The sequence below is a fragment of the Dermacentor silvarum genome, chromosome 11, assembly GCF_013339745.2.
Source record: "Dermacentor silvarum isolate Dsil-2018 chromosome 11, BIME_Dsil_1.4, whole genome shotgun sequence".
Lineage (NCBI taxonomy): Eukaryota > Metazoa > Arthropoda > Arachnida > Ixodida > Ixodidae > Dermacentor > Dermacentor silvarum.
In genome coordinates this window covers 28945898-29090076 of record NC_051164.1, presented here as the reverse complement: position 1 = coordinate 29090076, position 144179 = coordinate 28945898, and the positions used below count along the sequence as shown (strand labels likewise).

The window sequence follows — 144179 nt, the reverse complement described above, 5'->3', positions numbered from 1 at the left end:
GAACACCGTGTGTTTACGACATATTGCACCAGCGCGCCTTGCTGCTATCTCAGAGCGAACAAAGTTTCTAGCTGCCTACAATGAGTGGTGTGTTGGGCGGGTCAGCCTGCAGAGCACAAGGCATGGCTTATTTGCAAAAGCACAATGTGGCTACAAAAGGGAAGAGGTTGTCCCCCTTAAAAAGAAATTGTTCTCCTTAGCCCAGCTGCATCTGGTGCTTATATTTATTAATATTTTTTTTTACTTTTTCAGTTTTCACAGCCTGTGAGGTGGAGCTCCATATTATGTTAGGGGTTTAGAAAATGTTAAGCATAATGAAAAGGAGCCGAAGTAGCTCGTTACATAAGATTCAGCAGTATGAAAAAATCTAATGTTATAAAATAGTTAGCAGTAGAAGTCACAGTTTGCTTACACATTGTTATGCTGGCGTAAATCAACTGTGTAAATGCACATGCAATCCTTGCAGGAGAGTATTACGTGTCATATATGAACAAATGTATCAAGGAAATTACGGACCATGGCCTTCTCATTCGCATGCAGATACCACGACAAGTACAATGCATTGAACATTAGGTTAAATGAACTGCTTAGTTCATACGTAAAAGTCGCAGGATTAAGTCACGATTCAAAATTTACTATTCAGTATTCGCGCACTCCTACACTAAACTGAGTTTCATCTCTCTGTGTGTGCCTTCATTAAAACTTTACGCTTGCTCCAAACACAGGGGTAAGTGCTCCAAAAGCAGATTTTACTTGCTCCAGTGGTTGCTCCAAAATGCTGGAGGGCATTCCCACCACCAGACCTGCAACCAGGGCGAGAGATAGGGGGTCCTGAAGCTCCCTGAAATTATTGCTGCGGCGATATACTTCTCAGCACAACTTACATATGCTATGTCATTATATATGTACATGTAAATATATGCCACTATATGTATTAAATGTCTATGCTGTCGTATGTCAGCAATGTGCTTGATTCACACGCAAGTTAATAGTGAATAAGTGAATGGAAATTTCTCAAAATGGTCCCTATTTCCTCCGCAAAACCCATCCCAAAAATAATTCCCGGGTACAGCCCTGCCCACCACTGATAATGTTTGCAATTCTGTTGGAAAGATCATTCCAATATGCGATAACTTGTAGCAGGGTGGATGAGTTAAATGCGTTTATTTTACACGTTTGACTTTGGTTAAGTGAAACCAAGCAGAAAAACTTACGTTGCAGACGAACTGCTTGATGGACACGGCTGAGCCGGACGTTGCAATGCCAGACAAGAAGGCACCCACAGCGGCACTACGACGCGTGGACTGGCTGCACTTTGTGCGCACGCTGCATCTGGAGCTGTTCTTGTTTGTGTACGCCGTGTCGTACTCCATGCGGCTCGTCATGACCCAGGACCTGCTGCTGACCAAAGCCTGTCTGCAGCGGTACAGCATCAATGCCACAGCGTGCCGCAACCTCTCCTGGAATGTGACCATCAAGGACGATGTCACCCGGTGCGTGTGGCTTCCATCTGGAGCATGAAATGAGGCTCATAGCTACACCCAGTTTTGCACGTTGCAGGCTACGCTGCAAAGGCTTCTTTGACTGCTCAAATGTTTGACTAAAATAGGGTGTGTTACATATAAAAAAATGATATAAATATCTATACATATGTCATTTAATAGTCACAACCATATTAACCCAACAGGTAATGAATGAAAGCATAGCAGAAGTTATGTGTACTTTTAATTGAAGTGTAGAAACGATAAGTTAAAAGGGAACCTGAACCACCTCTCGGGCTTCGTGAAAAAATGTCTTCCGTGGATAGCATATGCTGCTGTGACCATCTCAGCAAAATTTTGCAGTCGTTTGCGGCACGTGGACCTCACGAGCAAAGCATGAAGTCACATTTCTCTCAAAAACCCTTGTTTCAAACGATGCCTTCTCCTCACCCACCTCGAAGCTGCCAGTGGCTTGCATGTGTCTCCATGTGCAAGATTCCCATAGACGGCTGCTATTGGCTGATTGCTGACATCAATCAAGACGGGTGTTTGGATCAGTCCGCTTCTTCCTACTGTTACTGTGTATATTTATTGATGCAGTTTAATAAGCAGGCTGAAGTAAGTGAAAATCTGCTTTCGAATTTCTATAATAATTACGTACTTCTGGGAGAAGCCGACTGCTCATGCTTGGTCGCAGCTGCCAGCATAGAAACTTTTGCCGTCCTGCTTATTGGTGTCGTAGCCATTGGGTTTCGCCTGTTTTGATGAGTTTTGAACACTTAACTAGCCTAGAACCACACGAAACTTGAGGTCAGACCACACGTACGCTTGGCAGCGCGCGCTCTCGCCTGGCTGCTCCTGGCTGCTCCTGGCTAGACGCCGTGGCAGACACCGCTTTGTCAGCTATTGACAGCGCTTCAATATGCACAAGTCGGATGTATCCATGTATCACCACTGGTAGCGCTGTGTTGCAGGACGGCAGAAAACTAGGTGGGCTGATGAAGTTAGGAAATTTGCAGGCGCAAGTTGGAATCAGCTAGCGCAAGACAGGGGTAATTGGAGATCACAGGGAGAGGCCTTCCTCCTGCAGTGGGCATAAATATAAGCTGATGATAATGATGATTATGTGAGTAAATTTGGTAGTATGTCGCATACTGGCAGCGCAAATGCGGCTAAATAATGTGTGACTTGACGTAACCTTACGCAACCTTACGCCTACAAGTTCTTAAAAAATTTAAATTATGGGGTTTAACATGCCAGAATCACCATCTGATTTTGAGGCACGCCGTAGTGAGGGACTCTAGAATAGTTTGGACCACCTGGCATTCCTTAACGTGACCTAAATTTAAGTACACGAGTGTTTTCGCATTGCGCCTCCATTGAAATGCAGCTTCCGTGGCCGGGATTTGATCCCATGACCTCGTGCTTAGCAACCCAACACCATAGCTACTAAGAAACCACTGCGGGTGCCCACAAGTTCTACTGGTAATATATGAAGTCGTTATTCTCTAGGAAAAGCGTCTTAGATCAAAAACAACAGTACTGTGAAATGCGTGGAGTAAGACGTTTACGACCGCGGCACTTAGCGTAGCGTCTCCAGTACTGCCTGTTAAGTATGAAACGAAGTACAGTAGACTTTCGTGAGTTCAACTCTGGCTCATTTGATTTTTTTTTTTTTTTTTGTGGCGGGCTAGTGTTCCCGTTACACAAAAGTTGTCACCCTCTGTTCCGTGTCTGCCGAGGGTATAATAGCTGCACTCGAGGATATCTTTGCCAGGCATAGCATTCCAGTCTTAGTGCTTAGTGACAATGGCACTCACTTGGCCTGCAGAGCCTTGCAGAACTTCACAAAAAGCTATGGTTTCAAGCATACTACCAGCAGTCCCTGCTTTCCCCAGTATAATGGCGAACAAGAATGCATGGTCTGCACAATCAGTGACTTGCCGCGGAAAGCCCAAGACCAGTTCTTGGCACTGCTGGCATAATGAAGCACCCCTGCAAGGTCTGGTTACAGTCCCGCACAACTTCTCGGGGGTTGCTCTTTTACGATGGAGAATCAGAAAGTCTTTGCCCCTATTTTTTATTAGCCAAAATAAAATACATACAGGTAATTACAAATATACGTACTATTCTACGTACCTTACGCTATTTTTCCACATAGTCCCCACACCGATTCAGACATTTGTCCCATTGGAGCACTAAACTTGAAATGCCCCTATGGTAGAATTTATCTGGCTGACTGTGGAACCACCGCTCATTGTCATGCAAGTCTTCACGGCCTTTTGCGAACTCACAACACCACCACCTCACACTTGTGAAAGCGAGACACCTTTCACCATACGTGGGCTGCATTTCCCTGTGGATTTCAATGGGCGTTCATCCCTTGCTCCATAGAAAACGAATCACACTTCGTTACTTGTACACCGTAGACGTGTGAAGCACAACCGCCATCTTCAACAACTGACAGCCGTGCCGTATCGCGGAGCTACTGGCAGATAAGGTCGCGCCAGTCCAAGAAAGGTCCACCGCTGGGAATGGATATGTTAGCTTCACAATTACAGACGCAAGCTTACAGAAGCTTTTCCATGATGTATACTTATCTCGAACTTGTATTCCTCGTGACAGTTACATTTTTCCACCTCATTACGTGTCTGGACGAGTCGATCACATGTACAAAGTGCGGGAGTACCGATGTAAGACAGCAGCATTCAGTAATTCTTTTTTCCCTAAAACGGTTTCCCAGTGGAATCGATTGCCTTCAGCGATCGTTGTCGCTGTTGGTAGTGATTCATTTTTTCCTTTGTTAGAGTCAAGTGAGTTGTTCAGTTGATGACGGGTGTTTTTTGTGCGGTATACATATTGTATTTGTTTTCGTCTTACTGTATGTTACCCGCTGGAATTTTTCGTACATTTTTGTCAATCTTCGTTACGTTGTGTATTAAGTGTACTTCCTACTAGCTGGTTAGGCTGTACTGTACTTACTGCAAATTGAGCTTGTGTTCTGTCTTGTAATCATGTAGTATTCCCCCCACTGTAATGCCTTATGGCGCTGTGGGTATCAAATAAACAAAAAAAATAATAATAATAAACAAAATTTGGCAAAAAAAAAAAATAGGGGCAAAGACTTTCTGATTTGCCCTTGTAGAAGCTGCGTTGCTTTTCCCAAGGCAAGATTATATCCAGATTGTCCGCAAGTTGCAAACTTCAAGGACTGTGACACAACCAAAAGGCATTCATAGGTGCAGGATTTTAACAGATGCCATTGCTACGGGGAAAGGGACTTTTCACTATAACGGCAACAGATGGCTCGCCCATTCCGTTGCAGAAAATTTTTTTTTAATTGGCTTTATTGTGAACAAAAGAGGCAATCACGCAGGGCAATAAACTGAAATCAAGAGTGGGACAGAATTCCATTTAGTAAAGTTAATGTTTCGCCTCACACATGGGGGCCTTGTTCACAAAGTCTTGTTTTGTTCCATCAGGATATTAAACTGAGCCCACAGCCAAATGCTATCTCTGTGCAAAATTTAGCAGAGAACAGCCAGAGGTTTAGCTGTATGAGCTGGGTACATCTGGCGCTCTTATTTATGCAATGCTCCTGCTGCATTTTTATGTGCATTGTCATAGTGTACTTGCCGAAGTGTGGGCAGAAAATGCAGTGCCATGCAAGTGACAGTGAAGCGAAGGTAGAGCGCAGGACAGTGTACAAGATGAGCCTGATGGAGAACTGTCACTGTTTGTCAGTCCCAAAGCAAGTATTATCAGCTTGGCTGTGCACAGTGGCCATCGCATAGTGTTGGAATGCTGGGCTTGAAATGCTTGGTTGTTGGTTCGATACTGAGTGCTCCGGTGCCGACATTCTTTTCTTTGTCACATTGCATCACGACTGAAACACAGTGGGACAAATGAATTAGAATGTTTGGTGCTTGTGTGGGCTCTGTTCTCAGTGTGCTGTCTGTTTTTGACGCCATTAAAGGTAATGTACAAGGTCCCTTTAATTTGCCTGCACCACTGAACCATTTCATGGCAGGACACAAGAAGGTAAGAAATTGTGCAGCTCGATCTCAGCGGTGCAGGCACAACCTGAGATTCAAAACGAATGCTGAAGTGCATATGTGGTGCAGGCGTTCACCTAATATAAGTCATCTGTGTCAGTTTCAGAGGTCCCAAACCGGTATAGTCGGCTTCCGAGCCATAAAACACACCCTGCGTTGCGTAGACACAGCAGACACATGTAAGCAACGTTTCAACAGCGCTTATGCCAGTGTGCTGCGTCATCTGCTTCTCTGCTGCTTCACACCTGCATGTCTGCACCAAGTCGGCAGACTTGGTGCAGTAGGGAGGGCGCAAGAAAATTGTGAACCAGCCCTGCACATCTCCTGCACCTCTTGAAATGAATAGCATGGTTCAGAGGGCGCCATTGTTGTACCTGTGAAACGAATGGCAGGATCAGGTTTGGTTCAGGTGGTGCAGGCGAATCAAACAGACCTATAGTTTGGCCCATAACTGCAGTGAAGGTTGTGCCGGCAAAGTGTTACTTTAGGTCATCCGAGCAGACGTCGTCTGAAGCTCTTGAACTCTTTCTGGCCTTTCTTGCAGGTATGCCAACGTCCACAATTTGGCCCTGTTCCTTATTCAATTCGTGCCAGCCGGCCTTCTCTCCATCTTCGTCAGCCCCTGGAGTGACCGGTACGGCCACAAGATACCGCTGCTCATTGCCACGGCCGGTGGCATCCTGCAGGACCTAACCACACTGTTCACCGTGATGTCCATCAGCGCGCCGCTGTACGCCACTGTGCTCTGTGCCATTCCAAATGGTTTTAGTGGCGGCCTTGTGTCAGTGTGTGCTTCTGTCTACAGCAATGGCACGCGGACAGCCTCAGCTGAACTAAAGACAGTGCGTTTCGCTTGCATCATGACAGCACTGACGTTGGGCTTTCAGCTGGGACTGTTTGTCGGCGGCCAGGTTTTCCGCGCGGCGGGAGGCAACTACACAGCGATCTACGTGACGTCTGCCGTCCTGCTGGCGGTCATGTTTGTGTGGATTGGGTGGACAGTGCCGTTCAGTAGCCAGCTTCACCGGACAAGCAGACGGGAGCTTCTGCGGGACCTGATGCGACTAGACAACTTGCGCGAGGGCAGCCGGGCGGTGTTTCGGCCACGACCGGGCTTCAACCGGGCCAAGCTGCTCCTGCTCATGATCTCCATCTGGTTCATTCTCTTCAACAGTGAGAGTGAGTGCCTTCAAAGCCTTCTTTTGGGCAATCGATTTCATTAGACCCACCACACATCATTTAATCTAATGTGCCAATGATAAAAATTACTTCGGTAGACTTCCATTTATTCAATTCCAGTTAACTCGAACCTCGTTATAACGAATTTGAAAGGGGAGCCGAAATTACTCCGTTATATCCGTTATTGCCATTTACTACAATATATGCCCAATAGGGTGCCGAATTATAATCATGGAAATAAGAAAACGGCGTTGCAGCACGCAGAACCACTACACGGTCACGCATGCGATAAAATTTGAATAAAAGAACAGAATAATCTTCAGCGTGTGTAACACGTACGCGACCTCTTAGCACCTGACGCGACAGCCTTTAGATAGCTGCCTTCAGTCCCATTGTGACGGTCTTTTGCGCTCGCTTTCCACATGGCTCGTCGCGGTCGAGCAGCATGTATGTGGCACACAACACAGCGCTCGGCTGTGTGATCGAGGAGGCAAGCGAACTTTGTCGTGCTGGCGTGGCTCGGCCGGTTCGTGGCCTCCGAGATCGCACCGGTGCCAATGCGATCTTGGATACCACGCCCAGCTGCCAGGATGTGCGGCATGCCGTAGGCAGAGGGAGAAGGGAATGCACGTCCTAGACGTGACCACCGAAATTGCGCCGAGGAAATCTTGAGGGCCAGGCCCAGCTGCGGCTGCCTGCGCGGCCTACTGTAGAGAGAGAGAGAAGTGATCGCGCTGCTAATTTTTTGCACTGCCGCGACTCGTGCAGGCTTGTGCATGACCCACGAGATTGTGCCGAGGAGATCTTGGAGGCCATGCCCAGCTGTGCCTGCCTGCGTGGTGCGCTACGTAGTAGAACTGAATGCACTAATCTTAATCGTTTGCACAATCGCATGTAGACGTCCAGCGTGGCGGTGGTGCGGCTCACGCAGCCAGGAACGCACAAGGGGGAGAGGAGAGGTCAGTGGAGAAGCGCGATAGTGAGCTGCTGCTTGTGCGCAGGTGCGCAGCTACGCTCGGCTACAGTAACGCGGCATTGAGAAAGACCAGTGGTGCTCGATGGCGTAGTCAACACGGGGACGTGGGAATTTTCAAATGTTGCGTCAAATGAATGCCGAACCCCGCGAAAAGCGATGTACTCGGCGCGCAACAGTCAAGTATTTTTGGTTTCAGGGATGAATCTAGTTTGTTAAATCTATTGGCAGGACAATTTCACTTCGTTAAAATGAGGTTTAAATACATGGATCTCTATGGATTTCAAGGGGAATTTCATTTACTTCATTATATCCATTATTTCGTTATATCCTGTTTCGCTATAACGAGGTTCAAGTGTAATTCAACTTTTCGGTCAATTCAGTCCTGACAAAATGTCCTAGCCACCACTTATACATTTCATAGGCGAAAACTTATTTCGATCCTGGAATTGGCTCTTGCCACATAATTTTAAATTGACTGATCAGCACCATGTACCAGATCATTATTGTGATTCCATTCGTGACCCGAATAGTGGTAGCGTTTGCCTTGTTGATGTTGGGAGAGAGTGAATGCATCTGCCACCGAAAATCCTGATTTTCGACCTGCCTTTGGCACGTCTTCATGGGAAAACACCTCACAGTGAATGATAACTTATTTACCCGATTCTGATGCACACCTTTTTTCTTTTTTCTTTTTTGCAAGAAGGTGGGTCTAAAATGGCCACAGGTTGTAAAGTTGTATATGAAATAAAAAAACACATTTACGGCACTGGCAATCACCTATTGTCAGAGCCAATGTCATCGCCACTGTCTTCACAAAATGGAGACGGAACAATTTTTTGTTAGGTTTGGTGACGAGGGTGTGCCACTTTCATAACGAAAGCTCATTCAGAAGATAAATTATTTTGCATGCAAAGCTAAAGCAACTGAGCCTTTTCACATGTTTTTGGAAGGTCGAAGTGTTGTGTACGTTGGAGGGCAGATTGGCAAAGTGTTTTGTCTAGTCGGTGGCCACCATCCTGTTTGGGATGGTTGCAAAATCGTTAAAGAAATGTCAAATACCAAATGTTGTGGACTGGACGGAACATGACATGCAGCCCACAGCGGTAAAGGGCTGAGAGAGACTCCATAGACCAACTTAAATTTCCATCCAGTGAAGGCAAACTTTGCAGGCTTCATCTTTTCCTGATTGCCAGAAATAGAGGCATGGTATACTTCTGTTATAAGATATACAGGCAAACCTCTATATAATAAAGTTGAACTTGCAGCGGAAAACTTAGTTAAATTGCAAATTTTGTTAATTTGAGGTTTTAAAGTTTCATCAGTAAAAACAACTGCATAAATTCCCACAGCATTCCTGGTGGATAGTATCTTGTCAATAAGCAGTTACAGTTAAACCTGCTTATAACGAACCTCCATATAACGAATTCCTGGATATAACAAAGTTTTTCGATTCCCCGCCGTTACTCCATAGAAGCACATGTATTTGAGACCTCTACGTAACGAAGTGGCAGCGGGAGACCCCCCCCCCCCCGATTTTTCGAATAACGAATTTTCCCCTCCGACCACCTAGAGATTTCGCCCCAAATTTTGTCATTTTTGGGCGAGCAGCAACCGGAAGCACCTTCTCCGCCGCGATGGAATGCGAAGCGAGTGCACGTGTGCGTGCGTGCGTGTGCGAGGCGGCCCTGCATCCTTCGACCCGGCGATCTTGCCGCCGCGGGCGTCACCTTTCCCCCTCCCTTCATTCAAATCTGATCCTGCCGCTTGCTGCAGCTGGCCTAGCCCGCCAAGCTGGCACTCTCTCCTGTTCCAGCTGATCTTGCCGACGCGCTGGTACACGCTGTGGCACATCAGACTCGATGAGCGCGCCCCGCAGGGGCGTCTGCGTCAGCAGGCGTTTGGTGTGTTGCGACACCACGGACCCGAGCACATGAGGGTCGGACCCTCCCGCGTTTAACCGTGCGTGGCTTAGCCGTGTCCGGGGAAAAGGGGATCCTGGGGGTTGAGCCGAAGCCGGGTGTTTGGACCTTTAAGGCCCCTCGGCAGAGGCAACACACCCCTTTGGCCTCGGCTTCACGTAGACGGCACCCCCGGACTGACCCACCCGGGGGAAATCGGTAGTTGCCTTTTCCTGTCCTCCTCTTCAATCCTTCGTCTTTTTCTCTCACTTTGAATCTTTCCTGTCTCCTTCTCACTTCTGAACTTCTGATTTTCCAGGCAGCTAGGGTTAACCTTGTGTGAGATAGCCAACCTTGGTTATATCATATTTGGTTATAGTGGTTGTGTACAGCTGGCGTTGGCAGGTCTTGTTCATAACAACCCTGTCGCGTCCCCTTGTTGGGCTCCACGGTGGGCGGCTGGCACCGCTGCCGAAATCATTTTAATCTGTATGGCATCCTCATACCCCAAACTCCCTGATCGCCCTCTTTTTAAAAGAGGGCGCACCGATGAATCCCTGAACTTCTTCGCAAAGACCACTGAAACTTTCCCACGTTTCCACGTGATTCATTGTGAAAACACTGACAAAAAAGCGATAAACATCTCACCCTTCTTAGTGTCAAAATGTCTCACTGAGGTCATTGGAAGTGGCTACAAAGCCACCAAGATGGCTAGTGGTGACCTTCTGATTGAAGTAAAAAGCAAAATGCAGTACGAGAAACTCACAAACCTGGTGGCATTTGGTGATAAAACCATATCTGTCAGCGCACACCGAACAATGAACACCGTCAAGGGTGTGGTTTCAGACAACGACCTCATGGATTTGACTGACGAAGAACTCCTGAATGGATGGAAAGAAGAAAACGTTATAAATGTACAACGCATAAAAATCAGGCGCGACAACAAAGAATTACCAACCAAACACATAGTACTTACATTTGGCTCTAGCACACTCCCGGATGCAATAGAAACAGGCTACCTCAAACTGCGTGTAAGACCTTACATTCCAAATCCACGACGCTGCTACAAATGTCAGAGGTTTGGCCATGCCTCTCAAAGCTGCCGAGGACAACTAACTTGTGCGAAATGCGCTACAAAAGATCACTCTGCTGATGAATGTACTGCTGAGGCCCATTGCGCGAACTGCGATGGCAACCACCCCGCATATTCCAGATCTTGCGCAGCCTGGAAGAAAGAAAAAGAGATAATCACTATCAAAGTCAAAGAGAACATCAGTTTCAGGGAAGCACGACAGCGTCTTTCACCTTCATTCTCAATGAAAACTTCTTTTGCCGAAGTGGTGCAACAGGGGGCAGCATCACGACGGACCCCGGCGGTCGCCCAAGGCACGCGCAGCGTACTGAGGGGACTGCCACCCGCCCCCATGGTGGGAGCAGCTAAGGCTGCCCTGCCCCTCTCGAAATCGGTCACACCCGAGGCCTCCACTAGCACTGGCAGCAGCCATCGCAGCTCAGAGGCTAAGGAGGACCCATCGGCCTCCGGGCTGGTGAGGCCACAGCCTTCGTCCCTCGAGGCGAAGGCTACACGACGTACACATCGCTCGTTAGAGCGAGTGTCCAGCGCTTCGCAAGAGGCTATGGACACTACTCCAAGCAAAGTGGTGCAGCCAGCACCTAAAGAGCGGCCAAATTCTTTGGACCGCTCTAGAAAAGACAAAACCAAAATTACAGGGCCGCAAACGGCTCTGTAGGCTAAAACACGTTTCATTTCGTACACACAGCACCAATTTAATTAACTTCATTATGGACACGAAAATTATGCAGTGGAACGTAAGAGGCCTTCTTAGGAACCTGGACGATATCCAAGAACTTCTTTACCAACACAATCCGAAAGTGCTGTGTGTACAGGAAACGCACTTAAAATCAAAACATACGAACTTTCTCCGACAGTATGTTACGTTTCGTAAAGATCGCGATGATGCTCTCGCATCATCAGGAGGCGTTGCCATTGTGATTCACAAAAACATAGCATGTCAACGTTTGCAGCTACAAACGCCCCTTGAAGCAGTGGCAGTTCGACTTGTTCTTCTAAACAAACTCATAACCATTTGCTCGCTTTACATACCCCCACATTACCACTTACACAAACATGAATTTCAGTCCTTTATAGACGAATTGCCAGAACCTTATCTTGTTCTTGGCGATCTCAATGCGCACAGTAGTCTGTGGGGCGACTCTCGTATCGATGCGCGAGGTCGTCTTGTTGAACAATTTCTTTTCTCCTCTGGCGCGTGTCTCCTGAATAAGAAGGAACCTACGTTTTACTGTATCGCAAACAGAACCTTTTCTTCTATTGACCTTAGCATAGCTTCCCCGTCTCTATTTTCTGAACTTAAATGGGAAGTTATCAAAAATCCTTACGGGAGCGATCATTTCCCAATACTACTTACAACAACCAAAGTAAATGAGTCTTCACCACAAGCCCCTCGATGGAAAGTTGGTACAGCCGATTGGGAGAAATTTCGCACTCTTACTAGTAGCATCTCCTGGGCTGACATCTCTTCGTTAGGAATTGATGCTGCTGTTGAGTATTTCACTACCTTCATAATTGATGCCGCCTCTAAATCCATATCCGAAATAAGTGGTGTGGCATGCAAACGCCGTGTCCCATGGTGGAACGACGAATGTAGGAACGCTCGTAAGAAACAGAACAAAGCGTGGGGGTTGTTACGTGATTCTCCTACTGCGGAGAATCTTATGAATTTTAAGAAGGTAAAGTCCGAAGGCAGGAGAACGCGCCGACAGGCCAGAAGAGAGAGCTGGCAGAAGTTTTTATCAGGTATCAACTCGTATACAGATGAATCCAAAGTCTGGAACGGGGTAATAAGGTAAGAGGACGACAAACATATTCACTCCCTTTGGTAAGCACACAGGGCGACAGCTTGGAAGACCAAGCGAACCTCCTGGGCGCACATTTTCAACTAGTGTCCAGCTCATCGCACTATTCCGAAACGTTTAAACGGTACAAAGCCAGAATAGAAGGACAGAAGCTGGAACGAAAATGCAAAAAACATGAGCCATATAACGAGCCATTAAGATTAGCTGAGCTACAGGCATCACTAAACTGCTGCAATAATTCTGCTCCAGGAGCTGACCGTGTAATATATGAAATGCTGAAGCACCTTCCCCATGAAACACAGAAAACCCTCCTTTCCCTCTACAACACTGTATGGTCTTCCGGTGAGATCCCGTCTGCCTGGAAAGAGGCCATAGTGATCCCTATCCTGAAACAGGGCAAGGATCCATCGTCTGTTTCGAGTTACCGGCCTATAGCACTAACTAGCTGTCTCTGCAAAGTCTTCGAAAAAATGATAAACCGTCGCCTACTACATTTCCTAGAATCAAACAAACTACTTGACCCATACCAGTGCGGTTTTCGCGAGGGTCGATCCACCACTGACCATTTGATACGTATTGAGGCGCAGATATGCGAAGCTTTGTTCACAAACAGTTCTTTCTGTCTGTATTCCTAGACATGGAAAAGGCCTACGACACCACATGGCGGTTTGGGATACTGAGAGACCTCTCCCACTTTGGTATACGTGGTAATATGCTAAATGTGATTGAAAGTTATCTGCTGAATCGCACATTCCGTGTTCGAGTTGGCAATGCTTTATCACGACCTTTTGTGCAGGAAACCGGAGTGCCGCAGGGTGGGGTGCTCAGTTGCACTCTCTTTATTATAAAAATGAATTCCTTGCGTCTATGCATCCCACTAACATGTTCTATTCAACGTACGTCGATGATGTACAGATTGGATTTAAATCGTGCAACCTTGCCATCTGTGAGCGGCAGGTTCAGCTTGGTCTGAACAAGGTGGCTAAATGGGCAGACGAGAATGGGTTCTGCCTAAATCCACAAAAGAGCACCTGCGTCCTTTTTTCTCGAAAGAGAGGACTGTACCCCGACCCCGACATTCACCTGCAAGGACAGAGTCTACCTGTAAAAACGGAACATAAATTCTTAGGCATAATTCTTGACACAAAGCTGACATTCATACCACACCTAAAATATCTAAAAAACAAGTGCATGAAAACAATGAATATTTTAAAAGTGTTGTCACACACTACATGGGGTAGCGATAAAAAATGTCTCTTAACGTGTATAAAAGCCTCATACGAACACGCCTAGACTACGGGGCCATAATTTATCAGTCAGCCACCCCAACCGCGTTGAAGATGCTGGACCCCATCCACCATCTAGGTATTCGCTTGTCTACAGGTGCCTTTAGGACAAGCCCTGTAGAAAGCCTTTACGTGGAATCCAATGAGTGGTCACTCCACTTGCAGAGGACCTACACAGCTTTCATATATTTCCTTAGAGTGAACGCAAACAGTGAACATCCTTCATATTCCACCGTAAATGATTTGTCCAGCTCCCACCTCTTTCATAACCGCCCTGCAGTAAGAGAGCCCTTCTCGTTGCGTGTGAGAAGTCTGGCTGAGGAAATGGATGTCCCACCTTTTGAACATCGTCTAATGACACCCACTATACAGGTCGCACCGTGGCAGTGGCAGATTGTAGAGTGTGATTTGTCCTTTTTACATGTTACGAAGCACGCCCCCGTTGCACACATTCGAATGCACTTCCTTGAACTGCAGCATAAATACTCCTGTCCGGAATTTTACACCGATGCATCAAAGTCTCATGCTGGCGTCTCTTATGCAGCGGTTGGCCCATCATTTTCAGATGCCGACGCCCTGCACCCACAAACGAGCATTTTTACAGCAGAGGCTTATGCAATACTGTCGGCTCTTAAACATATCAAGGACTCGAAAATACCCAAAGCAATCATCTACACAGACTCGCTGAGCGTAGTAAAAGCTTTAAAATCTCTTAAAAGGCACAAAAATCCCATAATAGTATCGCTTTATTCATTCATATGTAGTATTTATGCATCTGGGCAGCATGTTGTGGTGTGCTGGGTGCCAGGACACCGAGACATCGAGGGAAATGTACTGGCAGACCAGCTTGCCACATCCGTCGAGGCAAAAGCTGGCAACACATCTATGCCCGTCCCTGTTCATGATATGAAGCCATATCTACGCAAGAGACTTCGAGTCCATTGGCAGCGTTTGTGGGACGGCCAGACTCATAACAAGCTCCATTTAATTAAGCCCCATTTAGGAAACTGGCCATCGACCACGAAATCTAGAAGAAATGATGTCCTATTCTGTAGGCTCAGAATAGGACACACTTACAGCACGCATAATTACCTGCTGTCTGGAGGCGAACCCCCAACCTGTACTAGATGCGGGGAAGCACTTACTGTACTTCACATCCTAGTACAGTGTCCATTAATAGAACCTGAAAGAAAGAAACACTTTGTTCAAGCCTATAGAGAGAACATACCCCTTCACCCAGCGATGTTTTTAGCTAATGACCCGGTATTTCAGCACGACTCAGTTTTAGCCTTTTTAAACGACATCGACATTTTGCAAGTTCTTCGCCCGAGAGATTCGTAGCAGGGTCCTCTTTCAGAGGACGCTGCTGCGACAGCATTTTGAAATGCACTCTCCTCCAGGCTCTTGCTTCTAAGGGTCTCTGTGAGGCAGTAGTGCCTTGTATCGCTCACAGATTTTTTTATACCATATTCATTGCGCCCTATCACATCATTGTCATGATCTTATTAATTTTGTATTTTACGCACCTTTAGTGCGCAGGATTTTAGGCCCCTTTACAGCCACCCTACACCTACCCACTGTCATTGATCATACCATTGCTCACTCAGTACACCACGTCTTGGCGCTCTTTGGCCATAGCTGGCCCTTGCGCCAGAAAACAACATATATCATCATCATCGATGAGCGCGGACACGCGCTGTCAAACGCTGGCGGCGTGTGGAAGCGTCGCAGGAGAAGCGAGCAAAGTGGCCTTCGTGCTGTTGTCTATCGCTTCAACGTAAACTGAGCGCCGAGAACACACAGCACGCAGAAAGCTACGAGCCGCCGACGCACCTACACTGCTAGACTCTGCTCCAATGCAGATCGCTTTCAAGATACGGCCTGCGCGACCGCGCGCCGCTCCGCTATCCCTCCCCACTCGCTCCCTCGCCAGTGCCTCGAGCGCAACGGAAGAAGGCGCGCTTCCTCCCTGCTTTTCTTGCGCGCGCGAGATTTAGACGCGGTCGTCGGCTCCCCTCGCACGTTTTCACTCGCACATACAGCATACGGCGCGCGGCGACTACGTTATCGCCCTTGGACTTTAGGGTACGGCCACGCTAGCGGCAAAAACACGCAGCAAAAACACGCAGCAAAAACGCGCGTCAGAAACGCGCGCCGAAAGCGGCAGGAATCGGGGGTCTTGCGGCATGCCGCGCGAAATGGGTTCTGCGGCAAATGCCGCGTGCCGCGAGATGAAGAACCAATCAAGGAGCGACGAGGGTGACGTCACGGAGCCATCACAACCAGAACGCCGCCGGTTCGCACCGGGTTTTCAATCGACGATCGTCGTCTCTCGCACGAAACAACGAGCGCTCGCGTTGTTGCTCGCCCGTTCGTAGAGCGCGGGAGATCTTATCGCGCTGCCGCGCGGCGAGACGCGTGTGCCACGGTGACCTCGCGGCAACTTGCCGCTCGCTACATGATGCACGCGTTTTTTGCCGCTAGCGTGGCCGTACCCTTATATACGGAATATCTATGAGCCAAAACCAATTTTAGGGCCACAACGCGTCATGGACACCGTCTTTATATAGCAAATACGGATCTCAAGGGCAATACTTTTGCTGGCGGAAACCGAAAATACGTCATAGGTTGTCGCCCCCGGCACTTTGGGCGGCCAATGCCATCGTCAAGCCACCAAGCCAAGCGACATGAAAAGTCAAAATGGCCCACTCGGGCGGGCGCGGGGTGGCAGTTCGCAACGTATGATGCGGGACCGGTCCCACAGTTGCGATACAACAGCGGGGTTACCAATGCATTGAGTTCAAAGGGAGCTGTGCCGGGACCGGTCGAAATCGACGCAACAGCCGGGAAAACGCAGCCCCCGGGAACGTAACAGCGAGGTTCTACTGCAACACTATACGACGCTACGACGCCATCGTGATGCTCGCTCTTCGTTTCCGATGCCTCGCGCTTGTACGAAACGACACGCGTCCACGCATCCGGTACCTGGTGCGACATTCCGATGAGTGCTTCGACGAAAACGGAAAACGGGTGCGCGTTACAATTGAGGGCGCGTTAGAATCGAGTAAATACGGTAAACGTTTATTTTTCGAATTTTCGTGCCGAACCTGCATATAACGAAATCCTCTTTATAACGAAGTTTTTCGCAAATTTGTCAATTTCGTTATAGCCAGGTTGAACTGTATAACCAAATCTGAAGAAGGTCAGGCCATAGTAGTGTGGTTATAAGCGCCAGTGTGTGCAAAGCAGATCGCGCCGAGACCAATGCATCGACGATGGCTCAACGCCGTACGAGATTTGCATGTGTTGCGCCACGCAGCGCAACACATGCAAATCTTTTTTTTTTTTTTTTTTTGCTCGGATGCCACGGCTGACCACACTTAGTTCCCGCAGCCGGCGCCTACAAATCTAAAACAAGAGTGTAAAAAGATACGGATGAATACGGATATTCATCCTGAGCAAAAATAAAAAGTCAGTTTCGCCAGAAAGGTGGAGCATTGATGGCGATAGCAAAAAGACAACTACACAAAGTAAGGTTTGTAGTTTTATCATTGTCACCTGTGCTCAGGCAAACACCAACAGATCTTGCTCAATGACCCTGAACTCGCTGACACAGTGTGAGCAAACACCTGGCACCGTGTCTCCTCGCGCGTGGGAACCCAATGCGCACCAAGGCAGCAAACGTCTTTGCTTTGCTTTAGCACTTGCCACGGAGAGATTACCTCCAAGATACTGTTTGTAGCCAGCGTATGGATGTGTGCGAGGAGGAGACGGCAAATAGGCGTGCATTCCTAGCGCATGCCTGATCACATTATCGCGCGTTCACTCCTTCTCCATCCTCTTTGCGCAGAAAGAATTGTCGGCTCTCGTGTGTCTCCGAGCGCCGCGCGCCACCTGGTTCCATGACAAAAAATGGTGCAGCGATATTTCCTGCCTACCGCATCCCAGCGCGCGCGCTTTGACGGTGTTTTTACTGTTTAATCTTTTCATGTGGAAGGACGCCTGAAATAACTTTCTGCCTCGGCCTATGTTTTTATACAAGTTTTTGCTAGGTTTACTAGCCATACAGGTTCCAGGCTCATCTTCTGGTCCCTGCAGATGTATGCATTATTTGATGGCATCAAACTCAATTTGGACCTATTTGACCACACACCGGTTAATTCAGACAACCCTCAGAACGCAGCCAACGCTGCAAATTCGCGACACCAAATAGCAAAAGCAGCGCTAGCAAACAACCAAAATGAAGCAGTGGAGTCTGCATCACTATAAGTCATCAGCGGAAATTGTACGGGAATGACAGGAACGACTGCTTAGTGCCTATTCATGCCTTTACAGTCTTTATCCTTTACAGAGTTTTCCTGTAGTGTCCCTTTAAGAATCTTGCATATACAGTGGCGCCACCTTTCCCCCTACGTGATATTGTAGGAAACTGTACAATCTGCGTAAACTGCGCGAACTGAAGGATTCGTAGCCTTGAGTGCGTGCCATGGTGCAGAGCACGCTTTCCCCTCCCTCATTTGCCACCTTCTTGCCACGTGTGCAGCGGCGCGCAACATCAATTACTTCTACACGGAGACCCGCTTCGACTGGAGCCCCGTCAAGTTCTCCAACGTGACTGCCTTCTTCGGCCTGGTGCAACTGCTGGCCACGGCCGTGTGTGTGGTCGTGCTCAGCCGGTTGCTACAGGTCCGGGACCTGGTGCTTGCTTGCCTGGGAGTGGTGGCCTTCGCTCTGCAGAATGCCGTCAAGGGCGTCTCCACGCATGAGTGGATGTACTATCTCAGTGAGTGGCGTTTGTTTGTTTTGAGGTGTACGAAATAACTTGTTCTTGGGGGCTAGTTAGGTGATATTTGGTGAAACCAGTGTGGTGTAAAAGAAAAAAGCAGGCACATAGAACACAAGCATGGACACCATGGGTGCTGCGCTTTGTGGAGTCTCACACGTGCTCTTGCGGCAAAGGAGCGACGACATAGTAGTGCAAATAATCAAATGGACATTTATTGCACCTTTCATACACTAATGCCTGCTAGCCGAATTACTACCCATAGAACATTTCGATGGGTGCGCGATAAATTGAGGAAGTACAACTCACCACGACTGGATATCGAGAAAATATGTTCGCCCCATGCTGCACACCAACGCCTAATTGTTCACGTGTACGGTCATGCAAACGGTGGTGCGTTACAATTGTTCTTATATTTTGGGGCAGTTGTTCCTATGGTGTGTATTTCATCACTCACACCAAATGGTTGGCCCATCCGTGGCATGTTTGGCACTCCTTTTGTGCCGAAAACGAAGCGAAGTGTTCGCTTGGGCGGCGCCGAGTCCAGGGGGCTCCACGGCACACGGAACATGTGGCACTGCAGGGGTCTCTATACTGACAATATTGAATATTCAAAAAAACAAATTGTAGATATTCGATTCACAAATTAGGATTTCAAAGTTCATTGTTTGATTCAATTCGGGGATATTCTATATTCGCGCACCCCTACTTAAAATTATTAGTTTGCTTTCAGCGTAGGGTAAATATAATTTCAAATAGGGCATAAGTTGTTTCCAAAAAAATACAAAAACAGTCGCCAACATATATTCAGAGCCAAATTCTTTTTGGCTCTGAAACAGATTATTTGGACGTGCCCACACCAGTATCATCCACTCATACAGCGAATGTATAATAGCAATTGAAATTTTGGTCAAGATTACTTGAATGTTTCATAAATAAACTTCATGAATCTTTTGATTTGTCTGTGGTGGAGAGAGTGCTTGCTGCAACTGTGGAGCATAGTGCCTGTCTGCAGTGTCCGTGCAGAACCAAGTTTAGGAATCTTTTAATAAACAGTCAACATTTTAGTAACAAAGCAATTCTTGATATTTTTAATTGAATTTTCATAGTGTCTGGTCTGTCTGTAGTATTTTTAAACATTTAAGGTTGCCAGGTCTCGAAACACCTCTGATAGGGCCTATGCTCCAAGTTTGATTAATTATGGTTTAATGTTTTGGTAAAACAAGCTGGAGGGCAGATAGTTCGGTGTTTGCCCTTGTGAGCAGTTCGTCATGTAGTGGGTTCACTTCTTTTATTTTACTTTTTTTTTTCGCTATGTTTTGCACAAGGAATAGCTGCGTTCCAAGTGTGCTAGACATAAAACAGTAGATGCTGTAGTGTCTGATGTCCATGCAGAGATTTCTAGCATGGAGTCCACATTCTGCAAACTTTGACAAAACTCACTGACCAACATTCTCGGTCTGTTTTCAAGCTGTACTTGTTTCACGATTCCGAAGATGCATGAAATGCTGTGAAACTGTATTTTCAACAGGTAGAATTAATTGGCACCTGAAGGGGTTAAGATGATCTCTCACAGAATGCATTCTCACAATAATTTTATCCGAACAGTGGGCGGGAATTGAGCTTACGACCTCATTCTTCGTCAGCTGAATGCCACTTTGCCCATCACCATTCTTTGTCTGGGAGGAGGGAACTGCATGTGCAGCACACTTGCATGCTTCATGTGCTGCACATTGTACTTGGCTCAGGTGTTTGTGGCTCTGTGCTGACATTACAACTGTCGACTGCAAAACAAGCACTTCATCTGTGTTGTTTAATATGCTTTTTTGATCATCTTGGGGGCCATAGTTTGGGACAGTTGCTCCTATTTTGTGTATTTCGTCGCTCACACCAAATTGTTGACCCATTAACCCTTTAGTGTCACTGACCTACCAGTAGGTTTCCACGTTTCTCATACATTCTCCACTCTCTAGTAAGAACTCTTACTGAGAGTGCGTTTCAGATTTTCCATGTCATTTTTTCACTTCTGAATAACTGAAAATAAGCGGTTGTGTTTGTTCTATAATATCTGAGAAGAAAGCCCAACATCGAGGTTGTGTCCCCTTCAGAAAAAAAAAAACGACACTGAAAGGGTTAAGATGTCGCGTGATGATGTGTGTGCGTGTATGTCAGTGATGAAATATCACCTTGCCATCGGTCTCATAGATAAGGAGGCAGGAAATGGTGTGAGGTGTGAGCAATGGGTTCTCTGTTTATGCCTGCAGGTTACGTCCTCGGTGCCCCTGGTGGAGCGGCAGGCATCGGGATTTCATCCTATGCCTCCAAGCTGATTAGCCCCCACGAAGCCAGTGAGTGATGAAATACTGGAAGTGTTCTCTTATAACTGTCCTAAGCCAGTCTCATATGACAACTATTTGTGCCCAAAAGTGGTGCAGCAACCGTTACGGGAGTTCCAAAACCTGTTTTTTAGTAGTATTGCAATCAGGACACCTGAAACTAATAAAATCTTTGCAGAAGTCATCGATGATTGTCAACATAAGCGAATAGCCAATCGCTTGAAGCGAGCTATTAAAGGAATTTTGATTACCTGTATTTGTTGTAATGAAGGTACCTTAGGAGCATTCTTTTGTTTCTTTGTGTATTACCATAAGGAACAGAGCCATTAACGAGCACAGCTCTAGTGGTAGTATTGGCAGACATCACGTGCATCTCATCAAGCCCTTTGCATTGGTGCTTTTGCTCCAACCTCCGACCACCAACCGCCAACCTCCGACTGCCTACCACCGACCATGAAAACGGGTGAAAGAGCCAAAGAGGTGGCCGTTGCTAGCGGCAACAGCATCTAACCAATGATAGTGCGTCAGCGAGCTGTGACACACAGAGCATGTGGCAGGAACGATACCAAACAGCTTTCACACTCAAGCAGAAATTTCTAGCAGACAACACTGCTATCCACTGCCAGTTTGCACTGACATGTCTTGTGCAGTCTTTATCGAGTTGCTTATTGCTGAAGGTGTGCAGCGTGCACATCTTTGGGACTCCTAGATAAAAATAAAAGCCTTGGCAAGAAATTACAGACACCCTGAAAAGAGTCAATGAATCTACAGGTTTTTCTACTCAAATTAATCCAAGCGTCACGATGCGCTCGGCATGTGGTGAAAACGAAGTGAAATGCTCGTTTGGGCAGCATTAAGCACGAGGAGTTCCGCGACGCATGCGACATGTGGAACCGTGCGGCTCTCCACCGAATATCTTGAATATTCGAAAAATCAAATGGTCGATATTCGATTTGGTGATATTTCATATTCGCACGCCCCTAACTATGGAAGTATGTCGTCCCACAGATAACATGCCGCAAAACGTTTTAGAATCCTTGAACTATAAGTGGAGTTATCCCACCGATACCCTGCTTCCTCTCTCATTTCGTCTCCACTAGCACGCTGGAAGCTACACAGCTAAGAAGCCAAAAAGGGCAAAGGCCCGGCCAAAAGCTGAGTGTCGCGGAGGCAGAAGGGCCATTGTGGCAGCCGCGGTAGACCACGCTACGCAGCATGCCGCTACCGTCTTGGAGGCCGCGTGCAGCAGACGCAGCTACGCGCAGTGCAAAGATGAAATTATTTTTCTGTCTTTTTGAGAATGCGGACATATATATTTTTCACTTATTGAACTCAAAATTCACAATAATGTATTACTGAAAATGTTCTCGTGATCACAAAATCAACCGATAGTGTTGGTCGGGTCTACTGCTTGTGATGACGACATTGCAGATGCGAGAGCAAGTGACTGCTCACAGCATTTGACACAAGATGGTGAATTCCCTGCTGCATGCAATGCAATAACATTTGGCTCACATGCTCATAGGAGCATCGTTAACAGATCGGCAACATTTGTTTACTTTGTTCGAAAAGTTTTTCAAGGTCCCTTTAAGGTCAGAAATAGTTAGTTGTTTACATTGACTAAAACATGCTACTAGAATGACAAGAAAGATGCGGAAAAAAGAAAACATGGACATTTTTTTCGGTCCCGTGAAATCCGAATTAACAAGGTTTTACTGTATTACTGAGAATGTTCTCCCGATCACAAAATCAGCCGATAGTGTTGGTCAGCCTACTGCTTATGATGACGACATTGCAGATGCGAGAGCAAGTGACTGCTCACAGCTTTTGACACAAGATGGTAAATTCCCTGCTGCATGCAGTACAATAACATTTGGCTCACATGCTCATAGGAGCCTAGTTAACAGATTGGCAACATTTTTTTTACTATGTTCGAAAAGTTTTTCAAGGTCCCTTTAAGGTCAGAAATAGTTAGTTGTTCACATTGACTAAAACATGCAGAAAAAATAAAACGTACGTAAATGGAGAGAAGGTGTGCCTTGTCACTATTTCATTTACGTATGCCCTTCCCCGCTTGTTTCTCGTTAGACGTGGCTCGCCTCATGTTCTGTGTGTTTCCTTCTTTCCCTTGCAGCCAAGGTGTTCTCATTCTGGACGACATGCGAATCGCTGGTGCCTGCATTTGGAGACATCTTCTCTTCGCTGGTGTTCAATGCTGCTCTGAGCTACCAGCCTGGACTGCCGTTTCTGATTGGTGCCGTCCTGCAGCTCTTCCCTTTAGCTGCACTAATGTGAGTGTGGCTGCTTGCCCTTGGAGACGTCCAGCTGCTAGAAGGTCGAATGTTAATTCAAAAGTTACATTGGCCATATAAGGCTTTCTGAAGGCTGAGAAGAAACAAGATCTGACACTGGTAACTTATGTTGGTGGTACTTTAAAAAAGTCATAAAAGAAAAGAAATGGCAACATACAGCAGAGAAGTACAGGCATCATCTCACTGCAATGAAACTTCTCTTTGGCTAAATTGGTTACAAATTAGTTATACTACAGTGCAATCTCAATATAGCAAACTTCAGGTGGTGGCGGTACATTGTTTGTTATTCTTAAAGGTCGTTGTAGTGAAAGCCCCAAAATTAACCATACTGCCTATCAACCCGTCAGTTGCCACCATTGCATTCTACCAGTGCTATATATGGGGCAGAAACTTGGAGGTTAACAAAGAAGCTCGAGAACAAGTTAAGGACTGCAAAAAGAGCGATGGAACGAAAAATGTTAGGCCTAACGTTAAGAGACAGGAAGAGAGCAGCGTGGATCTGAGAACAAATGGGGATAGCCGATATTCTAGTTGACATTACGCGGAAAAAATGTAGCTGGGCAGGCCATGTAATGCGTAGGATGGATAACCGATGGACCATTGGAGTTACAGAATGGATACCAAGAGAAGGGAAGCGCAGTCGAGGTCGGCAGAAAACTAGGTCGCGTGATGAAGTTAGAAAATTTGCAGGCGCAAGTTGGAATACGCTAGCCCAAGACAGGGGTAATTGTAGATTGCAGGGAGAGGCCTTTGTCTTGCAGTGGACATAAATATATAGGCTGGTGATGATGACCAAACAACACCAACGGTCGAATGTTGTGTCTAAATAATATTTTATTGGGAGCGATCGTGTTTACCTGGAAAAGTCTGCCTGTCTGAGCGACGCGGCGTGCTCTAGTACGTTATGTCTACTGTGAATGCAATGAAAGTTATTGCATTTTTGCTTCACTTCCATGCTTGATCGTGACAGTTGACGACATGAAGTAGTAAAAAATATCCTAAAAATGTTTCTATTTTCGAATTGAGACTACAGTTAAACCTGCTTATAACGAACCTCCATATAACGAATTCCTGGATATAACAAAGTTTTTCTATTCCCCGCCATTACTCCGTAGAAGCACATGTATTTGAGACCTCTACGTAACGAAGTGGCAGCGGGAGACCCCCTCGATATAACGAATTTTCCCCTCCGACAACCTAGAGATTTCGCCCCAAATTTGGTCATTTTTGCGCGAGCAGCAACGGGAAGCACCTTCTCCGCCGCGACGAAATGCGAAGCGATCGCACGTGTGCGTGCGCGTGTGCGAGGCGGGCCTGCATCCCTCGACCCGGCGATCTTGCCGCCGCGGGCGTGACCTTTCCCCCTCCCTTCATTCAAACCTGATCCTGCCGCTTGCTGCAGCTGGCCTAGCCCGCCAAGCCGGCACTCTCTGCTTTTCCAGTTGATGTTGCCAAAGCGCTAGCTGGTACATGCTGTGACACGTCACACTCGATGAGCGCGGACACGCGTTGTCAAACGCTGGCGGCGTGTGGAAGCGCCGCTGGAGAAGCGAGCGAAGTGACCTTCGCGCTGTTGTCTATCGCTTCAACGCAAACTGAGCGCCGAAAACACACAGCACGCACAAAGCTACGAGCCGCCGACGCACCTACACTGCTAGCTCTGCCCCAACGCAGATCACTTTCAAGATACGGCCTGCGCGACCGCGCGCCGCCGCGCAGTACGCAGTTGATGCCAGAGTACAGTACAACGCCGCCCCGCTATCCCTCCCCTCTCGCTCCTCGCCGGTGCCTCGAGCGCAACAGAAGAAGGCGCGCTTCCTCCCTTGCTTTTCTTGCGCGCGCGAGATTTAGACACGGTCTCGGCTCCCCTCGGCACGTTTTCACTCGCACATACAATACGGCGCGAGGCGACTGCATTATCGTCATTGGGCTTTATACGGAATATCTATGAGCCAAAACCAAGTTTAGGGCCACAATGCGTCATAGACACCATCTTTACATAGCAATTACGGATCTCAAGGGCCATACTTTTGCTGGCGGAAAGCCGAAAATACGTCATAGTTGTCGCCCCCGGCACTTTCGGCGGCCAATGCCATCGTCAAGCCACCAAGCCAAGTGACATGAAAAGTCAAAATGGCCGCTCGGGCCGGCGGGGGTGGCAGTTCGCAACGTACGATGCGGGAACGGTCCCGCAGTTGCGACGCAACAGCGGGGTTACCAATGCATTGGGTTCTATGGGAGCTGTGCTGGGACCGGCCGAAAATGACGTAACAGCCGGGAAAACGCAGCCCCCCGGAACATAACAGCGGGGTTCTACTGTAACACTATACGACGCTACGACGCCATCGTGACGCTCGCTCTTCGTTTACGATGCCTCGCGCTTGTGCGAAACGACACGTGTCCACGCATCCGGTACCTGGTGACATTCCAAGGATGAGTGCTTCGACGAAAACGGAAAACGGGTGCGCATTGCAATTGAGGGCGCGTTAGAACTGAGTAAATACAGTAAGAGTTTCTTTTTCGAATTTTCGTGCCGAACCTGCATATACCGAAATCCTCTTTATAACGAATTTTTTCGGGAATTTGTCAATTTCGTTATATCCAGGTTTAACTGTATTCAGTTCGGTCCTCGAATTTGATGTGTTATTCTTTAGTTTAGCATATTCACAAAATCCCTAGTTGCAAACGTGCTTTCAGTTGAAGTTCGCCCAGTAACATTTCAGAGCTACTAAGCAATCATCAGTAATTCTGACTGTTTCAATTACACTCTAATTATTCACTTTGCAAGCCAGCTTTCTACCACAATGTGCAAGGACCAGCTCACTGATTTCAGCTCACTGAAAACAAATGATGTTAGTTTGGATGTTACTCCAGATGTGTTATTTGTCAAAAGGAAAAGGACATCAATCAAAAACGGGGGTTATTAAGTACTGGACGTTTTGGCTTCCATGTTCACAAAACATAAACTGCTCAAAGTGGTGAGCTTAAATATGTTTTTGTACTCTATAGACATCTTGTGTGTTCAGGCGGAAGATTGTCATTACTGCGATTCAGCATTTTCTTGTAGCCTGGATAGCCAGGGACTCGAGATACTGCCGTGAAATCTAGGTTCCATGAAGCTATGACCCCATTTTCACTGGATGGTATTTAGCACCACAGCCAAAACAATGCAAACAATGCATAACATTTTTGTCTGCAGCATAATATTGCCATGTGTGCATTGTTTTATTTTTTTGCAATCGATTGCTCCGACACACTAGCTGTATTGGTAACTCCATGAAAGTTGTTGCTAAGTTTATAGTGACACAGGCATGTCTGATCAGATAACAGCAGAATCATGGGAGCAGTAGGATTAGTTTTAAACTACAGCCAACCATGCTGGCCGCTTTCATTATCCTGTTTAAGTGTTACTCGACTTTCTGGCTCTTGAAAGTGCTTTGTCGGGGTCTGAAGTTTCTGGGAAGCCTTGAATTTTGTTTCCGCAAGAACAGCTATAAACACTGCAATGTTTGCGCACTCTTGACAGTCGTCAAGTAACAGTTTTACTTCCACGTGTTTTCAGACTCTGCTTGCGAATGCCTCATGCCGACCCCGAAGACGAGGACGAGACCATGCTTGAGCCCGACCGGGACGGTTCCATAAACCAGCTGCCACACTCACTTTGAAGGATGTGACCAGGAATGCCTCTTCACCACTCTCTGCATCAGGGATGAGCTACCCTGCCTAGCTACCCTGCCTAGGGCATGCCTCCTGAATGCTGAGTGCCAAAAATGCAGCCTGGGATTCCAGAATCACAGAGCATCGGTACCAAGCAGCAGACAGAGGTCACCTACTCATTTCTCGGTGGATGAAGTCTTGTTGGCAGGCTCTAAACGTGCAACCCAGTGAGCTCGCTCCAGAGCAGGGCATCATGTTTTGCACTATACTCTAAGAAAAGTTTGCACCCTTGGTGGCCTTTCTGGTCCCCAAACTATAATTGTCCCCCATCTTGTGTGCCTTTCTTTAACGCTGCGTGCCTGGTAGATTATCCTGGTTCCGAATAGCACATGTGTTATTGGCGTGATGTAGCATTTTTGACAGGAGAGTAGCAAGTGCAGAGTTTTCAAGAAGGAAACACAAGCGAGACAGATGATGATTAATGTTTCGGAACAAGTATGCCCCAGAGGGTCTAAACTTTTTTGGAGTGTATCATCCAGGGCTCAACTGTTGCACATTTTACACCGTGTGTGAAAACCCCATGCAGTATCCATCCGCAGTAGCAGCTCGGGTGTTCTGCTGCTCAAGCACAAGGTCGCGGGTTCGATTCCGGCTCTGGCAGTCACATTTTAAAGGGTGTGGAATGCAAGAACACTCTAGCACTTTGGCTTTGCACACACGTTAAACAAACCAGGCAGTCTAAATTATTTTGGAGCTTTTTTGTCAAATTAATCCGGAGCTTATTGCAGCCCATCTGGTTCCTTTGGGACGAACCCTGTAATTAAATTTTTTTATTGTCGAATCTGACAATACTGTAAGAGTGATTGAGAAATACTATTAACCAGCCAGCACGCTGCTCAGCTACAATATGAAACACCTGTGCTATATGTCGCTTCCTCAAAAGGGCATGAAATGGCAAAATACCCCAGCGATTCGAACAAGACTGGCGAAAAGGGAGACTTGAAGTGATAAATTCTGGCCAGAAATGTTGTTTTCGAAGCCATTACTGTACCAGTTTTAGCACTCCTTTTGGTCTTAAGCACATGGTATTCTTATTCTTTGTATTTCCTTGGTACTCCCGTTCTTTTAACCACTGGTGACATTTAAAGCTTCGAAGATACTGCACATGGCCAGGTCTGTTGATGAGCCATAAGAAGGTCTCTCTGTAGAACTTTTATCATGCCAAAGGCACTGAAAGAGAATCCACAATAAGGTGTGCCACAGGCTTCTCGCAAATAAGGCCCAACGAGGGCACATTTAACTTGAGCAGTTCGAAATTTCGTCATGAAGACCGTGTGTGTGCAGCTAGTTTTGTCTGCCATCTGGAAAGCATTGATGAAAAGGCCCTGTCAATTTGCATTCATTTCGGCAGATCAAAATTGAAGAAAAGATGCATGCAAAGAAAGAACTGAAATAGACAAGACGAGCGCTAGGCCAATGCTCGTCCCATCGGTTTTGTTCTTTGCTTTATCTACATGTTGCCTTCAGCTTTGCATTCTAGTAAGCGGTAGCAACGAACTAGCCTGCGGTGAAAATTGTTTTTACAAGTGGCATCACCAGAGGCTGCAAAAATTCAGCTTTTGCAATGATAATTCATTACGATATTCAATATGATGATGATGACATAGTTGGTGTGTGACTATGTTGGTATATGTTCCGCACTAGGCACCCCTAGTGTGCCTAGTGCATAACATATAAACCAAGAAAAAGGTAGCATTGCTGGCATTGTGCACGCCCTCTTGGGTGCCAAATGCAAAGCATGTAGATTCACAAAAAAGCACTGTAGGCATGCTTTCCTTGCTTCTTGTATGAAACACTGCTTGCCAAGGTTCCCCAATTTTGTCCTCAACCAGTTCTATACTGTATTTATTCGATTATAAGGCAGTCATGATTAAAAGGCGAGGGTGCAATTGGGGGACCCAAGAAAAAACCTTCAGCAAGCACACCAACATAAGGTGATACAGAGTAGCCAACGGATTATCGAGATTCGGCGGGGATCGCCTGTAATACTGAATTACTAACACAGCCAAAATGCAAAATGGCGACCATGAAATAAGGGGGGAGGGGGAAGTTTCAACACGCTAAGTGCGGGTTATATGCGAATTTTGCCTGTAGGTGTGGCTTCACAGCAGTGCGAATTTATCCTAGAGTGTGGCTGCCGTATATAGAACTAATGACGTAGCAGGATATTATTTCCCGTGATCTCGCCAACAAATACCAGATTGTTTCTTGATGTTTCTTTTGAGATTGCTTCTTGATGTTCAGGTGCTCCTAAAGCTAACAAGAAAGCAAAGACTGCCACCTTTCGATTCGCCTATGTGTGTCGTGGACAGCTGTCAGCATGAAGTGCAAGCCAGCTGACCCCGATGGCTTTGTGAATGTGTGTGCTTAGTCCGACAGTGCCTGTTGCGGCATAGTGGCCAGAATAAGTTCCAGACAAAGTTCCACACGGGGAGTCCTTGTTGAGACACCAGCCTGATTGTGTTGCCTTTTGCGCGCAGCCGTCACGAGTTTTGATGTTCTCACTTGGTCAAAGGAGCACCACGAATGCGTTTAGGTGTTGTCAGCAAGCTGCCAAGGGTATTTCTGTTGGGTATGTCTTGTGAGTGAACTCGTAGTAACTCTGATAATGGGCTTAGGCTGTAAGAAGTCTCTCCGCAAGAGCGGTCGTGTAGCAGAATCAAAAGCTGGTCGAGTTGATGTTGCATGACGCCGCTTGGCCCAGGGAACAGTGGACATAAAATTACATGATGTGTTATGCGGACAGGGCACGGCAGAAGACAGAAGACGTGGCATCTTCTTTGCCACATTGTGTGCCCCGTTTGCATTCCACATCATATAATGCAATACCAATAATGCCCATTGGTCTGTTCTTTTGGACAGAATAGCAAATGGGACCAATAGATGTGCACTTCCAGCTAAACTTTATTGAACGCAGGATGCAGAGGAAAACAACAGCCAAAGTGCACATGTGGAATTAGTCAAAATATAAGGGCACTTTGGTGGGGGGGTTAAGAGTGGTGTGACGCATGACATCATGCGGCTATATTAAACACAGCACGCACTAGCCAGGACCTCTCTTAAACTTCATGTACCAAGGAGCAGCTGACACTACTCCTTGGTACAGTCAAACCTCAATATAATGAAGTCGCATCTGGTGCAAAAGTTATTGTTCTGATATTTTTTATAAGCATATACTGCTTACATTCTGATAACGGTGAGAAACATTTTAAATTTACTTTGTTATAAATTATAATTCATTAGTATATCTGTGTTTGTTGTATTGAGACCTGACTGTGCGTGCTTAATAAAGCTTGCCAAGACCAGTGAGGGGTTCTTTTCCATAACTTTTGAGCTTTGAGCTCGTACACAGACAATCAAATGTTCTGCATGCTTGCGTGTTCCCAGGGCTCAGCTTCAGAAAGCTTGCATTACTTGGCAAACTGTGTTTGTGTTGTGACAACGTTTTGTTGGCATTCTGTTTGTCTGTTTGTGAGTGAGCTTCTGCATGCTGTGATTTGACGCGCATTCACTCGTTTTTTGTTTCTTAGTTTGTGTGTTTTAATCCAGACACTTTAGGTTTGCACTTCTGTTCCTGGTTATTAGAGAGCTTTAGCTTGTCCACAAGCTTTTTGCCATTTGCAGATTACCTGGTTACTAAAGATGCAAATGCGAGAAGCCGGGTTGGTGGCACCACCTGGTGGCAACGATGTCAGCCAGCCGAACACGGAGCTATTTTTGCAGTAACGAAGTGTGCTCTACTTCGGCACTGGTGTACATTTACAGCAGCTGCATTAACTATGGAATTTTTTTCAACGACAACACTCATGAAACACAAGAATGTGAAAATGGCTTTGTGGTTAGATGAAGCATCACAAGATGTCGCTACCAGTGTTGTTGCTGCCGTATACCTCTCCAGTAACCTGGTAAATCGCAAATGGTAAGACGTTCTCGGACAAGCTAAAACACTATTGCTAACGAGAAGTTTTGATGTGATTTGGTTACTGACTCGGCATTGGTGCGGGCGCCATGCAGGAGCAATTGCAGTATTACTGAAGGTTTAGGTCGTCTTATTTATGGCCAGCAATTCAACTGTCCGCGCTGGTTGTGCGTTGTTACTAGTTCTTTGTTAGTCCTTTCTTTTAAGTTTTTCGACATCAATTTTTTAAAAATTTTAGATATCTGTATTCCTTTTTCTATAAAAAGATTTTGCTTCTTTTTTTTATAATTTCGTCAAGTACCACAGGCGCATTTTTAATTCTGGAAGTGAACTCTTCTGCTGCACCCCTAAATAAGCCTCTCATGCTTGTCCTTCAAATGGCTACGGCTTGGTCACTGTCTTGCATTCAGCCTTTACATAGTGGCACTGCTGTTCAGGCACTCCTCAAGAAGCATGACGAGAAATAATATGAATGCTCATAGCCAAACAACATAAGGCCACATACAAAACCATTTAACAGCACCTACATCGCACATTTGCAGGCCTTTTACATTGCTAGTTTTTCTTGCATAAATGCCGATCCCAAATTGTTGTCTCAGCAGAGTATGAAGACAAGCACTGACTACAAATGATTTAGTAATGTTACTGTTTCAGCTCCCACATGGGAACCTTGTCTCAACGAGATCATTGTGCATGCTTGCTGACGCATTGTGTTTCGTCAGGTCATGATATCAGCAGGTAACAGACATGTGTGATTGTAAAAGAAGAGAATACAGTTGACATCCGTTAATTCAAATCCTGTTCATTTGATCCCGAACGAAGGTCCTGGCCGGCACCCATACATTTTAATGGCCCCAAACTTTTGTTATTTCAATCCTAAAATTAGCCTTCGCCAGATGGTTCGAACTTGACCACTCAGCACGCACACACTTGACCTCAATAGTGACCCCAATAGCGACCCCTTTAGTGGCACTGTTTGACCCGGCGGAGCTTAGACAGTGAACGCTTTAAACACGTCATCTGTTTCTCAAAAACGGCCATTTTCGGCCCGCCTTAGGATGATTTTTAAGTAATAACTGTAGCTCACAATGTCTGGTTACGGTATTTATCTGATTCTAATGCGCACCTTTCTTTTCTTAAAGAAAACTGGGTGGGCCACAAATTTCCTGCACGGTGAAATCTGACATGGAACCAAAACAGCCTTTGCAATGGTCGTATGCTTTACTGCATAACATGGGTGTATTGCGGCGGAGCAGACTTTTAAAAAGATTGTGTGTCGAAGGTGACGTTAGGAAACTGGCTGCCTTTGTGCAACAATTTTTCTTGCTAGAAAATCGGGTGCGTGTTATATTTCTACTTTGTTTAGGAGCTTTAATGTTATTCATACGTTAGTTTACTACTTTGTATTCATAGAAAGTGTGCACGCGTTTGATTCGGAGGTGTAGTAGGATAGGGCAAATATTGCCACATGAATGTGCAGTGTGTTTCGGAGTTTTTTTTCCTGCAATTAGTTGAATTTGACCCACCGGATAATTCAATCAGTTTCGTCGGTCACGTCAGGGTCGAGCTAATGGAAGACGACTGTGTAATCATGCGTTTTTATGTAAAGCCTGCTACACATTCAAACTATGATGGGCATTCTCAACCAAACGATGATAATTTACCACCAGTATACGCTAGGCGTCTTGGTCACATTATGTGACATACTTACGCTACTTTTTCATTGCTTTCTAATTGTATTGTGAACAATGCTCCCGTGTGGAAGCCGTAGCATTAAGATCACTACATCTTTTGTTGTCGGTGTCTATATTTATCTTTCATCATGTTCTGTCGCGACCTGATGGGATTCCATCATACGATTGATTTCAAAATGTTGTCTCTAGTAGGCACCTACTCAGCAGATTTATTAATGAGCTGGCTTGTTGTCATTTGCTACAGAGCGCTTCCAATCGCTGTCATCACAGGCCTAATGAAACCTTCTGTGGAATGAAGTCCTTTTCCAAGGCAATCTCTGTACCTGTTGCCTTCTCTATCTACATCTGTGAACTCTTAGTAAACCCATCAGTCCATCTGATCTGAGAGAAAACACAGGAGGGATGACAGGCACTGGTAAGCTATTGTTCTCGATCATCAAGTTGGTTGTGCCCACTGATAAAATTTCTGACTCAGTAGATACCTCCCGTACTGCTGCACTTGAGAACACTGAATATTCATCAAAGAAAGCATTCTTCTAATGTTTTGGGACACCACACGATGAGTTATTACTGAGCTGACTACATAAGGGAACTGGAGGACATCTGAACAATGTTATCCATTGTGATGGGTGTGGCACCAAAAAAATTTGTGTGTTTCCTATTGCAACAAATGCCTTTGACGAAAGACTGGTTGGAAGAAAAGACAAAGCTTCGTTTATTTGTCATTCTGCACTGCAGTCGACTTGCAAGAATTTGGACTGTGGTGATTACAAACGTCACAATTTTGGTAGGGGTTTCATGTTCTTAATGCATTTTAAGGTCACTTTGTCCTGACATTTAAGGCATTCAGTTCAAGCGTCTAGGGCCAGAGTGACACAATTAAATGTAATTGATGAGATAACATTTATGAGGAATGTAGTAAACTCCAAATGGCACGGCTTTACAGCAATGCATTTTGAGAGAGATGGCTTCATGTGTCTGGGAAAATATGGTTGCTTGGTAATTTGGAAAGACATGGTGGAATAAATATTGCCACGAGAACGTCTGCAGCCATAAGCACGAAGATTAGACAAATCTATGTACTGTCATGACAGCTGGACGATTGCTAGGCCAGATTGCACCCTGGTGATTTTTGTTGAAAGCTCGATGATGAGGTTAGAAAATGTGCAGTCACACGACTCACTTGGCTGATGAAACGTGAGGAGTTCAAGGTGGCTATCACTTCGCAGTGAACATGAATTAGGCCAGGGATGATGAATTGCGAAGCATCATTCTGGAAGAGCATGAACAACAGATGCTGTGCCTTTGCTGCTCCGACTGCAGTATTCATTTTAAGGATCGCGTTGAGCTCTCACTGTTTGTTGTGCTGTGTTCGTTTGTTGTTTTACTTGGTCTTTCATTATCTGTATGTTTGTGCTGCATGAAACAACTGTAATGACCAACTCATGAAGCGCCGGATGTGTTGAGGAGCCAAACAATGCAAGAGCTGATTGCAAAGGCAGGTGTGGTGGAAAGGGAAACTAGTTTTTCTTCAAGTTTTCCCTGTGAGAGAAATATTGATGCCAGAGTGGCGAATAGTCTTTCCTTAAACTACTTTTTGCCTTTTTTTTTTTTTTTTTAAGCCAGGCTTGCCAAATCAGTCTTGCTTTCATTTGAAATAATTGTGTGATGCTGTTTTGTTTTGTGTTATTTTATAAAATGGGTGACTCATGCAGCCCATCTAGAAACGCCTGTTGTGGTAGTTTTGATCTAGTCCTTTCCTTTTCTTGCATATACACACACATTTTTTTTTTTTTTTTTTTAATTCCTTTGTTATCCTTTGGGCTAATGCACTGCGGCATGTTTTTTATAGTTTTTACCTGCTTCTGCCTTCAATTGAGAAGGTGAATTGTTGATTGAGTAGCTAGCGATTTGGTGCTGGCTTAAATGAAGCCTTAATTGTAATCATTGTTGCAGAATGTAGCTGTGAATACATGTACACGGAGAAGTGTTTTTTAACAGAGTGCCGCTTGTTAGCCACAACTGTTGACTGTGAGTTTGCCTTTTCGCCTGTACTCAAGTAACAGCCTGTATTATTGGTTGTTGAAGAAGCTTTTATTTCTGGTTCTGTAATAAAGGGTAATCTCTGCAACAGAGCTCCCTTCTGTCCTTTGTGTGTCAATTTAACTAAAGGTGTCCTCTACCTTAATTCAAGTTGCCTTAGGCAAAACAATATTGGGCCATCTTTGTTTACAATTGCTAAGACATTTTCTAGGCTTTAAAGGACGGGTTCAAGTACACAATGTACAGTCAACCGCAAAAGCTTGTGACCCACAGAATCAGAGAAAATGTTAAGTTTCTATGCAGTTTGTGAGCGAAGCCATAAAAACAAAGCACTATGCTGTTCATTTATAGTTACTACTAGTACGAATTGGAAATTCTAATGCCAGGTTACATTCAGAGGCCTCGAAGATATTCAGATCTCGTGGTCTGTAAAATTTTGCGTTTGACACATTGTTGTACACAAAGTTACACAACATACCTTTTCTTTTCTAACTTGTCTTTTACAACAAATAAATGCATACAGTACATAATTGCGTGCAGCAAAAACATGATAGACTCGCACAAAAAGCAGTGTTATTGCAGCTTCTCCGTCCTTGAAAGTACAGTCAGCGTCCAATTTTTCGGACTCCCTAGGGGCCGCGTAAACATCCGAAAAATCGGGCAGTCCGAAAAAATGAATGTCTGCCTTTTACTGCTCCTCAAGGCCTCAAATCGCCACAGGCATGTTTGAAATAGCGCTAAACTCTAGCCAGTGCATTGATTAGGCATATCGGTGCTCGTACTGGGATAGCAGACGGCGGGCGTACACATGTATAATTTAGGAATACGTACCGTGTCCCATGACAATTGCCCCTTCCCACTCACTATATGCTTCACCGTAAAACTTCATGTATGCTTCACCACATAACACTGCGGTGTTGAGGCGAAGCTGACTTTTGGGAACCGGCATTATACAACGTGCTGTGCTTTCCGAGCTTCGAAGCCATTGGCGAGGTTTACAACGGCGGAGTAAGCGCCATTGCTAACAGCGGCGAATTGCTTCAATGAAAAACACGGCACCGAACAGTAAGAAGCTTGGTAGAGAACGTCGAAGTAGCTAGGCCTAGCGTTGCCGCGGTGGTGGCTACGGCTGCCAGCAGACTTGTGTACGAGAGCGCCCAGGCGCGGATCCAGGGGTGATGTCCGGATGTCCTGACCCTCCCCCTCAGATTTCTGCATCGCCCCCTCGCTGACAGAGGGATGCCCTGTCGCAAAAAAGAAAATATGGCCACCAGCATTCTTCAAAAGTATTTTTCACGAGTACCAGTGGTATCAGTCATGTAGAAGTAAAGCTAGCGAGTGTGGTGTCGCGAAGTTGCCGTAGTTATTTTTTCTCATGAACACCTTGGACCTTCTGGCGCCTGCCATGCCTTACTCGTCCCGTCGGTGGTGTCGAATGAACGAGGGGACGTCCCTTTTGCCAAACACTCCGAGGTCCGCTCGAGCGCCTTCGCGCCTGATTAACTTAGTTTCCCCTTGAGGTGTCAACGGATGCTTCATTGGCTGTCATCGGTTCCGCGACCAACCTGCTTAACCCTTTCAGCCCTGGCATCGTCAAATGACGACATGACTTAGAATCGGAATTTTCAGCATGAAAGAAGAACCGAAACTGCTTGTATTTTTCCCGCATCGTACTATTGAAAGTGCTAGTGCCATCTCCATGGTTAGTCACGTGACTCTACGCAGCCGTGTCGAACGAGGAAGAAGAAGTGTTCATATATAAATAATAACAACTAACAGCTAAACTAAGAACTATGCATAGGCAACTTTTTTTAACTGTAGCACTCATTGTGATCACAGTTACACGTTGACAATATCTAGTACGAGCACAGTACTGTTCGTACGCTACAAGTTTTTCATTGTAACTTCGCAGTTTTATTGTCGTACATTAAGCATAGGAGGCTCAAGCCCGCCGGATCCGTTTATCTGAGTGGGCGTTCTCGCAGAGCGGGGCGAAGCCTCGAGCCGCGGCTGCGAAGTGGGGGAGCGTGACGTCAGCGGCCAACGCCAGCGCGCGGGCATAGGATGGCGTCGCGTGGTTAGGTAAATGGGAGCAGATGCGCGCCTTTTTAAAAGGATGACGTCGCGTGGGAAACAAAACATGAAGACGCTGGCTCGCGCTCTCGCCTACTAGGCCACATCGTTATTCTTGTAGGTGGCGTCGTGAGTCTTCATACGCGGTTATTCGCATATCGTAAACAACGAGCGTAGTGGTTGCTGCGTTGGAGCGGAGCGTTACGCCCGTATTCAAGAACGTTCCTCTAGTCAACACACTACCACTACTCAAGAGAGAAGATGGCACCGCCATCCCTCCACAGAAGTGGTCACTGAGCTTCATGATCATTCACGGGAATTCATGAGAATTGTCGCGTCCTTATTCTCGATTATTCTGCGCAGTACGGCAATTGAAATTTGGAGTCTGATATCTCGGAGCACGGACATGCTAGAATAATTCTTCCGACTGATACTGTGTAGAAACTCGACTGTCTCTAAGTTTTCAATACAAACATACCCACTTACTGCAGTCAACAAAAAATAATTGTTCAATTTTAGTTAATTCGGCTGCTCACAGCGATAATTATAATCTCACTTTGTGCCCCCCTAGCCACATAACTTTTTGCACAGGTGGTCTTCGCGTGCCTCCCAGTGCCTAACTTTAAGAAAACCATAAAGCTTAGTTTTGAACACCCTGTATTATCAGGCGCAGCCGCCAAGCACATGGCTGTATTGGGTAACGTCCTTTTCCTATAAGCTCGGAGAAACCGATACCTGACTTCGCTACAGGTCTTCTTCCTCTTTCTGGAGTTTTACGTGCCAAAACTAGTTCTGATTATGAGGCACGCCGTAGTGGAAGGCTCCGGATTAATTTTGACCACCTGGGGTTCTTTAACCTGCACCACAACGCAAGAACACGGGCGTTTTTGCATTTCGCGTCCATCGAAATGTGGCCGCGGCTGCGATTTGATCCCGCGATCTCGTGCTCAACGCCTGAGCTGACTGAGCCACCACGGAGGGCTACAGGTGTTGCTTTAGCCGTATAAAACGCTGGTTTATCGTGAGGAAAAACGGTAAATTTCGGTAAATAAGAAAGGCTACTATCATCATCATTATCATTGACAGAAGCTGACCCCCCCCCCCCCCCTCAGAAAAAACCTGGATCCGCCCCTGAGAGCGCCGGTTCGAGGCGGTGAGATAATCGAAATGCCGGCGGTCATAGCTTTGATTAATGTTGTTTCGGGCCTTTGGTCATGGCAAAAAGTCCGGAAGATTGGACGGCTGAAATTTCTCGCGTCCGAGATTTCAAACGTTCTTATACATTCCCTATGGGGTACGTGGGGGTGCTGCGAAGGCGTCCGAATTATCAGGCATGTCCAAAAAATCAGGCGTCCGGAAAATCGGTCATTGACTGTATTTGTTTCTGCAGGTTGCAAGGAAATGCAGTGTCGTACACAAGGCTAAGCTGTAGTCGGGGCACCGTTTTAATGTGGAGGGATCTGGAGGCGTGTGCAACAACAGAAAAGAATAGTCGAAGCTCCTAGTGGGCCACTTCAGCTCGTCTTGTGTACAAGAAAAGTCATCAAATGGCTCATGGTCTCAACCCTTGCGAATTCTGCAAGACTGCGCATGCGGCTGTACGCATGCATGAGAGAGGACTTCAAACATTCCAGGGAGCTTTAAATATGTTGAAAGACTTCTGCATTTCCTGAATATCAATACGACGAGATCACACCACACTAATATGGAACATTGCACAGAAAGTCGTTTCCTTGCAATTAGCGAATTGCGGTGCACGCGTTAAACATGTCATTACACAACATAGCCTCGGCTCTCAGCTTCACTTCGTTCTTCTCTTTCACATGTGAACTCTCTTGTCAACTGCAGACATCCCCAGCACCTATGCCAACATTATCGCATACTCAAGTTGAAGCAACACCACCTTGATTTGGGCGAGTTGGTTCATGCTGACATTGTTCTTGAATCAGTGCCGAGGACAAAAAGTACCCACATGACAGGACAGTAGCTGAATATGAAATGGTTAAAGCGTATTGTATAAGGAAGGCAAGTGATAACTGTGTCAGCTATGCATCTTTGCCACTGTATGAAAAAGCGGTATCATTTCTTTCCAGGTATTTGTAAACATGTGAATTAACTGAAATGCCCAACCTCTTGAATGAGGTATTCCTTATGTATTCCCTGATGCCCAAGTGTATATAAAATGGCCAGTCGTTTGGAATAAACTCTAGTTGGTAAGTTAAGCATGCCGTCCTGTCATATGTGTACTTTGCGTCCTCGTCAATAAGCTGTTTCAAGGACATTGTTAAGTTGAAGTTGACATTCAGTCCTCAATAGTTTACATATAGCATGTTCATTGGCATGCATCAGAAAAAACTATTCTCCAGTCCCTGGTCTGCTGCGCCATGTGACAGTAGTTAAATTTTTTTAGTAGGAAAACTAACTAAGATTGCAAGGAGAATTCGGCTTTATTTATTTGAACATACTGCTAACCTCACATTTGAAGCTGTTGCAGGAAAGGGGCAGGATACATATTCAAGAGAACACAGTTCAAGTAGGTGCGGACATAGACAAGTTTAAGTGAACAAGGCAGTACATATGCACTCTATATTCGTTATACAAATGCTATAAAAGGAGGGGGGGAAAAGTAGTAAATACCATGTTGGAAGGTTTTAGCACACAAAAGAAGAACAAAGAAAGAAAATGTAAACATATTGGATGTTCATTGTGCAAGAGACAAGACTCGGCAGGTACTGGGAAAGTCAGAGCAGCAAAACATATATATATATATATATATATATATATATATATATATATACATATACATATATGCACAGTGCTCACTACCGCAAATATTGAGTGAGCCAAACAAACCAGCCACTGGACATCGAGGACCTCTCAGCTCCGAATGATTCAGTGTCAATGTTGTCATTAGGTTCACCCTGGTTCATTCGATTTGCCTACTCTGCAGCTTTGTATTAAGGCAATGTCTTCACCAAGACCTACTCTTCTGAAAATGATCGAGCCCTGTTGTGGAGTCGTCTGAGAAGCCCTGTCTTGTCTTCAACATACACGGCATTTGTTTGACCTTTTCAAGCGGCGTAGTTGAACATAATTGAGCACAGTTGAAACAATGATGATGATATATGGAATTTTATGGCGCAAGGACCAATGATGGCCAAAGAGCGCCAATCAATGGTCTATATGCAAGATGAATCAAGCAAGATGCAAGAAGAATCTGACAAAGGTGATGTCGCAGATATTGCAGGAGGGTTTCAAACTGGGTTAATCACTTTACATTCAACATGCCAAATGAAGTGAACAAAGTGTCGTGTTCGTTCACTGTTTACCATTATGTTTGCCATGTTGAAGATATTGCAGCATTGGTCAGAATCACGGTGTAAGATATATACTCTTTAGGTGAGGACACTGGCGAGACACGATCGACCAGATTATGTAGCAACGGCGCGCATCTGTCGGGCCAGTGACGGCAGTGGATGCCTATCGGCGGGAAGACGCAACTTGAGTTAAAACGGGGGCGAGAGCTTGCGAGGGCAACTAACACTCGGATACCACGACCAAAGAAAACAGCGTCTGCAAGCGGTGTCGCATCGCCGAATCTGCTTCATCAAGGTGAAGCCCTCTCCTCCACGCTCTCCCCTCACCACGGTGACCTACTTCACATGTCACTCAATCATTTCGGATTTCCCGTGAAGCACCAGTTACTATACCAACGGGAGATTAAACCAATAAAAACCTTTTCTGTCTTGAAGTTGCGTCGTACCACCGATATGTATCCGCTGCCGTCACTGGGCCAATCGGCACGCGACGTTGCTACTTTATCTGGTCGATCGCGTCTCGCAAGCAAGCCGAGAAGTGTCCCCACCTAAAGAGTATATATCTTACACCGTGGTAAGAATGAAGCACAAGGGAAACAACAGCATTTGGCATTCAGCTAGGTCTCCTACGTCTTATAGACAAGCCCAACATGAGTTGTTGGGCTTGTCTCGCATGACAGTGTCCTGCTCGTTGAAAGAACAACATTAGGCCTGACAGGCATATGTATACCGGCCTAGGACTAAGAGAACACTGCAACCTATTAAACACTGCAGTACATTCCCACTTAGCTTCACACATCAGGAACGGCCTGTTTCCACAGCTGTTCTTGTAATGACAATTCCATGATATTCGAGCTCAAGGATTGCCGTGCATGTTAACTTATTGAGGGCTACCATGTGAACAAAAGATTAAGCTAACAGACTAGAAAGAAGTAAGGCATAGGTTAAATTAAGTTTTTAGATGCGAAGCAGCTTATGGCGGGGACTTTGTCCGTTCATCCTGCGTCCCGCGGCGTCCCACAGCGTATGCGCGTCCCCTCTCCTCTCCTACGCTCCCCCCCTTTCTCTCCTCTAGGAATCCTCTACTGTACGGAGCAGTGCCCGCGTGCCACACCCCCACAGTGCATGCGCGTCCCCTCCCCCTTTCTCTTCTCTAGGAATCCGGAGCGGCCTGCACGACAGGTGGTGCGACAGCTGCATACTCCGCTGGGGGCGCCACGGTAGTTCCATGGTATGAAAATGACAGTGTGCGCGCGCCTCATTGGATGGATGGATGAGGCTGAACCCTTTAAATCGGGCGGTGGCATATTCCACCTAGCCATGACTATTAACATACTTTGTACTTTGTGGTGGGTGAAATTTCACCCCTGCCCTGATTTTAGCCACCAATCAGATAACCTCCGTTTGGTTATTTCTACCCGCTTAAAGTCTATTTTGCCTTCACTGTCCCTAAACCCCAATGCTTTGAAAAAAATCAGCCCCGTTGCTTTGCACTGTAGGGTTAAGCCCTTTACAGAAAAGTATGAGGTGTTCAGCCGTTTCCTCTTCTTCTCTACACGCACCGCATAACATGTCTATACCTTGGTACTTGACTCGGTACATCTTAGTCCGCAATACTCCCATCCTGGCTCCAAACAACAAAGACCTTACCCTAGAATTATCATAGATATTTTCTTTCGCAATTTCTTGCTTGAAAGTTCTGTATGTTCCCAGTGCTGATTTCGTCTGCATCCCTGTTTTCCACAGACCCCTCTCTGTTTCTTTAACCTATTTCTTAACCGCTTTAACCTTTTTCTTAACCGGTTTACACCCCTCCTGCAGTCCAAATAATTGATTGACAATTTTCTGGTCAGCTTCCTCCATTTTGTGTCAACATTCCTCATGTACAAATAACTGAAAACTCTCCTTGCCCACCGCTTTTCTGCCATTTCTCTCAATCGTTCCTCAAATTCTATCTTGCTGCTGGCTTCCCTGCCCTCAAATGACGTCCATCCCATGTCACCCTGTGCCCCCTGATTTGGTGTATTTCCATGTGTTCCCAGAGCCAGTCTACCTACCCCTCGCTGCTTAACTTCTAACCTTGCTCGAACTCTAATCTCATGCACAGGACCGCATTGCCGAAAGTCAAACTAGGGACCATCACCCCTTTCCAAATCCCTCTCACCACTTCGTACCTATTGTAATCCCACAGTGCCCTATTTTTCATCACAGCTGCATTTCTGCTACCTTTAGCCGTTACATATTTTTCATGTTCCGTTAGGTACTCAGCCCCATTGTTTATCCACACCCCAAGGTATTTGTACTTATCCACCACCTCCAGCGTAATCTCCTGTATCCTATGCTCGCTGCCCTGATTATCATTAAAAGTCATGACTGCCGATTTTTCTTTACTAAACTTCAAACCCAAGCTATCTCCCTCTTTACCACAGATGTCCATTAATCTCTGCAAGTCTTCCTTGCTGTCAGCCATAAGTACAATGTCATCCGCGTACATCAGTCCTGGTAATGATTGTCTAATCCATTCTCCTTGCTTGAAAAAGGAAAGGTTGAAGCCAAGTCCGCTCCTCTCTAATTTTTTTCATTCTCTCTCCTGTGCAGCGCCGCGATGAGCGCTCGGGCCACTGCCTCGAAACCATCTCCCGCTCAAGCTAACCATCTCCCCGCTGCTTCGCATCCACACATGGTTCCCTTTATGGAGTAATTTTTTTTATTTTTTTTATCGATAATGTGAAATTAAAAATCAATGACGTTTGAACAGTATGTGCAATACCCTTTAGTTTTTTGAAAGAAGAAGGAAATAAGTTATTTTTTTCCACTGGTGGAAACTAAACCCAGAGTGTCCACATGTCATGTATGCTCTACCAATTGGGCTACAATGGCAACTTTGTCATTGTCCACTTTTTGGGGGTATGTGTGTGCACGTATTTAAAGAACTCCAGGTGGTCCAAATTTCCGGAGTCCCCCACTACAGCGTGCCTCCTAATCAGATCGTGGTTTTGGCACGTAAAATCCCATAATTTAATTTTATTTTTTTAATGCATTTTTTCTGATTACTCACGTTGGTCCAACATAAAGCAGCACTAAAGGATGTGCTTAACTGGAGGAATTCTCGTACTATCATCAAATAAGTTGTCTATTGCTATTTCATAAACTTTATAATAGCACTTGCCACTTCCTATGACATCACCTCCTCCTCTGCCGGCCAGACCATACAATGCGGAAAGGACCACGAAGTACAGGGCCACTGATAAGACGACATCTGCCGAATCTTGGCCGGCCCTACCAAAACGACAGCAAGCACCAACAGGATCGCGGCAAACTTCTGAAGGACAACCCTCGGCGTCTACTGTCGGTGATTTGTCCAACCAGGACAGGCAAGTGACTGTAATGCTGAAGTCGCTAATTAATACAATCCGCATAATCTTGAACAAGCTACAAACACCTGCAGCTCGAAGTGCTCTGCAAATACTGGATGCACTAAATCCAGTGCTTGCTAGTATCGTCTAAGCACCATGGCTCGACCGATAGTCGCCTTCCGCGCTGAAGTTATAGGTGTGTCGATCTTCCAGTGGAATGCCAGAGGTCTCAGGACCCGCATAGCAGACTTTCGCCAATTCGTTTTTACAAATCGCTTCCCCATACTGGTCATATGCGAACCAAATACATCGACTCCACTCAGACTGTCTGGTTACGAACCTTTCACCTCGTCCACATGCGGAGCATGCAGCAAAGTAATCGTCTACATCCGCACGGATCTTATGTATGTCGCTCACGCGGTAGAGCCACATGACGACAACCAATATGTCTGCCTGCATGTAAAAAAGAAGACTGTGTCATTTACACTTATTGGAGCCTACATATCCCCAGCGGGTCACTTTGATGGCAAAAGGCTCAAGAAAATATTGCAAATGACCAATGGCCCGTGGGTTATCACAGGTGACTTTAACGCGCATCACCACCTATGGGGAAGCACTAAAATTGATTCCAGAGGCAGGAGTCTTGCCTCCTTTGCTGCCGACCATGATATGTGCTGTGTGAATAATGGCAGCCCTACATTTATGCGAGGCACGACCTATAGTAGCTGCGTAGACTTGACTTTGGTGTCATGCGGCTTCGACTCGAGCGTCCAATGGTTTACTGACATAGAGACACATGGAAGCGACCATATTCCAACATACATCAAGATTAGTGGAGTTGGGCAATGCTCCTCTACAGTCTTGCGTACAGTTGAGTGGTCAAGGTTTAAGGAGCATATGGATGACGCATGTCGGGAAGGCCTTTCACACAATATAGAAGACGAAATCACGGACTCAATGAAAGCATTCATGTGCTCGCTCACAAGGTCAGCAAGGAGAACACACTTCGACACAGAACTGGAGAGGCTGCGTGCGGCACGCCGACAGGCGGAAAGAAGGTATCGGCGCACGAAATCTGTTCTAGACCTGAGGGCTTCACGACGCATACAAAAGAAAGTTCGGCGTCGTATGGATAAATTGGAAGACAAGCGATGGAAATCTTTCTGTCAGACGCTTGATCCCCGAAGATCGCTCTCACACATGGAGAACGGTTAGGGGTCTTCGCTCATGCCTGCATCAAAGGAAGCCCTTTGCTGCTCTGGCCCTCTACCAACACCGCTCCCAGTTTGAAGTGGCTGAAGAGTTCTGTGTGCGCGTTGCTGGATCCGTGATCATCCCTACTGACGCGGCACTGAATGGGTCCTTAAGGCACGTGTACCAGAAATGAACGTGCCATTTTCACCTGAAGAGCTCAACGCTGCGTTAGCGACCTGCAGGCGTTCTTCGTCACCAGGACCAGATGGCTTCATGTACGCTGCCCTATGCCACCTTGTAGTAGCTGCTCAACTACTACAATGAGTCTTGGCGAAACGGCGTTGTTCCTAAACAATGGAAATCGAGCCGCTTGATCCCCATTCTGAAACCTGGAAAGTCTCCGCTTGATTTATCATCATATCGTCGTATTGCACTTTCGGGCTGCGTCGGCAAAGTGATGGAAAGAATGATTCTTGCTCGCTTGGAATGGTACCTCGAGCGATTCAACATCTATCCAGATGCCATGGCTGGCTTTCGTCGAGGTCGCTCGTCCATCGGCAATGTTATTGACCTCGTTACCTGGGTCTAAGAACAGAAAATCCTCAAGCGCCTACCAGTTGCACTTTTTCTCGATGTCAAAGGAGCATACGACAACGTCGCCCATGAGGCCATACTGAACTCACTTGAGGCTGTGGGAGTTGGCGGCCGGATGTATCAATGGATTCGGGACTATTTGACCGAGAGGTGCTTTTTCTTACAGACTGAAGACGGCCCAACTTCGGAACATAACATCTGCCGTGGTGCGCCGCAGGGTGGAGTGCTGAGCCCTATATTGTTCAACCTCGTCTTGGTAGGACTTGTGGAGTATTTACCGCGGACAGTTCATGTCTCCATATACGCCGACGACATTTGCATCTGGGCCTCTGCAGTGACTCGGCCTCAGGTGCGGGCTAGGCATCAGCGGGCAGCAACCATGACGGCGTCTCATCTACGAGAACAAGGCCTCAATGTGTCTACAGAAAAGTGCGCATTGGTTGGCTTTACGCGCAAACAAATGTCACTGTATCCCGTTTCAATCAACGGTCAAGCTGTGTCCTATGTTAAGACGCATCGCTTTCTGGGTGTCATCATTGACCGTAACCTCTCGTGGACCCCTCACTGCGTCTACCTGAAGAAGTTATTTGCTATTGCTCAGGTATTTAAATTTTTCTGCGGGAAAAACTGGGGTGCACCAGTCCATTCTATGCTGCAGCTGTACAGGGTACTGTTCCTGGGACTCCTTCGTTACAGTCTGCCAGTTTTGTCAAATACCTGCAAGACGAATATTCGCGCTCTGGAGAGCATACAAGGTCAAGCCCTACGCACGTGTTTAGGGCTGCCTCGGTGCACCTCAACAACAGCAACAATAGCCATCGCGAGAGACCATACGATCTAGACACACGTAGCTGCTGACTCCCTCAGAGCGCACATTCGTCATCTGTCAAGGATCCCCGACCATCACTTAGCGAAGAGACCTCAAGCGACCTTTTCAAAAGTGATTAGCGTCCATCAAGAGTGTATACCGTCGTCTTTTACACCGGCGTCAAAGCCTTCATCTCCCCTGTGGTGCCTGAGACAGCCTCGAGTGAATTTTACTATTCCCGGAATCACCAAGAAGGCCAATCGTCCATCGCTAGCTCTGAAGCAACTGACGCTCCTATTAATGTACCAGACATATCGTGACTACATACATGTATATACCGACGGTTCGACCTCATCTACCAGCTCAACTGCCGCACTCGTCGTTCCAGCCAAGCAAGTTGCAGCTAAATTCAAATAGTCACATATGACTACATTTACGTCGGCAGAACTTGCAGCCCTCCATGCAGCTGCGACCTATGTCACCGAACAGCTGGCACAGAAATGGGTTGTATTCTGTGACTCTAAGGCAGCCCTTCACAGTATCAAGTCAGCCTTACATCACAGAACTTACGAGCAGATGATATCCGACATCAGGGAAGTACATCACCATGCTCTGGAAACAGGGCACAGCATAGTCTTCCAGTGTATTCCTGCTCACTATGGCATCATCGGCAAAGACATTGCTGACAGGGTTGCCCGATCTGCCCACGAAGACACCCAGACGCGTACAATACCTTTGGCGAGGACGGACACTGCCAGGGAACTTCGTCTGCTTGCACGCAAAACGTCACAAGCTTTATGGAGTTCAAGTGCCTTCAATTGCCGATTGCATAAGTTGGACCCCTTGCTCCGTCTACAACTGCCATCTAGCCTTTCCCGCGGCGAAGCAACCTTGCTGTGCCGCTTGTGGCTGGGAGTGGCGTTCACGAACGCTTACTCACATCGTATGGGAATGGCCGAGAGCCCAATGTGCGACTACTGTATGTGCGAGGAAACCATCGAGCACCTACTGTGTACCTGTCCTCGCTACGACCTACAACGCCTCCCTCTCAGGACAACTTTAAACCGGCTGGACTCGAGACCGTTCTCTGAGTCAAAGATACTCGGACCGTGGCTACAACCGTCACTGGCACAAAAAGCGTTGCGTGCATTAGTACAGTATTTGAAGTGCACCGGTTTAACCCCTTAAGTGCTTTGGACGAGCAGAGCTCGTCCTGCCCAAACTGTCCCCAAACTGCTTTGGACGAGCAGAGCTCGTCCTAGCGGAATAGGTACACCCCGCTACCGTTCAGGACGAGAAGCGCTCGTCTACGGCTTAAATTGCGTGTAATCCGCCAGATGACAGCATTTACTCGATGATTTAGTTTTGTTCTGCGGTAGGAGCGCGGTTTTTGTATGAAAAGATGGCGTACGGTGGCGGCGACCCATGCATAGCTGGTCCGTCAACGCGAAAAAGAAGCTTTTCATTTTTGTCATCTTCTTCGAGTAATGATGATTCGGATACAGATGTTTATCTTGTGTCCGGAAGTGATGACAGCGATGACGGTGAATTGAGCAGCTCCTCCGGTGATGATGAAGACAGCTCGGAAGCGAACATCGCGAGTGCTCTCCAGTAGATCCTGCTTGATGTGGACAATCCTCCTGTGAAGTCTCCTCGCTTTCTCTTCTTGGCCATCCCAGGCAAGACTTTCAACTTGCCATCGTCAGATGACCTTATGGAATATATTCAGCAGTTTCTACCGCCTCGCCCTAATTGAGGCGATCCTGACTAGGTACCTTGATCCTTCAAAAAAGACAAAGCGCGGCCGACCGTCTGATGTGCTTGACGCTGTGTGTCTCAAGGAACGGCACTTTGCTTCTTACATCCCGCCAAGCGAAACCAAAGCAGCGCCAACAAGAAAATGCTTCATTTGCTGTCGGAAGCGAGGAGAAAACGGGAAAAAGTTGAGAAAAGAAACTCGCTTTTGGTGCAGGAGCTACAACAAGCCGCTTTGCGTTATTCCATGTTTCGAAATTTTCCACACAGTCCCGAAGCTTCCCGAGTGAAATAGCCCAAGGGTACTTAGCCTACACAGGGGAACAAAGATGTGACGTCTGCAACTGTTTTTTATAAGGTTTTTATTTATATTAGCAGCAGGTAGCTGGTCTCCTATGTATTGTTCCGAAATAAACTTTATTGTGTTGATTTGACTAAGTATGTGGTGCAAATATTTTTTCAACATCGGCTAGCTGCTTTTTAGTACAATCAAATTCGAAATCAGCAATAAAAAAAATAGGCACTTTTGGTTCGGAAATTGTCAAAAAAATAGAGCACTTAAGGGGTTAAGAGACCGCCTATAGTGTCCCTGTACATCGTCCCACGTGTACTCAGTGCTCATTCTCTCCCTATTTTTCTTTTTCTATTTCCCCTTTCCCTTACCCCTAGTGCAGGGTAGCAAACCGGATGCTCTTCTGGTTGACCTCCCTGCCTTTCCTCTCCTTGCTCTCTCTTTCTTATAATAGCACTTCCCTTCTTGATGACTTCTCTAAAACCCCCCATCATTAATTTTTTTTTCGACACGATCTTGACGCACCTATGCCACTTTGACCGGACTTTCAATCCACAAACATCAAATTGGAAGAACCTGCCATCAGACAGCCACAGAAGCGGATAAATTCCACACCCTTTTGTGCAGCACCTTAAACATAATGCATTTTTTTTTTAATTTAGTTTTTTGCAATAGTACTGTCATTTGACTTGTTTGTGGATTCTGCAGCTATTTTTGCAATTAATGATAGTGTTTCTGGACAATTGAATTGTATTTTATTGTCATTTTCTTAGCTGACCCGTCAATAATTACTGGCCATGTTTGATAATGTTACACCATGTATTTCATAATATAGTTTTGTTTGTATTGATTGTATATTTGAATATATATTTTGTATTTGTATTGAATACATATTTTGTTTGTATTTGTCTGTGCTTTACTTGAGTTGTAAATATTTGTTGCTATGTTTGTACATTACCAGCCCCCCCCCCCCTCCTCTCTTGTGCAATACTCTCGCAATAAGGCCTTTAGCGGTGTATTGAAATAGATAAATAAATGAAATAAACTAGACAACAACCTTGCCTCACTCCTTCCCTTGCGACAGTCAGCATGTCCTTCACGTCACATAGCAACAATTTACTTATAACACTGCAAAAATCACAGTTTTCCCTGTCCTTCCATTTCTGAATTTGAGAAGTCGTGACATAGGACAGTCTTCAAGATTGGCCCCCATTTACCCAGTGCATGCACTGCCCTTGATAAGCCCAAGTCATAACAGAGCAGGCTGCAACGCTTCTCTGCAGGAGCACATTAAATTAGTTGTCAAGTCAACGTTGTTGCCGTGCAGTCACATTCCCATTGTCACACACACACTCGTGTCACGACATACTGCTTTCATAACATGGATGTTGCACCATTTTGTGTCACTCTGTGAAAGTCCCAAATAATGCGGGATAGCCAGCTACATGCAAAATGCTTTGTACAACATCGATCCTCACAGATCATCTGCATTACTTTTTCTACTTCTATCCAAACAATCAAGGGCTTTTCCTGTGCATTACAAAAAGTGGTTACAATGTTAATGAAGACATAAACATGTTTATGCCTCCATCATCCTTGTTTCACAATGCCTGAAGCCAACTAAGCCCAGCTTTCAGCTATAGTAAAAGTACTTCCCCTGCGATTTGAACCCAAAGCCAAGTGAGCAGTCGTTATCACAGCTGCTGCATCACACTGGAGTGGTCTTTCATAGCTCCACATCATACAGTGAAAAACTCAAATCATATATGTGCATGCTCTATGCATATTTGCCATTTCATGCTTTTTTTTTTTCTAGAATCTTTCTTGCTTTAGCCATTGAAATGCACAAGTTCATACTAAATGAAATATGAAACATTCTTGCAAGAACCAACCAAGCGACAGTAGGTCAATAATTTTGTTGATATTCCAATTCGACCAGTGCGAACTCGTCGCCCGGGCCCGGAGGGCGATCCAAGCCAGAGGGTTCCTGGAATAAGGGACCCTCCCACCTCAACTGCCAACTCACTGCTTCAAATAAAGGTTTATTCATTTATTCATTCATTCATTCCAATTCAAGGTTAAGTGAATTGCCCTAGGCCAACAGTTTTGTACTTGCTTATGAAAGACAGCAGTGCAGCGCTTTTTAGTATTGTTGGTTTCTTTTCTGCAAAAGTACAAGTTGTACCTACTCTTGAAACACAAAAACACAGTACATTCTAGTTTGAACATTTGAATTCTGTGGTACAGAGCCACAACAACTTGTTTTCTAACTAAAGGTGCACGACGGGAGCAATCTCATGCGTCATCTTGGCAACGTGCGACAACCTTTTTTGACAATGGCATTTTGGCGATTGTCGGCTATGTTCCACCCTATCCATTTTGTTGAAATGGTAGTCCGTGTTTCTCTTTTCTTGTCCTCCATGTCTTCCCGATCAAAAACTGTGACCAATACGACTGCAGCTTTTTGGTTCTTTTCATATGTACGACGTGAAGTTTGCTTGCAGACGGGTATGCTTATGATTCGATGAACTGGGTCCCACAACAACATCATCTGAAGTGGTCACGTTTCCGCTGCCTTGTAATTACCATGGCATTTCAGGATCTTCGTTATTATCACCTATGTCATCGTCACTTGATTCAAACTCTGGGTCACTTGGGCACAGCACCATTAGTGCAACTGCTTGTTCCCCTCTTTATTTCCCGTAAATCAGCATTTTGTCCACGGCTGGTTAATTAGAGCCATTATCCAAGTTGGGAGGACACACAGCTATGTCTTTATAGTAAAATCGTGTCAGTTTTACTTGAAACCAGATTTGAAAACACATTGCATGAGATGTAATTCAAACGTGCACTTGACGTGTATGTAACGTTCATAAAAAAATGTTATGCCCCCCAATTAAAAAATACAGATAAATGCAGCAAGTCTGGTGCATGGCTTGAGAAGTGTCTCCTAACCTTCAATAATTTTATTGAGGGCTGTCGTGCCGCACCTCCAGGACATCTGGCATCAAACAGACTTTGACATTGGTATTATGGGTTTTTGAGATGCACTTCTAAGCAAATAAAAATGAAGAGCTTGCTTAACCAAATGCAAACATTTTCCACAGCAACAAGAGGAGGACCACAATGCAAGACAGTAGTGAGAACGATGAAGTGTATACGTTGACTAAAGTCCTGCCAGCACAGTCTCTTGACATTTTTTGTGAATGATGTTGCAGAACTGGTATTAAGAGGTAATTTTTTAGGCTAATTTGTCTGTTTTTGTTAGGCCTGCAATATTATTGACTTATCCCGCTCAAAGGGTGGATCTCATTTTGTTTTGAAAATCTCGTGCTTTTCTTTGTACTTTCCGAAATACCCTTAATGCTCAAGTCAGGGCCTGCAGAGTTAATTACATAACTAAGGTACTGTTCAAAGTAAATCTTTATTTGCCACAAAATCAGCATCTACTGGAAGCTTGCATCTCCACAAAGAAACTTGGACACAAGAGAGTCCTCAGAGGCAATTTATGCAAAGTCATCTCCATAGCTGTGAACACAGCCACTGAGGTACAGGAACAGCAATGAAAGTAAAACACAATATGTTTTGAGGTGCAATATGTTTTAAGGTTTGTAACAAGTCCTAACACAGACACAATTAAAAAAAAAAAAAAGATCTTGCCTACATAGAATGGCACCAGGTTGACCTTATATTAAAGCAGTGTGTTGTGGAAGTGCCAAAGAATGCTCTTGACCGGGGAGGTCGACTGACGCCGACAGCAAGGAATCGCTCGTGTCATGAACAAACCTGAATGATGCATTTGATTGAAACTATACACATCACACGATCCACTCTGCACACCTTCCCTGTTCAGCCACACAGCACAAACAAAGGGCCTTTGCGCTTCTTTCCTCGTCACCCGTTGAACACTTGCAACGACAATTTATACTTCGACACAAGCAGGCAAATGTTTTGAAAGTTCGCTAGAGAACTGCTGCCTCTTTCACTCAGGCAACTCTGAGCACTACCCTACTTTTGATTCGCTTACCTCACAAAATACAAGCACTTGGCGCTAAGAAATTTGCATACATAGCTCCTTGTGCAACCCTTGTCATTGGTGTCCATAGCACTTATTGGTCAAACACACCTTCCACAATGACAAAAGTTGCATCATTAGCACAATGGAAAAAGTCAAGAAGATGCAGACAAGAGCAGCAACACAGTTACATATCATTGTAAACGCAGAGTCAACACTAAGCTATGTTCCAAACACACACACACATTAAAACAGAACATACTGATGGATGCACATCAAGATGGCCAAGCACACTACAAAACACTGCTGACTGTGGTGGAGACTGCGTGTCGAAAGTTTTTAAACTGAAAAGCACGCAGGATGCACACAATATAAACAAAGAAAGGTTAAGGTAAAGTATCCACGTGAGACCAGGTATACATGCAACTTACACAAAAATATTACAGCTGAATTTACAAAGCAAGTGCGTTCTTAGCCAATATGGCTGCTAGGAAAACAGGGTTAGCCACACAACTTCTACAAGTTCCCTATACAAGCTGCTCAACTTTCAGTCACTGTAGCAAAGTATGGACCACATAAGTGAAGGTAACATTACTGCGTAACACACTTTTTACACGGAAACACACACATGTATACATTTAAGAGCCGAATTAACCTCTGTTTTGATGAGACATGATGACAAGACACCAACCACAAAAAGTATAGTAGGACAATGTTTCGGCTCCCACATGGGAGCCTCGTTCACATGGGATAAAATAGTGATGAAACAGTCGCTTAAGTATGTTGCAATAATGTGACCGATTGAGATGATGTACTCAAGCAACTATTTTGTTGCTGTTAAATTCTATTGCGACCAAGGCTTTCACGTGGAAGCCGAAGTGTTACCCTATTAACTCTTTTGTGGTCAGTGTTTGTCTTCATCGATCATTACGTTCCATCATACTCTCGATTCCAACCTGCGTGTTGATAACAGTTAATACACCAATTTCAGCATGACCTTCGCTATGCCTCCGCTGCTGCAAAATATGCCACCAGTTGTAGTCCATAGCGGGTGAAGGGGCAACTTGGGCGAGATCAGGACACAGGGAAGTGAGGAAAGATCCTACAATAGAAGCGGGCTCCAAAATTCACTGGAAAAATTCAAACCCATATTTCCCTGCGCTTACCTTCTCAAGGTTTTTCTCAAACCCAAGTACATTGTTAATTGTTAATGGTGTGCATGTGCTTTGAGATCAGTTCACTACTTTCAGCAGCCCGTAAAAAATTTCAGCCTTGACAAGAATACACCCAAGTGCACCTCTGGCACAACGCCTGTGTTACTAACCTCACCGTTCACTAGTGCAATTTTCACCAGTTAGCACACCAACAAAACAAAAAGTGTTAGTGATGAAGCAGTGTAGTGGCCATGAGCATAGCTGAAAAAGTTTTTTCGGTGGGTTTCAAAAAAATCTTTTTCTGAACGATTCCAGCAGTCAATGCAGAAAACCCATGACAAGCTGATATAAAAAACTTAAAGATACACCAAAGGCAAGCACTAAATAAGCTTATATTGATAAAGTATTCTTCGAACACCGATTTTGTTTATTTCATGTAAAGAGGTTGATCTATTTACCAGACGAGAAGGTGAAGAACCAACTTGCGCTTTTTTTTAATTTCACGCCGGAACTTCAGTGCGACATCACGAACAGACAATAAAGTTAGAGGTTGTGACTGATGGTTACTAACAAAAAAAAAAAAAAGCCCGAGGACACCTAAGCACTCCTTTCGAGTTGTGAATGCAAAAACATTAATGTCGAATTGAACGCCGCTGAGCGGTCTTTCGAGTTATGAACTCCTCGCGGGCAAGCGATCGCATTGATACGCTTGACGCATTTTGATTTGGCCTTACCGAGGTGCACTTAGAATGCACGCGAGAGCTTGCTTCGGACAAAGTACATACGGATAACACAGGCTTCTGAACGCTCGCAACACAACAAATACACCAGCATACGTCCCGAGGGCTTTACAAAGCTGGTACTGGCATTCAAAATGAAAAAAGCTGCAACTCGCAAGTTCAAGGCTGGGTTAATGCAACGCCTCTACTCCGATTCTTATATCCTTTTTGCACTTTGTCAGTGATCAGAATGGTGCTCTGCCAATGTTATCGGCAAGATCAGCCATTTGTGAGCGGTACATGGTAGGGAATACAACCGAACAAAAGGAATCACATTATATCAACCGCACATTTTCGCTTGTCATTCAACGGAATTGTATTCTCAATGAAACATTGCAACAGCACAGTGCTGCGTGCCAGTAACACATGGCACCGAATGATGCTGACATACACGACTTGTACACACAACTACGTTTCATCAGACCAGCAATGAACAATTGACAAATAACAAATTAGGGAAAAACATTTTCACCCTCAATTCTTTGGGTAGCAGCGTAAAAGAATGTACAAATTGGTCATCACCTTGCATGTTCCCAATGTTTTTTCACCTCTTTTCACTTCACAGAAAACTAATTTTACAGTTTTTTTATACACACAGTGTCACAATGAAGAGAGATGCGATGGCTGCATTTTATACAATTAGTTGTGTTCCACGTGTATTCCAATTTTTGCTCCCACAGCACGCAGTCAGGAATGCTCTACACATGTTAGTGCATCTTAGCTACCTCACATTAGTGTTTATTAACAAGGTGCCAGACCACCATTCTAAAGAACGCCGCTTTCGTGTATGAAGTGTTTACTTGTCGAAAAAACGGTGATGCACAAAACAGACAGACTAAATCAGTGCTTGCATCTAACACATGCCTTCCTTACACCTGACAGCCTTAAGAATACCAACATGCCATTTTCGACCCTGCATGACGTTTAAATGAATGAGCATTCTTCATACCATTGGAAATGAAAAATATTTTACCCCGCTTTCAGTGCAAGCATTTAAGCAGCCGAAAATAAAGAGAAAGGCTACACACAGGCAATCTAGTGTCAAAAACTGCAACTAGAAGCAAATTGACGGAAGTAGTCATCATATGTTCACACTGCAAGGTACTTTTCCTCGGGACGATTATACTTGGTGTTCGGTACAGAAAGGGTTAAATAAAGTTCCATAAGTATTATAGCGAGAAATTGGGCCAGTTGGTGTTCACCTTGCAATGTGCCAAGTACAACCAACAGCCACAATAGGACACACCAGACAAATATGACAGAGTCCAGAGCACTCTGTCGTCGCTGTCTGGTATGTCCTGTTGCTATGGCTGTTGGTTGCACTCCGTCCATTACAATATGAAGGGCCGAACTATCTAAACCTTAGAAAAAGCACTGGGAAGTGTCACAGTGACCTAAACAATTTACTATAATGCCTGTTCCATTAAGCACCACTTCCTCTTTTTAATAACGTAGGTTATGTTTGGTTTTTTTCTTGTATAGATGTCCTAAAACCTGAAGAATACATGAGAAAAAGTCTGGCAATTTCGATCTCTCAAAAAATGCTAACTTCAATGGTTTCAGTGCTGATTCACAAGTTGTTGTTTTTTTCTTTTCACAAGAAAATTCTGCAATCACAGATAAGGCTAAAATAACAAATCATATCAGTTTGCCTCATGTACCTATGTACATTTTCAACTTCACCACATTGGGTCAGGTTTAGATCGTGACAATGTGGACACAGGCTGCCAAATTAAAACAAGGAGCTACACATTAACGATGCTGCTGTATTTAGGCTGTTTTGTGCACGCCAATGTATTTTACTAAGACTAGCAAGGGCCAATAATTGTTGCAGCCAAATGTGGTGGGAACGAGTGAATCAGTGAAGGAAAACACCTATATAGGCATTACATTTTGTCGAAATATTGCTGAGAAAAGGTTGAACACTTCACCTGTTCAAGCAAGATCTAGGTCATGCTAATCAGGGGCACATTGTGCTAACAAAATAGTCGTGTTTAGAATAGATCTAAATACATGAAAACCTCAGTAAACAGCAATTGCAAGGCAACTTGAGAAGAAGCAAAGTGCAACTGCAAATTATCTATTTTTGCCAAATAAACCAACAGCTGTTGCAAGAACGGCATAGAAAGCACTGCTAAGGAAACTAAGAATACTGCACCTGGCAAACGATATTCACCAGTTATTCAACTGCTAGCCAACCCACAAAGCTCATAATGAGCTGCGAGCTACACTCCCCCCCCAAATCATGATCAAACAGTTTTTTTACTGCTGAAGTTCAGTGCAAGACAAAATGGGAACTGTATGAAACACGAGGAAGAAACACACTCCTTCATCGTCTGTGACACTGTCGCAAACTAGCCTATGTTTTGCTACGAAACATTTCTAACGTCTAGGCCTTCTTGGTTGCGTGCAACATTTCATGCACACATGGTGTCAATGAACGTGCCATCACACAAGCGGAAAATAAATTGATAGATTGGAGATCTGAAGCAGCTGGTGAACTGGCAATCGAGAATGTGGTTAATGACCAACTGCAAGAAAATTTTGTAACGCATAAAAAGCCTAGTTTCAGCGGATACTATAGATATATATCGAGCAGTATTCGTGCAAAATATTACGCTTGAAGTACGATTGGGTGAATCACGAAAAGCTTGCAGAAAAACATTTTTCATACCAAAACTGAGGAAAATGCTGAAATCGGGAGTTGGTACATGTTTACTGGTGGGAAATAGACGTGCAACAACCACGGAAGGGAGACACGCAAGAAAAGGGCATCACTTGCAACTGGTCGAAAAACACAATCACGTCCGAGATTTTCCACCTCATAGCATGCAGAAAATCTTAGAGGTGATGTGTTAAGATATCCGTCGCATCCGCTAACAACCAGGTGCATGATAAGAAAGTAAGACAATTACCAGCCCAGCAGCCTTGCCAAGATTGCTTTGTAATAGTATATACTACCTATTCATAACCAAATTTGGCAAAGTTGCAGTTGGCCAAATACAAACTTCTAAATTGCAACATCACCGTTACCCTTTTTTTAGGCAAGCTGCCACTCTAGGAACCTGGCCTAAAACGCAGCGTTACATAGCAGCGTTACACCCAACACGCGAGCAGGCTTGCACAAAGTGACCAGCACTGAACAAAAGTAAATTAAAAAGGTTGTGGCCATACTGGTAATTGTTCACGCGCTAATAACTTGGACAAAACACTGAATCCATGCTACTGCAGCCAAATGAGCAGCAGCTTTACACAAAGAACTCCTGGGTCAAAAAGAGCGACCAGTGTACTAGACACACACCATTATAAAAGAACAGCTCTGTACTATCCGCCCTGCTCGTGACACTTTCCGACAGTACAGTAAGAACATGGATGCGAAGGTCACTGCAGGGAAGTAAGGACCTTTGTGCATTCAAGGTGTTTCACACAGTTTTGGGAGACTGACAAAGACCCACATGTTTACAAAAGAAAGTAAAAAAGTTTAATGAAATCTACAAGGAATAATAGCTGCTACTCGTGAATTTGTGTTATGCAACAGACAGAGATCTCTGCCGTAGGCCCACTACGTGTGATGCATATGTCAAGTGCAAACCCTGCATGACGTTTAAATGAATGAGCATTCTTAAAACCACACGCACTCAATACAGAAGCCACGTGATGCAACGGGCTTTTAGAATGGTGACAGCAACAACTCACGGACACAAAGAATGATATTCACCGATGTTGATGATGTGATGTTCGTTGGCATTACAGTGTGCTGTGTCTCTACACGCAGTGAGGAAGAAGGTGAATGCGATCGTCCGCTACCTGCCAACGTCTTGCACGACGATGGCTCAGGTTGCGGTTGGTCGACCAGTCATGTCGTGCGTGAACGCCTGCTGATGCTGCTGGTGTTGCTGCTGGTGGTGTTGCTGCTGCTGCTGCTGCTGCTGGTGTTGCTGCTGCTGCGCACAGTGCACGGCCGCGTTCACCATGTCCTGCGACTCCTCGTAGTGCCGCACGTCGACGATGCGTAGGAAGCCGTCGCCCGGCCTCGGCTGCGTCGCGGCACGGTTCACAAGCGCGTTCCTCGCCGTGTAGTCTCTGACGTCGGCGCGCGGCGGCATCGCGAAGCTGCAGCTGTTGGCGTCCGCCGCGTTCACCACCCTCATGTCGGGCGGCGGCCTCATGATGGGCGAGTTCCTGGCTGCGTAGTCGCGGTGGTCGACGCGACCGGGCGCGATCACCATGCCGTTGCTCGCGTCGGTCGGCGGTCGCACATCCGCCGGTTGCTGCTGCTGCTGCTGTCGCATCACCGGCGAGTGGCGCGCGAAATCCGCGGGCGGCGACGCGTAGCCACAGCTGGGCCGGCCGCCGTCCGGCCGCATCACCGGCGAGTGTCGAGCCCCGAAATCGTCGGCGGCCCCTGTAGGCCGGGGCGACGCATAGCTGCAGCTGCCCACGCCGTTGTCGCCAACGGTGGCACGCACGTCCAGCTGCGGCCGGATCATGGGCGCGATCCGGGCCGCGTACTCCCGGGCGTCGAAGCACGGCGTCGCGAAGCCGTACGCGCCCATCGTGTTGTTGGCCGCGGCGGCCATGCGCACGTCCGTTGGCGGACGCATCATCGCCGCCGGCACGCTTCTGGCGGCGGCCGCGGCCGCGGCTACGGCCGCCGGGTCCTTGTTGGCGTTCTTGCGCGGCGAGCCGGTGCCCGGCGGGCGCTTGGCGCGCTTCGGGGCGGCCGGCGTCGTGCCGTCGGCCGACTCCGGCGGGGCGTTCGGGTCGTGCTTCTTCTTGGGAGACTGCTTGCGCTTCTTCTTGGGCGGCGCGGACGGGTCGCCGCCTTCGGCGACGATGGCGAGCGCCTTGGCCCGCTCGTACTCCTCGGGCGTGACAAGGACGCCGTCGGCGTTCCTCCGCTTGCGCTTCTTGCCCTTGCCGCCGCGCAGCTTGGTCTGCGGCGTCAGGACGTGGCCGTTCCTCTCGTGCTCGGCGACCCACTTGAAGAGGGCGCGGATGCTGACGCCCGTGAGCACTGCGGCGCGCTCGTAGATGCTCGTGGTGCTCCCTTTCTTGGTCTCGGTGATCAGCGCCCCGAGAACGTTGAGCGCCACTTGCTTTGCCTGCAGCGGGTAGAACGACGGCTTGGTGCGGTAGCGATAATCCGCGGGATTGATCAGTGGCTCCGGCTCGGGCTCCGGTGTCTTCTCGCGCTTTTTCTTAACGGGCTTTTCGGGCTTCTTGCTGGACTTGTCTGCCTTTTTGGCCTTGTCGGACCTCTTCGGCCTCTCCGGCTTGTCCGCCGCGCTCTCGGCCGACTTATCGGTTTCGGCGGAGGACGCCTTCTTGTCTGCCTTCTTGCGTTTCTCCGGCTTCTTCGGCTTGATGGGCTTCTTGGGCTTTATCACCACCACCTTCTTCGGCTTCTCCGGCTTCCTGGTCCTCCCGGGCTTCCTCGCCTTCTCCGAAGACCTCTTGGCCTTCTCCGATTTCTTGGACTCATCCGATTTGGCTGGCGGCTCCTGCGCGTCTGGTTCTTCCGATAGCACGGACTCCACCAGATTTCCGGGCAACACCGCGTTCTCGGCATCCTCCGAATTCTCCGCCTCCGCCTGGTTGTCGGGCTCGGTCGAATTATCTGACTCTGCCGAGGTTCTTTTGGGCTCCTCCAACCCTTCCGACGGCGCTTCCGAAGCGGCAGCCATCTTCCCTGTGTTTTCAAATGGGCGCAGCACCTCTCGCGTTTTCGCTCACTCCGCGCGCCATGTGATTTATGTCAACTGGCAATTTGCTTAGCATGGCGGCTACTCAAACTGAAACACGCGCAAGATGTGCGTTGAACTGACGTTGGACCACCGTGGACTGCAGTGCGTTCGTTACGGAGCCATTGCAGATAGTGTTTCACCGTTTGTTTACACGGACTACTACGTAGCGGCATGTACACTGTGTGGCGGCATCGCGTATCCCTGCGCGCCTGTGCCGCTAAACGGAGAAAGTGGTTTTGCGGAAATCGCAAGTTCACTGCCATGCATTGTTGCAGCAGTGCTAATATGCTTTATTCTTGAAAGTTTTAGACAGCTTCACGCGTTTTGCTTCAACAAACGTTTCTGCTCACGTGTGGCCAAGTGCGTACGGTAATGCGGCTAATGGCGACGTCGTCTGCTTTTCGTAAGTTGTTTGTTTACGCGCGCTACCTGCGAGCAGCTCGCCGATAGCGCGTTCCGCAGGCATGACACCTCAAACACAGCGCCATAAACGAAAGATTTATTGCACTCACTCGACAATAAATTAACATGACAATGTAACATGCTCCATGCATGAGAAACGAAATGAAGAGGAACCTAACACAGGCATTCGAGCCCCGGAATGTAAACCGATGAAACTGTTCAAGCCGACTTCTTGCAGTCGCCACTGGCTTTGCCTTCGTGGTGAACTTCGATAGGGATGAGGTTGGTCTGCTTGTCTTTCTTCTTGCGAGGTGCCTCAATGGCCAGGACACCGCTGGGAGTCAGGTGCGACTTGATGGTCTGAGGGTCGACGTCTTCGGGCAGCACGTACCGGCGTGTAAACTCCCGCGAAACGTAGCAGCCACGGTCGTCGGACTTTTCTTCGTGCTTGCCGTGAATCACGAGACAGTTGTCGATAGTCTTCACAGTGAGCTCTTCGGGCGCAAAGTTTCGCGCGTCAAGCTGAACGGCGAACTTATCTGGGTTAGTGCAGACGGTTGACGCAGAACCTCCCCTCATCGGGCAGACCTGGCGGTTATGGTTCTGCTGATTCTGCGGTGGCTGGAGGTAGTACCGCTGGTGGTAAAATGGAGGATCGAAGAGCTCGCCGTCGAGGTAGCTGCCGCCTCCCAGAAGACGGGCTAGGTCCGACCTTTCGCTCAGAAGAGGGAACAAAGACATAACTAGTAGCGAGTAGAAGCAGCACACTAAACGTTTGCAGTCAATGCTCACGGTCTGTCAAGCACCTACAGCACGCTTTTATACACCCTGCGCGTGCTTCGACTGTTTTCTGGAATATTCGGGCAGCGCGACGCAATCGTCGAACGCGGATTGGACAATGCCAATCACGTGCGCATGACGCTGCGGTCCTCGCTGTGTGTGTGTGTGTGTGGGGGGGGGCGTTTCCAGAAGATTTTCGTGACTTCTTTTCGGATTTTAATAGCTTTGCGGTGCGACATGCTGACCACACGCAACAATATATTTTCATTGTAGCGTTTTCATACCCATTGTCATATTATGCTACGAATGCCCAAGGAGAATCCGCAATTGCTGAGCAACTTTACCCACTTTAGTGCTGGTCAGTCTGCTTCAGCTCGGTAACAGACGCCCAAGCGCTACCGCATGCGCTGACGTCGAGGGCACTGCCCACCCAGACAGCCAATGAAAGTGTTCGCACTGCTCTCGAAAGTTCTTGTTTCCCCTAGCAAACGATGCCATGCGCATAAATACCGGTGTCGTCTGCTAGGCGCGTGCACCGAGGAGATCACCGTACGTGGCCTCATCACCACAGTTTGATACAAGATGGTCCGGCTGTTGTTCTACCCATTGTTTAGCGATGACCAATTCTTCGCTCCTCCGAAGGATCGCATCGGCGGTGAGCTCGTGACAGGATCAGAGCACTGCAAAATCCACGATTTGCTGAAATGCGCGTCGGAGAGAAGCGAATCGCCGTTATCCCGTCTGAAGTCGATGGCGAGACGCCGCAAGCGCTGAAGCTCGATCGGGCTCGGACGTTGAAGAAAGACTGCCTGCAACTCTGACTCCAAATTCGCCGTCACTTACAACGTATGCGGTTACAAGCCTGAAGAACTCTCCGTTAGGACTGTGGAGAACAGCGTCGTCGTCAGCGGCAGACATGAAGAGGAGAACGAGGACGGAGACGCGAATTCTCACGGCGCTTTGCGCTTCCGGACGGGGTTGATGCCGAGACGGTCACCTGCTCGCTTTCTGCCAATGGCGTGCTCGTCATCGAGGCTTCGAAGGCGTTGCCTCCCAGCAAGAAGGCCAGGACGATCCCCATATTCGTCGAGCAGGCAGTCGACCACTCGGCTGCCGTGGCTGAAACGCAAGAAGCCGTTGAAACGGCGCCGAGTATATGTTTTCCTAATTTTAATTGTGTATATAATATAGTGCATCACTGGCGTTCGCTTCTTTCAGTTCACCTGTATTTATCTTTCGTTCATCAATCGCGCCGGCAGTAGTGTCATTAAACGTACGTTAATTATTTTCAAACAAGTGTCTTCCTTCTACGCAGACATTTACACAGGTATGTGTCAAAGACTTCAACACACTAAATGCGTAGCAGATCTGGCTCGAAAGCACAGTCGTTATGCTAACAGTCGTTACCTTGCTGCAATCTGGAAAAGAACTATCAATCAATCATTTTATTTCAGTTTTTTTACATAGGTAACTGAGGTTAGCGAGAGAAAAAGCAGTCCAAACGACTGCTTGACAAGCCTCACCAACCCTAGGAAAAACAAAAATACCGAATGGCCCAGCAGAAGGCTTGTTATGTGCCTCTTCTATTAAACTGAGTGCCCATTCGACTCACGCCTAAATGTGCACACTGTTTGCAACACACGTCTCTTGCAGCCATTTTGCAAAGAGGCAGCAATAACTATAATAAAATAAATATTGCAGAGAACTCGCAGTTCACTAGCACTCTGAAACTACCCAGTCGTCGCTGCTGTGTTCTACCACATAAGCACAGCACGAGTTTGAGCAGCTCAGAAAGACATTGCTACGGTGCACTCCCGAGTATCTCCATTACATGCTCATTGAAGTGTTCGCACTAAAAATGCACAAAGATTATTCTGCCTTTTCTGTGAGCCTTTGCAAGTTGATTGCTTTTCAAAAGAACAACCCAAGCTGCTCAAGTGGTAGTGGTTAAAACGCAGGCAAGCTTTGCCATCACTTTGCCAGAACAGCGGCATACTCAACTCTCTAGCAACAAACCCCCACCACTGCCAAACAAATGTGCTGATCAGGAACCCAACCTCGTACGGGTGTGTGACAGACTGGAACAGGCTTGCAACAAAACACTGTCCACCAGAGGTGGACAAAAAGATCGTTTTCACACTGTGGAGCTTCACGTGTAAGACTTCGATACTCAGCGTAGGTCAAGTCATTGTCCCCCTAAGCAAATTTACTCTCTTCCTCTCTCTTTGTGTGACAAGCGCAGATTGGTTGTGATCTCACTATACAGAAAATAAAGTTGTTTACCACTACCCACGACATACACAGACAACATACACTAACCAGCAAAGTTCTCACTGGAGATCCAGAGGCACACATACAAATGTAGATGCTGAACCACAGATGGGCCATGTGTATATATTGAGCTGCAATTTTATATAGTCGACACCCAAGCAAACCATACTTACCTTATACACTAAGAGGCAAGTCATAACGGAGCAGTACAGTCATACTGGTGCAACACAAACAGCAGTGGTAGAGTGAACATTTTATTGAAAATGCATAACGGCTATAAGGAACACAGCAAATAGGAACCAATTCCTTAGTTCCTAATTTGAACATCATAAGAAACTGCGACATATGAGTGGCACGAGATCGGCCAACTGGTGTCACATGGTCACTTTCAATCGCGCTTGGGTTCGACTGGGATTAAGCTCGACTCGGATCGAGTGCAGCTGCATGGTCACTTTTGATCGCGATCTTGCTCAATATGAATCGAGACAATCACAATCTGTGCCTGGTGATCAAGCCTCTAGATCGTCATTGTAGGCTGATGACCATGTAGTTCTGAGGTTTGCAGATGATCAGCAAATAGCCTTACTCACAATGACAAATTAAAGATTTTCTTGAAAAAGAAAAGTTCTATATTACAATTTTTACAGCGTATTAGACAAATTTGATAAGTAGTTTGGACCCACTAATGACACCTGATGCACTGGAGCTCACCCAAACTCAATTTGATTGGGTATTCTAGAAGCGATCATTTTTTATTGCGATCAAGAAATTCAATCCGGATCGGGCTCAATCAAAAGTGCCCATGTGGCACTGGTACTAGACAGCCACGCTGACGCCAGTTACATGACATGTTGGAACCATGTAGCAAGCAATGGTGGCATACCGAACCTAGGATCCTTAATGAGCAGCACTTTCAACACTTGGCAAGGTCCACATTCACACCGGTTTCATGTGTTGACACTGAAGAACTTCAGTAAGATCAGTCTGGATGTTGCCGATCATGATGGCTCTCGGTTTCATGCATCGACACTGAAGAACTTCTGGAAGATTAGTCCGCACGTCTGGATATTGCTGATCATGATGGCTCTCAGGCGCTCCATGTACTTGAGGTCCGCAGCGGGCGCCTTGAACTCGCGCCACAGCTCGCCAGTCGCGGGGTTCTTCTGCGTGAACAGGGCCGGGCTGGGGACGTTGTTCCGCATGTACTGCCAGACATCCGACAACACGCAGAAGACCTCAAAGGGGCTCAGTAGCGGCAGCACCTCGCCGAGACTGTTCATGGCTGGTGGGAGAAGCTGGCCCAAAGACATGATGCGTAGCACCGTGCGGGTGGTCTCGAGGTGCTTGGGGCTGGAGGCGGCTGCTTTCTCCTGGCAGTTGCGCCAGTGGGTCATCGCGACAGCCATGACGGCACGGAGGAGGACGCTGCAGTAGCACAGTGACGGCCGCACTGAAGCCACCAGTCGCAGGAGGTCCCACAGAATTGGGTGATCCACAAACATGGCCTGAATGTGAAGGTCACGCTCGATAGTTACCTGAGAAAAAAAGTAAAAGAAATGTGATTGTGGGCTTTAACGACCCGACAGAGCACCGAGGGTTATGCAGAATGCCATGGTCGAGAGCTCTGAAATGTTTTTTTTTTTTATCACCTATGGTTCCTTAAACGGTCTAGGCATTTTGAGCTAACAAGTGCACGGCATACGATCGTGTCTGCTAAGTATTACATTCCTATGCGCCGCAGAAAGAGCGTAAATTTCAAACTAAACGCCGCGCTCCCAAAGGTAGAGTCGACAACTGTCGTGCAAGTGCGCCTAATTACATGGCAATGCTGCGACGTCGCTCACAGTGACACGTGACTTCAAGAGTTATGCAAGGCAACATCAGTTATCTGCTTCAATAGAAGAACTTAAAGTATTAAAGAGAAATAATAAAACATACAAACCGAATGCCTGTGTGTTCTCGTTTTACTTTGTACCGTAGCAAGAGATGTATGCACTTCCGTTTTGTCTGCTTGTTCCCACGTCGTGCAGTCGCGCACGCAGAGAACAAAACTGTCATTTTTTACCATGTTACGGCACGCAATCGTGCTCTGCGATCCACTCGAGTCTGCCTCAGTGCTCGTGTAGCACTAACTTATACCGCTAGTCAGGTGTTCTCATCCACAGCGCGCAAAATCGTGCGCTGCGCGAAGCGAAACCATCAGCGAAAGTGCACTGCGCAGCAGGAAAGAGAGAAAAAAAAATTACCGTAAATGTCATCCAAACCCTTCGGTTCTCGTCACGAAACTTTACCATTGTTAAAGGGACAATAAAGGAGAATACTAAGTCGACCTTGATTAAACGATTAGGCTTCTGTAATAAAGAATTCATCAACCGTAACGAGAACACAGCATTTCTAAGCGAGAAAATGACGAAAATAGAAAATTGGAGTGTCGTCACCTGTTGTGGATTCTGGTACCTCTCGTGTGAGGCCACCACTGGCTTCTTAGAGAGAGTGGCCACATGAAGATCACGTCACCTCATCACTTTGACAATGACATGTTGGTGTGGGTGGTTCAAATTGAGTAGCAGCAGCAGCAGCGGGATTTTTGGCAGCAATGATTGATTGGTTGATAGGTAGATAAATAGATAGATACTAGATAGATTTACCATTGTACACTTATACAGATGGTAAGACAGTGGAAAAAAGGTGCTTCTTGGCAGCTTGACAAGGTCTGCAGCCCCTTTTTTCTACAGGACAAAGGGATTTATTCGCACACAGGAAATGATGATAGACTTCTAGATGAATAATCTGTTGACTTCCTAGTTTCCTTTAGTGTCCCTTTAGGTGCAGGCAAAAAGTCCAAAAATGTGTCCAGAAAAGCATGCATTTTGTGAAAACAAAGGATTTGTTTCCACCGCATATCTCGATAGCAAAAATTTTTTTGCAGATTCGAAATACATATAACACTGGGGTAGCAATTTTGCAACTTGTGTCCGAAAATACACAAATGTAAAATGAGGGGGCATTGGCAGAAGGTTCCATCCATTGAAATTTGTCCGCTGCCACACCGTATCAAAACTACTGTTGTAGTGGGTGATATCAGAGTTATTGGAAGCGTCTATAGCACTGAAAACACTGCTGTCGCTCTCAACGCTCTCATGCAGAAGCTAATCATCTTCGGAGCTTGATGACTAAATCAAATGAAGACGGGTGCGGCAACATGCGACTGGCAGCCACCATTTTTTAAATCTCTGCTGGACAAACTAAACGAGGTCTGTGGGCCCCCTAGCAGACCAAAGAGGGAACTCGGCAGAACGTCAAAACGGTTTGCATGAGCCCAGCCCGTTACCTCCACTTTGAAAGAGCACCCTAACAGACTCATACAAGAAACAAAAGAAAAGAAAGTAAAAATGCTAATTTCATCACAAGGAAACATTACGAAGGATCATCACCTTGAGGAAATCTTCATCTGGCCAAGGAAGCCCGTTGAACATGACGTCTGATGATATCATCTCGACTAGGAGCAGTGCAACAATCTTCATGCCACCAACAGGGGAAGTCCGCGTGGGTGATGGCCTGTCATTGCGCCACGGCAGGGCACAACATGCGGTGATCGCTTCCAGCAGGAGCTGCTTGTTCAACGCCACCTCTTCATCCGCGATGGGTGGCGGCGGAGGCACGCTCCGCAGCCCAGAGCCAATGACACCGACACGCACTATGGACGAGTGGCTCTGTGGGAAGTTGATGGACGTTGCGAACTTCTGGTTTTCGTCAAGGAGGTGCACAAAGCGAGGTCGCCGCAGGGACACCTCACTGCTCCGCCGTGGACGAGAGCCAAATCGCCAAGAAACCTGCGATGATTGATTAATCAATTGGTTTCCAAGGCTGCTGACTGGTTATAAGGGACATGGCAGTGGCAGGCTCTAGATTAAAGGGGTCCTGAAATTCTTTTACAGTAAAGGTATGGGCAACGCATTACAAGTCTACTGCACAGGAAATGTGCTACAATGGGTAGATCTTGTACCAGTGCTGGCACCAGCACTTGTAGCTTTCCCCTCCATTCTGTAATGTTTAGCGCACTGCAAGTCTGGGCATGACAATATTTCTCCACCAAGTCTAGCAACAGCTGCGGGTGTATGCTGGCGAATTCCAAATAATGTGTACAAATAATGACATTAGACAAAGACCACATATCCAGTTGCAACCTGTGTGTCTCTTTTTCACAAGTAGGAACATGGCAACAGCCATTCAAGAGATTACTGCAAGAGCCAGCGTCATTGCCACTGTCATCACAAGATGACAATAGAACAAGTTTACATGCAATGTTCATGCACTGTTCATTCATAATGGCATAGAAAGACGACTGGAAAGCTGTGAATTAGACTTTGGCCCATCTCGCATCTGTAAGGGGCGAAGGGTGCAACAGAAGGTCCCTGGGCTGATGTATATGGACTTCGTAGCGCTACTAGTGGACAATGCAAGTGTAGGCGGGGCCTGCCAATTACCATTTCGGTAATTTTCATGAAAAATTCGAGGTCCTAAATAAAAATTTTAATTCCTAGTGCTTAAATTTCTCTCTTAAATGCAACACATTTCATTCAAATTGGTCCAGCGGGTGTTTCATGAAAGCATTTCAGTGTTTTAACGTATCTGAATAAGGAAATTGGAGTTGGCTCCAAGCTAAAGTTTCTTCTTAAAGAGCCCCTCACCAGGTCTGGCCATTTTGAGCTGGCAAGTGCAGTGCATATAACGCTCACAAACGATCGTGTCGGCAAAGTATTACACCGCTACGCACCGCGAAAAGAGCCAAAATTTCAAACCAAATGCCGTGCGCCCTTCTCCTCGCAGGCGCCGTGCCATGCTCCCAGCTGGAGAGTCGATGTCATTCACACAAGTGCGTCTTCGTAAATGGCAGTGCTTTGACGCCACTCACGGTGACATATGACTTCGAGAATTATTCACGGCAATATCAGTTATTTATTTTATCTGTTGCTTCAATAGACAAATTAAAGTTTAGAGAAATAATAAAACATACAGTCGAACCCGGACATATCGAACCCACATATAACGAATTATTTTGTATAACGAACAGCAGTAAAATCCCCTTGAAAATGTTTGTATAAGATTTCAATTTTATATATAAAGTTACCCATACATCGAACTTTTTTGTGATCCCCTAAAGATTTGATGTATCCAGGTTCGACTGTACAAAATGACTGTCTGCGTGTCTTTGTTTTACGTTGTACCTGTCTGCTTGTTCTCACGTCGTGCAGTCGCGCTCACAGGGAATGAAACTATGTCATTTTCTATCATGTTCCAGCACGTAATCATGCTCTTTCATCCCCTTGCGTCTAACTCGGTGTTCATGTGGCACTGTGTATCATACCGCTAGTCTGGTGCCAGCGGTACAACGCCACGAATGTATTGCGGTAAAGATCCACAAGCCAAGCCAGCCTCTCCAAACATGTGGGCACACTGAGGGATCCATTTCACAGAAGCAGCCAGACAACAACGCAGGTGTTCTCATGCACAGCTTGCAAGATCGTGCACAGAGTGAAATGAAACAAACGCAACAGCTCACAGGCTCCCACGCGAGACTGTCACTGGAAGTGCGAAGAAAAAAGAAGAGACGGGACGTGTAAGTATCCAATTGCACCGCCCAGGCAATTTTCGGCCCAATTTCCTTGGAAAACAAAAGGCACCCGTTAGAATCTGGTAAATATCATAATCAGACATTTTGTGCTACCGTTATTACTTGAAAGTCTTCCTAGGGCGGGCTGAAAATAGGCGTTTTTGAAGGGAGGCCACATGTGTTCAATGCATTCACCGTCCCCAAAGCTTCACCGAGACAGACGCTGCAGCTAGAGGGGTTGTTATTGGGGGTCACTATACGGGTCAGGCGTGTGTGTGCGGACTGGTCAAGTTCGATTCATCAAGCGAATGCCAATTTTAGTATCGAAGTAACTAATGTTTGCGGCGATAGAAATGCATGGGCGCCGGCCGAGACCTTTGGTTGGGATCGAATTAACCGAAAAATTGAATTAACGAAATTCTTCTGTATTGGATATAAAAAAGGTCGTTTTGTTTCAGATACGACTTCATTATAAGGAGGCCCGACCGTAACAGCTAACTCCTTGACGTGCAGTGAACAACGGGTCATATAAAGTGGACATTCTCACCTTGTTGTCAAGTGCCCCAGAGAGCAAATTGCGGAGTGACAAGTGTTGCGCGACTGAGCGTGTGCACAGCGTTGACAGCAGACGGAAGCAGACGCAGGCAGCCGTGTACTTGCGCGACGGCCCATAGTGAGTCGGATTGCAGACGATGGCGAAGAAGTAGGCGACGGCTGACGCAGCCACCTTGACCACTGCTGTCGGGGACATGGCCTCTGGCTGCACAGACGTGGAGAGCAGCTCCGCAACGGCATCCACGTACGTCAGGTCAGAGGACAGCTGCATCTGCTCAGCCAAGACCTCAGCGAACTTGCAGACGGTGCTGCTAACACGCAGACCAACCTGGTGGAGAAAGAAGCATGACAGAAGGCCAGGTTTCACCATGTTTGACTCCCTTCTTGTCTTTCGTGTTTTTTGCGCTGTTAAATTATTAAATTAAATGTTAAATTATTGTAGTGGAAAGTTATTTCAACACTTTCCTGCCCGCAGGAAAAGCAGCAGCGTTTGGGTAGTCTAGCAAATGCTTTTGTTCCTATCACACAACACGCTTGAAGCTAAGGTGTATAATTTTAAATTGTGAAGGAAGGAATTCTGTTTTCGTTGCTACTTGTCCCAAACAACATGTTTATTAAAAAGAATTAGAAAAAAACTAAAGAAATTTTGTTAAAAAGAAAGTTGTACAAAAACGGCATTGTTACTCCACACGAAAAAAACTAAATAATTTCAGGATATACATATTGAATGCAAGGGACCTGTGCAATACTCCAGCAAATATAAGCTTTCTATGTAAGGAATTTCTACAGATATATAGGAAAACGTTAACCCTAGTGATTAGCCTTAGCGCGATGCTGAAGTTGACATCCGGCTGTCTTTTGGTGCAAAACTCGACTCCCTGAGCGGCCGCCAGAAAATGATCTTGGCCAAAGTATGCTAACACCCTGCAGATAAAAACTGTGACCTTTAGATGTGATGTACGATGTCCCACTACCTGGCAAGGAATGTAACACTTTTTATGTTCTTTCAGTATTTATTCCAGTCCTGTAATGACCCATTGTAGGGTTCACAGTATCAATGAATAATAGAATAACAGAACATGCAGGATGTCTTTATATCAGCGCACGGCAGCTCTGAAATTGTTTGGTGAAGAAAGCAAACTTCATACTGAAATTTGACAAACCGAAGTTGTCTTCCATGTCAGGGCTCTTTCCAAAGTTCAAAAAGTTGCACACAGATGCAAGAGAATCGGTAGAAAGGCAATGTTTCCGTGGATGAGTGGCATAACACCGACACCAGCTTGGAAACTATGAGCACTGATCACACCAACCCTTCTCTGGGGGCGCTTTAAAAATACACAGGTGGCGAAAAATGAAAACAGAAAAGCGAAACAGAGTAAATAGTTCCTGATTAACCCAATCAAAAGCACTAGCTGGCCAAGAGTGCCCAAAGAGCGGGAAAATACAAATTTGCAACCATCGATAGCGGGCTGTCGTTGGTAGGGGAGTATGAATACTGAATAGCAGATTTCGAATCGAATATCGAATTCCAGAAAATTTTACACGAACCTTTATGCTCCCAAATTTTAAGCAACAAACCTAGTGCTGCACATGCTGAGAAGGATAATCACATTACTTAAACAAAAATTACACCATCTTCCCGTAGGGGAACCCCGAGTAGTATGCGAAGCAGCCATGGGGTCCGACTCAAGTTCCCATTAGTTTTCCGATTGGCCTGTCGCTGCTGCCGTTTCGTGGCAGCGGCTCGAGCCCTCTTCTCCGCGGCGCTGTCCACGGTGCTGACACTGGCGCTGTCCGTGGCACTCATTGCGGCGTTGCGGGCGGAGAATGAGAGGACGAAGTGAACGATGATGAGTGGGTGAAGCACTGGGGGATCATTCGGGCAAAACACCGGAAGCGTTCTCCGGAAGCTGGCTTCCGGTTCCGGCTTCCACAGTATCAATGAATAATAGAATAACAGAACATGCAGGATGTCTTTATATCAGCGCACGGCAGCTCTGAAATTGTTTGGTGAAGAAAGCAAACTTCATACTGAAATTTGACAAACCGAAGTTGTCTTCCATGTCAGGGCTCTTTCTGCCGGCACATGCGCAGTAGGGGTGTGGACGCCGCACGGCGGAGGGAGGGAGGGACATAGCCCCGATCATAAGCTGCTTCGCATCTAATAATCTTGCTAGCTATCAGTTTGCAAGCAACAGTAGGCACTGTTGATATATTCTAGGAACTATAGCGCCATCACATAGACTGTACCTACATTCGCTGCCCCCACTTGCTCTTGTTCGCTCGGGAGACGCTTTTCTTATTTTGTTTTGCGATTTTAGGTGCCACAACCACAATTTGATTATGATGCACGTAGTAGTAGGGAGACTCTGGATTAATTTTGACTACCCGGGGTTCTTAAACGTGCCCCCAATGCACATTTTTGCATTTCGGCCACATGGAAATATGGCCAAACAAGACGGTAGGGCTAGCTCGCTGACCACTGCAGCCATGGCCAGCAGCGCTTGCGAACCTGGCTGCAGCTTGTCATAGTACACTTATTTTGGACTGCGATATTAACGTGGGCTTAAATTAACGTGGACATGCTGACAAGTTGTCATGAGACAATGCACTATAAAGTGCGATTTTCTCTTCTACTGTAAATTTCTTCATAATATTTCACTGTGAGAGAAAGAATGGTCTGAGGATCAGAAATAAAAAATTATAATATAAAAATAAAAAATTTCAACCAAATCAACCATTTCACAGTTGCGTGCTCTTTAGCAGCTTTGCCGTATGACCTACTTATGAAACGCAATACTTCTAGAAAACTTCTTGAAATGACTTGAAAGGCGTGTAGACTTCTTGGCTTACAGTCGACTTCCATTAATTCGACCCTGACGGGATTGACAAAATTGATGGAATTATCCAGTGGGTCAAATTAAACACGAAGACGCCAAAACACACTACTGATTCATTTGGAAGTACTTGCCCCTATCCTACCACACCCCCGAATCAAACGCGTGCACAATTTCTATGAATCCAAAGTAGTAAACTAATGTAGGAAAGACATTAAAGCTCCTAAACAAAGTAGAAACATAACACGCACCCGATTTTTTAGCAAGACAAATTATTGCACAAAGGCGGCCGATTTTTTAAGGTCAGCTTCGCCAGTTTGGTTAATGTTAGCTCTGCCGCAATACACCCATGTTATGCGGTAAAGCATACGACCGTTGCGAAGGTTATTTTGGGTCCAAGTTTTTTTTATTGCGATAGCAATTATATGGACACTTCTACCGGATTTCTGCCGTCGGCGTTGCCGTCGCCGTGAGGTTCCGTATAGATTTCAAGGGCGATAAAAATCGTCGCCGCGCGCCGTATGCGCGAGCGAAAGCGCGCGGGGGACGCGCGCTATCACCGAGAGCGAAGCCCCCCGCCCCCACCCGCTATCACGGAGACGGAACGCTCAGCGGAAAGCAAACGTGACCGTCGCGCGAAAGACCGTGGGGGTATGGGAGGGAGGGAGGGAGGGAGGCGGGGCGGCGCTGTGCTCCGGCACCAAAGGCGTATCTTGCCACTCAATCTCCCACGCGAAAGCAACAAAGCGGGAAGAGGGGGGGGGGGGGGGGGGGGGGGGGGGGCAGCTTCTCCTCTGCCCACAACTTTTCCTTTGCGCTTTGCCACGGGGATGCCGGTCGTCCACACCGTCTCTTATCTCCACACGGCTCTGACCTTTGTATGCGCTGTGCACTTCGCCGCTCAGTTTCCGTTGAACCGATAGACCGTGCGAACCTGCGCTTGCTGCCAGCGTTTTGACAGTCGTTGGCTGCGGTCATTCAGTGTGATCTATTCATGTTTGCTTGTGCGCGCTGACACCACGATTGTTAATTCAGTTAGTAAGCAAATGTGTCCAAGTTTATGCAGCCGATAAAACTACTATCCCTACTCCGAATAGCTCGCTACTAATTTGCTATCGCAATCGATGCTTTGCCTTTCGGGCGAAACTGCGACATTAAAAAAAAAGGCGTAGTCAAACATTGTAGTCAGGTAAATACCATAATCAGACATTGTGAGCTATGACTTTTGCTTGAAAATCTTCCTAGGGCGGGTCGAAAATGGGCATTTTCGACGACAGGTGACGGGTGTTCAACACATTCACTGTACCCTTAGCTCCACTCAGACAGACGGTACCACTAAATGAGTCGGTATCAGGGTCACTATAGGGGTCAAGCGATTGCGTGCTGACTGGTCAAGTTCGATTTATCCGGCAAAGGCCAATTTTAGAATCTAAATAATGAAAGTTTGGGCCCATAGAAATGCATGGGCACTGGCCGGGGCCTTCGATCAGAATCGAATTAATCGAACAATCCAATTAAACGGAGTCAAAATAGCGGAAGTCTACTGCATCCTGAAACTTCGAAAAAACATTTAAGGCAAGAGGTGTTTGAAATGTTTTATTGCGATAGCAATTATACGGACACTCCAAGCGAATTTTGTCGTCGCCGTGAGATTCCATATATATTTAGGTATAGGTATGCTATATGCCACACCATGCTATATGAGATGCGGTAAATGCAGGTTATATTGACACACCACTCTATCACTAAAGTTGCTCATACTAGGTCTTACATTCTTGATAAAATTATTCCTCAGACTTTAGAGACTAGCAGCCCACAAACAAATGTCATGAAACAAAACACTGACAGTGCATGTCTTTTATCTGAAATCTTCTCAGACTTATATAGTAAAGTGTGAAACAATAACAGAGCTCAAACCTGAAAATGATGTAATTTTATTCGCACGGCTGTGCACAACCTCCGGGATCGGCCCAGGAAAGAGGTATGAAACATACCCGATACAGAAAAGTGGTGGTAAAGTCGCTAAGAAAGACATTAGCCTATATAATTAACAAATTTTATTGTCCAATGACAGGATTCAAACAGAGGACCAGTAGCACAACGGCTCATTTTTACTTAGTCAGCTTACGTTTACTTCAGTTCATACTACCACTACAGCTGTGGGTCTTACACCGTGTATTGTTCTATCATGTTTCTTAGAACTTCGCCCTGCTTCGCCCTATTGGCGAAACTGTGATATTATTTTATAACTTCCACGGCAAGAGCGTATTTATCATTGTTTTTTGACCGAGAATACTTTCTTGTACGTTTACAATTAGGTTTCTCAATCTTGTAAAAATGTTTTAGAAAGCTTTGGTTTCTTGTACATTAGAAAGTTGCATTGCACTAGCTGACCACACAGACCAAAACCCAGCCACTTAATTGTGTTTAGCAAAATAGACGTGGATTGCATGAATGTAGCCACAATGAAGGTGCCAAAAAAAAGAGGAAACAACATGCAATTACGACAGGCAACAAAAATCTACTTTTCTTGTGACAGATGTGTTAATATACCGAACAGAGGTCTCAGAACAGAGGTTCTCCACCTAAATATGTGTAGAGACTGCTCACTTGCTGACATTTCTTGCAACGCATCAGAAGAACGGACTCGTGCACTAGTTGGTACGTATTGCATTATGCAATGTGTACTTCAAATGGGGCACACAATACGACAGAGAAGTTTGTCTTCATCTCCGTCGTCTTGCGTGACCCGTCTGAGATGCACATACATCATGTAACGTCACAGGTTTAGTCACGCAAAGACGACAGGCAACTTTTTTTTGGGCAGTAGCATATGCTTGCAAGTACAAGCAATGCCAGACTCTCCCTGCATAGGATATGCAAAGTCGGACCTATGCTGAGCTGCATAACAAGCTCCCATTGTTCGGTCACTTCAACCGCGCAGCAGTGATCTCAGGTTAAAGCAACTGGTCCACGAATGCGAGAACACAAGTTCTAATCCTGCTGTGGGAGTTTTTTTTTTTTCTGCTGAAAAAAAATTTTTATGATCGTATAATGGTTATTGCCATTATTTCTCACCTAAAAATTATATGTGGTTACTGGCATTGAAATAACTGGCAAACACAGATAAAGGCCTAAATAAAGTTCTCAAAAACTTTCTTCAACAAGTTTTCTAGACCACAGTTTTCTAGACAACAAGATGACGTTAGCACAGCTGCCGGCGATTTTATTTGTCAAAAATGGATGCGCAGTAGGCACCAACTAAAACGGAACGGAGCTCGAGGGAGCTGACACTTACGTGAGAGTTGCCGCTGAGTTTCTTGAGATTCTCGACCAGCTGGGTGGGGTTAGGGACTCGGCCTGATCGCAACTCGGCCATTAGATGAGAGATGGTGTGGGTCAGGCAGTTCACGTGAACCACCTCGACCTGGTAGATCAGTGCCTGCGTGCAGAGGACCACCACTACAGACTCCACTCCTTTTATGGACTAGCCGCAGTTTCAGCAAACGCCTGTATTTACTCATGTAAAGCTCGTACGTTTTTTCAAGATTTGTTTTATTGTGTGCGGGGTACTGACTGAAGCTTCGAACTGCGCTCAGACAGCTATGCAAATTAATCCAACAACTGGCAGCCAGTCAGATAATGAACACAGAACTTTACATTATCCGACTGATTTTAAGGACATGAATAATGCTTTAAAAATATCTGAGTAATTGGGCAGTCCAAAAAAAAAAAAAAACGAATTGCAACAAAAAGTCGCAGTTTGCAATACGTAGTAAAGTTACAAGTTTTATAATATGCATATGAGGTGTGGCAGAATAGTAATGGGACTGGCAACACTGGGAGCCATCTGGCAGCGATGCAGGTGCCCCCCTTCGCATAATTTCTGCATCAGCCACTCCCAGACGCTCAGTGAAAGTGTCAACCTCATGCGATAAACATGCGACCCTAGAGAGCGTGATAGGCAAGGCTGCGTTTTTGTACTGCGCTACGAAAATGGAACAGCAAAATTTGGAGCAATGGTGTGCTTTCAAAGTTGGTGTCAAACTTGATGAATGCACGAGTTTGACCTACGAAAAGTTGCAACGAGCCTTTGGGGAACATTATTTATCAAGGCACAAGTTTTTCGGTGCCACAAAGCATTTTTGAAAGGCCAGGAAACAGTGAAAGACTAACCTCACTCAGGGAGGCCTTTAACATCATAAACTGAGGAAAATGTGGAAAGAGTGAGGGCTCTTGCGAGGTCAGACTGTCGACTAACACTGAGACTGATAAGTAGTGTTAAATTTGAATTGTTTTACCCTTCACCAAATTTTGACTCAAAATCTGGGCATGAGAAAGGTGTGTGCCAAGGTGGTGCCAAAAAACCTCTCCATTGAACAGAAAGACATTTGAAAGAACGGGTACCTTGACCTTCTTGACAGGTTAGAAAATGACCCAGGATTCTTCAGCTGTGTGATCACTGGTGATCGATCACGGATTTTCAAGTACGATCCAGAAACAAAACATCAAAGTCAAGAGTGGCACACTGACACTTCTTCTCGACTGAAGAAAGTTTGATTGAGCAAATCAAAAATCAAATCAGTGCTGATTTGCTTTGACAGTAGGGGGATTGTTCGCACAGTATTTGTGCCCAAAGGACAAACTGTCAACCAAGTTTTTTATGAAGAAGTCCTTGAAAGGCTCAGAAAGAGGGTACTTCGCGTCAGACCGGACATTTCGGCCACTTGGATACTCCACGATGACACCGCCTTCTGTCACACGGCCGTGTCCATCAACCAGTTTTTGATGAAAAAAGGAATTCCAGTGGTTCCTCAGCTCCCCTATTCACCTGATCTTAGTCCATGTGACTTTGTTTTTGTTCCCCAGGATCAAAACCCACCTGAAGGGGCACCATTTTGGTAGTGTCTAAAACATCCAAGGGAGCATAACCAAGGAGCTGGAGGCAATTCCAGCTTTCCAGCACGCTACAATAAGTTACGCCTAAGGAAACTACTTTGAAGGGTATAACATTTATGTATAAAAATAAAACAAATTTATTTGAAAAAAAAAGTCAGTCTGATTACTTTTGTACCACACCTCGTAAACTGCAGTAAGCAATTGCTTCCTAACTAGATTAATAAGCACATTGTCTTGTGTACAGGCAAACACAAACACAGGTCTCACTCGATGACCATGAACACTTGTCAGAACGTTGGCGTGATGAAGAGCGGCAGCAGTGGCGAGTGAATTTTCCTTTGTGCTGCCTCTCACTTAACTGCAAACTAGGCGCGTGAGAACACAGCGCATCAGAAGCCATCACGTATCTCCGGCTGCCTAGCCTTCGAACCCACTGCAGATTACTTCCAAGATAGGGTGCACATGGCCACACCCAGCTGCTGCCGTCGGAATAAAAGAGTCGATGTGCACTAACCACCATTAAAATAAAATTTATCTAGAATTTCACGTTGGCCAAGGCGATGCGTTTCATGTTCACCCACTGCGCAGTCTGACATGTGTTGCAAGTCGTCATGAAGAGCAGATATTGCATGCAGTGTTCAGTCTGCAACACTGCCAGTTTAGACTGTGCTGCACAAAAGCAGTTTGGAGTTTCACTGGCTTTATGCCCACATGTGAGCTTGGGTTATCAACTATTAAAAGCATGCAGTACATTTCAACGGCACCATGTGCTGTGAAACAGATAGGTGAAGATGCTTATCACTATTGGCGGTGATAGCTGTGAATACGACGCGCAACAACCCAGAATGTGATTTGCTGGCACTGGAATAAGAAACTGAGTGCGTGCCACTGTTTTCACGCGAGATGTGTGGGCAGGTATTGCAGGGAAGCTGATGTGGCGAGCGGCTACTGTTTCCGACTGCGCACGTCTCATACATATTTTTTTTTACATGGGATCTAGCGGCCGGAAAACGGATCATATGAACGCAGTTTGGCAATGCACTATGATCCTTAGGTCATGTTTGCTGTTCTTTCTATGTTTATTTAACCAAAAATGTTTGCTGAAATGTGTGGCCCATGTTGTCTGCCCGGCAAGACAGCGACCAGCACATACTTGGTGGCCCAAGCTAGTTGACAGCTTGAGTCACTGAGTGAAAGAAGTTGGATACAAATGGACAAATCGGAAAGAAGGTAAAGTTCTGAAACAATGTCCCCAAGAATGCTAATCACATTAAAAGGTTTTCAAGGAAAAATTGAGGGTCAGTGTACATATTTCTTGGTGATGAAGAGAGCAGCCATTTTATTACCTGAAAGAAGAGCAGCTCAGTGGAGCCACGGATGCGGCCTAGCAGGTGACTGAGCACTGTGAGGGCTGTCTTCTCCTTGCGGTGGACACAGATGAGGGACAGCGCGTTCCAGAGCCACATGGTGCGGGGCCCGCAGCGTGTCCGCTGCAGCCAGCCACACAGCTCTGGTAGCCGGGCTTCCAGCGCCGACAACAGTGGGATCTCGGCCGCTCCTGCAAACACCCGCTGCTGCATCTCCAGCAGTACGCTGTCCAGCAGCATACCAGCAGCGTTGGGAACCTGCGTTGGGAGCCATCAACTGCGACTACCATCGACAGCTAAACGCTGGTGTCAAAACTTCTATCACTATGCATGCGAAAATAGCCAATCATCAAGTTACAACACTGTACGGCGTCGGGATGACACAGAGCGCAGAGAAGTATGCTGCATCAAGCAAGATGAAATGTTTTTGTGCGTTTGTCAATTGTTCTTTTAATGTTGTTTTGTGTCACTGGACACTTCCTGGGCAAGACAGCAAAGCCGACGATGACTTTGGCACAACCAACAACTGCGAGTTGTCGAAATTTAATTAATGACAAGCTTTAGTGCAGCTTCGTCGACAAAAACAGTCACCATGCGATGGGCCGTTGAACAAATACATTACACCGTAACGCGAGTGCGGCAATGTCTACGCTTGTATTCATATTTAGTCGTGCTCAAAACGAATCCGAACATGCTCTGCAAGTTGAAATGCACAAACTTGAGCACTTGCCAGCTGCCCTCATCCAAGTTTGAATTGGGGTCACTGCTCTTGGCTAGACTACTCGGCAGACATCGCTTCCTGTTGAACTACTGACAGCACTTCAAAATGCGCAATTTGGATGTGGCTACTATTTGTTGGTCAAGCTTGTGCAGGACAATGCCGGTCATAGCATGGCCAGACTGGAGCACATGAGCGTTAGTGCACACTCCAACCCTGCCGTGGCCATATGAATTTGAATGCTGATGTCGATTGGGCACTGCTTTGATTATCAGGTTCGAGCAAGCACAGAGTTCAAGCAAGGAGTTAAACAGGCGCACATCTGTTGCTGTTCAGAAAATCGTCTCGTTTCCATCGTAGCCCACGTGGCTGGCATCACCAATTCTTGTAGGAAGCTGAAACAACCTCAACGCCATCTGGCCAGCGTCCGTGGCCATACTCACTCTACAGTTAGCCACCACAGTTGCATGTAGCTGTGTCTGCTGCGCAACATAAATACCACAGCCACCGCGGGGTGCCACAGCAAGCCCGCTGAGGACAACAGCATGCTCCGATTGGTCTCTGTGGTTAACATGGCTCCAGGCACGTGGCAATCGGTTCGAGCGCCTGGAACCGGTTATTTGGTTTCCAAGTTGCACACCTTCGAGGTGTGTTGCCATTGTGATTGGTTACGTTAGAAATCCTTCCAATGCGAGTCCGCAGTGCGGCATTCATAGCTTACCAGATATGGACGCTGCCGACATACTCGCATGAACGAACATAGAGACGATGTTTCGTTCGACCCTCGAAAACTGTGCGATTGCTGTAGTGATAAGTGCGAAGGGAAATGTGCTACTTGTCAATCGGTGCGAGAAAGCATGGCCGCGCATAGCTATCTAGTACACTGTAGCACAGCAAAGGGAAGAGGCACCATACAAAATCAAACTTGAACTGCGCGTCACGGTGACATTCAGCAGGCGGAGCGTGGTTGGAACACCTTGCTTCACCGTAGCCTTCGCAGTGCAAGGCATTAAAGAAGCTGGAGCACAGTGTAGGAGATCAAAGGCGATCTTTGATTGCCAATAACTCTGCTTCTGCTGAATGCACTGAAGTGCATTTTGTTGCAAAGTATGTCTGAAATAGTCTATTTTAACTGCAAATGCCATTCTCGACTTCAATAAAAAGTGTTTTAGGGCCGCTTTGAGCAAGATCAAATGTTTGACACAAATCTGTGATAAAAGCCTGTCCACCTCGACACAGTTGGTGCCAGCAATGGTCCTTACCGCAGGCAGTAGTGCCGCGGAGAATTCGCTTTCGCCAGATGCAATGTCCAAAATCTGGCCGAGGAAGCGCAGATCACCTGAGCCGCTCTGCACAATGAGGATAACGGTCAGGCTCAGCAGGTCTCGAGTCCCGGGGATCTTGGCCGACTCCCACTTGCTCATCAATGTTGACAGCTTGTTGAGTGTGTCCGCTGACACTGCAATGGCAGTAGGTGGTCAATCAGCAAGTGTGGCGGTCACGGCAAGCATGGTGGTTAGCCTTGGAGAATGCCAGCAAACTTGGAAGTAGAAAAAATCGAGAAGACATAGACAAAGTGACAGGAAGGTGGCTGGACTAACAACTGAACTTCATACATGAAAAACGACGTCCCCCAAGTCCGCACTGAACATGCGCAAGGCCTTGCGCATGTTCAGTCCTCGCACGTTCAGCGAGGGCTGCCCTCCCCCCGGGTGATGCCGAAGCTAAAAAAATTGTGTTGGCCATACCGGTCTCGTTGACCACGTCCGAGAGGTCCTTTTCTTGCCTTCGGCAACTGAAAATGTATACTTGTGGTCGACGACTGAACAAGCCTGTTTGAACCATCTGGCAATTTTGCACGCCCACAAAACTCTCCCGCAAAATCAATTTGGATCAGATTGCTGACGACTTCATTTCCAGATCAAGTGCCCGAACGAACACTTTTTCAATGATGGTGAAACTATCACATCAGACAACGAACTGATGTATTTAATTCGAGAGAGAAAGGCACCAACTTACAAGTCAAAGCAACCCACCTGGCATAGAAAACAACGCAAAAAAGTAATACAAAGGAATGAACATGGGGTCCATAACAGCGCAAGCAGAGTGAGGCTATTTGGGTAAGAAAAGACACGTGGTTGCGCTATTTGTAAAACTCCATATTCTATCTGTGCATTTTCCGTATTCATTTTTATTCGTGGTATGCTGCATTTGCCGCTCAATAACACAATCCATGTTGTTCCTATATTTGAAATCGAGTCCTTTCGCGCTTTTGAGATATCGCTTTCCTATTTATTTATTTGTTAATATGTTTATTTATTTGGGCACCTGATAATTTTTACTCTATAATCTTTTGTTCTGCCTCCGGAAAATAAACGAAACCAGTGGCAAAAGGCATGCTTTGACATGTAATGAAACTATGGCGTTATGGATCACATTATACGTACTTATGCTAATAATTCTAGTCATAAGTTGTGTTCAGACATTGTTATATATTGTTTAATGTTTACCATAGGTTATGTCTTATCTTCTCAATAACTGACCTTTCGCCAGGAAAAGATTTCTTGATTGTATCTTTTGTATTAAATCTTTTACAATGTGTTACATTGCTTTTTCATAGACGTGTACTTGTGCGACTTAATACGCATAAAACACATGTATCTCCCTAACGTGTTTAACTGAATCCGCTGGTTGCATGGTGCGAGGGGACTGAGGCTGTAAAACTGGATTGTCTGCTACTCTGAGGTCTTGCAAATACTCATATAAGCTCGTCACTTCAGTGAACAATCTTGCGACGTCACACGAAGTTTCCAGTGTAACTGTTATCAAAGGTAATATATATATATATATACGTGGCATTCGGAAAGTTGGACAGTCTTTTTCTCTTGTCTTAGCATTCGCGCTTTTCTTTGTGTAATGAATGAATTAGGAAAGAATGAAATAAAGAAATGGAATGCAAAATCCTGCACCACACATAATACTCATGTTCACTGCACAATTCTGGCATCAAGTTTCCATCTACTAATCTGTGCACAAAACTAGACGGCTTTTAACCCTGACACTGATGGAGGTACTGCTGTCAAGTGCTGCAGCTGATCATTCAGGTAGACTGCCAAAAAAAATTAAATTGTGCAAGAACTACCGGAGGTGCTTTGCTGTAGGCATTGAGATCACTGTGGCCATCTATTGCCCCGGGGCACACAGTCATCGAAATTTTTCCTGTGAATGTCTCGTCATATTTACTTCGTCTAATGTATTGGGTGGGCTCACGGCCCGAATAATGATGGGTTACTGCAAACTAGCAAGCGCACTGTAATGAGAGTTCTAGAATGATAGGGACCACAGCTAGCGTCATGGCACCGGTACCAAGCTGTCCCTAAAGCTTTAAAAGGATGGTGAGGGGGAAATACAATCGAATGCCTCTACAACAAAGTGACCTGTATAACGAATGATTTCGGAGGCCCCAAGCACTTCATTCTAAAGGCGTTCGACTGTGTTACATAGTCTATGTCGGGTTGACACATAATACTGGGCCTCTTCGATTATGAGTCCCTGACAGTCCCGAACTGCTTGGGACTGCTGTGCCGCATTCGATTTTGCTCGGACAGCTTCCGAAGCTGTGCCCACTAGTCTGAGCATTGACAGAAGCGCGTTCGTTTTTTTCATGGACCGGAAGTTCCGAACTGCCCGCGGACTGTTGGAGCTGTCAGCAGATGTTTGCTCAGAGAAGCGCAAGTAGCTAGCAGACGACGGCTGTCTTAAAAAGATGCGCTCGGTGTTTGAGGCCATGTTGTGAAAGAGTTGTGTGCTTTTGCGTACTTTGCGCGCTCCAGGCGGCAACTACGGTGCATTGAGTTATCGCTTCTGTTACATCGGTGCTTTGTGTGCCATCATGCAACTTTTTTTACGAGCCGTCTAACTGCTGTAGCTTTAGTCTTCATGTTTTTTAAAGAAAGAAGCACAGCGATCAGGCGCACATGCTTGCTTTTCTTAATGTGTTTCGCGAAATCTGTCATGCTCATTGCTATATACGCAGTAAGCAGCTAAATTTTGCTTTTCAGGTAAGTGAAACTAGCGTACATGCGAGGAATCATATATTGCATGTGGCTATTTCACGCCGGTAGCTGGGGTGGTATACAATATATAGGAGCTTTGCGGATTGTTGTTGACATACTCGTATATGTTGATCCCTTCTACTACCAAGTTCGAGCAATTGATTTTTGATGTGCAGGATTAGTAGACGGGTACACGCGCTCTCTCTTAGACACGCGTCAGGCTTTTAATTAGCAGACGGTCTCGCGAGATTTGAGGATGTCGGCAGGTGCTTTCTGCATGAACAGCAACGTGGCACGACCATGATTTCGGAGTCTCTCCACAGCAATTTTAGGGCCAATAAATAAATTTCACCACCACCACGATTTTGCTTACGTCCATATGGGAATTCCGCTTAAATTTTTCAGGCTAGCGCGATGTAATAAACTGCACTTGGCGAACAAGTTCTATGTGCTCAGGCTACGATCACAATGTGCTAGCTTCATGGTTGCGTCGGCGACGTGGCCTCTGAGACTGCAGCATTTCGGAGACCACGCTAATAAAAACGCTGGGTAGGGGGCTATCTACGAGTAGCAAAGAGCAGACGACGGCAGCCAGGAGAGTGATTTCCAGTCGCGGTGCTTTGACCGAAATCTCGGACAGAGATTTCGGTCAAAGCACCGGACAGCTGGATCACGTGAATGTGACGCGCTCTTCTGTCAGGGCTAGTCAGACCGGAAGCCGCGGACGGTTTGTGGACAGTCCGTGACTGCATAATCGAAGAGGCCCACTGGTGTAAGTGAACTATTATGCAGTCTATGTCGTGTGACCTACCTAACACTGCTGCTTCCTTGGTTGCGCTCATGCAAAGTGTAAGGTAGAACAGGAGGAGAAAATCTGCGGTAAGGTATGGTAGTGCTAGCAATGGTTGGTGTTCAAACAAAAGATGCCTCTTAAGTCACGTTTCGACAAGGTGACCCTGCATTCGCCCTGACGAAGACAAGCTGAACCGCTGGCTCGCGAGACATGTCTTGCTTGACCACTGTTGAAATCAAGCCTCCATCTGTCTGTTGCGCCTAACGTCTGGCGTAGACTCACAGACTTTGGTGAACTCGGAGACGACGGCGTTGAGCAGGTGCTCGGACATGGAGGCCAGCTGAAGCAGGAACGGGATGGTGGCGAGCTGCTCGCGCGTCGGGTTCACCGCGAAGCTCTGCTGCATGAGCGCCACCAGCGCTCGTCGTATGTCGGCCGCGTGCTGGCCGGCCAGGTGGCCCAGGATGCCGACGACCGAGGCGAGCTTGGGCACGTTCCGCTCGACGGCGCCCATCGCCTCGTCCTCGTGGCTGATGAAGTCCTTGAGGCCGCAGGCGAGCACGCGCGTGATGACCGTGTGCGGGAAGCAAGAGCCGATGTGCGCCACCACCCAGTCGAAGTGCGGCGAGTGCTGCACCGACGTCTCGAGCAGCGTGTCGATGCACTTGTCCGGGTTGGTGTCGATCAGCGTCGACAGGCACTGGGTCGTCAGGTCGATCAGCGTGCGCGTCGGCGGGCACGCCATCCACATCTGCAGCACCTCGGGCAGGCTGGACGAGTAGTGGACGATGCGACGGTCGGCGTACTTTCGCGTCAGGTGGCCGAGCAGCTCCAGCGACCAGCTCGATATGATGGGCGCCCAGGCACCCAGGTTGCTCTCGATGAAGCCGGACAGAACTCGCTGCACCTCTTCAACAGCCACGTCGCGCTCTTCGAGCTCGACGGGCACGCCAGTCTCCTCGGAGTCGAGCCGCATGATGTGCCGGTTGACGGCGTCGTCGAAGAGGTTGTGCATGTACTCGAGCACGGCCTCGCGCGCCACGGGCAGTGTCTTGAGCAGCCGTATCGCCGCCTTGGCCACGTCCGAACCGCGAACCTTGCTGTCGTAGCTGGAGGTTCCCGCGAGAAAAAGCCGCAAGTCGTTGAGCGCGTCGGCCGCCGCATTGTTGCTGTCTGCGTGCGAATGCATCACGCTTGTCATGCTCCGTTCTCAGTTTGCTACAAACCGACCTGGCAAGCGCATGGCGCGATAAGCGCTAGGTGGAGTAGAACTCGTGGAAGTAGCCTCCGGACCCGCACACTTTTCAAACAACACGAAGCCAGACGCCAAAATACTGCCGCGCATCCAAACCATTCCAAACAGCGAAAGTAGTGAGCAGCGCGTAGCCAGCGTAGCGAGGCGATTCTCCCGCTAGAGGGGCTGTCGGTATTGATGTCAATCGTCAATCCGGCTGTCTCTCTCAGATCGAGTAATTACCATCCCCTAAAAATCGTACATTTCAACTCTATGCAGGCGCTGCTCTATGTTAAAAATGAAATCCAAAACATGGATATATGTTTGTTATCTAGAAAAGTATTCTGTAGTATGCGTTTGGACCATGCTTATTTGTGCACTGTCTAAAACCCGACGTCGCTGACGTGTTTTTGGCTCGAGAAATCAATTTTGCCAAAAGCATAGCCTTTAAGTAGAGTGACAGTGTACTAGAATAGCTTGGGTAGTGGAAAGAGCGCGCGGCGCGGCCTATGGGAGAGCTGTTGCCACTTCTGTAACTGCCGCGCGTGGCGCTGGCGTCAAAAAACCGAGGAGATCGCGGCCGCAGTAGCGGCTGTCAGTGAGGTTGCGGACGCAGTTTCTACGTCTTTTACTGCGTTTCCGACACGTTATATTTTCTTGCGCTATCGCAAAATCTATTTTAACGCCTTCTTCTGATTTCCACTATCTTTGTTTACCGTAGAACAATAATCGGTGTCAGATTCCTTTACAAAATTGAGATGCCATATACCGCCTCTAAATTTTTACTTACACAGGTCTGGTCTCGCTGTGTCACCTCTATGTTCTTTTTGCAATGCACCTGAATTCATTGATCACTTATTTTTTTCCTCTTGTGCCACCGAACATGATACTTATTAGCGCAAAACTCGAAATAAAAGACAACAGCGAAAGACGAGAGGAAAGGAAAGAGGAGCGCTACTGTAAACACCAACTCGCCCAACAAGAAGTTATTCTGTTGTGCCACCGAATTTTAAGACTGATAAAACACTTAGAAATTTCATTTCGAAAGACTAACCTCGCCAACGATTCTCTCTTTTTGGGGTGACTTCACTGGGACACAGCCACAAGGATGCTTTTCTTGGAGTTTACAATTTCATAAGAGGCACAAAAAGAGTACCTTGGTGGATTTCTAGAATTATAAATTATTCCTATTATTTACCTTTTTTATGTCAAAATTGTTTTATCTTAAAATTCTTTATGGTATTTTTCTAATTTTTCCTATACAAATTTAGTTTTTGTTTAAATTCTAATAAACATATATAGTTGAAATCACCGGATTCTTGGCATCCCCCGTAGTGGGTATGAGCCAACAATTGGGAGATGAGATGAGGTTGCAAGAGCCGGTACACAGAATTCGTGAGCTAAATGAACGGACGTTGTCGTTGTTTAAAGCCCCGAAAGACGAAGCCCAACGAAATCAGTGGAATAGGAATTTGCACCGCAAAAACAAATAGGCCACACTCGGAAACGTCGGCGGTTTGCGACTAGCCGACTGACTAACCGTCTGCACTTCATTGTAAGGGCTTTTTTTTTTTTCTTTTTTTCTGGCGCTGGGTGCCAGAAACCGGAAACTGCTAACTACCTAAAGCTAAGCCGCTGCACATGAGCGTGCTTGCTTGGTTTTCAGGGAACCTTACTCCGTTCCTTTAAACTTTCGTGTGAACAGTTTACGCACACCAGCTTTGAACAAATTGTGTTGTGATTATACCTGGTGCACATGTCTTGAACCAACGGATTTAAATAAACAATTGGTCTGTAAAAAATGTTTTTTTTTCCTTCAATTTTGCATTTTATATGCTTCAGTATTAAATGAAACGATAGCTTCGTCTTGTGTTTGAGGAACAATAGAAAACCGTAACAAAAGAGGAGAGGTTTGCCACTCCAGGGACAAAACACTACGCCGCCGTGGTGGCGTAGGGGCTTTGGTGCTGCGCTGCTAAGCTCGCGGTTGCGGGATCGAATACCGGCTGTGGCGGCCGCATTTCGATGGGGGCGAAATGCAAAAGCACCCTTGTACCGTTCATTGAGTACACGTTAAGGAACCCCAGGTGGTCTAAATTAACCCGAAGTCCCCACTACGGCGTGCCTCATTATGATATCGCGATTTAATTTAAAATTTACTCCAAAATATGAAAAAAGAAACGCGCAGAACACCTGGAATTGCTGTCTGTTAGTGCCGCAAAGGCGCGTGCCTGTGATCAGAGAACTGGCGGGAGTACGAAGTGCCCGGAGCGTGCACTCGTGACGTGGTGTATGCATCTCACAGGGGCTGTTCGTGTTAACACGCCAGTAAATTGACGCATACGTCGCCGTTCCACGCAAGATCTCCTAAGACGACTTCTTACTGTAAGCGCGAAGCTTCACGCACTCCGTGCCTTGGCGCCGTCTCCTCAGCGGAGGTAATCTGACGAAAGCTTAGCCCTGCTGAAGTCATATTGCTTTGATTAATTCGCTCATAAGCTATCAATGACGTTTGCAGCGCGAGTACTATGCATAACTGCAGTAATAATAAAAGAAAACTTCCGTGCTTGCGGCTGCCTGACCGCTTTCGAGCGCTTGCTGGTGCTCGGTTAGGAGCCGCTGGCGCCACCTGGTAGCGTTAACATCAAGTGCCTCACGCGCTGCCCGCCGCTCTTTCCACTACCCAAGTATTCTAGTACACTCTACTAGAATGGTCGAGTGGGACGAGCGGCTGGGGCGGCGCATGCTTTGCAGTGAGGCGCGCGACGTGGAAAAATACTGTGGCGGCGCTGCGATCGAACTAGATTGGGCCGCATCAAGGTTGCGCCGTTGGAAACTGCTGGCGGTGCAGCTCGGCAGGGTCATTCGTGCTACTTCGCGCGCTGGTATTTGCGTTAATATCGCTCAAATTGTGTTCATAATTGCATATGACATGTATTTATGCCTTTAGAATAAATTCTTTCTTTCTCTTCTTTTATTTCATTTTATTTTTTAATGTCGCTCGGTAATTGCGCGTGCATTGCGGCCGCAGTGTCGGCTTTCATTCTACTATGTTATTGTACGGTTCCCTTTGGAGAACAAATATTTTTCGCGTTCTTCAAGCAGCATGCATCTCTCGTACGTATTGTTGCGCATATAGTTTTCCATCAGTAGGTCTTGAGAAAAGCAGACGAGGTAACATATGTAACGTTCTTGTTTGCCGCTTAATTCAAACAAGTAAAGCATATCTGCCCCATCCGGCGCCTGTACTCAGATTTACGGGAAGCATTGTTATAGATAAAAAGAAAGAGTAAACTGCAGCGCAACATTTCATTCAAGTTTCCGCCTTCCTCGCGTAACAGAATGCGGAGTAATTGGTAAGGGGTCATTTATTGCAGTCGGACCGCGATCGAGCGCCGAAAATGGTTTTAGTTAGTCATTCTATATGCTAATATTTGGCCGTAAGCCGTACGTGAATTTTTTTTCGAGTCGATACTTCAAAAAAGAAAAAAAAAAGAAGAAGAGAAAGAAAAAAAAAAAAAAAGCCTGCGCGGTAGCCTAATTAGTGGCTATAAAGTAGATACGGCGTTGCGCTGCTAAACTGGAGCTGGCGGGTTCAAACCAGGTCGCGGAATTCGATGGGAACGAAATGGAAAAAGACTCGTGCACTTCTATTTAGGTGCACGTTAAAGAACCCAGGTGGTGAAAACTAAACCGGGTGCCTTATAATGACATCGTAGCTTTGCCACGTAAAACCAAATAATTTCTTTAAATTAAAAAAAAAGAGATAAAAGTAAGTGGCTGCGTTCTTCGGCTTTTTTCTAGGGGTAAAATAAATAATTCTCCAGGCTGATTTCAGAGAAAAACGCTTATCGCGCTTATCCTATATTTCATACATAAATGTAATGCCGTTCCCAATAAATGTATGACGTACCGCTCAAGTCAGCAGCTTGTACATTATAAACGGCTGCTTTCAGTTATTCGGTGCACTATCATAACGATCATAATGAAACAATTAAAGGAACGGCATGCCTCACATACACGTAGAGATGTGCAGATCTGTTGCGTTCGTTGAAGAAGATAAGTGTGGTACCACATGAGGCACCCAGTTTTAATGGGTTGCAAACATGATGAGACTGTCAAAAAAAAAAAAAAGTTTTCCTTGTCTGAATCAAGTGAGCAGATTTACAGGCTGCCCAAAAACAGGGCGTTTATATTGAATGACAGCTAGAAACGTGTTAAGCAGGACTTATTAACACCCATGCGTTAATTCTCTCAGAAACTGCGCCTCTGCGCAACAACCACGACTCTCCGGCAGCACTATCATCCGGAATAACAGTCCTCACTTCCATCGGTCCCTCACCTTTGAGACTTCAACAGTGCTGTTATGCGTTACATTCGAACAGAAACGACTATTCGGCGTCGTACACTATATCAACAACACACACACACACACACACACACACACACACACACACACACACACACACACACACACACACACACACACACACACATATATATATATATATATATATATATATATATATATATATACGATGTTTTTGCCTGCTTTGGATATTATTTCTGCGAATGAGAGTTTTATGTGCAGTATTCCCTAATAAGTGTATTACAGCAAACACGTGAGCTTATTCCAGTCGGGAGTTCTCGCTTTTTCAATTCGTGCATTTATACTATTTGTTATTTTTTCCTTCCATATATATCGTGAACATATATGTCTATGTACCCTTCGATTTAATTATCTAGAAATACATTGGTCATTCTTCGCGCCACGCAGTTATTAAACCTAGTTTATTTCACTCTAATGCTGTTTTCTTCGATGATTTTCCCTGATAAACATTCACCAACAAGAAGCGTGCGTAAAATGACACGATATCAATAATAAAATTACGTAGCTTCATGTTGCAGAGATACCAGTTACTTTTAGAAGACAGTGGTAAAAACAGCAGTTCACCTGGCTAAAACTACATTTGGTACCGGCCGTCAAGAGTCATGGGCTCACCAAAGCAACTAAACATAAAAAAATGTACTGCACAGACGTTCTGCGAGAAAAACTGGGCGTCCGCCAGCGTCCACGCGAACGCGCGCTCGCTAGCAGACGACGCGCTTGACAACGACAGCAAAATTGAAGACGTCGCGCTGTGTAATCCATGCCTCAAATATATATGTTTGGCAAAATGGTGTAAGCATAAATTTGCAGTTGAAATAAAGCACTATTTTAAGAGCTACTATGCGCAATCGGCCTCGACGCACGCAGCGAAAGTACGTTGAATATGCCGCGGAGCGCATTTCCGCCCCAATCCAGTTCGCTCGCAGCGCCCTCGCATTATTTTTCCACACGCGGCGCCTCAGCGGCAGAGCGCCGTTCGGCCCACTCGACCATTGTCTAGTACACTCTACCTTTAAGATAGGTAACTAAAATCCCACCATCCTCTGAGGCGTTTTCTGTATCACGATTAGAGTGTACTAGACAATGGTATTCTAGTACACTCTAATCACGACCTACTGAGTTCCAGTAGGTCCTGGTCTGTATATGCTCCCTTTGGGGGGGCGTATTTCCAATTGCTAGTAGGTACAGCGTTTGACCGCTGGCGCCACGCTGCGCCGCTCGCGCGTACCATGTTTCTAGCCGCCGCCGTTGGAACGGATGAGGCGTTGTCGGAGAAAACGCTGGGCTGGTGGTGACTAGCCTGCTGTTGGGATCGGTGGTATTATAAACGCATCACTGTTTTGATGATCCAAATATAATCTCCCTGTCAGGGAGGGAGCGGTCTACCTGACTGGAGCAGTATTTTTTTTTATTTGGGGTGTTGCTACGCTGTGCTCCGCAACACCCCAACGACCGCCGCTTCGCGTCGGTGCCCGGCACCACGGCTGCCGCCGTGGCACCGGGGTTCAAGCGACCGCGCTGGCAAACAGAGAGGAAAAAAAAAGCGTGATATTAAGAAAAAATTCTTGCCCGGGCGGGACTCGAACCAGCGAACGCATGATCCCCGAGCGAGCGCCGTAGCCACTCAGCCATACAGCCACTTTTTTTTTGAACATGGTATTTATTACAATGAATGAAATGTTGTATTTACAGGAACTATTTACAATAATATGAGCACTAGGTGGACATAACTAATCAAACGTCAACAAGCAGTCCATATGAAGATAACGTCACACACAGCAACACCGTCCTTCACAGCAAAAACTTGTAAGGGGAAGTTAAACACTTAATCAAAAGTGGATACCAAGCCGGCTGACATTCTTCTTGGTCGTAAATGTCCTTTAAGTGTATGATCATCTGAACGAAATGTGATCTCGAGGAAATTGTTTTTTCTGCATTTCGGTCCTGCATACGAGATTTCCATAGGCTATGAAGGCCTATCAGTAAAAACATATCGAATGGAACATCTTCATACGGTGCAACAAGATATCGGTTACTGTGAGAATTTAGATCAAAATATTTTTGCAAATTTCTATGGATAACATCCCAAAATAAAATGGCATCTTTACAAACAATAAAACAGTGTTCAATGGTTTCAGGCACGTCACATAGGCGACAGTTAACAGACGAAACAAAAATATTCTTTTTATGCAGCCATGTTTTAACGGGTAATGTTTCAGTGTGTAATTTATAAAAAAAAGTTTTTATAGAAGGTGGAACTGGCATTTTGCGCACTCTCGCAAGCACATCATGTCCAGGTAATGTGATGTATACGGATCGATAAAACGGCGGAGCGAACAACATCGATATTAAATCTTTGTAAAGATCTTTTCGTGACACAGTAAACAAATAATCTTTAGAAAATCGAACAGTCAGAAAAGAAATAGAAAAATAAACCTCACGCATAAACTCCCATAAACAAGGTCTAGAAATTAAATCCGAGGACACCACCAATTCTGGCAGGACATGAACCAGGTTAACCTGCATGAAAGCTCGTAATACCGGATGAGAGCTATCCCGAAAAAAGAAAAAGCGCGAGACTAACTGTCGCACATATAAATGCACCAAGCCTAACCCTCCAGCACTCACTGGTCGAAAAATGTTGTCGCGTCTCATAGGTTCAAAACTGGAAGACCATATAAATGTTGAAAAAATCCTATGAAAACGTTGAATGTAAAGCCTTGCGCAGTGAAGAACCTGAAAGACATAGAAAACTTTAGTTGCGAAAAACACGTTGCAGGCTTCTGCTCTTCCAAATATTGATAGACGGTGCGGGACAAAGGTATTTGTGTAGCGCTGGAGGGCTGGAACGCGCTCTCTCCAGTAGTGTGCACTGAACTTGTAGGCATGCAGTGGAACTCCTAGATATTTAGGTGGCACACAGGACCACTCAATGCCAGCATAATGTGATGGTGTAATGGCCCAATATCCAAACCATAGCCCTGAGTTCTTAGTGTTATTCATCCGCGCACCGGAAACAGAACCAAACTCTTCTATGATAGAAAGAGTTTTATCGATGCTGGGCTTGTCTTTGCAGAAAAATGCAATATCATCAGCGTATGCTAAAACTTTTACCTCATTACCAAAAACATTAAAACCACGAACACTGCTGCAGTTCAAAATGCTCAAACAGAGTGGTTCTAAGTAAAGGGCAAAGAGGAGTGGGGACATAGGGCATCCTTGTTTCACTGAAGAACGGATGTGGACGGGATTAGAGAGGCTACCATTGACAACAAAGCGGGTTGTACAATGACTATAACAAAGTCGAACGCCATTAAGCACTGTGGATCCTACATTGGCGTGTTCTAGAAGAGAAAATAAAAACGAATGCCGGACCCGATCAAATGCTTTGCGAGGTCAATCTGGAGCATTGCAAGTTGATCATAAGAAGTCGAACAGCACTCAAGAACTGTGCGAGCGACGTGTATGTTAGTTTGTATAGAACGGCCTTTGATACCACATGTTTGATGAGGGCCAATAAGAATTGAAATCGCTACCTGCAACCGATTGGACAAAATTTTAGCAAAAATTTTGTAGTCCACGTTTGACGATGTAATCGCTCTATAACCATCAACAGAACGTAATTTTTCTCTGTCAGTACTTTTAGGTATATTAACACTGTGTGGCTTTTTGTGAAAGACTGTGGTAATTCCTCTAGTTCAAAACTTGTTAAAAATATATTCAGTAGAACAGGCGTAAGAATTGACTTAAAGGTTTTATAAAATTCACCCGAAATGCCATCGGGACCGGGAGTTTTTGACATGGGTAACTGATCAATGGCAACCTCTACCTCTTGTTTAGTAAAGGGACCGCTAATGACTGAACAGTCTTCATCAGTTAGAGGAGTTATTAAAGACGCAAAGTATTGTAGAAGCTCGGTGTTCTGGTCTCCAGAAGCACCACTGAAGAGTACCGAATAGAAGTCTTCGAATTGAGACACAATATCACTCGTGTCAGTTACTAATGCGTCTTTCGAATACATGCCGTTAATAACTTTCGTAGAAGCGTGGCGGCGTTCATCAATCAAAGCCTGACGGGTCGGCTTCTCAGAAAGGAAGGCGCGGTTATTACGTGACCGAACACGGGCGCCTCTATAGCGCACTGCGTCAAACTTTTGCAAGTCACATTTCACATTTGCAATGTCATCAGCGTACGTTACAGGAGATTCACATTCAAGCTCATAAAGGCTATAAAGACTTTTCAACAATTTCTTCTCTTCATACTTTTTGTTAAACTACTTAATAGAACCAAGTTCAATGGCGACTGATCTGATTTCTTGCTTAAAAAGCTCCCATGCAGCGAATATTGGCAAATCAAGAGAGAAGCAATTTTTCAGTGCTAAGCATACCTGATCAGTAAACATTTAACACCACTTATAGATGAATTTAACTTCCAGAGTGCCCACTGAGGCCGGAAACTAGCACGAGTGTCTCCGCCTAGTCGCGTAATTACCATACAGTGGTCGGAGAACGAAATAGGGTGTATTTTGCATTGGAGACTTCTAGAAATCAACGATGTCGAAACATATATACGATCGAGTCTAGAATGTGAACTTCCTTGAGTGTACGTATATGAACAAGACATTTGCCCCGATGCCCCTATATCTATGAGGCCCGCATTTTCAGTGATGCCAAATAGCACTTCACTACTTTTGTCCTTATGGGTGTTACGTAATGAACGGTCACTCACGTCGCACACGCAGTTGAAGTCTCCTAAGAGAACAACAGTACGGTCACAATCCAATAAAGGAGCTAGATTTTCAAATAAGGCAATTCGTTTTGCGGAATCATTGAACGCATAGACGTTAACGATGCGCCATGGTACGCTACGCAACAAAATATCACAACATATCCACCGCCCTTCAGAGTCTACATTATAAGTGAATGCGGTGTACGGAAGGGTCTTCCTCAAAAACAAAAAGCAACCTGCCGATAACCCAACTGCATGAGACACACAAACATTGTACTCGGACAAAAAGGGCTCTAATGCCCTTGCAGTGTCTTCATCACTTTCAATCTTTGTCTCCTGAAGGGCGACAAAGTCGAGTCGTTTGCGAGATAACAGTCGGCGTAGCTGCAACTGCTTCTGTCGGGACCGAAGCCCTCGTACATTAAGTGTTGCGAAAGATAGTTGCTGCGAGAGCGCCATGTTGCCTACACACCGTTTCTTGTCAATGCCGCGTGAGATCAGGCGTGGAGGACGAAGGAGATTCCTCTCCTCCACCAACACCAGGCCTTCTAGATCTTGACCGTCGGTGCCTCTCTTTATGTTTGGGTGAACGTCGGCGACGCAGTTGTCTGGAAGCATTAGGCGTGCTGTTCTCCTCACTCGACACAGAGGTTGTCGAGGCACGGCGCTTTAGCAAAGTGTTGTTGGAGAGTGTGTTCTCCATAGGGGTTGGACACTGGTTCGGTAGCTGAGCAGTGGCGGTTTCTGCAACTGGAATATCTTCTTTTGCGAGTTCGCTGCTAACTGCTTCAACGGTCTCTGGCTCTTGACTCTTCTTTGTTGCCTCTTCCACAGGCTCAGACTGTGCCGTTGTGATCTCAGTCGATGCAGTCTCGCAAGCTTCTGCGCTGACCGGTGGTGGAACTTCGCTGGTGTCAGCTGGCAGATCTCCCGTTGCATCTAGGACCTCTGTGACATCCATGATGTGTTCTTGCAGTGCGTCATCTGAAGGTCTTGTGCGATGTCGCAGCTTGTCAGCATACGTTACTACACATTCTGCAGTCGTGTGCCCAAAGCGTCGGCAATCGTCGCACCTAGGCGTGCGACAGTGACGGCGAATGTGACCAACTTTGTGGCAGCGAAGGCACAGTGGTGGTCTTCCAGGGATGAGTAGAAGACTTTGTATTCCGCAGACTGTCCGTAAGTGTGGGATATCGGCGACACTGACACCATCAGCAAGTGACAGAACAACATCTCGATTGAGAGTTCGCATTTCTTCCATATCTGATACTTTCCAGCTTTCCTTGGATATTGACAGCACTTTTCCGAAAGTCTGTAGTGCCTCGCGTATGTAAGCATCCTCTAAATGTTCAGGAAGCCATAGCATCTTAATCTTTACCTCCGCTGGCTCCGGATCAATCACAACACATCTCTTAGACTTAACCAGAAATTCACCGCAGGTCTCTAATCTGGCTTTCGCAGACGGCGATTTGCACGTCACCATCCAGACGTGAGACATCTGGAATTGTCCTATTGAGATTATTTCTCTCAAATCTATAATCTTCCGGAGAGCGTCTCTGAAGTCTTGAGCACGATATGAGCATCCGGTTAGGTCAGCATGTAGAAAAACGGAGTCGGTGACGAGCTTAACAGTTGGGAGACGAAGCAGGACGATACGGTAGTCATTACTGCTGGCTTGAGCCTGGGCAGCACCTCGGCCAGTGGCCGATTGATCCTTTTTAGCGGAGCACATCAAAGCGCGACCGTTCGGAACGCCGTCTTCTTCTTCTTCCCCCTCAGCCTTACAGCCACGCTTCCAAGAGTTGCATTCATGCAAACCATATGATTGCGTTCGAGCGCCCTCGGCGAAAGAAACCACCTAGAAACGCGGTACGCGCGAGCGGCGCAGCGTGGCGCCAGCGGTCAAACGCTGTACCTACTAGCGAATGGAGTGTTGCCTTTAGGGGAGCAGAGTTACGCGTCTGATTCAACGCGCCCATGGCATGAACGCGCCGCTCGAACCAAATATCTGGTCCCATGCACAAAAAGCATCCTTTTGAGGGAAGAGAGAATAAAACATGGATTAGTGAAAATTAATAGTCATTTTGTGGTCGGACCTCCTTGTCCGGAAGACCATTATCTTTTGCCGCCGTCCGGGCTCGGTTGACCAGGGCTTGCTGCTGTTCTGGGTCCGAGCTGGACAGGGTCGCGCAATTCCTTTTCCAGGGCAGCTGGGCCATCGGACTGTGGCGCCGCCGCACGGGAGAACGTGAACCACGGCGGCGCCTCGTATAGAGTGCACTAGTACACTCTACCTCGGATCTGTTTGAGCCCCGGTGGCGCGGCGGAAGCCGCGGTGCCAGGCTCCGACGCGAAGCGGCGATCTTTGAGGTGTTGCGGAGCGCAGCGTAGCAACACCTCAAATAAAAAATACTGCTCCAGTCAGGTAGACTGCTCCTTCCCTGATAGTGAGATTATATTTGGATCATCTAAACAGTGATGCGTTTATTTTGGAATAGCATCGATCCCTCAACAGCAGCCACAGTTGTGCCTACAAGTCTGGCAGGTGACAGTGGTCTGCCTTTTCCCGTCCTCCGGCTATTTGGGTGTTGGGGTGTTGCGCAGCGTAGCAACACCCCAACGACCGCCGCTTCGCATCGGCGCCCGGCCACCGGGGCACAAACAGATCCGAGGCATCGCCGTGGTTCACGTTCTTCCGTGCGACGGCGCCACAATCCCGAGGGCCCAGCTGCCCTGGAAAATGAGTGGCATTACGCCACCGGGGGGAGGGTAGGCCGAGTACTACACCGCGCGATCCCGCACGGGTGGCTGTATCTTGAAAGCCATCTGCGGTGGGGGCAGAGTCCTTCCTCCCTGCGCTGTTCTCGCTGCTTAGCTCGCGTTGATGCGAGCTCCCGTACGAAGCTTAATTCGCTCGCTGCTGCACTGACTCACTCCAGCGTTTCAACGGCGAGTTTCCGCCAAAGGTTTAACTCCTGAATTTCGATTTTCTTTTTTTGTTCTTTGTTTTTTTTTTTTGGGGGGGGGGATCAAGGGGCTAGCGCTCTTTTTACCACGTTGTTTTATTTAATTAAGGCTGAACGCTTTTATTCAACAAATGGTGACGGAAAAGCTGGTAATTAGCAGAAGTACACTAATTAATCTTTTAAGCAAGCATATTCAACCACACGTTACAAGGGAGTCATCCTTGTTGGTGCATGTCAGGCTGATGTTGCTGCGCAAAAAATACAACGAACGGCAGCCAGGCGGGCACGAACGAACGCTGTATAGAAGGCCAAAGTGTGTGCCTTGTCTTGCGGGATTATAAATTCAATACTATATTTAAACACCCATGCAATTCTGTCACGTTTGAAAATTGCAGCATAAGGTACAGCGTTTGAAATGAAAGTTTTATTTGATTGCACAGTTAATCTTTTTTTCTATGCCGAACAAAGTGAAACAAGTTCTTAATCTACAAGTATTGATTGATTTGCTTTATTTGTATTTCCAAGAAAGAAAGGAGCAGTCACAAAAAGCTACTGCATTGAGTAGCTTGACAGGGTGACAGGGGCCCCCTTAGAGTGACAGCAACGGACAGTGCGTAGGACAAAAAATATAAGAAATGAATAATATCAGAGAAAATGAAAAACAATATATACACAGGAATAATTATACATGTTGGTAGAAGATTGTTAACAGGGGCGTAGCCAGAAATTTTTTTTCGGGGGGGGGGGGGGGTTCACCGGCCCGACCGGGGGGGGGGGGGGAGCGTCTGCTTTCCTCTACGTGACGTGATCGATAATAAATATCGGTAGTTTAAGCAGACTCTATGCAGGTATATCAAAGACATGGGACCAGTTACCTAATTAAATCTCAGTAACGTAAAAATTACTGGCGGCTACTCCACTGTACTGGAAACAATACGCACTAGGTTTGCTTCGCGTAACGCCGTTCCTCCTTTTTTTAAAAAATCGTGCTGCGTGATAGCTGGGACACCCTGTACGTCATTGACGTTCTCGCCCGCAGCAACCTTTTTAATTACTGGTTCCGTAATCCCCCCCCCCCCCCCTCCCCGGCTCGCGTGTGCTTGTGGGGAAATTAAGTAAAAAGTAAAGCAAGCTCAGTAAAATACAGTAAGTACGACAGGCACAGTGGGCGTTTGGAGCAACGGTCTCTCATCGCGCCACTGAATGGACGAATCTTCGAAAACGCATCATTGAGACGACCCGTCCGATCGGAGCAGACATCATTAATTGTTAATCTCCGTTAAGCGTAGATAGCGTCGTCCTCGTCGGGGCGAAGTGCGTTTCACAAGTCAAGGACGGCTATACACGTGAAAATGCACGTGTGACCAGGCTATACCTACTCCCATAGCAATAGCTTGTTCGCTGCGTCTTTGCGTTAGAAAACTTAAACACGCGCAAAAACGCGTAAGGCTTTTTTTTTTTTTTTTTCGAAGCTTTCGTCGCCCTGCTCCCTCATACGAGAGGGTTGCATTTTCTGCGACAAGTGCATGGGCCGCTGTGTCTTCCGCTGTGTGCGAGCGTGCAGCCGTCATTTGCCTTTACGTCAACAGATTCGGAATTGTACAGAATATTTCACCGCACAGCATAGATATGGCATGTGTACGCATTTTAAGTAGTGCGTGCAACTCATTTCTGCTTCACTTACACCGGTGCTAACAGGAAGCGGCCTTGCACCTCACCGAATCTCGAATGCTTGGTGTACTAGTGATGCATGAATGAACTCCGGTCTTGTTCAGTGCATAGTGCACATAAACAATTTCTCAGGACGCGTGAACTCCGACGAGAACCGTCAGTGCCTGTAACAAGAGTTTACTTACGCTGTACTGCGCACAGCAGTAATCCATGCTTGTCGGCTGTCTGTTCCATGCATTCTGTTGTGAGAGGGTGGAATTTCACTGCTGGCATCAACCCCTTCGTGTGTACATTGCTGGTTTGGGATTCCACAACACAACAACAACTACCAGCCTTCCGTAATTGCTGGTTTGGGATTCAACAACACAACAGTAACTATATACCAGCCTTCCGTAGGGGCGCAATCGCAAACAAGAGACGTTTCGCGCGGACTAATAAGGCTACGTTCACACTTGGTCTCGAATCAGTCGGAAGCGGCAAAATCTTGCAAAAATTCGCCCGGCTAGGCGGCAAAACAGGCAGAAAAACAGGCTGCGAGCCAAATCGGTCTCGGGCCGATTTTTTCGCCATGGTGAAGCGAAAACGCGGCTAAAAGTCGTTCTGCTTCACTGGAAGCTACACTAGCATGTAAACAACCGGTCGTAAAATTGAACATGGCACCAAAAGTGTAGGCTGTAATGCTGATCGACGCGATCAAGAACCAGCCCTTGTTCTACGACAAGAGTGGCACTAAAACGTACTGTCAGCAATACTCGCGATAGTATTCAACGTCGCGCGACCGGATCCAGGCGCGGCAACGAAGCCTTGGCGTGACCCAACTTCTCGCACTTTTGCAAAGCCAGGCGAACCCACCACCGCCGTTTCCGAGGTGTCCGCGTCTTCCGTTTATTCATTGTCCATTTCTAGAAAACAAGTAGGTAGAAGTATAAAAGCCATTTCTTCTTCCACTTCCACGGCAGACAATAGTTAGGCAGATTCCTCGTTGGCGCTCCATAATTCTCCTCGCACGTGTACGGTATGTTGCAGAAGTCGCGGGGTGCTTTTCTCGTCGCGACGATAGATTGGGAGCGTAGGTCTCACGTAGGACGCGCAGGCTTTGGCGAGCCTCAACACAATTAAGGGCCAGCCCGGGTTCTAGCTGTGGTGTTCCCGTTGCTCCTTTGGTGTGCTGGAGGCGCCGACAATACGAAATGATGAAATGTTATTACAACTTGTAAATAAAAGCTATTAAAGAAATATTATCTCGCCTAGGCACGATGGATGGATGGATGGATTGATGAGGCTGAACCCTTTAAACCGGGCGGTGGCATACGCCACCTAGCCATGAATACTAACATATTTTGTACTTTGTGGTGGGTGAAATTTCACCCCTGCCTTGATTTTATCCATCAATCAGATAACCTCTTTTTGGTTATTTCTACCCGTTTAAAGTCTATTTTGCCTTCACTTTCCCTAAACCCCAATGCTTTGAAAAAATCAGCCCCGTTGATTTGCACTGTAGGGTTAAGCCCTTTACAGAAAAGTATGAGGTGTTCAGCCGTTTTCTCTTCTCCACACGCACAGCACAACGTGTCTATACCTTGGTACTTGACTCGGAAGATCTTAGTCCGCAATACTCCCGTCCTGGCTTCAAACAACAAAGAGCTTCCCCTAGAATTATCGTAGATATTTTCTTTGGCAATTTCTTGCTTGAAAGTTCGGTATGTTCCCAGTGCTGATTTCACCTGCATCCCTGTTTCCCACAGACCCCTCTCTGTTTCCTTAACCTTTTTCTTAACCGCTGTTTCCTGGTTTGCACCCCTCCTGCAGTCCAAATATTTGCACCTGCACCAACCTGTGACTCAGCGCCACCGCGCCCGTGTGAGGAGAATTACGGAACGCCAATGAGGAATTTACCGAAGGTCGCAGATGACACGCGAAGTTGCGTAAAATGATCACTTTTGATGACGGTACCTGGGTCAAAGAATGAACATACTGCTCAAAATAATGCGATAATGAGCGCCACCACGCCGACAAAACGTACGCAGACGAGATGGATCTGGACGAAAACGGCAGCGGCGGCCGCGGCGGTAGCAAAACAAATGTGAACAATTTTGACAGGCGCGGAAAAAATTTTCGACCGCTTTGGCCTTTCCGCCCGCTTGCCGCTTCCCAAGTGTGAACGTAGGCTTTCCTGCGCTAGCGCGGCCTAATCGGCACCTGAAGGGAAGCGGCGGAAATGTACACCGGAAATTTCGACCACCTGGGGTCTTTAACGTGCACCTAAATCTAAGTAAAGCGGCCTCGAGCATTTTCGCCTTCATCTAAAATGCGGCTGCCGCATTTGTTACTACATTTGTTGCGCATTTGTTGCTTCAGAATGCGGCCGCCACATTCTCGCCCAAAACCTCACAGACTGTCAAAGCCTTGAGAAACACCGTGTCACTTTTTTCATATGCAGACATGATTCGCTGTAAATTACCAACCCGAACGGAAGTGCCCAGCAATGAAATTGTGATAGTAGCACCGGTTTCTTGAATTATGTCAGCGCGAAGCGACGAGAACAAAGGGTGGCGCGTAAGTGGGTGGGGGAGGAGGGGGGGGGGGTTACGGAAAAAAATTCGGGGGGGGGGTTGAAACCCCCCCCCCCCCTCTGGCTACGCCCTTGATTGTTAAAGAATAGGATAACAGGAACCTGATCTAAACAGTTTTAGCTACATTAGACAAATTATGAAATAAGGCAACATGGAGAAAAAGCGTAACATTGGAAGGATTGGTGCAAATACACAGTCGAATGAAATCAAGTAATGTTAGAGAAAATTTACAAGAACAAGTCACGAAGCTCTTGCCATGTTATGTTTGCAATTTCAACACCATTTTGTTGTTGTAACCGGTTCAACAGTGAAGGTAGCTGGTATCGGAGCATCTGTTTACCATAGTAGGATTTCGTGCTACCTCCCACTGTTCCGTATTACGTGTGTTATATGCAACTGTGTTGATCTTAAGATTGGCTATGTTTTGCAAAGCGTTGCCCTGTTTTCTTATACATAATTTGTAGTGGCGGAAAAGCCTGCATTCGTAAAGTGATGGAACCTTTACTATGCGTAATTTCGCAAACAATTCAGCTGTATGGGACAAGTAGGGCATCTTACAAGTTAATCTAATATAATTCGCTTTTGCAGTAAAAACAATTTCGCAATATTAGCATTTGTGGTTGTGCCCCACACAAGAGCACCATAGTTCAGAGTGGAAGAGAATAGCGCGTTATAAAGAAGTAGATTTGTGTTAACCGGAAACACTGCACAATTTCGCTGCAGGAATCCAATAGTACGTGAAAGTTTTTTAACCAGGAAATAAACGTGTGCATCCCATGACACGGTGGCAGAAAAATAGACGCCTAGAGTTTTGAAGGAGTGAACGTATTCAAGCGACATACCATTAATAAATAGCGGATGCATGGGGCACACCTTATGACGCGGATGAAACACCAAAGCTTTCGTTTTTGCGACATTTAAACCCAGGTGGTTTTGTAGGGACCATTCCTGAATTGATTCAAGAGCCATGTTTGCATGATTTACTGAATCAACAGCGGAGCGACCAGAGAAGAAAATGCTTGTGTCGTCAGCATAGATAACGTACTTTACCACCTCATCAACGCTGACGATGTCGTTGATGTATAAAATAAATAAAAATGGGCCCAGGATGCCGCCTTGAGGTACATTAATCTGTCTTGAGGAAGATGCGTGCCCGTTAATGTCTACATATTGTGAGCGGTGTCGTAGGTACGATGATATTAAGGAGTGTGCGTTACCCCTAATTCCATAGTGATTAAGCTTCTGGAGAAGAATGTGATGACTAAGGCTATCAAAAGCCTTTGTGAAGTCTAAAAACACACCTAAAACTAGGTTGTGATTTTCGAAGCTTTCAAGTATGTACTCTTTTTGTGCAAGAAGTGCTAGTTCTGTTGATTTTTTTTTTTTGGAAACCATATTGTACTGGGTTTAAAATGTTATATCTGTTAACGAAGGATGCGAGTCGTTTAAGTATTATTTTCTCTAACCCTTTTGAGAAAATTGCCAGGATGGAATAGGACGATAATTCGAAAAATCGTTTCTGTCACCTTTCTTGTGTATAACAGTAACTTTCGCACATTGCATCTTACGTGGGAACACTCCGGTTGTAAGGCACATATTAAAGATGTGAACTAGACAGTTCGCTATGATATCGATAACGTATTTAACTGGTGTAATTTGTATTTCTCATGGCTCGAGGGACTTGCTGTTATTTAGCTTAATAAAAGACGAAACTACCTCGCTTTCACTGACCGGATCTAGGAAAACGGTGTGCTCGTTATGATATTTTAATGTTGGGATATAATTATTCGTGGACAAAGGGGTGAAAGAGACAAAAACGTTATTAAATGCGTTAGAAAGTTCCGAGCCTTCTAACTCCATTCCGTCCTTTACTAGTTTGGTAAGCGGTTCAGGAACTTGACCAATTACCGATCTTAAGTTTTTCCAAGGCTGTTCAGAACTCCCTTGAGAAGAGCTGAACAGATTGGTGTAACGTTCCGTTTTGGCTAAGCGAATATTTTTGTTGCCGCGGTTTCTGAATGCTTTATAAGTTTTCAGTGTTTCGGTAGATCTTACTTGAACAAACGATCTGTAACGTTGTTCGCGTTTTCGTATTTGGCTGAGCAGTTCATGATTCATCCACGGTTTCCTGCACTTTCTATACCTACAAGCTGTTTTGTAGCGGAAACATTCATCATAAATTCGCGTGAATTTGCGTAAAAACTTTTCATAGGCTGCATCTGGGTCGTTTTCTTTTAAAACATCGTACCAGTCTACGTTAGAGAAGCAGTCCCGGAATTTTAACAGCGTCACAGGGTTTATTTCACAGTACACGTAAGATTGCTTCTGCTTTTTTAAAGTGTTAGTTTGAGACAGTGAAACGTAAACAGGCAAGCGATCACTTATAACATAATTAATACCGCCTGTTATAATTGTTATAAGAACTGTTATAATTGGTTATGAAGATATCTAATGTTGTGGCTGTGTTTTCAGTAATACGTGTAGGTACAGTTACATTGTGACATAAGTGAACGTTTAATAATGATTTCAAGTCAAGTTTCATGGCGCTATCAGCATAGAGATTAATGTTCAAATCCCCTCCAATGATTACTGTACACTTGTAGTCATCAACAAATTGCAAAAGTGCATCCAAGAAGGATAAGAAATTGGATATGTTTCGCCCCGGTGGGCGGCAGCAGACGCAATACACAAAGAAACCACATTTTAGGGTGGAACAAAGTGCAGATACGTTTTCAAAACAAAGTACAATATTATTTTGCACGAGAAAAAAAAAAGAAAGAAACTAAGCACAACGGGGCTCCTGCGTTGCCCAGGGGGCGCTGCGAATGGATGGATGCTACGTACGATGGATGGATGCGTAGACACAGAATGGAGGAAGAGGTCAAGGAAGTTGGCAACCAAGTACAGGATAATCGAAACTACAAATAGACAACCAGGAGTCATCAGAAAGAAAGTGAGAGAAATAGAGACCGTGAATTGGATGCAAAGAATGGAAACGAAAAGGACAATGGAGATTTACAAGAATGAGAAGAAAGAAATTAGAAGGGAAAATCTGTACGGTAACACAAAGGGCAGTGCCTTGCTATTTGAGGCTCGAGCCGGTTGCGTAAGGACGAAAACATATCGGAACAAATATTCGGAACTAGATGAGACATGTGCATGCTGCAGTAAAGATCCAGAAACCACTCAGCACATCCTGATGGAATGCGACGGGATCCACCCAGCGAGAACCGTAGGTAACGTGCAACTCCCAGAAGCGCTTGGTTTCAAAGTGGAAGGAAACATAAACAGATCAGCCGTAGAGATCAGCAAGAGACGATTGGAGTACTGGTGGAAAAAAAGCAGGGAAAAGATAGATACAACCTGATCTCTTAAAATAATAGGCAGCGGCACAAGGAAAATTTTTGAAAAAGAAAAATAGAATGACACAAGCTCAAAGTGCACTTTTGTCCTCGTCCACTTCACCTCATACTAGTAACACGTTGCGGTAAACTAAGCCGAGTGTGACGGCCTTCGACCGACATCGAATCGAACAAAACGTTACGTTGCGAGTAAAGCGCTAGCAAAAATCACAACTACAATCCTCTCTCAAGAATTTTCGCACTTTAGCGGGCCGTCCCTTGGATAGCGCACACATATTTATTTCTTTGCGTCCAGCTATGCTCAATATTTCAGCTGATTTGATTTAGATCGTTGTCTCGTCACAGATTAGAAGAAGCAACGACAAAGTGCGGTTTGAATATTGCGAGATAACACGAATGCTGCACGTAGAATTGAAACTTACCATACGGTTGTACGTACGCCCTAAGTTCGGTGCCGTGAAAAAAAAAAAAGGCATAATTTGTTTTCTGCTACTAGCTGTTCGCTGCTGGCCGATTTCTTGTCCGAGTCTTCCGCTGTTCACTGTTCGCACCACTGCATACAAATACAAGGGAAGCTCACTACCACAGATTAGTAGAAAGAAGCAGTGTTCCCATTCAAAAAGCTTCGTCTTTACCAGCTTCGTCTTACTCTAGTGCAGCATTATGCACTACAGTAAGCGTTGTCATACGTTATTCATTTCTCGATTCAATTTTATTCACCAACATTGCATATGTTGGTGGTTTCTCTGGCAAGAAAGCTGTGTCAAACATCTTCACGGGACCAAAGAGCCACCGACAGGCGATAGAACACAAGATGTTACGAAATAAAGTAACACCGAACCACCGAAACATTTATTTCTGTACGACAATGTCACATTCAAGTTGGTTATTTTTTTATATACTGATGGAGAAAAATACGGAAATATCTTATCATGTCAAAACATGTGCATATACAAGTTAGACAAAAATGATAGCGAATAGGAGAAACATTTCAAATAGCGGAGATAGACGTTAAGTAACCGCATCTGACTTGACACTCCCGAACGAGAATACAACCGTTATTAAGTTTAAAGTATGTTATCAGGAATATTTTTCGGAGGTTAGATGGTTGTACATGTGAGGCGGCTGTTAAGCTTGTTCAGTAAAGTAGATAGATACCAGGTAGGCTAATGACTGGTAAAAATAATTAGTGAGACGACGAATGATGCCTAGTACGTTACAATTTGAGACAAGCAATACTATTAGGACTGCTTTTGCAAAAGGCGGGACAGTTGAGGGGAGAAGGCGATTCGTTTCTTAGTGAGCATGTTATACAGGCATCTGGGGATTCCGCCGGCCAAACACACGCACGCGCAAACACATACACCCACATCATTGTTCCCCATGCCATGCCACTGCACAAGAATGCGTTGCTGCCATTCAACAACCTTTGCCGAAGCCTCAAATAGCAGCTAGAAGGGTATGGGGGCTTGGCGGTGGTAAAGACGAAGCTTTTTGAATGGGAACACTGCTTCTTTCTAGTAATCTGTGGTGGTGAGCTTCTTTCGTATTTGTATGCAGTGGTGCTGAACAGCTGAACATTGGTACTTTTCAGAATACCCACCCACGTTTTCTTTCATTGCTCCGCAGACTCACTGATGACTCACTACTGCTGACTGTTGGAAATGCACGGAGTTCCTGCAGATAGCAATGTGACTCACCCATGCACCTACCGTGACTAATGTAAAGGGACTGTGTGCATTACAGGAGATCAGAATTCCTTGCTTTCCCAGTTGGCGGAGGCGGAGAAGCCATCAGAGGGCGTCAGGACCACGTGCCCGATTTCGATGCTTGTAAGAGGATATATGCCTACGATGCAACCAAGTTTCTTTGCACCGTTGCGGCGCAGCCTACACCCTCGTGCGTAGCCTAATTTATCTACGAATCGGTGCGTCCGAATAACTGAGCTATGCACGAGCGATCTAGGTGTTTTACAGAATATATTTCATTAAAGTGAAATATACTCAAAATTAAAGTGCGCTCACTACTCCCTGTACTAGAGATATCTGGGTATGGGCGCTCTTTACTGGGTGTTCATTTTTAAGTTTTACGGAATTTTAAAAAATCACCCGTGGCAGGTAGCATAATTCTTATCGTTGAGCTGGGTTATTCGAAGAGGCGGACATTAGTAGCACGAGAAATCGAAACACATATTTAACTAATTAACAAAAATTGGCTAATGAACTTTAGTTAATTACTTTACGACACCTATTACTTCTTCTTTCTGGGGTTTTACGTGCTAAAACCAGTTATGATTATGAGGCACGCCGTGGTGGAGGGCTTCTGATTTATTTTGACCACCTGGGGTTCTTTAAAGGACAATGAATCATAATGGCGATGATGAATCAGTGTGCAACGTCATCGTGGTAAGCCATTCGTTTTAGTCTATATTTGCACGCAACTTATTCATAATGTGTTTGCCCATAATGGCATTCAGTGTACAAGGATTTCATAGCAGCGATAAACAGAGGGAAATAATTAATTGCGCCCGCGCAAAAAAATACCCTACCTCCTCTTCTTTTTTTGAAGAGTGCTACCTATGAAACAAGGACGAAGATAAAAGGTTTTCTGTTGAATTTTCTGTAAAAGTATATTTTTCGTATGACCCCGGCGGGATGTCGCGGTGTAGGAGTTCTTTTCCATAGGGGTCTCTTACATGAAAGCGACCACTTATTTGATTCAGAAGGTCGCGTAATAGCTTTTGATTTAGCTGGAGCGGGAGTAAAGTTCTGGGGTTGAATGGGTGTGCCCGCCACACGTTCAGACATCAAATACATCTTTGGAAGACGATCTCAATTTTTTATAGAGCACCACCCATTCTTCATGGTTTGCGATTTTAATTGTGTGCTCGGCTCCATGCGCGACTTGCGAAGTGCCGGGCAAAGCGCTTCCAATGGACGCAAAATTCCAAAATTCCGGGTCGCAGCTGTTGCAGCAACTCTCATCTCGTATAACCTTCGACAGCAAATCTGAATCCACAGTGATTTTATTTTGAAGGTCTTCAGTCATCGACAACCCTGTGAGCAGTTTGATTTTGCTGCAATTCGCCTGACCTGCAATTCCTGTCAAAATTCGTTTTACCATGCACCCTAACTAAGGTCGATGTTCTCTGATCACTCTTAGATTGTCATTAAGCGATCTGACTGATGGTTTCACGAATCAAACCAACATTTTCGTCTGCCCGACTGGTTGAAGGGCGATCGAAATGAGGCTCACCTTCAATGCTCCTTCTTCCATCCTTGAATGGGCGATATCAGTCGTAGACTTGTGTACGGCTCTATGCTCCTCTCCTGAAGGCTTCTTGAAGCATTCCTTGAACGTCCGTGAACGTATTAAAAAAAAGCAAAATTTGATGAAGAGAAATTGCTCCTTACGATAGCACAAAAATGGCTTCGCAGACGTGTCGTGTTTGTTCAAAGCAAAGCAATGCGCCGAATGACTGGCGCCAGCGATGACTTCCGTCAAGGCACTGATATGTTCCCTTTGCGGAGCATATACAGCACCTCTAGCCGAGGGTGTAGCAGCTAGCCAGTGGGTGTATAGTGGTGTAGCTAACTAGTGGGTTCAGCTAGCTAGAGAGTGTAGCAGCTAGCTAGCTGTATAGCTAGCCACATCTAGAGGCGGGGCATGAAAGTACGCCTGTGAGAGGCGCGAAAACGAAAGCTCGGATTTTTCTGGGTGCCCCCCCCCCCCCCCCCCCCTTCCTCTACTTTCCTCTACTTAGAATATTAGACATAGTCACATGGGCATTATGCAGAATAAAAATAACGCTAAAAAGCAATTTGCTGAATGACGTTTTGAACAGTGAGCCGCCTAAGTTTATCTCTAAAATTGTACGCGACAATCTTACCTTTTGTCAGTCTGCTAGGATAGCAAATGCCTTTTCTGATCACTTCGCATTACCTGAGAGATGCGAGCAAACCTTTCAACCTAAAATAGACCGCCTGAGTAATTCATTTTTCCTTCATCCTGTCACGCCGCATGAAGTGATTTCTATTACGCGTAATCTTCGTCCAGGATTAGATGGTATCTCAGTGCGCCACCTAAAACTAGTCGCTGATGCCATTTGCGAGCCCCTGAGCGTAGTAATTAACCTCATCTTTATATCTGCTGAATTTCCGCCATTGCTGAAACGTGCGAAGGTGATTCCAGCTTTTAAGAAAGGTTATAAAGAATTAATAGCTAATTATCGTCCAATTTCGATTCTTTCTTCCTTAAGTAAAAAATTGAAAAAAAAAACTATTTTTGATCAGATTAGGCAAGTATTTGGGAAAATTTCACATAATTAAATCCTGCCAGTTTGGCTTTTGGTCTTGAAGCTCTACTAACTTAGCTATACTTTGTCTATCTGATGTTATTAACAATAGTCTTGACAATAATCAATTCGTCGGTTCCGTTTTCTTAGACCGTACTAAGGCATTTGATACTACTAACTATACATGATTTTATTTCGTAAACTTGAAGCATATGGAATAAATGGCCCTGCCCTAGCCTTTTAAAAAAGTTATTTGTCTGATAGGGAACTTATTGTATATGTGTGCGAAACTTTTTCCCTTCTACGATGTTCAACCAACACGCCCAACTGGTTACATTAATGATATGCCAGACGTCACAGACTTAAGTCACTACGTTCTGTACGCTGACGATACAACTATACCTATAGCTGATAAGTGTCTATTCTCTACTAATCAGACTAAATAAGACTCTTGGCCACTTACTGAAATGGTGCAAAGACAGCGATCTAATAATTAATCCATCTGAAACGAAATTTGTAGTCTTTCATTCGCACCAAAAGTCGCTAATTATTCCTTCTTCGTTAACCTCAGGCAATCATTCTATTCCCATTAGCCATTCCGTTTCATTTCTAGGTGTTATCCTAGACAGCCGTCTGAAGTTTCACCTGCACATCAACCACGTCAAACTGGAGTGCGTTTATCAAGGCACGACACTATTTTTCTCCGTGTGCTTTGTTTTCACTTTGCGTTCATTCATTCGCACATCAACTACGGATTAATCGCTTAGGGTAATGCATATCTATGTTACTTATCTTCAGTTCAGCATGTACAAAATGAAGCAATAGGTATCATATCTCCCAAAGTTCACCCCGCTCTAATGCTGTCGGCCTACTTGAGCAGTACAACATTTTATGTGTAAGATAGTTGTTCACCTACAATTTAGCAATGTTTCATAAATTGCTTCATTCCCAGCTGACCTTTCAATACATTAAAGATCTCCCTTAAGAATACCAACCATACTAGGTTCGCTTCTGATCATAATTTTTTTATCCATCCATTCGCACTAACTGTATGGTAAAAAATATCTACATTCGCTACCATCACACTTTGGAATCATTTTCCGACTTCACTTAAAATACTACCTACATTCCATATCATAAGAAGGCAACAGAGTTTGTTGGCTTCTTATGATATGATTAATAATAATCGGGCCCCTCGGATGGCTTTCTCCTCGCTACCTAGATTTCAGCGTTTCAAAGCTTCGCTAAAAGTGTTTCTGCTAACCCCTCATAAGTTTCCTTAGTAAATATTTGTGTGTTCAAATCACCTAACTAATAAGTATCACCTGTTTTTTTTTTTTCAGTGTTCACCGCTGCACCACATTTCTTTTTTCTGTTCGCTCTTGTGTTTTGGTTCTACGTTTAAAAATGGTATAATTTTTTACTCTTCCGGTGCTGTTTCTGTTACACTACATCGCATTAGAGCATTTTTCATTTTTTTCTTTATTTATTATCGTTTGCTTTTCTTGCAACTACTACGCCATCCACTGTTATGCTGCCAGCAATTGTACAATTCTGTTGTCGTTTCTAACCGAGGGTCCCGTTTTCAGCATTAGTACTTTGGGACCCTAGTCGGTATATTAAATTAATGTATTTACCTTTTGTGTATGAATAAAGTCAAAGTTCATAACTTGCACGATCAACATTCGCTCACTAACTAAACACACGAAGTATCAGGCGCCTCGATGACCCCGAGCACTCGCGATCACGACGCTGGCGCTGCGGGCAGAGCAGGTGCAGAGCAGGTGCTTGCTAGAGCATCGGCAGTTCCCTGCCGATGCTCTAGTTACTATTACGCTGTGTCGCGCCTCCTACACCGAGATAAGTTTACCTTCAACACTAGGCGGTTCCTGGTCCTCTTTGGCCATCACTGTCCCTTGCTCAAAAAAAAAAGAGAATAAGAAAGTAAACCAACATCATCATCAAAAGTAGGCACGCGGGAAGACGGCGCGCATCAAGCACACGTCGCTCTCACACCCGAAGGCTATCACGTGACCTCCAAGCCTCGGTGCGCGGGCCGCGCATGCACCGTCGCAGCCGGAACACAACGCCGGCGGCGAGAACGCAACGAAAAAATACAATTGGATTTATTTGACTTGACAAACTGCTTTACACAGCAACCGTGACTCCACGGGCTCCCACTCTGCGCTCCTGAGGGAGTGCCACACAGCGCGCTGCACGTAGTTAAGACGGTCCCATACTCGATCGGCACACCTAAACAACCGGGAAAAAAAAGTGGAACAGAGCGTAGCGTATCGTCATGTGCGGCTTTCCTTACTGGAGCCGATTTAGACAAATGGACGACTTTGCGCCGAGTTTAGGCCACCTGACTATACAGCCATGGAAGGCTAGGGAGGCACTCCAGGCCATGGAAGCTTATACTGTCAGGAACACTGTTGGAGCCGTGAGATGCATATATGTGAACAGAGCCGCTATATCACTACAAACGGGCGGAAGAAGGCTTCCCCGCTGAGGCTGAAGTCGCAGACACCTGGAGCCTTGTTCTTCTAGTCTAATGGACCAGGACACAACCACGATGTGCCACCAAGGGACTTTAGCTATATGCCCCCTCTGCCTGCTTTGGGTTTTCTTGACAGCATCTTGCACTGCTGTTCTGCCCGTTTTCCTAGCCATTCTTTTATGTTCCCCCCTAATTCTTCAAAGTTGTTTTCTTCAACTGCGAGGCTTTCTTTCGAGGAAACCGGTTGGGTTTCTATTGTAGCAAATTGCTACATTTGGGTGGATGTCTCAATTTCCCTTTAATTACTTATCTCCACCTAGCGGATTTCCGCTGAACTTATAACATCAAACACTTGCCTTTCCTTCGAGTTGTCGACAAATTCGACTTCGCCCTGCCGACCACCGCATGCATGCAATAACTCGAACGCAATGGTTAGCAAGATAACGCATTCCTTTATTGAAGGCTAATGCTAACAGTAAATTACAAAATTGCTTTTGCGACGAGAGGCACCGCGTCATCGCCTGTCTTCTGTCTGCGAAACACCTCTACCGTCGTGCGCAGCGAATGGCATGACGTATAGGATGTCGCTTCCGCGACTGCAGGTCTTGGGGCTGAAGCGGCACTCGTACAGGTAGTGCTCCTTCAGATGTCGCACCTCGGCGCGGTACGAACAGCCGAACTGCGCGTTGGCACAAAACGCGAGCTCGCGGTGCAGGTGCTCCAGACGGAAGGTGTGGACCTCGAGGTCGGTCTCCACAAATGGAGCCCCGTCCTGGGGACACGCAGCGCTCCGGGGTGCGCCGCTGCCGTCTTGGTCTCGGGCTAGCCCTCCTCTCTCCTGGTTGGCGAAGGCGATCTCTAGGCAGAGCTCGCACAGGATGTTTCCGCAGGGTAGCAGCTGGGCTTTGGCTGGAACAGCGCTGCAGCCTGCGCAGACGCGGCCGCTGGCCAGCGGTTGAGCGAAAAGAATGGTCCGCCCGTCCAAGAAGAAGCAGTCGAACCCACTGAGCAGGTACGGAGTTGGGCCGCGTTTCGGATAGTCCGCTTGCCACTGCACCGAGCCAAACATCGATGGTTTGCGTCTATGCTGGGCGTCGCTTGTGTGCGAAGCGGCCGTCGACATCTCCGTGGGATTCTCCGATGTCCCGCACACTGCGGTCGTCTGCGTGTCTTCGCTCACTCGAACAACGTCGTCACCGGCGCGGCCCAGCTTCGAGTCTGTCATGACAAAGGCAACTATCGAACGAAGATAGAACTCACTTCTGTCAAGTTCCGGCCGGCCAGCCGCTGGTACAGTCACTTTGATGGCTTCGAGAAGGTGCCGCGTGGATGTCTGCGACTTGCAGTGCCAAAGACGACTGATCGTTAGCGGTAGCGATGTTCGCACTTGGGAAGGCTGAGGCGAATGATGCTGCCCATATGGTGCAGGCACGTTTTATAGCCGAAGAAGGCGCTCGCTGCCGCCACCACCGCCGCCGTGTTTGGGAGGCGCAGAGAGAACCAAGGTGGGTCTCTATGCGAGGTCCTCTATTGGTTGTCACGTCTTGGGGAAAGGGTGTACGAAATGTCACGTTTAGGCTTTGTTGGGAGCAACCGAGAGACCAGCGATCACCAAAGATGGGGTGACTCAGTACTGAATAAAAAGAAGGGAAACCGACAGCCTTCGTATCTGTAGTTTATAGGGAATTGATGCATGGATGGGTAAGGAGGCAATGAGATAGAAGGGGGAACCACGCTGATTTTTGAGAGGTTAAGATTAGGGGATGCACCCAAGCGTTGGGGGTCCTTTGTGGGCCCTTCACGCTCTTTTGTGCCCGCTGTCGGTTCTTTTGTGAGCTCCGCACCTTGCGTCCCCCAACGCTTCGGCGCGGTTTGCGACCCCCAACCTGACACTCTCTATTTTCAACACGACGCCAAAGTAATCATCTCGACAAAGACCTTTTCAAAACTTTTTTTCCCCTCTTTCATGTCTCGCAAAGGGCACGTACCTGTCATACGCGTCTCGCGATGGGAGAGGAGCTGGCAAGTTCGGTGACAACTTGAAAAACATCTCCACATGGGCCAGTAAACAAAAATTGGGAATGCTGCAAATTTCTAATTTCACCATATGTCCACAATGTCCCATCCTGCCGCCTAGCTAGCATGCACTAATGATGTGCTGAGGGAAGGTAAATGTTCCGAGTAAATTGCCCTGATGTGGCTATTGTAAGTTTGAGATGCCATGACAGATCGGCACTGCAGACCAGCTCTACAGGGGAGCAGCTATTGTACCGTCTAACGAGGCTTCTACAATGAGCGGTGACCAAGTCATCCAGCAATGACTCGGCGCACAAAGCTTAGGCGGCTTCCGGAGGCAAGATTGCTTACACATTTTTTTTTATTATTTAAAGATACCTTACAGGCTCCTAGAGGCATTGTGTGAGGGAGGAGAGAGTACAATAAAAAAGTATTACTTATACAATAGTTAGAATACATATGTGAATACATATACAAAACATATAGGGTGAGAAATGTGCTAATATACTAATACAGTGTTACAACATGACCTAGGAAAGAAACCGAACGCTTTGGACGCGACAGCTCATTTACCAATGAAATGTTACGCAGTAAAACATAGTCAACAGAATTACAGAGCAAGCGCGACATAATTAGGCTATAACAGAACAGTATGTAAGGCGTAGTTGCGCATTAATAACGGGAAAGGCAATGACAAAGAATGACATGTCAGATTATGTAGAGCGTTAGAAGAAGCCGAAAACTTTCTTGGTCACTTTCATAAACTATGGAATTTCGCTACGGATTATACATGCTCAAAGCGGACATGTGGACGAGAGCTTTCGTGGGTCTCTTGAGTTCTGCTGAGAAGCTGCTTTGAAGAGATATGAAAAATAATTATCGGTGTTTCGTTTCTTTTTTTTTTTATTTGTTCAAACAACCGCATGCATAAATAGCAATGAAACCGCCATTCAACGAACATGAATTATCAGCTATAACGAAGTAACTATTGTCACGTAGTAGTGACGGTAGAGAAAACAGTCGCAAAACTGTGTATGACGAAACTGGTTGTTTATTGGGCGAACCTGTGCCCACAAAAGCAAGCTACACTCAAAGCACAACGATAGCGGCGAACACAGTCGGCGATCGTCGAAAACCTGATCAGCGGCGAAGCGCGTCGGCTTTTATACCTGAGTCATCGAAGGTTCCAGATTTATCCCTGATGCCCGCGTGTCTTCCAGAAAGTTCTAGACAATTCGCGTCGGTCATACAATCAGATAACATAAGCGTCGGTGAAAACAGGCAACGGAAAGAAGCATCGATAACGTTCTAGAAACTTCTGATACAGGCGCGTCCTGCGCCGAGCGATAACGTTTAACATTTGTTAGCCGGTGGAAAGTGGCCACCGGTGAAAGATAAACATGTATACGTGTCACTATAAAAAAGATTCACGCCGATACCAGTGTGCAACGAATATATGCTTAAAACGAATGGTAAATCTAACAAACGTATTTTTCGTGTAAGATCCGACTTCTTCATAACGTGGGTCAACTGTAGTCGCTTTTATAAGGGAAAAATAAAGTATTTCTCTCTCGCTTCACAATCAGACGCGAGCGGATGCGTAGGCAGACGCGAACACGTGGTCGCACCAGCATGTACGATGCAAAAGCAGCCGCAACATCAAACGAAAGCTCGCGGGTCCTAAAGCTAACTGGTTCCTATGCCAAGTATCGCTGTAATTTGGAACTTGTAAACTACTCCAGCAGAATTTTATTCGCTTGATCAGCCATCAAAGATACGTGGCCAAAGCAACGCACACAGAAAGATTACACAATGCATATGACTGCGATCGCGATGTTTATCTTCGAGCCTTTATCCGTTGTTTCAGCCGTGTATATTATGCGGATACCTTTAGCATACCATTTTCGATGTTAACTTAGAAGCGATGAGCATTCCTCGTGCATTGAAATCAGCTTAATATGTGCTAGTGGGTTAATCATATTTCTTTGCGTCCAGCTATGCTCAATATTTCAGCTGATTTGATTTAGATCGTTGTCTCGTCACAGATTAGAAGAAGCAACGACAAAGTGCGTTTTGAATATTGCGAGATAACACGAATGCTGCACGTACAATTGAAACTTACCATACGATTGTAGGCCCTAAGTTCGGTACCGCAGAACAAAAAAGGCATAATTTGTTTTCTGCTACTATCAGCGGGCGACGGTTACTGTCTGTTGACGCGGAGACGCAGCGTTCAGAATCTAACCGTGGTTGTTTTTTTTTTTTATTATGGTTTATTAATATTATTTTATTTACGTTCGTAGCCTACAAGTCTGAAATAAAAACGACATGGAAAGTGGTCGCAACTTTCACGAATGGTGGCGGAGCCACGTGGTTTGTTTGTCAAAATGTCCGTCGCATTGTTCCGAGGTTCAAATGTCAGGAAAGTATCTTTCAGATTCCCCGCACTCAGAGTATTCCCTGTCCTGTTTTCTGTCCAGTCCTTGAATTAGTGATACTTGGCCATTGTGTTCTATTTGCTTGCATTCCTGAAAGGCCGAAGAAGTATATTTGAAAGGAGCTGCCTCAATTCTTAGATTATCACATGCCACTGATTTTGTTCGCTGCTGGCCGATTTCTTGTCCGAGTCTTCCGCTGTTTCCTGGTCAGCTCTACTTGTTCGGTCGCGAAATGTACAAAACATGATTCGTTGTCTAGCTTATTTGTTTGCGCACACAAGGTCAAAGTGCGCTTTTGTCCTCTTCCACTTCACCTCATACTCGTAGTACGTTGCGGTAAAATATGCCGAATGTGACGGCCCTGGATCGACATCGAATCGAACAAAACGTTACGTTGCGAGTAAAGCGCTAGAAAAAATCACAACTAGAATCCTCTCTCAGGAATTTTCGCAATTTAGCGGGCCGTCCCTTGGATAGCGAAGCAGCATTACGTACTACGGTAAGCGTTGTCATACGTTATTCATTTCTCGATTCAATTTTATTCACCAACATTGCATATGTTGGTGGTTTCTCTGGCAAGAAAGCTGTATCAAACAGCTTCACGGGACCAAAGAGCCACCGACAGGCGACAGAACACAAGGTGTTACGAAATAAAGTAACACCGAACCACCGCAACATTTATTTCTGTACAGTATTTCTGTACGACAATGTCACATTCAAGTTGGTTATTTTTTATATACTGATGGAGAAAAATACGGAAATATATTATCATGTGAAAACATGTGCATATACAAGTTAGACAAAAATGATAGTGAATAGGAGGAACATTTCAGATAGCGAAGATAGACGTTAAATAACCGCATCTGACTTGATACTCCCGAACGAGAATACAACCGTTATTAAGTTTAAAGTATGTTATCAGGAATATTTTTCGGAGGTTAGATGGTTGTACGTGTGAGGCGGCTGTTAAGCTTGTTCAGTAAAGTATATAGATACCAGGTAGGCTAATGACTGGTAAAAATAATTAGTGAGACGACGAATGATGCCTAGTACGTTACAATTTGAGACAAGCAATACTATTAGGACTGCTTTTGCAAAAGGCGGGACAGTTGAGGGGGAGAAGGCGATTCGTTTCTTAGTGAGCATGTTATACAGGCATCTGGGGATTCCGCCGGCCAAACACACGCACGCGCAAACACATACACCCACATCATTGTTCCCCATGCCATGCCACTGCACAAGAATGCGTTGCTGCCATTCAACAACCTTTGCCGAAGCCTCAAATAGCAGCTAGAAGGGTATGGGGGGTTGGCGGTGGTAAAGACGAAGCTTTTGAATGGGAACACTGCTTCTTTCTACTAATCTGTGGTGGTGAGCTTCTTTCGTATTTGTATGCAGTGGTGCTGAACAGCTGAACATTGGCACTTTTCAGAATACCCACCCACGTTTTCTTTCATTGCTCCGCTGACTCACTACTGCTGACTGTTGGAAATGCACGGAGTTCCTGCAGATAGCAATGTGACTCACCCATGCACCTACCGTGACTAACGTAAAGGGACTGTGTGCATTACAGGAGATCAGAATTCCTTGCTTTCCCAGTTGGCGGAGGCGGAGAAGCCATCAGAGGGCGTCAGGACCACGTGCCCGATTTCGATGCTTGTAAGAGGATATATGCCTACGATGCAACCAAGTTTCTTTGCACCGTTGCGGCGCAGCCTACACCCTCGTGCGTAGCCTAATTTATCTACGAATCGGTGCGTCCGAATAACTGAGCTATGCACGAGCGATCTAGGTGTTTTACAGAATATATTTCATTAAAGTGAAATATACTCAAAATTAAAGTGCGCTCACTACTCCCTGTACTAGAGATATCTGGGTATGGGCGCTCTTTACTGGGTGTTCATTTTAAGTTTACGGAATTTTAAAAAATCACCCGTGGCAGGTAGCATAATTCTTATCGTTGAGCTGGGTTATTCGAAGAGGCGGACATTAGTAGCACGAGAAATCGAAACACATATTTAACTAATTAACAAAAATTGGCTAATGAACTTTAGTTAATTACTTTACGACACCTATTACTTCTTCTTTCTGGGGTTTTACGTGCTAAAACCAGTTATGATTATGAGGCACGCCGTGGTGGAGGGTTTCTGATTTATTTTGACCACCTGGGGTTCTTTAAAGGACAATGAATCATAATGGCGATGATGAATCAGTGTGCAACGTCATCGTGGTAAGCCATTCGTTTTAGTCTATATTTGCACGCAACTTATTCATCATGTGTTTGCCCATAATGACATTCAGTGTACAAGGATTTCATAGCAGCGATAAACAGAGGGAAATAATTAATTGTGCCCGCGAAAAAAAATACCCGACCTCCTCTTCTTTTTTTGAAGAGTGCTACCTATGAAACAAGGACGAAGGTAAAAGGTTTTCTGTTGAATTTTCTGTAAAAGTATATTTTTCGTATGACCCCGGCGGGATGTCGCGGTGTAGGAGTTCTTTTCCATAGGGGTCTCTTACATGAAAGCGACCACTTATTTGATTCAGAAGGTCGCGTAATAGCTTTTGATTTAGCTGGAGCGGGAGTAAAGTTCTGGGGTTGAATGGGTGTGCCCGCCACACGTTCAGACATCAAATACATCTTTGGAAGACGATCTCAATTTTTTATAGAGAACCACCCATTCTTCATGGTTAGCGATTTTAATTGTGTGCTCGGCTCCATGCGCGACTTGTGAAGTGCCGGGCAAAGCGCTTCCAATGGACGCAAAATTCCAAAATTCCGGGTCGCAGCTGTTGCAGCAACTCTCATCTCGCATAACCTTCGACAGCAAATCTGAATCCACTGTGATTTTATTTTGAAGGTCTTCAGTCATCGACAACCCTGTGAGCAGTTTGATTTTGCTGCAATTCGCCTGATCTGCAATTCCTGTCAAAATTCGTTTTACCATGCACCCTAACTAAGGTCGATGTTCTCTGATCACTCTTCGATTGTCATTAAGCGATCTGACTGATGGTTTCACGAATCAAACCAACATTTTCGTCTGCCCGACTGGTTGAAGGGCGATCGAAATGAGGCTCACCTTCAATGCTTCTTCTTCCATCCTTGAATGGGCGATATCAGTCGTAGACTTGTGTACGGCTCTATGCTCCTCTCCTGAAGGCTTCTTGAAGCATTCCTTGAGCGTCCGTGAACGTATTAAAAAAAAGCACAATTTGATGAAGAGAAATTGCTCCTTACGATAGCACAAAAATGGCTTCGCAGACGTGTCGTGTTTGTTCAAAGCAAAGCAATGCGCCGAATGACTGGCGCCAGCGATCACTTGCGTCAATGCACTGATAGCCGAGGGTAGAGTTACTGTATATGCTCCCTTTGCGGAGCATATACAGTACCTCTAGCCGAGGGTGTAACAGCTAGCCAGTGGGTGTATAGTGGTGTAGCTAACTAGTGGGTTCAGCTAGCTAGAGAGTGTAGCAGCTAGCTAGCTGTATAGCTAGCCACATCTAGAGGCGGGGCATGAAAGTACGCCTGTAAGAGGCGCGAAAACGAAAGCTCGGATTTTTCTGGGTGCCCCCCCCCCCCCCCCCCCCCTTCCTCTACTTAGAATATTAGACATAGTCACATGGGCATTATGCAGAATAAAAATAACCCTAAAAAGCAATTTGCTGAATGACGTTTTGAACAGTGAGCCGCCTAAGTTTATCTCTAAAATTGTACGCGACAATCTTACCTTTTGTCAGTCTGCTAGGATAGCAAATGCCTTTTCTGATCACTTCGCATTACCTGAGAGATGCGAGCAAACCTTTCAACCTAAAATAGACCGCCTGAGTAATTCATTTTTCCTTCATCCTGTCACGCCGCATGAAGTGATTTCTATTACGCGTAATCTTCGTCCAGGATTAGATGGTATCTCAGTGCGCCACCTAAAACTAGTCGCTGATGCCATTATGCTGAGTCCCTGAGCGTAGTAATTAACCTGATCTTATATCTGCTGAATTACCGCCAGTTGCTGAAACGTGCGAAGATGATTCCAGCTTTTAAGAAAGGTTATAAAGAATTAATAGCTAACTACCGTCCAATTTCGATTCTTCTACCTTAAGTAAAGAATTGAAAAAAAACTATTTTTGATCAGATTAAGCAAGTATTTGGGAAAATTTCACATAATTAAATCCTGCCAGTTTGGCTTTTGGTCTTGAAGCTCTACTAACTTAGCTATACTTTGTCTATCTGATGTTATTAACAATAGTCTTGACAATAATCAATTCGTCGGTTCCGTTTTCTTAGACCGTACTAAGGCATTTGATACTACTAACTACATGATTTTATTTCGTAAACTTTAAGCATATGGAATAAATGGCCCTGCCCTAGCCTTTGTAAAAAGTTATTTGTCTGATAGGGAATTTATTGTACATGTGTGCGAAACTTTTTCCCTTCTACGATATTCAACCAACACGCCCAACTGGTTACATTAATGATATGCCAGACGTCACAGACTTAAGTCACTACGTTCTGTACGCTGACGATACAACTATACCTATAGCTGATAAGTGTCTATTCTCTACTAATCAGACTAAATAAGACTCTTGGCCACTTACTGAAATGGTGCAAAGACAACGATCTAATAATTAATCCATCTGAAACGAAATTTGTAGTCTTTCATTCGCACCAAAAGTCGCTAATTATTCCTTCTTCGTTAACCTTAGGCAATCATTCTATTCCCATTAGCCATTCCGTTTCATTTCTAGGTGTTATCCTAGACAGACATCTCAAGTTTCACCTGCACATCAACCACGTCAAACTGGAGTGCGTTTATCAAGGCACGACACTATTTTTCTCCGTGTGCTTTGTTTTCACTTTGCGTTCATTCATTCGCACATCAACTACGGATTAATCGCTTAGGGTAATGCATATCTATGTTACTTATCTTCAGTTCAGCATGTACAAAATGAAGCAATAGGTATCATATCTCCCAAAGTTCACCCCGCTCTAATGCTGTCGGCCTACTTGAGCAGTACAACATTTTATGTGTAAGATAGTTGTTCACCTACAATTTAGCAATGTTTCATAAATTGCTTCATTCCCAGCTGACCTTTCAATACATTAAAGATCTCCCTTAAGAATACCAACCATACTAGGTTCGCTTCTGATCATAATTTTTTTATCCATCCATTCGCACTAACTGTATGGTAAAAAAATATCTACATTCGCTACCATCACACTTTGGAATCATTTTCCGACTTCACTTAAAATACTACCTACATTCCATATCATAAGAAGGCAACAGAGTTTGTTGGCTTCTTATGATATGATTAATAATAATCGGGCCCCTCGGATGGCTTTCTTCTCGCTACCTACATTTCAGCGTTTCAAAGCTTCGCTAAAAGTGTTTCTGCTAACCCCTCATAAGTTTCCTTAGTAAATATTTGTGTGTTCAAATCACCTAACTAATAAGTATCACCTGTTTTTTTTTTTCAGTGTTCACCGCTGCGCCACATTTCTTTTTTCTGTTCGCTCTTGTGTTTTGGTTCTACGTTTAAAAATGGTATAATTTTTTACTCTTCCGGTGCTGTTTCTGTTACACTACATCGCATTAGAGCATTTTTCATTTTTTTCTTTATTTATTATCATTTGCTTTTCTTGCAACTACTACGCCATCCACTGTTATGCTGCCAGCAATTGTACAATTCTGTTGTCGTTTCTAACCGAGGGTCCCGTTTTCAGCATTAGTACTTTGGGACCCTAGTCGGTATATTAAATTAATGTATTTACCTTTTGTGTATGAATAAAGTCAAAGTTCATAACTTGCACGATCAACATTCGCTCACTAACTAAACACACGAAGTATCAGGCGCCTCGATGACCCCGAGCACTCGCGATCACGACGCTGGCGCTGCGGGCAGAGCAGGTGCTTGTCCCAAATCGAGAGTTCCCTGCCGATGCTCTAGTTACTATTGCGCTGTGTCGCGCCTCCTACACCGAGATAAGTTTACCTTCAACACTAGGCGGTTCCTGGTCCTCTTTGGCCATCACTGTCCCTTGCTCAAAAAAAAAAAAAAAGAGAATAAGAAAGTAAACCAAACATCATCATCAAAAGTAGGCACGCGGGAAGACGGCGCGCATCAAGCACACGTCGCTCTCACACCCGAAGGCTATCACGTGACCTCCAAGCCTCGGTGCGCGGGCCGCGCATGCACCGTCGCAGCCGGAACACAACGCCGGCGGCGAGAACGCGACGAAAAAATACAATTGGATTTATTTGACTTGACAAACTGCTTTACACAGCAACCGTGACTCCACGGGCTCCCACTCTGCGCTCCTGAGGGAGTGCCACACAGCGCGCTGCACGTAGTTTAGACGGTCCCATACTCGATCGGCACACCTAAACAACCGGGAAAAAAAAGTGGAACAGAGCGTAGCGTATCGTCATGTGCGGCTTTCCTTACTGGAGCCGATTTAGACAAATGGACGACTTTGCGCCGAGTTTAGGCCACCCGACTATACAGCCATGGAAGGCTAGGGAGGCACTCCAGGCCATGGAAGCTTATACTGTCAGGAACACTATTGGAGCCGTGAGATGCATATATGTGAACAGAGCCGCTATATCACTACAAACGGGCGGAAGCAAGCTTCCCCGCTGAGCCTGAAGTCGCAGACACCTGGAGCCTTGTTCTTCTAGTCTAATGGACCAGGACACAACCACGATGTGCCACCAAGGGACTTTAGCTATATGCCCCCTCTGCCTGCTTTGGGTTTTCTTGACAGCATCTTGCACTGCTGTTCTGCCCGTTTTCCTAGCCATTCTTTTATGTTCCCCCCTAATTCTTCAAAGTTGTTTTCTTCAACTGCGAGGCTTTCTTTCGAGGAAACCGGTTGGGTTTCTATTGTAGCAAATTGCTACATTTGGGTGGATGTCTCAATTTCCCTTTAATTACTTATCTCCACCTAGCGGATTTCCGCTGAACTTATAACATCAAACACTTGCCTTTGCTTCGAGTTGTCGACAAATTCGACTTCGCCCTGCCGACCACCGCATGCATGCAATAACTCGAACGCAATGGTTAGCAAGATAACGCATTCCTTTATTGAAGGCTAATGCTAACAGTAAATTACAAAATTGCTTTTGCGACGAGAGGCACCGCGTCATCGCCTGTCTTCTGTCTGCGAAACACCTCTACCGTCGTGCGCAGCGAATGGCATGACGTATAGGATGTCGCTTCCGCGACTGCAGGTCTTGGGGCTGAAGCGGCACTCGTACAGGTAGTGCTCCTTCAGATGTCGCACCTCGGCGCGGTACGAACAGCCGAACTGCGCGTTGGCACAAAACGCGAGCTCGCGGTGCAGGTGCTCCAGACGGAAGGTGTGGACCTCGAGGTCGGTCTCCACAAATGGAGCCCCGTCCTGGGGACACGCAGCGCTCCGGGGTGCGCCGCTGCCGTCCTGGTCTCGGGCTAGCCCTCCTCTCTCCCGGTTGGCGAAGGCGATCTCTAGGCAGAGCTCGCACAGGATGTTTCCGCAGGGTAGCAGCTGGGCTTTGGCTGGAACAGCGCTGCAGCCTGCGCAGACGCGGCCGCTGGCCAGCGGTTGAGCGAAAAGAATGGTCCGCCCGTCCAAGAAGAAGCAGTCGAACCCACTGAGCAGGTACGGAGTTGGGCCGCGTTTCGGATAGTCCGCTTGCCACTGCACCGAGCCAAACATCGATGGTTTGCGTCTATGCTGGGCGTCGCTTGTGTGCGAAGCGGCCGTCGACATCTCCGTGGGATTCTCCGATGTCCCGCACACTGCGGTCGTCTGCGTGTCTTCGCTCACTCGAACAACGTCGTCACCGGCGCGGCCCAGCTTCGAGTCTGTCATGACAAAGGCAACTATCGAACGAAGATAGAACTCACTTCTGTCAAGTTCCGGCCGGCCAGCCGCTGGTACAGTCACTGTGATGGCTTCGAGAAGGTGCCGCGTGGATGTCTGCGACTTGCAGTGCCTAAGACGACTGATCGTTAGCGGTAGCGATGTTCGCACTTGGGAAGGCTGAGGCGAATGATGCTGCCCATATGGTGCAGGCACGTTTTATAGCCGAAGAAGGCGCTCGCTGCCGTTACCACCGCCGCCGTGTTTGGGAGGCGCAGAGAGAACCAAGGTGGGTCTCTATGCGAGGTCCTCTATTGGTTGTCACGTCTTGGGGAAAGGGTGTACGAAATGTCACGTTTAGGCTTTGTTGGGAGCAACCGAGAGACCAGCGATCACCAAAGATGGGGTGACTCAGTACTGAATAAAAAGAAGGGAAACCGACAGCCTTCGTATCTGTAGTTTATAGGGAATTGATGCATGGATGGGTAAGGAGGCAATGAGATAGAAGGGGGAACCACGCTGATATTTGAGAGGTTAAGATTAGGGGATGCACCCAAGCGTTGGGGGTCCATTGCGGGCCCTTCACGCTCTTTTGTGCTCGCTGTAGGTTCTTTTGTGAGCTCGGCACCTCGCGTCCCCCAACGCTTTGGCACGGTTTGCGACCCCTAACCTGACACTCTCTATTTTCAACACGACGCCAAAGTAATCATCTCGACAAAGACCTTTTCAAAACTTTTTTTCCCCTCTTTCATGTCTCGCAAAGAGCACGTACCTGTCATACGCGTCTCGCGATGGGAGAGGAGCTGGCAAGTTCGGTGACAACTTGAAAAACATCTCCACATGGGCCAGTATCAAAAATTGGGAATGCTGCAAATTTCTAATTTCACCATATGTCCACAATGTCCCATCCTGCCGCCTAGCTAGCATGCACTAATGATGTGCTGAGGGAAGGTAAATGTTCCGAGTAAATTGCCCTGATGTGGCTATTGTAAGTTTGAGATGCCATGACAGATCGGCACTGCAGACCAGCTCTACAGGGGAGCAGCTATTGTACCGTCTAACGAGGCTTCTACAATGAGCGGTGACCAAGTCATCCAGCAATGACTCGGCGCTCAAAGCTTAGGCGGCTTCCGGAGGCAAGATTGCTTACACATTTTTTTTTTATTATTTAAAGATACCTTACAGGCTCCTAGAGGCATTGTGTAAGGGAGGAGAGAGTACAATAAAAAAGTATTACTTATACAATAGTTAGAATACATATGTGAATACATATACAAAACATATAGGGTGAGAAATGTGCTAATATACTAATACAGTGTTACAACATGACCTAGGAAAGAAACCGAACGCTTTGGACGCGACAGCTCATTTACCAATGAAATGTTACGCAGTAAAACATAGTCAACAGAATTACAGAGCAAGCGCGACATAATTAGGCTATAACAGAACAGTATGTAAGGCGTAGTTGCGCATTAATAACGGGAATGGCAATGACAAAGAATGACATGTCAGATTATGTAGAGCGTTAGAAGAAGCCGAAAATTTTCTTGGTCACTTTCATAAACTATGGAATTTCGCTACGGATTATACATGCTCAAAGCGGACATGTGGACGAGAGCTTTCGTGGGTCTCTTGAGTTCTGCAGAGAAGCTGCTTTGAAGAGATATGAAAAATAATTATCGGTGTTTCGCTTCTTTTTTTTATTTGTTCAAACAACCGCATGCATAAATAGCAATGAAACCGCCATTCAACGAACATGAATTATCAGCTATAACGAAGTAACTATTGTCACGTAGTAGTGACGGTAGAGAAAACAGTCGCAAAACTGTGTATGACGAAACTGGTTGTTTATTGGGCGAACCTGTGCCCACAAAAGCAAGCTACACTCAAAGCACAACGATAGCGGCGAACACAGTCGGCGATCGTCGAAAATCTGATCAGCGGCGAAGCGCGTCGGCTTTTATACCTGAGTCATCGAAGGTTCCAGATTTATCCCTGATGCCCGCGTGTCTTCCAGAAAGTTCTAGACAATTCGCGTCGGTCATACAATCAGATAACATAAGCGTCGGTGAAAACAGGCAACGGAAAGAAGCATCGATAACGTTCTAGAAACTTCTGATACAGGCGCGTCCTGCGCCGAGCGATAACGTTTAACATTTGTTAGCCGGTGGAAAGTGGCCACCGGTGAAAGATAAACATGTATACGTGTCACTATAAAAAAAGATTCACGCCGATACCAGTGTGCAACGAATATATGCTTAAAACGAATGGTAAATCTAACAAACGTATTTTTCGTGTAAGATCCGACTTCTTCATAACGAGGTTCAACTGTAGTCGCTTTTATAAGGGAAAAATAAAGTATTTCTCTCTCGCTTCACAATCAGACGCGAGCGGATGCGTAGGCAGACGCGAACACGTGGTCGCACCAGCATGTACGATGCAAAAGCAGCCGCAACATCAAACGAAAGCTAGCGGTCGTAAAGCTAACTGGTTCCTATGCCAAGTATCGCTGTAATTGGGAACTTGTAAACTACTCCAGCAGAATTTTATTCGCTTGATCAGCCATCAAAGATACGTGGCCAAAGCGACGCACACAGAAAGATTACACAATGCATATGACTGCGATCGCGATGTTTATCTTCGAGCCTTTATCCGTTGTTTCAGCCGTGTATATTATGCGGATACCTTTAGCATACCATTTTCGATGTTAACTTAGAAGCGATGAGCATTCCTCGTGCATTGAAATCAGCTTAATATGTGCTAGTGGGTTAATCATATTTCTTTGCGTCCAGCTAGCTGTGTACAATATTTCAGCTGATTTGATCTATGATCTAGACTGTTGTCTCGTCACAGATTACAACAAGCAACGACAAAGTGCGTTTTGAATATTGCGAGATAACACGAATGCTGCACGTACAATTGAAACTTACCATACGGTTGTAGGCCCTAAGTTCGGTACCGTAGAACAAAAAAGGCATAATTTGTTTTCTGCTACTATCAGCGGGCGGGCGACGGTTACTGTCTGTTGACGCGGAGACGCAGCGTTCAGAATCTAACCGTGGTTGTTTTTTTTTTTAAATATGGTTTATTAATATTATTTTATTTACGTTCGTAGCGTACAAGTCTGAAATAAAAACGACATGGAAAGTGGTCGCAACTTTCACGAATGGTGGCGGAGCCACGTGGTTTGTTTGTCAAAATGTCCGTCGCATTGTTCCGAGGTTCAAATGTCAGGAAAGTATCTTTCAGATTCCCCGCACTCAGAGTATTCCCTGTCCTGTTTTCTGTCCAGTCCTTGAATTAGTGATACTTGGCCATTGTGTTCTATTTGCTTGCATTCCTGAAAGGCCGAAGAAGTATATTTGAAAGGAGCTGCCTCAATTCTTAAATTATCACATGCCACTGATTTTGTTCGCTGCGATTTCTTGTCCGAGTCTCCCGCTGTTTCCTGGTCAGCTCTACTTGTTCGGTCGCGAAATGTACAAAACATGATTCGTTGTCTAGCTTATTTGTTTGCGCACACAAGGTCAAAGTGCGCTTTTGTCCTCTTCCACTTCACCTCATACTCGTAGTACGTTGCGGTAAAATATGCCGAATGTGACGGCCCTGGATCGACATCGAATCGAACAAAACGTTACGTTGCGAGTAAAGCGCTAGCAAAAATCACAACTAGAATCCTCTCTCAAGAATTTTCGCACTTTAGCCGGCCGTCCCTTGGATAGCGAAGCAGCATTACGTACTACGGTAAGCGTTGTCATACGTTATTCATTTCTCGATTCAATTTTATTCACCAACATTGCATATGTTGGTGGTTTCTCTGGCAAGAAAGCTGTGTGAAACAGCTTCACGGGACCAAAGAGCCACTGACAGGAGATTGAACACAAGGTGTTACGAAATAAAGTAACACCGAACCACCGCAACATTTATTTCTGTACAGTATTTCTGTACGACAATGTCACATTCAAGTTTGATATTTTTTTTATATACTGATGGAGAAAAATACGGAAATATATTATCATGTGAAAACATGTGCATATACAAGTTAGACAAAAATGATAGCGAATAGGAGGAACATTTTAGATAGCGGAGATAGACGTTAAGTAACCGCATCTGACTTGATACTCACGAACGAGAATACAACCATTATTAAGTTTAAAGTATGTTATCAGGAATATTTTTCGGAGGTTAGATGGTTCTACATGTGAGGCGGCTGTTAAGCTTGTTCAGTAAAGCAGATAGATACCAAGTAGGCTAATAACTGGTAAAAATTATTGGTGAGACGACGAATGAAGCCTGCTATGTTACAATTTGAGACAAGCAATACTATTAGGACTCCTTTTTCAAAAGGCCGTACAGTTGAGCGGAGAAGGCGATTCGTTTCGATTCGATGCAGACATCTTGGGTTCCGCCGGCCAAACACACGCATGCACACACATACACGCCCATCATTGTTCCCCACACCAGGCCACTGTGGAAGAATCCATTGTACCATTCAACAACCTTTGCCGAAGCCTCAAATCATAGCTAGAAGGGATGCGGGGTTTGGCAGAGGTAAAGGCGAAGCTTTTGGAAGAACGCTTCTTTCTACTAATCTGTGGTAGTGAGCTTCCCTCGTATTTGTATGCAGTGGTGCTGAACAGCGAGTCGCCAGCTTTGGGAAGTCTCAAAGCAAGTCATTCTTTGACAGCGCACATTGGCACTTTTCAGAATACCCACCCACGTTTTCTTTCATTGCTCCGCTGACTCACTACTGCTGACTGTTGGCAACGCACGGAGTTCCTGCAGATAGCAATGTGACTCACCCATGCACCTACCGTGACTAATGTAAAGGGACTGTGTGCATTACAGGAGATCAGAATTCCTTGCTTTCCCAGTTGGCGGAGACGGAGAAGCCATCAGAGGGCGTCAGGACCACGTGCCCGATTTCGATGCTTGTAAGAGGATATATGCCTACGATGCAACCAAGTTTCTTTGCACCGTTGCGGCGCAGCCTACACCCTCGTGCGTAGCCTAATTTATCTACGAATCGGTGCGTCCGAATAACTGAGCTATGCACGAGCGATCTGGGTGTTTTACAGAATATATTTCATTAGAGTGAAATATATTCAAAATTGAAGTGCGCTCACTACTCCCTGTACTAGAGATATCTGGGTATGGGCGCTCTTTACTGGGTGTTCATTTTTAAGTTTTACGGAATTTTAAAAAAATCACCCGTGGCAGGTAGCATAATTCTTATCGTTGAGCTGGGTTATTCGAAGAGGCGGACATTAGTAGCACGAGAAATCGAAACACATATTTAACTAATTAACAAAAATTTAGTAATGAACTTTAGTTAATTACTTTACGACACCTATTACTTCTTCTTTCTGGGGTTTTACGTGCTAAAACCAGTTATGATTATGAGGCACGCCGTGGTGGAGGGTTTCGGATTTATTTTGACCACCTGGGTTCTTTAAAGGACAATGAATGATAATGGCGATGATGAGTCAGTTTGCAACGTCATCGTGGTAAGCCATTCATTTTAGTCTATATTTACACGCAACTTATTCATCATGTGTTTGCCCATAATGACATTTAGTGTACAAGGATTTCATAGCAGCGATACACAGAGGGAAATAATTAATTGTGCCCGCGCAAAAAAATACCCGACCTCCTCTTCTTTTTTTGAAGAGTGCCACCTATGAAACAAGGACGAAGGTAAAAGGTTTTCTGTTGAATTTTCTGTAAAAGTATATTTTTCGTATGACCCCGGCGGGATGTCGCGGTGTAGGAGTTCTTTCCCGTGGGGGTCTCTTACATGAAAGCGACCACCTATTTGATACAGAAAGGCGCGTAATATATCTTTTGATTTATGCTGGGGCGAGAGTAAAATTCGGGCGTTGAATGGCTATGCCCGCCACACGTTCAGACAGCAAATACATCTTTGCACGGTGATCTCAATTTTTGATAGACAACCACCCATTCTTCATGGTTAGCGATCTTAATTGTGTGCTCGAATCCATGCGCGACTTGCGAAGTGCCGGGCAAAGCGCTTCCAATGAACGCAAAATTCCAAAATTCCGGGTCGCAGCTGTTGCAGCAACTCTCATCTCGCATAACCTTCGACAGCAAATCTGAATCCACAGTGATTTTATTTTGAAGGTCTTCAGTCATCGACAACCCTGTGAGCAGTTTGATTTTGCTGCAATTCGCCTGATCTGCAATTCCTGTCAAAATTCGTTTTACCATGCACCCTAACTAAGGTCGATGTTCTCTGATGACTCTTCGATTGTCATTAAGCGATCTGGTTGATGGTTTCACGAATCAAACCAACATTTTCGTCTGCCCGACTAGTTGAAGGGTGACCCAAATTAGGTTCACCTTCAATGCTCCTTCTTCCATCCTTGAGCAGACGATATCAATCCTAGACTTGTGTACGGCTCAATGCTTCTTCCCTGAAGAGTTCTTGAAGCATTTATTGAGCGCTCGTGAACGTCTTTTCAAAACAAAAAAAGCTAATTTGATGAAGACAAATTGCTCCTTACGATAGCGCATGATGGCTTCGCAGACGTGTCGTGTTTGTTCAAAACAAAGCAATGCGCCGAATGACTGGCGCCAGCGATGACTTCCGTCAAGGCACTGATATGTTCCCTTTGCGGAGCATATACAGCACCTCTAGCCGAGGGTGTAGCAGCTAGCCAGTGGGTGCATAGTGGTATAGCTAACTAGTGGGTGCAGCTAGCTAGAGAGTGTAGCAGCTAGCTAGTGTATAGCTAGGCACACCTAGACGCGGGGCATGAAAGTATCCCTGTGAGAGGCGTGAAAACGAAAGCTCGGCTTTTTCTGGGTCGCCCCCCCCCCCCTCCCCCCTCGACTTAGAATATTAGACAAAGTCATATGAGCATTATTCAGAATAAAAATAACCCTAAAAAGCAATTTGCTGAATGACGTTTTGAACAGTGAGCCGCCTAAGTTTATCTGTAAAATTGTACGCGACGATCTTACTTTTTGTCAGCCTGCTAAGATAGCAAACGCTTTTTCTGATCACTTCGCATTACCTGAGAGATGCGAAAAAACCTCTCAACCTAAAATAGACCACCTGAGTCATTCATTTTTCCTTCATCCTGTCACGCCGCATGAAGTGATTTCTATTACGCGTAATCTTCGTCCAGGATTAGATGGTATCTCAGTGCGCCACCTAAAACTAGTCGCTGATGCCATTTGGGAGCCCCTGAGCGTAGTAATTAACCCCATCTTTATATCTGCTGAATTTCCGCCATTGCTAAAACGGACGAAGGTGATTCCAGTTTTTAAGAAAGGTTATAAAGAATTAATAGCTAATTATCGTCCAATTTCGATTCTTTCTTCCTTAAGTAAAAAATTAAAAAAATATTTTTGATCAGATTAAGCAAGTATTTGGGAAAATTCCACATAATTAAATCCTGCCAGTTTGCTTTTGGTCTGGAAGCTCTACTAACTTAGCTCTACTTTGCCTATCTGATTTTATTAACAATAGTCTTGACAGTAATGAATTCGTCGGTTCCGTTTTCTTAGACCTTATTAAGGTATTTGATACTATTAACTACATGATTTTATTTCGTAAACTTGAAGCATATCGAATAAATGGCCCTGCCCTAGCCTTTTTAAAAAGTTATTTGTCTGATAGGGAATTTATTGTACATGTGTGCGAAACTTTTTCCCTTCTACGATATTCAACCAACACGCCCAACTGGTTACATTAATGATATGCCAGACGTCACAGACTTAAGTCACTACGTTCTGTACGCTGACGATACAACTATATCTACAGCTGATAAGTGTATCCCTTCTCTAGTAATCAGACTAAATAAGACTCTTGGACACTTACTGAAATGGTGCAACGACAACGATCTAATCATTAATCCATCTCAAACGAAATTTGAAGTCTTCCATTCGCACCAAAAGTCACTAATTATTCCTTCTTCGTTAACCTCAGGCAATCATTCTATTCCCATTAGCGATTCCGTTTCATTTCTAGGTGTTATCCTAGACAGACATCTCAAGTTTCACCTGCACATCAACCACGTCAAACTGGAGTGCGTTTATCAAGGCACGCCACTATTTTTCACCGTGTACTTTGTTTTCGCTTTACTTTGCGTTCATTCATTCTCACATCAACTACGGATTAATCGTATGGCGTAACACATATCTATGTGATTTGTCTTCAGTTCAGCATGTACAAAATCAAGCAATACGTATCATCACCCACAGTTCACCCCGCTGTAATGTTATCGGCCTCAGTACAAAATGTTATGTGTAAAAAAGTTATTCACCTCAATAAATTTTACTGCCTATACCTTCATACCTACCTACCTACAATTTAGCAATGTTTTATAAATTGCTTGATTCCTAGCTGACCTTTCAATACATTGTAAGTAGCTTCCTTACGAATACCAACCTCACTAGGTTCGCTTCTAATTATAATTTTTTGTTACCATCCATTCGCACTAACTACGGTAAAAGAAAATATCTACATTCGCTACCATCACACTTTGGAATCGTTTTCCAGCTTCACTTAATATACTGCCTACATTTCAGCGTTTCAAAGCTTCACTAAAAGATTTGCTGCTTACCTCTGATAATTTTCCGTAACAAATATTTGTATGTTCAAGTCAACTAATAAGTCTCACCTGTTTTTTTTTTTTTTTTTTTTTTGCAGTGTTCACCACTGCGCCAAATTTTTTTGTTCGTTCTTTCTTTTTGGTCCTACCTTAAAAATTGTATAATTCTTTACTCTTCTGGTGCTGTTTCTGTTACACTACATCGCATTAGAGCATTGCTCGTTCTCTTTTTCTTTCTTTATTATCATTTGCTTTTCTTGCAACTACTACGCCATCCATTGTTATGCTGCCAGCAATTGTACAATTCTGTTGTCGTTTCTAACGGAGGGTCCCGTTTTCAGCTTTAATACTTTGGGACCCTCGTCGGTATATTAAATTTATGTAGTGTGGGCGTTTATTACGCACGTCTTCTTCATCTGTATATTATCATCATCATCCTACGTTGCGCGATCCTCATCTTCAGTTATGTGTGATCATCATCATCGGGTGTGTGCTTTTGCTGGTTCGCTGCCGAGTTTGGGTATGAATAAACTCAAACTTCATAACTTGCACGATAAACATTCGCTCACTAACTAAACAAACGTGGTGTCAGGCGCTTCGACGCTGCAGTGCTTGTCCCAAATCGAGAGTTCCCTGCCGATGCTCTAGTTACTATGCGCTGTGTCGCGCCTCCTACACCGAGATAAGTTTACCTTCAACACTAGGCGGTTCCTGGTCCTCTTTGGCCATCACTGGCCCTTGCTCAAAAAAAAAAAAAGAGAATAAGAAAGTAAACCAAACATCATCATCAAAAGTAGGCACGCGGGAAGACGGCGCGCATCAAGCACACGTCGCCCTCGCACCCGAAGGCTATCACGTGACCTCCAAGCCTCGGTGCGCGGGCCGCGCATGCACCGTCGCAGCCGGAACACAACTTCGGCGGCGAGAACGCGACGAAAAAAAAAATACAATTGGACTTATTTGACTTGACAAACTGCTTTAGACAGCAACCGTGACTCCACGGGCCCCCACTCTGCATGCGCTCCTGTGGGAGTGCCATACAGCGCGTTGCACGTAGTTTAGACGGTCCCATACTCGATTGGAACACCTAAACAACCGAAAAAAAAATGGAACAGAGCGTAGCGTATCATCATGTGCGGCTTTCCTTACTGGAGCCGATTTAGACAAATGGACGACTTTGCGCCGAGTTTAGGCCACCCAACTATACAGCCATGGAAGGATAGGGAGGCACTCCAGGCCATGGAAGCTTTTACTGTCAGGAACACTATTGGAGCCGTGAGCGCGATGCATAGTGAACAGAGTCGCTATTTCACTACGAACGGGCGGAAGCAAGCTTCCCCGCTGAGCCTGAAGTCGCAGACACCTGGAGTCTTTCTCCGTCTAAAAGGACCAGAACAGAACAACAAAGCGCCACATAGAGTATTGTCCTTCTAGTCTAATGGACCAGGACACAACCGCGATGTGCCACCAAAGGACTTTATCTATGCCCCCTCTGCCTGCTTTGGGTTTTCTTGACAGCATCTTGCACTGCTGTTCTGCCCGTTTTCCTAGCCATTCTTTTATTTCCCCCCCTAATTCTTCAAAGTTTGTGTTGACACTGAGCACACGACTACAGGAGTCTCTGGTCACTAATCGGTGCTATGAAGATGCGGACAACGAATGAACTAACGAACAATAGGAAGGGAACGACGAACCGGTCCCTTCTCGGCGTACACTTCGCTCACTGAGCAAACTGACCTTAACACCCTCCTTTTCTCCCACTCTCCCCTCCCCGTTGGCGCTGAGCCGTGCTCCCTCAAGGGCTGCAGAAGATAGCGCCAACCCCTTCCCTTTCCAAATGAACAACTTAGTAGTAGTTAACGTCGCGGCTCGTATAAGCCGCCGTTCTTCATTTCTGCGGCTATGTTTCGGCCACGGAGGAAAGAAATAACTAAGGGGGATCATTGCGAAACACGAAGGAAGCCAAACGCATCGGCTAAACACGCGATAGATTTGAGTGCGTCCACTCCGGGCAGAGCTACGGCAGGCCAACCGAAGAAGTGCGCCTCGATTTAAAAAAAGCTACAGGGAACAGTACATTGTCGGTCAAAAGGTTGACCATAGAGAAAGGAATTTCTTTCTCTATGGGTTGACTCTCAGAGGTCAGGTGCTGGGCCGATACTGCGAAGGAAAAAGCGACAGCAATGGCTTCACGGAGTGTTCGCTTGCCAAGGCTGGCTGCGTCATAGAATTTCCTACAATAATTACTAGATGCACTACATAGTGTTTACGGGTGCTGCAAGCATGACAGTTGAGCTCGTATGGGAATGCCGGTCAGTGCTGTCGCGTTTGCGCACCGCTTGATATGAACCCTGTAATGGTTAGTCACGAGGTCGATGGCGAAAGAAACTGCCGCTCACCAAGAGCCGTCGTCACGCGTTGTCAGTGCCGAGGATCAAAAACGGGGTCAATCAGATAATAGCGATGAGGCAAGCTCAGACACGCATGAATCCGCCCACGAGGAAGGCGAACAGGCACCGTGTTTCATTCCACCCACGAGCTGCGATTTTCAGGCGTTATCTTCCGTCGACAAAGCCACGTTGATCGAAGAACAGAAAACGGATTGAACCTTGACAAAATACCGTCAAAGCGTCGCAAAGCAAGGCGCAGGCAGTGGTTCGTTTTATGAAGGAAAGGCGCAAGAGCTGACCAAATCGTGGTCCCTCTAAAGTACCGCGAGAACATACTGGAACTTTCCCATCGGGCAGGCTGGTCTGGTGCTCTCGGAATTACCAAGACAAAAGTGAGGCTGCTAAGCGAGTACTACTGGCCAGGCTGTTTTAAAGATGTGGAGGAGTTTGTTCGTAGTTGTGACGTTTGTCAGCGAACTGGGAGACCACACGAGAAACACAAGGCCCCTAATATGACTGCAGTTCCTGTTATTACTGAGCCGTTTCGTCGAGTCGTAGTTGACATTGTGGGGCCCTTGCCAGTGACGAAGTCGGGATAGAAACATTTTTTGGCGATGGTGTGCCCTGCAACTAAATTTCCTGAGGCAATGCCGCTGCGCTGTCTTACATCAGCAGAAATAGTAGACTCCCTCCTTTTGATCTTTTCCCGCGTGGGTTTTCCGAGTGAAATACGGTCGGATCTCGGCAGTGTCTTCACAAGCGAGTTAACAACCACCTTTCTTAACAGGTGCGGTATCAAGATGCGCCACAGCTCTATTCAACATCCGCAAAGCAACAGTGTAGAGAGGGTTCATTCTGTAATGAAGCGGGTATTGCGGGCTTTGTGTTATGAGAAAAAAAAAAAAAAAAAAAAAAAATGGGACGCCGCGTTACCAGCTATGCTCTTTGCCTTACGTTCGGTGGTACATGAATCGACAGGTTTTAGCCATAGAGAAAGGAAATCAAGAAGAGGGGACACTCCCATAGGGCCCAGCGGCCGAATTGACTGCAGCGTGCCAAGCGGTCGGTGTCGATCACTTGCATCACTTCCGGTTTCGGTTTTGGCGCGCGTATTTTGAACGCCAGCTAGCACGCCGGCTGCCCCCCCCCTTTCCTTTTTTTTTTTTTTTGCTCTTCGTGCAGAATCGGATTATTTAGAAAAAATTATTGCGAACGATTTCGTAAAGTCCCATCGAATCTGTGCCACGTGCAATTTCACAAAGTAGACGCAAGACCTTTTGTGCAATGAGGAAATATTTATTTTGCTCTATATAAAAGCTCGTTCCGCGCTTTTTGTGCGTTCATCCAACGTTGTGACACCAGCAGGTAAGGCAGTCCTGTATGAAGCTGGTACCGGACGGTACCAGCTGAAAAAAAAGTAAATTACAAGCATGTTACATTTGCAAGCACGTAACATCATGTTACAAGCATGAGTCATTTTGGTATTTAGACGTAGGAATACTGCGAAGCGAAACGTGCTAAAGCGGTGAATGGGCGGCATTACAAACAAAAGCAATTCGCTTTTACATACAGGGTCGTCCACTCTTGGGGTGAACACGGCTCCGCGTGGCCGCGCTCCGCGCAGCGCCGGTCCCTCCGGCGCGGCCGCGCATCGAAGCAAATCGGCGCAGGCGCACAGGGGCCTAGGGAGGTGCTTCGCGTCGTCTGCTACAGCGCTGGCGCGCGCCGCTCTTGCCTTGCAGAGGAATACACGGCGCTAAACGCAGGTGACCGAGCGCCCGAGGTGGCGTTGCCGGAAAACGCGCTTCACTAAATGAATCATTTTCCGGCTGGTTTTGGCTAGAGCTTGTGAACAGCCTGCTTAATCAATGTGCATAAACAGATGCAGGCTTCTCAGCAGACAAAACGACTTTTTTTTTGTAATTGACGAGGGTAAACGAACAAAGTTATTGCTTGCGCGTTCTTTATTAGGCCGGGGCCATTTACTTTACTACCACAACTGTTGGTGCCGTGCATCCGGAGGGCCTAGGCCCATAAGGCGCGCCTTTCACGATTTGTGTCATGACATGATGAGACTAGCGCGCTGTTTCGTGTATCTCTTGATGCTATACCGGATTTGGTTAATTGACACCATCCATACATTTCGCAGAGAATTAGAGAGCGAATGTTCAATCGTGCCTATATATTTGATAATGTTTGTTAAAGCGTTTTTATCGGCGCAATGCCACGGCACCCAGCAATCGAATAAAAAGCAATCAATTTTTGAAAGCTGATAACGCGATGTTCATGCAAGCCGACAGAAATGCGTTCAATGGAAACACAACTTGTGTCTCGCTTTAACGAGTCATCCCAGAATCTGTCACTTGTTAGCGATCAGCCACTTAGTTGAGCAGGCGTTGGCAGCAGCATATCAGCATCGTAAGCTGATTAGAGATTGTAGCATCACCAAAGCAAAATAATGTGCACGGCGGTAAATCGGGCCGACGCCCATGGCCAGTGAAAGAGTAGATGGCCCGACCGCAGCCATCTAGGTCGGGCCGGGCTTGGCTTTTGCGAATGGCCAGCCCGTTTGCCGACCACCGGCAGGCGGTCGACAGAGGACACCGGGCCGGCGTCATGACCGCCGCTTAAATAATCTTGGCCGCGTTCGCCCGACGCACGAGCCGACGACTTCCCCACGACGGCAGCAGCATGGCTTATGCACTCATGGTGTTCCTTTGACGGTATTCATAATGAGGTTTCACCCACTCAGCCTAACCTCTCCCACCTCAAAAAAAAAAAAAAAAGATAAATCAATTCATCATAGCAAATTTATCCGCTGTCCACCTCTATGGTGTAACGCAGAGGCCATGTGTCGCTTCGGCACGTATACCCCACAATTACCAAATTATTACATTTTCCTGAGAATATGCATCTGACCAATTCCGAGGTAATGGTGAAATGAAGTGGAAGCGAATAACGACTTAATTACCCGCCAAGACGTAATGTAAGCTGGAAAACTGGCGCGTCGATTATAGATTTCCCACTCCAACCACCTATTCGAAATGAACAGAAACAGCAGTCGAATGCTGCGTGCACTGACTCCAAGGATACGAAAAAAAAGTGAATAAATAAGGAAAGGTCCGCGCCACCTATTTTACACGAGCTTATCCATGCTATCAAACAGTTAACCGACGATCCCTTTAATTGAGAACGCGACTTCCCGCGTAATGTATGCGTCAAAGGACCGACACCGCTTGAGCGATATTACATGGAGTCTGACAACGAAAATTAACTGTATTTTTATTCGATCTAGAAAGATGAAAATTGGGCGTAAAATTACTGCCAACTCACTTTCCTACATTACGTAGAGCGATCCACGCCCACCTACAAGCGGCATTAACGCGGCCATAACAGAGCAGCGGATGTCACCCATTATTTACTGTCACTCTTTTTTGCCCGCCTTAGTGGTAGAGTCAATGACAAACATAATCAAATATATAAGCACGATTGAACATTCGCTCTTTAATTCTCTGCAAAATTTATGGCTGGTGTCAATTAACCTAATTCGGTATAGCATCAAGAGATGCACGAAACAGCGCGCTAGTCTCATCATGTCATGACACAAATCGTGAAAGGCGCGCCTGATGGGCCTCTCCGGATGCACGGCACCAACAGTTGTGGTAGTAAAGTAAATGGCCCCGGCCTAATAAAGAACGCGGAAGCAATAAGTTTGTTCGTTTACCCTCGTCAATTAAAAAAAAAAGTCGTTTTGTCTGCTGAGAAGCTTGCATCTGTTTATGCAAATTGATGAAGCAGGCTGTTCACAAGCTGTAGACAAAACCAGCCGGAAAATGATTCAGTTAGTGAAGCGAGTTTTCCGGCAACGCCACCTCGGGCGCTCGGTCACCTGCGTTTAGCGCCGTGTATTCCTCTGCAAGGCAAGAGCGGCGCGCGCCAGCGCTGTAGCAGACGACGCGAAGCACCTCCCCTAGGCCCCTGTGCGCCTGCGCCGATTTGCTTCGATGCGCGGCCGCGCCGGAGGGACCGGCGCTGCGCGGAGCGCGGCCACGCGGAGCCGTGTTCACCCCAAGAGTGGACGACCCTGTACATGGCGTAGAAAATACCCGACTCCTCCCAAACATATATGAAAACATCTGATTTCCAAGCGTTCCCCAATTTCCGGGCATTATTTCCTGCACTTAGGCAGCACAAATACACGAGCGACTTCGCATTTCCAAAACTTGGCCTCGGGCGACGCGACGGTACGCGACATAGATAGAGACGGACGCAACAGGCATTCAAGACAAATGCGTGGGTGCAATGCCTTTTTTCAGTCCTTTAGAAGACGTAATTTTCGAATTACAAGTTTCGGATATGTTGGTCGTTCGCGCGTTCTGCCGGCGCCAGCAGCACACCCCATGTTATCACTCTTGGCAATCGCCCATCGCGTTTTCAACAGGCGTGAGTACCGAAAGAAGGTATATGTTGTTGCGGAGCCACAAAAAAACGTCACAGACTTATCCCTCTAAAATTCATTACACGCCAAACTAACTTTATCACCACGGCCGAGCTGCTTATCGCTAACTGCGCCACAGCGCGCTGTGCGGCCAGCGTGCCTCAAAAGTACCCCAGAAAGTAACGAAATTACTTTTCAGTAATGTCTGGCGTCAGAGAAAGCGGCACAAACTTCTCCTAGCAAGATGCACTATAGACTACACACCCCGGCTGAGTTCTCGCTAACTGCGACACGGCGCCCTGTGCGGCCAGTGTGGCTCAAAAACCGAGATAAGTTACAATAGTCCCCTAGGAAGCGTCGGAAACATGTCTCAGCACGATTCATTTACTCTAATTAACTGCGCCAGGATGACCGAGCTGTTTTTCGCTAACTGCGTCTTAAAGGGCAACTCCGGTGATTTTTCGATGACACGGATGTCGATGAAATTCGCTGGGTCTGTTCCTCTGAATACCTCCGTCATGTCCTAAAAAAAAGCAGGCTTGAGAGTTGCACAGATTTTTTACAAATGAATTTAATCTATTGCCTCGAGCACCCTACCTTACCCCCTCCTCAGTTATAGGCCACATTGTGTATGACGTCAAGAATGGTCCACGCAGAGCATGCCGGGATCATGCAGACGACAGCGACGAGAGCGTGCAGGAGTCGACGATCGTGAGCGAGCGCTTGGCGTGAGATGTTGCTGTCGCGAGAAGTTGCATTCCCTGTGGACGGGCAAGTGGTGCGGGGTGGCAAGCGGTGTTGCGTTGTTGGCTGCACGAACTTCAGCCCTCGCCATCCGCAAACACAGTTTGAGCCGATCCCGATCACGTTCAGCCGAGGTTAAGCCTATCACAGTGGCCGAGTTCGTGCGTCTGCTGCTGGCGGACCAGACCCAGTGATATCAAGCTAATTAAGCTATTAGGACGAGGAAAGCTGCTTCTGTAGTTCAGTTTTGACCATACGGATTTGAAATAGACCATTCCTCATTTCGTACAGTGCACACGCAAAAAGCTAGAAGCGACAACACGACGCGCAATCAACATCCGTATACTGTCCGTTCTCGAATGCGGCCGGTCGCACTCGCCGGCGCTTCCCTAAATGAAATGTGACTACGCAGATCCATGGGTCTATTATTACCTATTGTTATGCTGACTCATTATTTAGCTTACGAGGTGAACTGTTTGTCTCGTATCCCAAATGGGCAGCAAGCGGAGGCCCCTTCGATACAGCATGTGTAAACAACCGTCTCGTTCAGCTGCCAACGATGTCATACTTCATGGCATCTGCGTTTCCGCGAGAAAACTATACCTTCTCTAAATGAGCGTTCATACGCGCAATGTCCCAATCTATGTCTACTTTAGGGAGCACTAATTTTGTGCATGAAGGGAATACGAAGAATGATAAGCAGGCTGCACAACGCTTCCCTACTACGGTCTCCCGCTCGCCGTTTCCGAAGGTGTGTGGTAGCACGTATCAGCGCGACCCAGAGTGATGTAACGGTGCTTACATGCACAAAATCTACGTGTTTTGATATGTTCTGACATTAATTGATGTCACCGATGAGCGGCTATCTCAAGCGAACGACGTACGAGTGGTCGCTGTACCTGCCGATGTAAACAAATGCACCAGTCGGTGCTTTGGACTGTCAGCGGTGTTCTTGTGGGATACAAATGCGGAAAGTCGTGCTCCACATCTTATAGTGAGCATGCGACGCGGTTCCTTGAGAGGGGTAAAATACCTAAAATAGCAAGTAGCACGTATATCAGTGGTTAGGGCTACCCTTGGTCTTCATGTCGCAGCGCGATATGTTGCGCATGGGTGCTGGCTCTAGTGGTGGAGGACGGCGATTCCTGGCTATTGAATTCTTCTGAATCATAACAGATCCGAATAGGTGGTGCAGCTTACATACAATGTCACCCGAAGGTCCGGCGCGGTCACGAATAAGCTGAGCGTCTGCTCTTCGCCGGTTTCGTTCACCCCACGGGCGAGACCGGCATGCGTTGCGCGCCTTCCCCGCCGGGGATACACTCGTGACGTCACACGCAGAGGTTCGCTCGGCTGCTTGCTCAGGTTTCGGTTTCGTTTTGCGCTTTTTTGCTTATTTAAAATTATTTTCCACTTTGCGGAAGAATTCTCCTATCAGGTGCGTCACAGGAGGGTCTCGGGAACCTAAATATTTTATTAGCTCGACATGGTCAAAAAATCGCCGGAGTTGCCCTTTAAGTCTCGGTCCCGTGCCGTAAGCCTAATTGCGTCGTAGACTGTGAAACAAGATTTCTCACCTTGCCGTATTCCAATAGTGCAGTGATGTCTTGTCCCAGTGCAGAAGGAACGCAAGAATACGCCGAGAGCCCAATAAACCAGGTTACATTTAAAAAAGAAAAAAAGAATGAGACAGACGGGTCGCCGCGCGCGATCGCTCAAACGCGCGCGCAGCCATCCTCGCTGGCTTCGGGGGAGTGTCTGGCGGATGACGCATGTATCTGGCGCGTCATTGACCTGTGGCTAGGTAAGGCAAGGAAAATAAGTCGCAAAGCTTAAGTTAATTTATACGCAAAACGTTTTAGTTTTTGCGGCAAAGAATTAAAAAAATAAATGAATGCCTGTTAACTTAAGTTCACTTTCTTTTTTTTTTCGATGCTCGCGGCAGCTAACGTTCGGTGTCAAAAGTATAGCGTGACGTATGGTGACGTGTTTCCTGTTGCCAGTTTTTGCCGAGTGTCCCCTCTTGTTGAATTTCTTTATCTTTGAGCCCAGCGGAGCTCGTGTACGGGAGGGCGCTGCACTCCCCGCTTAGGCTAGTTCGTGAAAACTGGGAAGGGTAGCGATCCGACTGTGGTCGAGTACGTTTGCAACCTACTGCAGCGCCTGTACGACACGCAGGCTCTGGTGGAAGCTAATATGCTTGAAGCTCACACAAAAGCAAAAAAAAAAAAAAAAAAAAAAAAAAAAAAAAAAAAAGCTACGACAAAAACAGCAGTGTGCGCCAGTTTCACGAAGGGCAAAAGGTGCTCATGTTGCGTACTTCTAAAGCTAACAAGTTGGAGGTACACTGGGAAGGCCCCGGTACGATACAACACACACTTTCAGACACAACTTACGTTGTTAAACTGCCAGGTCGTAGGAAAGAAGTACGTATCTATCACAGCAACTTCATGAAGCCCTATGTAGAGCGTGTGCCGGTTGTGAATTTGGTGTTAAATCAACCTGAAGAAGTAGAAGCTGAACTTCCTGACATTCCCCGTGACATGACTTGTTTTTCTGTGGATGAAATCCTTAATTTGACAGCAGACAGTGCTGTTCTAAGTGAAGGCCAGCTTGAAGATTTAACAAATTTGATAGCTGAGCACAGACACGTGTTTTCAAAGGTACCCGGTCGTACCACTCTGACGACTCATGATATTGAGCTTACACCAGAAGCGGCCAACTCAACGTTGCACAACAGGCGATGTAAAGCTTACAGATGTTCACCGCACCATGAAAAAATTGATGAGGGAGGCAATTGATCGGATGCTAGACCTTAAAGTGGCCGAACGAGTTGAAGGAAGCTTCTTGTCCCCAATGATAATTGTAGAAACTAACGGTAAAGAACCGCGGCCGTGTATCGATTACTGTAAGCTTAACTCTGTAATTGTTAGCAAAGTGTATCCCTTTCCGCACATAGAAGACTGCCTTGAAAAGGTGAGCAAAGCTAAGTTTATCTCTACGCTCGATTTACTGCGGGGGTGCTGGCAAGTGCCGCTAACAGAGCGAGCGAGTGAATTGGCTGCCTTCGCGACGCCTTTCGGCACCTTCCGGCCTTTGGTTCTTCCCTTCGGTCTTAAAAATGCCCCCTTCGCCTTTTCGAGACTCGTGGATCTAGTGCTAGCTGGAGCGGGGGCATTCGCACTACCGTATCTCGACGACATCGCAGTATTTTCAACTACTTGGCCGGAGCACGTGAACCATTTGCAGGAGGCCCTAACTTTAAAAGCCCAGAAGTGCAAGTTAGGTCGCTCAGACGTCTGCTACCTAGGTCACAGATTAGGTCAAGGACATCGAAGTCCACTTGATTTCAAGGTTCTGCCAATCAAGGAATTCCCTCAGCCGAAAACGAAAACTGAGCTCCGTACTTTCTTAGGGTAACAACACTATACATCAAGTGTTTCTCGCAGGTTGCTAGCCACCTTACAGACTCGCTGAAAAAAGACGCTCCTACAGGTGTGCAATGGGACGAAGCAAAACAAGCGGCCTTTAATTCTTTGAAGGTAGCTCTCACCGCAAAGCCCGTCCTGGCGAGCCTAGACCACTCGAAACCCTTTCTTGTGCAGTGTGCTGCAAGCGAAAAAGGGGTAGGTGTAGTTTCGAGTCAGGAAGACGAGCACGGGCATGAGCATCCCATTTTGTATGCCAGCCGAAAGCTGTCTGGTCGTGAACAAGCTTACAGTACCATAGAAAAGGAATGCGCGTGCCTCGTTTGGGCTGTAGAAAAACTTTCCTGTTATTTGGCTGGAGCAGAATTCATTTTCATTACAGATCATCGTCCGCTCACGTGGCTTCAACAGATGTCCAACAAAAATGGCAGGTTGTTGCGTTGGAGCCTCAGTTTGCAACCGTACGCGTTTACGGTTAAACATCAGAAAGGATCGCTGCACGCAAATGCAGACGGTCTCAGCAGGGCTTTCTCTCACTCGGCGCCAGTCGGCCTAGTGGCATCAAAGCCTTGAATCAGTATTCACATAGAACCGTAACTGTCGCAAGTCCTCGACAGCCAATTTTGTTCCAATTGG

General features: G+C 46.1%; 4 protein-coding genes across 20 annotated transcripts in view; 1 reads left to right on the top strand and 3 right to left on the bottom strand.

Annotated features, from left to right (window-relative positions):
• The window catches only part of LOC119433885 (uncharacterized), a 116474-nt gene extending 81809 nt beyond the window's left edge, over window positions 1-34665 (top strand). For 3 of the 17 annotated variants that reach the window (XM_037701169.2, XM_037701170.2, XM_049658945.1), the window contains exons 3-8: window positions 1222-1493; window positions 6081-6715; window positions 18317-18556; window positions 20821-20904; window positions 23027-23183; window positions 26767-27312. In XM_037701169.2, coding sequence (XP_037557097.1) covers window positions 1222-1493; window positions 6081-6715; window positions 18317-18556; window positions 20821-20904; window positions 23027-23183; window positions 26767-26869 — 1491 coding nt within the window. In that variant the 3' untranslated portion in view covers window positions 26870-27312. The other 14 variants (XR_007464399.1, XR_007464396.1, XR_007464395.1 and 11 more) reach the window with 12 other exon arrangements.
• Window positions 34666-60144: 25479 nt separating this feature from the next.
• LOC119433219 (alpha-crystallin B chain) lies at window positions 60145-60917 on the bottom strand. The gene has a single exon (XM_037700373.2). The coding sequence runs from the start codon at window positions 60802-60804 to the stop codon at window positions 60283-60285; it is 522 nt and encodes a 173-aa protein (XP_037556301.1). The 5' UTR covers window positions 60805-60917; the 3' UTR covers window positions 60145-60282.
• Window positions 60918-63355: 2438 nt separating this feature from the next.
• Window positions 63356-85328, bottom strand: LOC119433217 (integrator complex subunit 5). Its single transcript, XM_049658943.1, has 7 exons — window positions 84235-85328; window positions 80367-80563; window positions 78366-78644; window positions 75419-75562; window positions 69276-69611; window positions 66549-66947; window positions 63356-64649 (listed from the first exon to the last, which is right to left on the bottom strand). The coding sequence occupies exons 1-7, from the start codon at window positions 85151-85153 to the stop codon at window positions 64131-64133; spliced, it is 2793 nt and encodes a 930-aa protein (XP_049514900.1). The 5' UTR covers window positions 85154-85328; the 3' UTR covers window positions 63356-64130.
• A 9457-nt stretch (window positions 85329-94785) lies between these two features.
• LOC119432479 (uncharacterized) lies at window positions 94786-96036 on the bottom strand. Its single transcript, XM_037699644.1, has one exon. The coding sequence runs from the start codon at window positions 96034-96036 to the stop codon at window positions 94786-94788; it is 1251 nt and encodes a 416-aa protein (XP_037555572.1).
• Between the last annotated feature and the right edge of the window lie 48143 nt (window positions 96037-144179).

Coding starts and splice junctions, on each gene's coding strand:
- LOC119432479 (XM_037699644.1), bottom strand. CDS start 96,036: ATGTGCTCCGCTAAAAAGGATCAATCGGCCACTGGCCGAGGTGCTGCC.
- LOC119433219 (XM_037700373.2), bottom strand. CDS start 60,804: ATGTCTTTGTTCCCTCTTCTGAGCGAAAGGTCGGACCTAGCCCGTCTT.
- LOC119433217 (XM_049658943.1), bottom strand. CDS start 85,153: ATGACAAGCGTGATGCATTCGCACGCAGACAGCAACAATGCGGCGGCC. Junction 75,563..78,365: donor CTGAGCTGCTCTTCTTTCAG/GTAATAAAATGG, acceptor CTCTGCACGCAG/GCACTGATCTACCAGGTCGA. Junction 66,948..69,275: donor CTGGGGCACTTGACAACAAG/GTGAGAATGTCC, acceptor CAATCATCGCAG/GTTTCTTGGCGATTTGGCTC.